The 107400-nt window shown below is 41.6% G+C and overlaps 41 protein-coding genes and 1 non-coding gene across 42 annotated transcripts; 29 read left to right on the top strand and 13 right to left on the bottom strand.

The window, feature by feature from the left end:
* Positions 1 to 1397: 1397 nt before the first annotated feature.
* On the bottom strand, positions 1398 to 5938 carry ATC70_007378 (uncharacterized protein; the record flags this gene model as incomplete). Its single annotated transcript, XM_064826638.1, has 7 exons — positions 1398 to 1591; positions 1674 to 1850; positions 1908 to 3314; positions 3374 to 5541; positions 5612 to 5675; positions 5739 to 5834; positions 5899 to 5938. 7 exons carry the CDS (start codon positions 5936 to 5938, stop codon positions 1398 to 1400), a joined length of 4146 nt encoding a protein of 1381 aa, XP_064675695.1.
* A 196-nt stretch (positions 5939 to 6134) lies between these two features.
* Positions 6135 to 9463, bottom strand: ATC70_007377 (uncharacterized protein; the record flags this gene model as incomplete). Its single annotated transcript, XM_064826637.1, has 5 exons — positions 6135 to 6305; positions 6365 to 8842; positions 8905 to 9186; positions 9238 to 9357; positions 9449 to 9463. The coding sequence occupies 5 exons, from the start codon at positions 9461 to 9463 to the stop codon at positions 6135 to 6137; spliced, it is 3066 nt and encodes a 1021-aa protein (XP_064675694.1).
* A 505-nt stretch (positions 9464 to 9968) lies between these two features.
* Positions 9969 to 11061, top strand: CWC2 (Pre-mRNA-splicing factor; the record flags this gene model as incomplete). Its single annotated transcript, XM_064826636.1, has 3 exons — positions 9969 to 10349; positions 10426 to 10899; positions 10957 to 11061. The coding sequence occupies 3 exons, from the start codon at positions 9969 to 9971 to the stop codon at positions 11059 to 11061; spliced, it is 960 nt and encodes a 319-aa protein (XP_064675693.1).
* Positions 11062 to 14268: 3207 nt separating this feature from the next.
* RAM2 (CAAX geranylgeranyltransferase alpha subunit) lies at positions 14269 to 15457 on the top strand (the record flags this gene model as incomplete). Its single annotated transcript, XM_064826635.1, has 3 exons — positions 14269 to 14571; positions 14625 to 14763; positions 14847 to 15457. 3 exons carry the CDS (start codon positions 14269 to 14271, stop codon positions 15455 to 15457), a joined length of 1053 nt encoding a protein of 350 aa, XP_064675692.1.
* Positions 15458 to 17395: 1938 nt separating this feature from the next.
* ATC70_007374 (uncharacterized protein) lies at positions 17396 to 18078 on the top strand (the record flags this gene model as incomplete). Its single annotated transcript, XM_064826634.1, has 2 exons — positions 17396 to 17489; positions 17552 to 18078. The coding sequence occupies 2 exons, from the start codon at positions 17396 to 17398 to the stop codon at positions 18076 to 18078; spliced, it is 621 nt and encodes a 206-aa protein (XP_064675691.1).
* A 111-nt stretch (positions 18079 to 18189) lies between these two features.
* On the bottom strand, positions 18190 to 20625 carry ARG8_1 (acetylornithine aminotransferase; the record flags this gene model as incomplete). Its single annotated transcript, XM_064826633.1, has 1 exon — positions 18190 to 20625. The coding sequence occupies one exon, from the start codon at positions 20623 to 20625 to the stop codon at positions 18190 to 18192; it is 2436 nt and encodes an 811-aa protein (XP_064675690.1).
* Positions 20626 to 22003: 1378 nt separating this feature from the next.
* On the bottom strand, positions 22004 to 23309 carry ATC70_007372 (uncharacterized protein; the record flags this gene model as incomplete). The annotated part of the gene is made up of 6 exons (XM_064826632.1): positions 22004 to 22172; positions 22227 to 22376; positions 22432 to 22625; positions 22681 to 22968; positions 23025 to 23085; positions 23137 to 23309. 6 exons carry the CDS (start codon positions 23307 to 23309, stop codon positions 22004 to 22006), a joined length of 1035 nt encoding a protein of 344 aa, XP_064675689.1.
* Positions 23310 to 27233: 3924 nt separating this feature from the next.
* Positions 27234 to 31373, bottom strand: ATC70_007371 (uncharacterized protein; the record flags this gene model as incomplete). The annotated part of the gene is made up of 12 exons (XM_064826631.1): positions 27234 to 27368; positions 27446 to 27514; positions 27603 to 28058; positions 28111 to 28602; positions 28657 to 28999; positions 29051 to 29570; positions 29647 to 30205; positions 30265 to 30380; positions 30441 to 30536; positions 30643 to 30748; positions 30813 to 30967; positions 31043 to 31373. The coding sequence occupies 12 exons, from the start codon at positions 31371 to 31373 to the stop codon at positions 27234 to 27236; spliced, it is 3378 nt and encodes a 1125-aa protein (XP_064675688.1).
* Positions 31374 to 34476: 3103 nt separating this feature from the next.
* Positions 34477 to 35787, top strand: ATC70_007370 (uncharacterized protein; the record flags this gene model as incomplete). The annotated part of the gene is made up of 8 exons (XM_064826630.1): positions 34477 to 34498; positions 34563 to 34640; positions 34697 to 34778; positions 34856 to 35087; positions 35147 to 35314; positions 35365 to 35543; positions 35600 to 35653; positions 35715 to 35787. 8 exons carry the CDS (start codon positions 34477 to 34479, stop codon positions 35785 to 35787), a joined length of 888 nt encoding a protein of 295 aa, XP_064675687.1.
* A 93-nt stretch (positions 35788 to 35880) lies between these two features.
* ATC70_007369 (uncharacterized protein) lies at positions 35881 to 37360 on the bottom strand (the record flags this gene model as incomplete). Its single annotated transcript, XM_064826629.1, has 5 exons — positions 35881 to 36635; positions 36690 to 36726; positions 36783 to 37067; positions 37119 to 37235; positions 37310 to 37360. The coding sequence occupies 5 exons, from the start codon at positions 37358 to 37360 to the stop codon at positions 35881 to 35883; spliced, it is 1245 nt and encodes a 414-aa protein (XP_064675686.1).
* A 409-nt stretch (positions 37361 to 37769) lies between these two features.
* On the top strand, positions 37770 to 38516 carry ATC70_007368 (uncharacterized protein; the record flags this gene model as incomplete). Its single annotated transcript, XM_064826628.1, has 3 exons — positions 37770 to 37927; positions 37985 to 38081; positions 38133 to 38516. The coding sequence occupies 3 exons, from the start codon at positions 37770 to 37772 to the stop codon at positions 38514 to 38516; spliced, it is 639 nt and encodes a 212-aa protein (XP_064675685.1).
* Positions 38517 to 38537: 21 nt separating this feature from the next.
* ATC70_007367 (uncharacterized protein) lies at positions 38538 to 40248 on the bottom strand (the record flags this gene model as incomplete). Its single annotated transcript, XM_064826627.1, has 3 exons — positions 38538 to 39254; positions 39309 to 39947; positions 40003 to 40248. The coding sequence occupies 3 exons, from the start codon at positions 40246 to 40248 to the stop codon at positions 38538 to 38540; spliced, it is 1602 nt and encodes a 533-aa protein (XP_064675684.1).
* A 1458-nt stretch (positions 40249 to 41706) lies between these two features.
* On the top strand, positions 41707 to 43050 carry ATC70_007366 (uncharacterized protein; the record flags this gene model as incomplete). The annotated part of the gene is made up of 4 exons (XM_064826626.1): positions 41707 to 41880; positions 41935 to 42148; positions 42202 to 42590; positions 42661 to 43050. The coding sequence occupies 4 exons, from the start codon at positions 41707 to 41709 to the stop codon at positions 43048 to 43050; spliced, it is 1167 nt and encodes a 388-aa protein (XP_064675683.1).
* Positions 43051 to 43203: 153 nt separating this feature from the next.
* ATC70_007365 (uncharacterized protein) lies at positions 43204 to 43957 on the top strand (the record flags this gene model as incomplete). Its single annotated transcript, XM_064826625.1, has 3 exons — positions 43204 to 43262; positions 43319 to 43334; positions 43406 to 43957. The coding sequence occupies 3 exons, from the start codon at positions 43204 to 43206 to the stop codon at positions 43955 to 43957; spliced, it is 627 nt and encodes a 208-aa protein (XP_064675682.1).
* Positions 43958 to 44289: 332 nt separating this feature from the next.
* On the top strand, positions 44290 to 45428 carry RPB4 (RNA polymerase B; the record flags this gene model as incomplete). Its single annotated transcript, XM_064826624.1, has 4 exons — positions 44290 to 44413; positions 44465 to 44804; positions 44879 to 45242; positions 45321 to 45428. 4 exons carry the CDS (start codon positions 44290 to 44292, stop codon positions 45426 to 45428), a joined length of 936 nt encoding a protein of 311 aa, XP_064675681.1.
* Positions 45429 to 46097: 669 nt separating this feature from the next.
* ATC70_007363 (uncharacterized protein) lies at positions 46098 to 48664 on the bottom strand (the record flags this gene model as incomplete). The annotated part of the gene is made up of 2 exons (XM_064826623.1): positions 46098 to 48175; positions 48232 to 48664. The coding sequence occupies 2 exons, from the start codon at positions 48662 to 48664 to the stop codon at positions 46098 to 46100; spliced, it is 2511 nt and encodes an 836-aa protein (XP_064675680.1).
* A 368-nt stretch (positions 48665 to 49032) lies between these two features.
* ATC70_007362 (uncharacterized protein) lies at positions 49033 to 49734 on the top strand (the record flags this gene model as incomplete). Its single annotated transcript, XM_064826622.1, has 1 exon — positions 49033 to 49734. The coding sequence occupies one exon, from the start codon at positions 49033 to 49035 to the stop codon at positions 49732 to 49734; it is 702 nt and encodes a 233-aa protein (XP_064675679.1).
* Positions 49735 to 51737: 2003 nt separating this feature from the next.
* Positions 51738 to 52439, bottom strand: ATC70_007361 (uncharacterized protein; the record flags this gene model as incomplete). Its single annotated transcript, XM_064826621.1, has 1 exon — positions 51738 to 52439. The coding sequence occupies one exon, from the start codon at positions 52437 to 52439 to the stop codon at positions 51738 to 51740; it is 702 nt and encodes a 233-aa protein (XP_064675678.1).
* Positions 52440 to 52807: 368 nt separating this feature from the next.
* ATC70_007360 (uncharacterized protein) lies at positions 52808 to 55374 on the top strand (the record flags this gene model as incomplete). The annotated part of the gene is made up of 2 exons (XM_064826620.1): positions 52808 to 53240; positions 53297 to 55374. 2 exons carry the CDS (start codon positions 52808 to 52810, stop codon positions 55372 to 55374), a joined length of 2511 nt encoding a protein of 836 aa, XP_064675677.1.
* Positions 55375 to 56179: 805 nt separating this feature from the next.
* On the bottom strand, positions 56180 to 60424 carry GND1_1 (phosphogluconate dehydrogenase (decarboxylating) gnd1; the record flags this gene model as incomplete). Its single annotated transcript, XM_064826619.1, has 6 exons — positions 56180 to 58210; positions 58271 to 58639; positions 58697 to 59147; positions 59213 to 59630; positions 59697 to 60069; positions 60134 to 60424. The coding sequence occupies 6 exons, from the start codon at positions 60422 to 60424 to the stop codon at positions 56180 to 56182; spliced, it is 3933 nt and encodes a 1310-aa protein (XP_064675676.1).
* A 192-nt stretch (positions 60425 to 60616) lies between these two features.
* ATC70_007358 (uncharacterized protein) lies at positions 60617 to 61831 on the bottom strand (the record flags this gene model as incomplete). Its single annotated transcript, XM_064826618.1, has 3 exons — positions 60617 to 61428; positions 61541 to 61576; positions 61645 to 61831. The coding sequence occupies 3 exons, from the start codon at positions 61829 to 61831 to the stop codon at positions 60617 to 60619; spliced, it is 1035 nt and encodes a 344-aa protein (XP_064675675.1).
* Positions 61832 to 62369: 538 nt separating this feature from the next.
* ATC70_007357 (uncharacterized protein) lies at positions 62370 to 64501 on the top strand (the record flags this gene model as incomplete). Its single annotated transcript, XM_064826617.1, has 4 exons — positions 62370 to 62405; positions 62467 to 62484; positions 62543 to 64353; positions 64420 to 64501. The coding sequence occupies 4 exons, from the start codon at positions 62370 to 62372 to the stop codon at positions 64499 to 64501; spliced, it is 1947 nt and encodes a 648-aa protein (XP_064675674.1).
* Positions 64502 to 66224: 1723 nt separating this feature from the next.
* Positions 66225 to 69508, top strand: MDE1 (Methylthioribulose-1-phosphate dehydratase; the record flags this gene model as incomplete). The annotated part of the gene is made up of 3 exons (XM_064826616.1): positions 66225 to 66621; positions 66691 to 68777; positions 68831 to 69508. The coding sequence occupies 3 exons, from the start codon at positions 66225 to 66227 to the stop codon at positions 69506 to 69508; spliced, it is 3162 nt and encodes a 1053-aa protein (XP_064675673.1).
* Positions 69509 to 69647: 139 nt separating this feature from the next.
* ATC70_007355 (Phosphate:H+ symporter) lies at positions 69648 to 70019 on the top strand (the record flags this gene model as incomplete). Its single annotated transcript, XM_064826615.1, has 1 exon — positions 69648 to 70019. One exon carries the CDS (start codon positions 69648 to 69650, stop codon positions 70017 to 70019), a length of 372 nt encoding a protein of 123 aa, XP_064675672.1.
* A 941-nt stretch (positions 70020 to 70960) lies between these two features.
* On the top strand, positions 70961 to 72154 carry ATC70_007354 (uncharacterized protein; the record flags this gene model as incomplete). Its single annotated transcript, XM_064826614.1, has 4 exons — positions 70961 to 70967; positions 71030 to 71855; positions 71914 to 72068; positions 72126 to 72154. The coding sequence occupies 4 exons, from the start codon at positions 70961 to 70963 to the stop codon at positions 72152 to 72154; spliced, it is 1017 nt and encodes a 338-aa protein (XP_064675671.1).
* A 1093-nt stretch (positions 72155 to 73247) lies between these two features.
* Positions 73248 to 73532, top strand: ATC70_007353 (uncharacterized protein; the record flags this gene model as incomplete). Its single annotated transcript, XM_064826613.1, has 1 exon — positions 73248 to 73532. One exon carries the CDS (start codon positions 73248 to 73250, stop codon positions 73530 to 73532), a length of 285 nt encoding a protein of 94 aa, XP_064675670.1.
* A 667-nt stretch (positions 73533 to 74199) lies between these two features.
* Positions 74200 to 74272, bottom strand: ATC70_007352. Its single transcript has one exon. It is a non-coding gene; the product is annotated as a tRNA-Phe (tRNA).
* A 659-nt stretch (positions 74273 to 74931) lies between these two features.
* On the top strand, positions 74932 to 75888 carry ATC70_007351 (uncharacterized protein; the record flags this gene model as incomplete). Its single annotated transcript, XM_064826612.1, has 1 exon — positions 74932 to 75888. The coding sequence occupies one exon, from the start codon at positions 74932 to 74934 to the stop codon at positions 75886 to 75888; it is 957 nt and encodes a 318-aa protein (XP_064675669.1).
* A 425-nt stretch (positions 75889 to 76313) lies between these two features.
* ATC70_007350 (uncharacterized protein) lies at positions 76314 to 78920 on the top strand (the record flags this gene model as incomplete). Its single annotated transcript, XM_064826611.1, has 1 exon — positions 76314 to 78920. The coding sequence occupies one exon, from the start codon at positions 76314 to 76316 to the stop codon at positions 78918 to 78920; it is 2607 nt and encodes an 868-aa protein (XP_064675668.1).
* A 579-nt stretch (positions 78921 to 79499) lies between these two features.
* On the bottom strand, positions 79500 to 82869 carry ATC70_007349 (F-box domain-containing protein; the record flags this gene model as incomplete). The annotated part of the gene is made up of 6 exons (XM_064826610.1): positions 79500 to 80352; positions 80426 to 80718; positions 80799 to 81310; positions 81394 to 82086; positions 82162 to 82434; positions 82503 to 82869. 6 exons carry the CDS (start codon positions 82867 to 82869, stop codon positions 79500 to 79502), a joined length of 2991 nt encoding a protein of 996 aa, XP_064675667.1.
* A 440-nt stretch (positions 82870 to 83309) lies between these two features.
* On the top strand, positions 83310 to 84215 carry ATC70_007348 (uncharacterized protein; the record flags this gene model as incomplete). The annotated part of the gene is made up of 2 exons (XM_064826609.1): positions 83310 to 84032; positions 84105 to 84215. The coding sequence occupies 2 exons, from the start codon at positions 83310 to 83312 to the stop codon at positions 84213 to 84215; spliced, it is 834 nt and encodes a 277-aa protein (XP_064675666.1).
* Positions 84216 to 84693: 478 nt separating this feature from the next.
* On the top strand, positions 84694 to 85009 carry TIM44 (protein translocase subunit; the record flags this gene model as incomplete). The annotated part of the gene is made up of 3 exons (XM_064826608.1): positions 84694 to 84735; positions 84784 to 84902; positions 84967 to 85009. The coding sequence occupies 3 exons, from the start codon at positions 84694 to 84696 to the stop codon at positions 85007 to 85009; spliced, it is 204 nt and encodes a 67-aa protein (XP_064675665.1).
* Positions 85010 to 86165: 1156 nt separating this feature from the next.
* Positions 86166 to 86462, top strand: STP22 (Suppressor protein stp22 of temperature-sensitive alpha-factor receptor and arginine permease; the record flags this gene model as incomplete). Its single annotated transcript, XM_064826607.1, has 1 exon — positions 86166 to 86462. One exon carries the CDS (start codon positions 86166 to 86168, stop codon positions 86460 to 86462), a length of 297 nt encoding a protein of 98 aa, XP_064675664.1.
* A 515-nt stretch (positions 86463 to 86977) lies between these two features.
* Positions 86978 to 87934, top strand: NTE1_1 (phosphatidylcholine and lysophosphatidylcholine phospholipase; the record flags this gene model as incomplete). The annotated part of the gene is made up of 1 exon (XM_064826606.1): positions 86978 to 87934. One exon carries the CDS (start codon positions 86978 to 86980, stop codon positions 87932 to 87934), a length of 957 nt encoding a protein of 318 aa, XP_064675663.1.
* Positions 87935 to 88359: 425 nt separating this feature from the next.
* ATC70_007344 (uncharacterized protein) lies at positions 88360 to 91293 on the top strand (the record flags this gene model as incomplete). The annotated part of the gene is made up of 1 exon (XM_064826605.1): positions 88360 to 91293. The coding sequence occupies one exon, from the start codon at positions 88360 to 88362 to the stop codon at positions 91291 to 91293; it is 2934 nt and encodes a 977-aa protein (XP_064675662.1).
* Positions 91294 to 91639: 346 nt separating this feature from the next.
* Positions 91640 to 92308, top strand: ATC70_007343 (uncharacterized protein; the record flags this gene model as incomplete). The annotated part of the gene is made up of 1 exon (XM_064826604.1): positions 91640 to 92308. The coding sequence occupies one exon, from the start codon at positions 91640 to 91642 to the stop codon at positions 92306 to 92308; it is 669 nt and encodes a 222-aa protein (XP_064675661.1).
* Positions 92309 to 92829: 521 nt separating this feature from the next.
* On the top strand, positions 92830 to 93747 carry CAF16 (CCR4-NOT regulatory complex component; the record flags this gene model as incomplete). Its single annotated transcript, XM_064826603.1, has 1 exon — positions 92830 to 93747. The coding sequence occupies one exon, from the start codon at positions 92830 to 92832 to the stop codon at positions 93745 to 93747; it is 918 nt and encodes a 305-aa protein (XP_064675660.1).
* Positions 93748 to 94169: 422 nt separating this feature from the next.
* Positions 94170 to 97103, top strand: MRPS5 (28S ribosomal protein S5, mitochondrial; the record flags this gene model as incomplete). The annotated part of the gene is made up of 1 exon (XM_064826602.1): positions 94170 to 97103. The coding sequence occupies one exon, from the start codon at positions 94170 to 94172 to the stop codon at positions 97101 to 97103; it is 2934 nt and encodes a 977-aa protein (XP_064675659.1).
* A 521-nt stretch (positions 97104 to 97624) lies between these two features.
* On the top strand, positions 97625 to 98542 carry NdufS8 (ndufs8, ubiquinone oxidoreductase 23 kd subunit; the record flags this gene model as incomplete). The annotated part of the gene is made up of 1 exon (XM_064826601.1): positions 97625 to 98542. One exon carries the CDS (start codon positions 97625 to 97627, stop codon positions 98540 to 98542), a length of 918 nt encoding a protein of 305 aa, XP_064675658.1.
* A 39-nt stretch (positions 98543 to 98581) lies between these two features.
* On the top strand, positions 98582 to 99225 carry ATC70_007339 (uncharacterized protein; the record flags this gene model as incomplete). Its single annotated transcript, XM_064826600.1, has 2 exons — positions 98582 to 98585; positions 98651 to 99225. The coding sequence occupies 2 exons, from the start codon at positions 98582 to 98584 to the stop codon at positions 99223 to 99225; spliced, it is 579 nt and encodes a 192-aa protein (XP_064675657.1).
* A 114-nt stretch (positions 99226 to 99339) lies between these two features.
* On the top strand, positions 99340 to 101899 carry ssr2_2 (SWI/SNF and RSC complex subunit Ssr2; the record flags this gene model as incomplete). The annotated part of the gene is made up of 2 exons (XM_064826599.1): positions 99340 to 99502; positions 99618 to 101899. 2 exons carry the CDS (start codon positions 99340 to 99342, stop codon positions 101897 to 101899), a joined length of 2445 nt encoding a protein of 814 aa, XP_064675656.1.
* A 2011-nt stretch (positions 101900 to 103910) lies between these two features.
* On the top strand, positions 103911 to 104826 carry TRM7 (tRNA (uridine-2'-O-)-methyltransferase trm7; the record flags this gene model as incomplete). The annotated part of the gene is made up of 3 exons (XM_064826598.1): positions 103911 to 104090; positions 104135 to 104559; positions 104628 to 104826. The coding sequence occupies 3 exons, from the start codon at positions 103911 to 103913 to the stop codon at positions 104824 to 104826; spliced, it is 804 nt and encodes a 267-aa protein (XP_064675655.1).
* Positions 104827 to 107400: the final 2574 nt, after the last annotated feature.

Below are 107400 nucleotides of genomic sequence, written 5' to 3'. Positions count from 1 at the left end.
TTGTTGAACTCATAGAATGGCCTTTATTTACATGATTTCATTGCAAAACTACATTTGAGCACATCAGCATGCCGGACTCTACAGGATGCCAATACGCACAACTATATTCATAAACTGATCGCGCTACGTCGCATGTAGTCATACCCAGGGGTGAAAACATGGCTCGAAGATAGAGAGAGAGACATCATATCAAATCAATGGACATTTATAAATTTTTAAATTCTAAACATACTATTTCTTGAAGAATATCTTTGATAGGATGGCATTGTGCCCTACAGCTTTGTTGATGGCGACATATGCCAAGATGTGCATTATGGCACAAGCATACTCAAATCACAAATATCTAGCGCAAGTTTAAGATCAAATGAAGCACAACAAGACAAAAACGTATGATGAGCAAGATGCTGATGGAAATATTGCACCTGTTTTTCCGTATTTCCTGCCACCCTTCCCCTTGATTTATCATCATTTCCCATAACAAAACCAAAAGCGCGCATCGCCTAGATTTCAGGAATCGGGTACATTGGGGGGGGGGAGTTCTGCGGTGCCTTTTTCATAAAGTTAGACATCAATCAAGTTATGCTTCTTTTATACTTCCAATGTCTCAAAGATACTGTGCCTTTTACAATCTGGTATAACGTCGAGCAAAACTGGAAATACAAAAGACATTGCCCTTTACACAATGTACATTGAGTTGTTGTTTGGCAAGGCATCAGCAACCAAACGGCCTGACATATGAAAGTAATCAAGTGTAACAGACAAAAGAAGGGCCCGCTTGCTATTCATAGCACATCTGTGTAAGCTGCAATTATACCCTACCCCCCTCTTGTTTTGCATTAAACGAATAGCCATTCAATCGTGAGTGATTCTTTGGACTTGAATCGCCGTCCGTATGTCTTTTTATCGCTTGAAGAATATTTGCCTACTCAATGAGATGCTCTCGAGTCTATAGACATTGCGTATTTTCTATTGATTGAACGCATCCAACATATTTCATTTAAAGACTGTGGATCGGATGCATCGAATGAAGAGCAGGAATGTTGGTGAACATGAAAGAGTTGATATGCCGCCACCCAGGCATCTTTTGGCAGGTACAAACTTATCAGATTCTCTTCTATTTTTTACACCTTGTGAAACTGAACAGAGTAGGACAGAGGCAACTGAGAGTATACTGCAGAAATCTATTATAAGATGGATAATCATTTTTCGTTGAATCAATTTGGATTGATCGAGACACACATCTCTTTTGAAATTCAATCTTCTGTTTATTCTTTACCTTTCTGAAAGAGATCTCCTTCTCTTCAGAGTACACAATGAATGAAGGGTTCATTTATATGAGTGCGATATCATCAAAATGGCCAAGCATTCGAAAATAATTTATTTGGTGCACACATATATTAAATCTGTTCAAGATAATTTGCAGGTACTAAACCTTCACGAGAACCATCCTCTGATCTAGCTTTCCACCAGTCATCATTTTCCTTTACAAGAATAGTGATGGACTCTCCCATCTTCACATCCAAACAGCCTTGTCCAGCTGGGCCTTCAAAATCGTAAAGAGCCTTTGCCTTGATATTTAATTCTGGTACAGCTATGCAAAAAAAAAAAAAAAAAAAAAAAAAAATACTGTTATTATTTGAAATCAAATGGCTTTGCTGGTTGTCTGCCCATACCTTCGGGTTTAAGCTGTACATAGTTTCTAGGAAAGTAACCAGTCTTTTTTGAAGCTTCTGAGGTACCAAACCACCAATCTTCATTTTCATTAGCATCACGAACAAGGATCACTTCGTCTTGAGTAAAAGTCAAATCGTCAGGACCTGATCCTGGGTAGTCCCATAATGCAATATATTCTACAATAAATCATGTTTAGCAACTTGCAATTCTTTACATAAGATGAGATAGCTTACCATGTTCGGGCAATGATTCATCATGAGCAGGAGTTTGATGAACAGCAGACTCTGCGGCGGCAGGAATCGATTGTTGTGTATCAGCAGTGGGAACAACGGTAGATTCAACTGCAGGGCTTGATCCACCTGTACGAGACTGTAATTCGGCCAAGAAGCTACCACTAGACAAAGGAGCAGCAACTGGAATTGGAGCAGCAAACTCTTCAGCGGCAGGTACAGGCTGAACAGGCGTTGTAGAAGCTGGTGGTGGTGGTGCTGCGGCTGCTGACTCTCCTGAACTTTCAAGGACATGTCCAGCAATGGATGATGCACTACGGTCATTTGTCACAGCCTTCTTTAATCTAGTGCCAGATTGAATTTGACTCAATAAAGCACTTCTTATATCGCCGCCGCCAGCAGCGAATGGTTGTTGTTGTGGGCTACTTGTAGCTGCCATAGGTTGAGCTGGAGCAGGTGGAGCAGGAGGAGGTGGTGGGGGAACACTGCCTTCAATAGCAGGCTGTGCTGGTGGAGGAGGAGGTGGAGGAGGAGGAATAGCATCATTATTACTACCAAGTGCAACGGGAGGAGTAGCTGGGATATTGACAGGTGTTGAAAAGTCTACTTCGTCAGGCTTGGGTGATGCACCCGATTCAGACACAGAGTCTAAATTACCACCGCCTCGCTTGCTCATGGCACTGAAAAGCATGCCAGCTAAATTTTTAGCACTACCAGCAGCGGGGAACTCATTTTCATCGTCTGAATCGTCGTGGCCATCCCAACCATCATCATCTTCGGAATCGCTATCTTCTTTAGCACCACCCTTTGTAGCAGAGAATGCAGAGAATGCAGCAAATGGATTATAACTGACACGCTTGTTGGAAGGCTCGTTGGGTTTTTCTGCCTGAGAAGAACCTGAAGGCGAAGGCACTGAAGGGGCGGTGGTAGGGGTGGTGGTGGATTGTTGGATCTTTGCAAAGGGATTATTGCTGCTTGTACTAGCACTTGGTGCTTCTGGAATTGAAGCAGGTGGAGGTGGAGGTGGGGGTGATACTACTGAAGGAGATGCTTCCTCAGGTTTATGCTCCAATTTCTTGGCAGCTTCGGCAGCTTCTTCCTCGCGTCTAATAGCATCAAAGCGAGCTTGTCTATCTGCTTCCTCCTTGGCCAAGACTTGTCTTCTTCTTTCTTCCATATCACGCTCCTCCTCCAAACGTCTCGCTTCTTCATTTTGCTCCTCTTCGGCTTGACGACGCGCCTTTTCAGCTTGTTCCTTTTCCAAGTCATCTAAACGTTGACGTTCCAGTCTTTCGCCTTCACGGATACGCTCCAGTTCAGCCTCTCTGTTCTTACGATCGTTCTCCTCTCTTTGACTGACAGAGGCACGCAACATATCTTGTGCTTCACGCTCAGCATCACGAAGTCGTTCTATAGAAATGGCAACATGGTCAAATCGACGGTACATTTAGGCAAAAAGTTCTACTTACGTTGAGCGGCTTCTTCAGCTTCATTGGGTTTACTGACCGGTGGCGCGGCAGGCGAAGGAGAGGAGACAGCAGCAGGCTTAGGAGAGCTACCTGGATTTCTTCTAGCCTGAATAGCAGCCAAACGCTCTTGTACACGACGCTCAGCTTCCTTCTTGATTTCTTCAGCTGTACGAGGGCGAGCAGGTGTGGCCTTGGGCTTAGGACTTGAAGTGCTACTAAGAGATGGGCTGGAAACGGAAGCAGGACTTTGATAACCACTGCCAGTAGTAGATGCTCCACCACCAATGGATCTCATTGCGGTGTTGTTAGTTTGACGAGGCATGTAAGTTGACGACGCATAATCTGAGCTTCTGCTATCCAACTGCTCAATGAAACGACGCAATTCGTAAGAGAGATCCTGCCCATTTTCAAATCGTTTCTTGTCTTCCAAATCTTTAGACGCAATCATGTCCTCCAAGTACTTGAGGTCACCACGCATATCCAATAAAGCGGTTCTCGACTTTTCCATCTCACGCTCAATGGCATCTGCTTTGCGATCAGCCTCCTCCTTTTCTTCCTCTGCACGACGAAGACCGAAACCAGCATCCGTGCTGGACCCACTGTTACCCGCTTTACGAGCAGCCATCATGGCCTTGGCCTTGGCACGCACACGATCACTCTCCGTGATGGATCCACCAGGACCCGTAGGTTGAATAAAAGCCATGAAATCCTGTGTGCCGTCGTTCTTTCGAGAGTGGCGAACCTTGGCATCTCTTAATTCAGCAGCTGATCCACGCAATTGACGAGCTAATACGGGGATATCTCGGTTGCACAAGTACTGGATCTCATCTTGAAGTGATTTCTGTGTTTCGAGCAATCCCATCAATGTTTCAGCATTCTCGGCATATTTGATAGAGGCAGCATTGTTGCGGGAGGCGTGGTTGAGGTCGTCTTGTGTACGTCTGATCTTTTCTTTGAGCTCTTCCAAAGAGTATTTGTTACTACCACTGTAAGAGTTGCTGTTGGCATAGGAGCTGGGTTTGGGCATACGATCCAAGGTACGTTTGGTTTCAGAGATTTGACGACGCAGATCCTCTAGAATGGCAACATCTACTTCATCGTCGTCATGGTCATTGTAGCGAGAAGAATAGGATCTAGCACTGGCAGATTGAGGACCCTTTCTACGAGAACTGGAGACATAATCACGTTGATTGCTGTTGTAAGGCGAATAATCGTCATCATCATCTTCTTGTTGCTGCTGACGAGAGTTACTGCCAAAAGATGGCGTGGAAGGTGGAGGACGGCGACCCAAGACAAACTTCTTGAGCAAGCTGGAAGGAGGCTTGAGCTCAGCAGGCAACACGGAGGGGATCTCGAATCCATTCAATTTGCGATATACCAAATGCATGGCGATAGAGAATTCATCAATATCCAGACTGCCTCTGTTCTCACTGTCTGCCAGGTTCCAAATCTTCATCAAGTCGGCAGGAGGCAATTGAGATTGAGTCAACACATCCTTTGCGGTATCTCCAGACATGAATCCAGATCCTGAGCCCTCCCATGCATTGAAAATCTCGCGATATCGCTGCTTGTCTTCAGGGCTGATTTTCCATGATAATCGGTTAGCGTCTGTGGTGCCCAGACTAGGATTGAGCAGATTGGTGACACCGTTTTGGTTGGGCATCATCTTTTTAGCGAACTCTAGGTTTTGAAGACGAGGTTTGTTGGCAGCGGGAGGTGGTGGCATTGATGGTTGAAAACCTGTTTGCATTGGTGCTTGATAGTTGGAAAAGCCGGTTTGCATAGGTAATTGAGGTACAGGTGGAGGCGTAGCCCTGAATTGATTCTGCATAGGCATACCTGTCATCATGGGCACTTGAGATGGCATGCCAGTCATTTGAGGCAGCATGCCGGCCATTTGTGGTTGCTGTTGCATTCCAGTCATCATAGGGCGATTCATAAACTGCTGCTGCTGTTGAGGAGGGATGCTCACATTGACAAGCTGTTGCGAGAGCTGACTGGTCTCAGTGGAGGCGATGGTTGCCATGGCAATTTCTGTTTCCTCTCGTACATTGGGGGGAAGGGCAGCAGGAAGAGTTTGTCCTGTTAGCTTTTTTGAAGTCAAGAACATGGCAACTGCAAATTCAGGAAAGGTCAAGAAAGGAGCATTTGCAATGGAAGCAAGATCCCTAAACAATAACACACGATATGAGACATCCAATCCATGCAGACATACATAGCCTGGCTGTGTATATTTACCAAATTTTTGCCAAGGAATCATTATCGAGATTCGATCGTCGAAGCAGCTCACTAACCGCGTTGGCTAACATGGTGTATGAAGAATGAGTCCATGCATTATCAGACTGTACAAAATCCAAATTCTTACCGGGAATCTTGTTTCCACCATAAGCAGCGGCACTTTGAGCAAACAATTGCTCGAATTTAGATTGATCTGTTTGCGTTAAAAAGCTCAAACGAACACCTTTTTTTGCCTGTTAGTGTCTTTCTTCTACAAAACGTTAATGCATTTAATCAGCTTTACATACCTTTTGAAGGGCCTGATTGACCTCCAGTACTGTTGAACATTGTATGATTGTATCAGTCTCTCTCTTTGCAAAAGAATAAATAGTATAAAGTATACAACAAATGCTTTATTGCAAAACGAGAAGAAGGGAAGAGAAAAAGAAGAAAAAAGGAAAAGAACATGAATTGCTTCTTGTTTTGGGTTGCTGTTAAATGTCCGCAGTTCCTATAACAAACCATCATCGTCTTTAGTACATCATTAATCATCGTAGGTAGACAATGGATTCTTCAAATAAAGCTGATGCACTTTGGTTTGGTCTTGGTCAGCATGCAACATGGATACATGGATGATTACCGCTGATGATTTGTATTTGCAAGTGGAATAGAGGCATTTGATCTTGCTACCTGCGATCGCCTGAACGAGTGCAGTCTATGAATAGTGTTAAAAGAGCATGCTCTCCCTAACTGAATATAGTAGCATCCACTTACCGTCTCTAAATGTCTAATCTCAATGACATTGGATGAAAATGCAATTAAATACGGGTAATATACAACAACCGACTTTGCTTCTGATTCGAATTCAATCTCTTGTTGCAGGGAATCGGCATTGGCGTCTGCTACTGGGCATGCAAATTGAGCACTGCAGATGAGGCCTGTGCCAGGCTGGTTCAAGGCGACGTAGCCAATGGTTGTTAGAGCAGGATTGTCCACTTGATGGTTGCCAATCATGGAGACATGGTACGGTGCAGGTAAGTCGATGCGGTATGAATACTTGGGTGCATGCTCGTGCAAATGATGAGAGCTTGAGGAGGAGCCCGCTGTGATCCAGCTGATAATGTCAACCTTCTCAATACCTTCTGCCTTGGATCGGATGTATACATGATCGTCAATAATTTTGAGGTCTGAAGGCTGGATGAACAGAGGCTTGTATTCTTTGAATTTCTTGAACCATGACGATTGTGTTGTACCATCAGCTCGGTAAAACAGGAGCACTAGACGAACTGAGCCTGTACGACGTCGACGTAAATAGCAAAGGATAGACTCACCGCCCAATGTACCAACGGCAAAGTGAACAACGCCTGACTTTTGCAGTATATGAATATCCTTGAAACTTGTATAATGGTCATTGTGGACGGCAGGTACTGTTGATAGGGGCTTGCTGCTGGCAGCAACATCTGAAGAGGAAGATGGATAAATATCGTCAATCATAATGACACCCAGCATTCTGTTGGGTTTAGAGCTTCTGACAATGATCATTCTGTTATCAAACAGTTCCAGCTGATGACAGTTGCAGGATAGGATTTGCTTGAAGAGCTCGGATCCGTCTGTATATGCTACCCATAGCCCGTACTGACTTCCTAGTGCGATGGCATCTCTACCATCCGAGGCAGTAAATGGCAAAGAGCACCAAATGGTGCCGCATCCCGTTGCATATCTTCCACCCACACTTTGTAATTGAGAGCAATTCAGGTTGCTGCAGATAGGCTTGAGTTCAAAAGGCCCGTGATCAGGGTTGGGCAGGATAGACTTAATCTTGTTCTTCCACATCAGTCGATTCTCGGTCGTTGGGCATTCGAATAGGTAATTCAGGTTTGGATCAGCAATGTGATGTAGTTGCAACAGTCTTGATCTCAAGATGTGTGGTGAGTCGGTACGAGCTGGGTATGATGCTGATTTCTGCAATAAAGAGGAGGGCAGTATGCTAAAGGTATCAGACGCAATGGCCGTATCCGCATGCTGGTAGGAGGGTATTGATGTCTTGTTTCTTTTGCGAATGCGTTGCTTCATTGTTTTGATGCGATGTCGTATTTTCAAGCCTGATATAGTATAGACATCGGAATAGATGGACGAACTCTCGTCTGACTGATTGCTCGCTTCTGCTACTGCTGCTGCTGCTGCTGTTGTCATGGCAACGAACCGATTACTGCTATTATCGCTATGGCTACGATAATGGTGATGATAGTACTGCTTTTTGATGGATGATAGTAAACTCGATTGGCGATGCGAGACGAGTCTGGAGCGACTAGACGAGGTGCGTCCAATTTTGAGCATATGAATGGGTATTGGCTTATCAATAAGTATGAATTCCACATCACCGTCTGCCGTTGTTCTCTTCCGTGTGATGATCAAAACATTTGTGAACAGAAACAGCTGGCATACAGTGGGCGGAATGGGCGGCGGCTTAGTCAGATTTAAGGTGCCCTCAAACAACAAACCGACATCATCAGGCAGGATCTGTTGCAAACGATGCTGATAGCGAATGCTGGGTCTCTTCATGCGCAAACCAAGCTTGATTTCCATGAGCCTTTGTTCGGCTTCAGCTTTCCGAGTGGCTTCGTTTATTTTGTACAAGATATCACCTAATAGAGAGATGGTTTTGGTCAAGGTATCACGTTCGTTGTGCTCTGAGTTTTTCAGAATGGTGTCCAGCAAGAGGTCGTACTTGGCCATGCGCACAATAGGTGATATGAGCAACCCTTTGAGTGGTATGCGAAAATCCTTTTCGATGGCTTCTTGCTGCTCAATGAAGCGCACAAATGCTGGATTCTTGCTGTACTCCAAGCTGTATTGGAACTTTGCAAATACATGATTTGAAACGTATCGAATATAGGGATCTATCATTCTGGAAAAATGCTTGTACAGTATATTACCGATCGTGGTGGAATCAGGAAACAGGTTAAAGTTGTTTGAGTCTCTTGAGCCGTCCAATTCTCGAACTAGTTTCTTGTGGTAGTTTGCAAGAATGTGATAGTTTCCAAACAGCGTATCATGAAACGAATACCGTCGCGATTCCTCAATTGTTGTTTGCGATGATAACAAGGGTCGTGCAAATATGTCTCGAACAACAACAAGCTGTTTCAAGAAATTGTTTTCGTAATTTTCAAGCTCTTCAATAGCAAGCTGTCTCTTTTTCTCTGTGGGTGTCAATTCTTCGAGAATGTATCGAGGTATTTTAGAGGTCCAGTCCTAAAGGTTGAAATGGGTTAGACGCATATACGACTAAATCAAGTAACGATCATCCAACTTACAATGTGATCTGTATCATTGACCTGACTATCATTCAGATAAAAGGCAACTAGCTTTCTGTTAGGACAGCAAGGCGAGTAGCAAATATCATTGACGTGTGGTTTACAAAGAGGTGAATAACATCGGGTGACATTGACAAGTATGCTTTGTGTTGTGACATCGTGAATCAAGTAGATGTTCTTTGACGAGGGTACCAAGACTCTGTTTTCGACGAGTGAATCAAAAAAATACTCTTTAAAGTCTTCTCCTATTGATTGATCTGTCAAAACAGACTGGCAAGCATCCTATGAACTGTGGTAAATATCAAGCATAGCGTTTCAAATGCATCTTCTTACGAGCGCTTCAGTTTTTGTGATTTGTGCATATTGCGCTTCTTTTACAAATAACTTGGTCAATATGGAGAGGCAGCCACTGCTGATATGAAAAGATGATAATGCGGATGTAGATCCGCTTGACTATCAAGAAAATTAATATACAAAGTAAAAAATATGTCATGTCCTCTCTCTCTCTCTCTCTCTCGCCTTGTCTTTAATTTCGCCCCCTTACACTCTCTTTCAACATTCAATAAGTCTAAAAATTAAGAAACAATGTGTAGTTTAATAAAAAAAAAAAAGGGAAAAAAATAGGGGAGATGTATTGATTATGAAAAAGAAGCTTATTATTTATATCACGAGATACACAGCATTTGTACGCTGTGGTTGCACATAATGATGGATGCCCCCTTCCCATCACTAATGTGATTGCAAGAATGAACTAGAAAGTATAGGTCTGGTCTTGCCATCAAGATATTTAGCTCAAAAAAATCTCTTTTGGCTTGTATATCTCGACGTTATTGATATGAAAATGAAAGGGAGTTCAAGGAGAGAATTACGAAATGTAAAGGGGTTGTTTTCCAAGGCAAATCCCGTATGGTATTGCCCATAATTTGGCAAACAATAAACCTAATATCTTTGGGTGCCCGATTTGCTAATGATGATCTTGATACTCCTCTTCAATAAACAGAAAAAGCTTGTTGTATTTACATTCTTTACGTTTTCTTTCACTCTATCTTTATATATATATATATATGACCACCTGTAGCATGCCCCTGTCGATTAAAGATAACATTATTCCCTTCAGCACTACATTAAACAGCAACTACTCAATACATGATTCATTTGCCTCATTCGACTCGTCAACATCATCATCAACGCCAGCAACTGCCACCAGAATAATACACAATGGCGACCAAGAAACTCGAATCAAACAGCTCCACAATCAAGTCGAGCAGCTGTCTCTATCCAATGCTCGGCTGGTAAGAGCGAATCGTATCCTAAAACTTGATTGCGATCGCATTGTGGAAGAACAGACGACACACTTGAAGCAGGCTTTAAAGTTGTCAGTGGAGCAAAACATTCGGTTGCAACGAGCGAATCGACTATTGAGAGATGATTATCTTAGCCAAACAGTAAAGTAAAATGACTAGAGTTGAACCAAATCCACATTACAGCCTTCGCTAACTGTAACTGCTCCCTCAAAAACAGGAAGAATTGAATAACATCAAGATGGAGCAAATTCGGAAAATGACAAATGTTGGCCCTGAATATGAATACTTGGTTCAAGTCATCAACTTGCTGTATCGACAGCTCGCTGGAAAATCCGATTGCGAAACAACATGCTGTTTTACAGAGAAACCACTTCACTCCAGCAGCTCTTTAATTGTATCACCACAGAAACAACAAGACAATGATGAGATGAAGCATATATGCAGGCCCGAAATTAAATCACACAATATACCAGCAGGAGGCTTGGCCTCCGCACTAGAGCAAGAGAATAATCAACTAAGGGATGGCATGGACATTTTGATAGATGACAGAGATGCACTCTATCAGCTATTAAAAGACAAGGAAGAGGACAATGAAACATTAAAGTATGAGCTGAAAGTAAAGGACGATATTGTCAAGCAACTGGAAAATGACTTTGAGAAAATGGAATTGGAAGTAAATGATTTGCAAAAGGTAACAATGGATTGTGCTTCTTGTAACTGTAACTTGTGTATTGAGTTACATTGATAGGACTATCACTACAGAACTTCCAACAGAAATACCAAAAGTAATGCTATGCGATCACCGGATAGCTCTTTTTCAGATCTGCATTCATTCCCATCTGTACCAACGTAATGAAACGCCCAAGAATAATAAACCAAGAGAGACAAAAGGAGAGAGATGCATGGATCGCAATAGCACAGTTGTCTGGAACATCTCACAAGTCAATGTAGCATTGGACCTCTTTGGCTATGCGAGGGTGATACACAATAAACCTTTAGCAAAGTGATGAGTAGGACAAATTTCATTCCTTTTTATGTGTTTAATGTTCATTAAGTGGTGTCATACATGCCCTCGAAAGTCTATTGAAATCAGCAAATACTGACCTAAATAATTGATATCTGAAAATGTACGCCTGAGTGACGCACCGCATCATTGCAGATCACTATGGCGTATGATTCATGATGAAAACATCATTATATACGGACTTGAGTTTACAAGACATGATATACTAAATGGTGAAAACCTGTTCAGAGCCAACCATCCACCCTTAAGTAGATATACTTACCTGAAAAGTATTGCTGTCATCGATTTGCTGAGCCTATAACTGTTTAAGATATACGAAAGAAAGGGCCGATTCATTGAATGTTTCCTGCTTGCCACGATTGGCGTGTTCATCAAAGCAGGGAAATGCCACATTGAAAAGAAGGCTTGCAATAACAGCGAGACCTGTATCCAAGGTAAAGATTTGATAGCGACAGACACCAGTAAAGGCATTTAGGCACTTGTTGTTCAAACAGACAAAGGATTTATTCGTTGTTTTGACCTTGCCATCACGTTTGGACATGGGGTGCGACAGCTTGTGAAAGCAAAGAGGCATGTTTGAGACGTGTTGTATTTATTCGTAATGAGAGTAGGAATAGAGCGACCGTGCAACTCTTGCCTCCATTTGGTTGATGACCTTTGATTTGTGAGCCCACGCCATAGCCTCTATCGCCCACAACAGACATATTCAACTGAGAGATAAAAGGTTGACAACATTTGATTCAATACATTGTTCGGCCATAGAATTTATTGGTTTAATAAATCAGCTTGCATAGCTTACAATTATATATATGGTTGTTCTGTGAAACGAAAAGTAGAGAGCTGTCATTGTCATAGTAATCAACATCCCACTCATTATTGTCATCATCAGAAAGGCATTTGGGCCAGCCAGCAGCTAGTCGCCGCCAAAATCAATTAAAACTCAGTTTATTTTTTTTCTGCTCAAGATTGGACAGATTGTGTCTTTTCTCGACTTCTTTAATCCATTTTGAGATATTCGACTATATGAACTGTGGTTATCATCCGATGCTTCCTTATTCATTCTTGGAACACTTTTTAAGGCGCTTCTAATGGTTCTAACTGTAATAAATGCTTCGGCTGAAATTATTGAGCAATTTAATAAAATTTGAAATGAGATTTTTAGCGAAAATCGCCATATTTTGCATATAAAAGCCTTATAAAAATGGTTTCAGAGGTTGCTTTGGATCGAGAGAAACATTTTGAATTAATATATACCATAGTAAAAGCTTTTATTTTCAAGGTCAAAAATGCGATCGTTTGATTTTCGTCAAAAACCATGAGGTATCCCTCCTGCTTTTTGGTCGATTTTTGGTCATTTTTTTTTGGGTCCCCAAAAAGTTGAGCAAACGTGTCAGGAAGTTATCACGACTCGAGTAAAGTTGTTTGGCGTTATTCCAATGGCCCAGAATGGCCTACATACCAAGATATGAAAGCTTGAAAATTGTCAAATTTGCTCGTGTTCCATGCACTTGGTTATGGTATTCATACTGTGCTGACATTCTGTATGCCATTTGAATCCTAACAGATGCTCAACAGCCATGTGGAACTAGTGAGGGGTTTTGTTTGCCTCAGTTACCAATAAAAAAAGTATTCCAGTTATTCAAACATTTATAAATCTAGTCTTTGGCTTCACAATGGGTACCCGTCAGCTTTTTAAAAAAAGAGCATTCTTAGATACATTATTATCAGGGGAATTCCATTGTGAGATTATAGGTTAGTCAGCGTCAGACGCAGTTTTTTTTTTCATATTCTATGTGGTATTGCTAGTGTAAGGCTTCATTACAACTTGGCAATACCGTCAAAATGGTTAGCGGTCTCGCAATATTGACATCTCCAACAATTTGATCTGCTAGACACTTCACCCAATAGAGATTAGTATTTTGAAACGCCTCTTTAATATAAATTCAGGGGTAAGATTTGATCTGGTTTTAGCATGGAGTACACTCATCGCAAGTTCATGAGAATAACTATCTTTTATCCATTTAGTTACAGCATTTGCGAATGAGCCATCATCAGCTCGCAACAAAATGTCTTAGATCCACTAAAATTCATTTTTGAATCAAGGTGATAGCAGTCTTTGTACTATGTTCATTTTTTCAGCACGCCAAGTCAGATCTTTAAATAATGTTCGATATGTGGGATGAATATCTCATAGATACCCCATAAAAGCCTCTTATATACTTAAGATTACCTATAGAGTTATTTACTCTCTTTAGGAGAGATGATTGAGCATAAATCAGATGAGTCATACAAAATGAATTACATACGATAACGCACAAAGCAATGTTGTAATCATGTTGTATGAAATGATGCATTAAAACCATACATCGTTCATAAAGTCAGGTATATAAAGCCAATGGCATCATGCCAAAAATATGGAACATCTATCAGAGCTATGTCATGTTGGTAATAGCTAGTCTATTATTCTAGATTCAAGAGATAAAGTGGATCCATTCTCGTAGGACAAGTGTAAATTGTGTGCACTTTTTTTTTTTTTTTTTCAAATGTTGTTCATAAAGAGTGAAAAGGTGCTTAGAAATATCATGTTGCGAGATAAATAAAGAGCATTGCTAACAAAAAGCAAGTTTTCCGATTTGGAATAGTACAGGTAATAAACATCATGATTTATTCCACAATTTCACGCTTGCTTTTCAATATCGTCATATAAGCCTACATACCCGAAGGCAACCACAGTTCCCTTTTTTGTGTCACGTGCAGAAGAAAAAAAATTTTCATGATATAAAAGAGATTGTTGTGCACAGTTTTCATGGCTCTTTGGTTCCTTTTTTTACTTCTTTTTTATTTCATACAACAAATTTTCTAATAGAAGAGAGAGATATAGAGACATTATACGAATCTTTTCCCTTTTTTTTTATTCTTTAATTTACGTTTTACGAAACAGTTTAGAGATTTTCCTTTTTTTTTTCTCTCTTCTTGAAAAAGGACAAACTCTCTCTTCTCTAAAGAGAAAAACCCAACAACAACCAACTAAACAACATGCTCCCCACTCAGTTGTTTGTTACACCCACCACTGCAGCAATGACCAGCAGTTCAGGAAGTCATCAAGATCTTGCCGATTTTGCATCTTCTATGGTTTATTTGATGTGGCATGCAAGAAAGACAACCAAGGCTTTAGTTTCAGAAAGATCTTATTCACCTTCACTGGTTGGAAACGATTTGGCTTATCTCATGTGGCAATCGAGAAAGCCTATGACTAAAGCTCAACACTACTCTCCTCTTGGTGGTGATCACTCCTTCTCTTACACCGCAAGTCCTGCATTCAAGAAGTTTTGCTATCAGGTAAATAATGCTTGATTTACTATTTTATCATGATGAATTAACATAATACATAGGTGCTTACGGCTACCCAATTGCAGGAATCCGCTGTATACCTCTCTTTGAAGTATATTGCTATACTGTTACAATCAAATCCTTCCATTGAAGGTGCTGAAGGCTCCGAATATCGCTTATTCATCGTCGCTCTAATGTTGGGTAAGACATCAAGCGGAACCCTTGCTTTTTTTTTTCTGATGATTCTTTAATGCTAACATGCTTAATTTTCTATCACATTCTAGCCAACAAATTCTTGGATGATAACACATTTACAAACAAAACTTGGTCCGATGTGAGTGGAATGAAGGTACATGATTTGAACATCATGGAAGCGGAATTTCTTGAGGCTTTAGATTACAACCTGTTCGTTCGTGAATACGATTACTCTGTGTGGAAACATTTATTAGAAGAATGTCGTGAAAGAGCACAAATGTCTTACTACGATGGACCTCAGCAACGTCAGCAATTAGTCTTGATGACACTGCAAACCCTTGGACTTTACACTCCTTCCACATCACCAGTTTCTTCCACAGTCAGTTCTCCTACGACTTCGTTCCATGATTGGGATGCTGCGGCTGCAAGATTGCAATTGGAAAATTCACATAGACGATACCAACACTTTTTGCAACAAAAGGTTCCTCCGACCCAATTACCTTACGTTATGCAACCACCTGTTGGCTACGGCTACAACGCATGTGGATACATAAATGACTATCCTATCACCAATTTGTCTCAGTCCTCATGGGATCCCCTTGCTTACAGTCTCAACCGTTGTCAAGACCTCTCATATTACTCCAACAGTGCGCAGAACTTCGCCTCTGCCAGACCCATTTCTTGGAGAAACTACAACTAAACATCAACTCATCAACATCATTGACCAGCAAAAAGAAAAAAAGAGGATTCTTTGCTCATCTACCCTTTTTTTCCTTTTATCAATGGATCTACAACCGTATTGAATAGTTCTCTCTATGTATCAAGGAGATTGACCCACTCTTTGATATATCAAGGGCCATCTATTCTCTACATTTACTACCCTAATTTTTCTTTTTTTTTTACCCTTTTTTTTTTTTTTTTTTTTTTTTAACCCAAATCAACAAAACATTTTTTCCCTCTTCATTTACTATCTTCATTTAATTTTTTTTTTTTTACCTTTTATTTCTTTTTTTTTACACCTTTTTACTACCTATATTTTTTAACCACTTTGCTACAACTACTCACTGTATTTTTTAACCCAAAAAAATTATAAAATGGTCAAAAAAATGAACAAAAAAAAAAAAAAAAAAAGCAGGAAAAAAAAGAAAACAGAAAAAGATGACCGAAATGTATCATCTGAAATTGTAGGAACCTGAATGCAATGTATGGATTCAAACAAGCACATGTCAGTTTTTTCTTTCATTGAAAAAAGGTAACGTACTTGAATGATTCATCCACTTGTATTGATTGCTAGTTCTTGTTTTTGGTATGATTGCTTCCATCTTTCTTTTTTCTTTCGAGTCCCAAATCTAGTTACTTTTTTTTCCAGTAACGTATGTGTTTGCGATCTTAGATCAGCGTTGTAGATTGACGATTACTGTGCTGATAAGAGAGGGGTGAAGGGTGATCAGGAGATGAAATGGTTTGTAGTGGTGGTAGTGGTGGTAGTGGTGGTGGTGCTCGGGTCAACTTGATATTTGATACCATGAAATAAATCAATTGATCAAATCTCACACTTTTATAACTAATTAATATTTGGGTGAATAATAAGCATACAGAGTGTTCTATTGAGAGAAATCCAACATCTACAGGACTGTCATGTCAGGGCTGCCATGTACATTACTATAGTGGTTGATGTAGAGATAAAATTACGCGCCGTTTAGCATGGCTGACATAAACGTTTCATACTCCTTGGCACTTTGCTCATTAAAACGCACCAGTCATTGACAAACTAAATGAATGAAAGATCATCCCGCTGCAACCTAAAGACATTTAGACCATTCTAGCCAACTGTTACAAGATTGATAAATATTAAATGATTTTGTCTTGATTTCGATCTTTAAGAGAGAACCCTGAATAAAGGTTTATGACCTCAAATAGTCGATCTTTTGTGCTATTTTTGTCCCTTTTAATTTAAAAAGATAATTGACACTGCCTGTCCGTTAGCGACGGCAGGTCGACTACCATTTATTAAAGATTGTGGGCCCCTCCAAATAATCCATGGTGAAATTACAATAAAACATTCACCGATCAGTAGATCCACTTGAGGACATTTCGTATTATGATGCAGAAGCTGGCATCTTTTTATCAAAAAAAGTCAAAAAAGGATCATTTAGGCCTAAATATACGACGTTACATGAGATTCTGTAGCACGAACGCTCCAGGAGAGGAAGATGGGGAGATTGAAAAGGCACCTTGTTGGTTATATAAAGCTAATTAGAGAGACCATCAGTCTTGACTCCCTTTCCTTTCTTTCATTACTCCTTTTGTATTCCTTACATATACATAGATCGAGAGAGAGATGAAGATTTGTACACATTTCATAAGTCTAATATGGGCAATATCACTTGTTATTGCGTCTTCTTTTGCCTCCAACGTAGACCTATCCAACACATTTCTTTTACAAGCAAACGACAACAATCAGAATCACAATATAGATGTGCATAGGTTTACACAGCTCCTCTCTAATCATCTATTATTCGATCACTTTGACAAAGCATACCTTCAACTCTCGAGAAAAATATCGTTCCAATTCAGAGATGCCATCCAAGTCAAGGTCAAGAAGATTAAATCAAAAGGATCAAGCAGTAGCAGCCGTATGAGTAGCACCTCAACGGCAGCAGCAGCTGTGGTTGTTCAGCCACCAGTAGATGTGCAAATCTTGAAGAGACAGCTGAAAGGAGCTGTTGGTTGTAAGTCTTTCACTTTGCTTGTCTTACAAAAAAAAAGTAGTAATAACTGGATTTATTTTTAGCATTTGTCGAGGACAAACTACCAACAATATTAACCAATCGATACAATACCACCAGCTTGCAAAATCAATTAGACGATTTACTAATTCAGTATTGCCCCAGCATTTACACAAATCAACAACGAGCTGTCTCCCACCAATGTCTACTAGATAACCGAGAATTGTTTTTGCAGGACATCTATTCGTACACAACATACGAACTACAATCCACTTTATTGAAAGTAAATGAATTTGACTTGCCGAGATTGTTTGAGAAAACAAGGGCACAAATCTCGGGAATCTTGATCCACTTTAATCAACACACATTGGATAAAAATCATCATCGACTCGAGCTCAAGATCAAAGCATCCAAGGCGCCGGCAGTGGCTATCGATGACACATCACTCTCTTTACCGCCTAGCTATTATGATAACAACAAGTTCCGTAACTGGATTACGCCGGAAATGATTCTAGACTTCATCACAACAGTGACACATTCAGACAACGAGGAAGAACATACCATTCAACATTTTATAGATTTATCCATGTAGCAAAAAAAAAAAAAAAAAAAAAAAAAAAAAAGCTTGTGAATAAAAGCAGGAAAAAAAAGGGCTTATTTATTATGATTACTATTATACAATACACTTCTAAACTGTGTGCTACTATGTTGGTGATAATTTTCTTTCTATACGTCTCAGTTTTCGCAGCATGATATTGTTGAGTGGAATATTATTAAGAGGCATGTCTTGCAGTATAATTTCTTTGGCCAAGTGAGGTTTACCGATTTTGAGCAATCCATCCACAAGTTTGGTATAGGTTTCTACATTTGCTTTGCATCCAGTTTCTTGTTCCATTTTGATAATGTATTTTCGAGCTTTTTGTAGTCGGCCCTTTCTAGCCAACATGGCGATCAGCTTTTCATAGGTTTCTTTTTCAGGTTTCATTCCACGGGATCGCATTGATTTGAACAATTTCTCGGCTATACTCGAGTTTTTATCGTCAAATGTAGCTGCATCCATGAGGATCTTGAATGTCAACCCGTTCACTTCAATGTGCTTGTCGTCTTGACCAGGAAATAGCTCACCACGATTGTTTCGAAATAGCAATCCAACCATAAACTCAATCTTCTTCTTTTTCAGTAGATTGGTGATGGCGATGTTGTTGAGAAAAACTTGATCTGCTCGAGATGCCGAGGGTGAGTTGAGTAATTTGTCATACAAGCTGTCTCTCATGGCACTTGGGGCATCATACGAGTTGAGCATTGTACGCATTGTCGATAAATCCGGCGTGACATTGACAAGCTTCATATGAGTGAGGATATCCAGGATTTTGTCATAAGCAGTTGTTTTGTCCTCCTCCATTACAGTTGCACGCATTAGCAAGTTGAAATCAACGACATCTGGACCAGTTGTATGAGCAGCGATGATTTTGAATGTTGACTTTGCGGATTGAACATCGCCTTTGATAAGATAGCACGCCACCAAAGAGGACAATCCCACGTGAGTCAATGAAAGGTCAAGCTGCTTGTTCAGTTGAAAAGCGCTTTCAAATAGATCCACCTGCCCTGTTTGCGCAGACAAACTAAATAAAGCTCGAACAGCAGCTTTGGCTAAATTAGGCTTCATTTCAGGCACAGTCTTCTCAACCTCCAGGGACAGTACTTGGGCTGTATCGAATTGTTTGGAACGTATCAAACAGCGTAGAACATGCACCGTTGTATCCGCTTGTATAAATCCAGGGTATAACTCTTTGCATCTTTTGTAGAGTCTCATTGTATCCACATGGTATCTCAATTTCGCTGCTCGTGCGAGTAGTACTTGCATCGTATGTAGAGGTACCGCAAGGTTGTGTTCCTCCATCTGTTCCCAAATGCTGACTGCATGTGCAATGTCCTTTTGTGAAGTGTACCACTCAATCAATTTCCTTGAGCAAACTTGCGCGCTTGTCGTGTCTTGCATGTAGAGTGTATCTGACAAAAGTTGCTCTGCTGTGTGTAGCTGTCCAGTGTGTATGCTTTTGTCCAACAAGTTTTTCACAACCGAGAAGGTGCTCATACCAAAATGCCGCTTTCGCATATAAATAAGTCGCATGTCGTTCAATCGCCACTGCCTCATACAATCCATTGCAAAAACGTTGAGCGCTTCGTCTAACAACTGTCTATCGTCTGTAACATATCGAGTGACCAATTGTGCTAGGTCTTGACCAGGGTGATTTCTCTTCAAGTAGTGTGCTGCGGCCTCCAATTGATCTGATGCGACCATACACATAATCACAGAGCTCACGATGCTTCGAGTGGGCGCTAGGTCCAGCCTTTGAATATGCTCTAACCAATAATCGATTCTGTCCTGCTGCTTGTTCTTTGATAATACTCGCATCACAGCTTCATATGTCTCCATGCCTACTTTTTTCCACTTGGCTGTCGTTTCTGCCAGTAAATCTTCTGCTCGTTTTGAGTGGTTCAATTCTGTTGCAAGGTATATCATCTTTTCCGCATCCCCTAATCGATACTGTGCATGCTTGAACTTTCGACGCTTCAGATCCTGCAAGATTTGGTATGCTTCGTACATGGACGCATTCGTCGTAAGATCGTCAGGGTTGGACATGAGTCGAGAAACCAGAGTGTCAATATCCATTTGTGTCAATTGCGCAAAATGGTGTGGTGATGCTTTCAAGGAATAGTACATCTCCAATAGCTGCTTTCTAGATTCCCGTCGACTGATGGCTTTCCGAACAAGAGGTGAATAGCTCGAGATGCGGGGGTCAAGACTTTGCAAGGAGGTCGAGGTGTCGTGGTGGTATAACTCGTTTCGCAAGCTCTCTAATAACTTTTGCTTGTCTCGAGTAGTAACGGAGGTCGACGATGGCTTACTCTGTGTTGGCTTGTAGGGTTTGATAGCTGTTTTCAATGGTATGGTGGTGTTGACACTGGTGGCGGTGCTGGTGGAGGAAGTAGCTGCTGATGCAAGGCTTGTATTTCGCCGTATATGGTGAGTCAATACTGGGGTCCTTCTCGAGAGACAACTGTGGCATATCTGTGCAAACAGCCTCTGTGATTTCCAGCCTTCTCTACTAGGTGATATAATAGACTGGAATGACATTTAACTCTTTTTTCCTTTGTGCAAAAAGAGAGAGAGAGAGAGAGACGAAAATTCAATGTGAAGCTTATTTTCACGTTTTGACTGGTAAATGAACTTGTCAAAAAAAAAAAAAAAAAAAGTACCCCCAGAGTCAGTCCTTTAAGGCAGGGCCATATTGCGAAAAAAATGTTCCTTTGTCTTTTTTGGCGGCCATCAAAAAAGCTAATTTAACTAACCGATGTCATCAAATGTTGTTTAGCCTTTCAAATGCTGAAGTAAATGACAGTTCAACAAAGGCATTCACTCAAGGGCATATGTAAATGTATAAGAAAGGTTTCTCAAAACCATAGCGGAAAGCGGCATTAGGTATTGATAGAGTGATCCAGATAAATTCCATCTGAAATATACATTTACTCATGATTTTAAGATTCGCATTAGAACATCTCTCACATTCGGTGACAGTAATAGCAAGTTAATTGCGCATGCTGGTAAGAGTAGCTTTGCAACAATGAGCAATTTATAATCTAGAACACTTGTTATTTAATTTGTTGTGACAAAGCAACTGACAGACTTCAAATGTCTACGAAAAAGGTAGATGATTGCTTTACACCAGAGATTTTGATCGACATCTTAGGTTAGACAGGGCAAGATTTTGTAACAAAAATAAATGCGAATCCTGTCAGGCTAGAATGTTGAAGACTCTGTAAGGCTGATCATAGGTATAATATGCGCAATTTCCTATAAGAAATCAGTGCTAGATCAGATCCGGGGCACTACTCGGAAACAAGTATCTGTTCTTCGTGATTGCTTGTCAATACGAAATGTAATTTAAGTAAACTTTTAAAGGACACCTCATATTGTTTATGCTATTTGTGTATACTTGGACATGCATACCTGCATATGCTTAATCATTCCCTCAAGTAAAGCCCACATGATACCAAAATCATCGGCATTTGGTTTTCATTGCATGTCAAATGATGGGCAACAGATTGTTGTATGAGTGATGTGCAATGCTAGATTCAGGAGATGAGAGTGATCTTTTATTCTGTTGATGCCTTGCTTTCATATCCGCGCCTCTTGCTCGTTTTAACAATGTTCTAAATCACACCATGTCGTTTTTTCTTTTGGGATTAAACCAATACTTTAAGGATCTCCCTGTGTCCTTGGCCTCCTTTTGCCCCCCCCCCTCCATTACATATGCATATTTATATGGCAATATTGTGTGGTTGAATGGTAATCGTTTGTAACCATTTGATTATGTATATATAGAAAGGGTGGTTTTATTTACTTGACAACGGGCTTTATAGTCATAGATGATATAGGATGTATATACACATTTTAATATGATAAAATAAAAAAAGACATTGTGTTGAGATAAATAGGTCTGCAAATCCTGTTCTTATTTCTTTGAATCAAGATCATCAGCTGTTGCTGAGGAAGATGGCGTATTCTCATCTACATCAAAAAGCACTGCGTCTGGTTTAGATCCTAATGCAGGTTCGGCTAATGCGCTGTTGGATGCCGGTCCTTTGGATAAGCGCATATCTAATGCTTTCAATGCTAATGCTCTATTAAGGAAATTAATACTTGTTTGTTCCCTTTATGCATCATTTACATCTTACCTTCTTCTTTCAGCTTCTGCACGGGCAGATCCAGGGACAGGTGCGATATTGCCAATTTCTAAATCATGGTATGTGCGTGGGCCAGGTTTACAGCAATTCAATTTGACAAGTGTGTCATAAACCACATTTGAGATAACTGTAATGACAGGGCTAAATGTAATGTAAGTATACTTGCCCAGTTGATGACACCCATCTCTTGACTTACTGCAAAAATTCAGGGAAGAAGGTTTGAATGGCAAAAGTTTCACTTCTATCACCTTGAATGCCATCCTGATACTTGAAAAAACGAATATAAACCCATCCAATCACCCATCCAATGTTGACAAGATTGTAAAATACGATAGCTTGAAATAAGATGAGCGAAATGATACTGATTGCTGTAGCAACACCAAGTAAATTCTACATGTTCAAATATCTTAAGAATACGGCCAGCTATAATCAATCATCAACGTACCTTGACACGAATGGACACCTTGCCACCCATAATAGCAATGCGATGCTCAGGAATCAAATGCTTGAAAGCTACCAAAAATGCAGAGAATACACCAGACATGCCATTGATTTGCACCTGATATAAAAATTTGTCGTCTCCAGATATATAATATGACAAAAGAATACCAAACCACGTAACCACATTAGACAATACAGCTGTTATCAGGATGAACTTTAACAGTTCTCTAGAACCCCAAGCACGCTCTAAATATTTGCCACAAAACAACAAAATCACAACGCTGATGGAAAGCTATTTGATACAAGTTGAGTTGACAGACTACATTAAACGTAGCAAAGTAAACTTACAGTAACGATATTGCTTTCATAGAAGGCGGCAGTCAAGAAAGTCCAAGGAGCATACATGGCACTATATATCGTTATTGATATTTTAGCGTAATATTCATGAACAAAGACTTACAATCCCGGTAAGAGTCCAATGAATGGACTAATAGACAATGGTGTTGTATCAGGATCAGCATCCAATTGTAAACGATAAATGTAAATATAGGATGCAATAGACAAACACAGGACAGTAGAGACTAAAGCCTTTGTTAGCGAGGGAACATTAGCTACAAGAGATTTTATTGTCATATTTTTTATTTTTGGTAAATAAGAATAAAGGGGAAAAATGGATAAAAACCATCAACTGTTAAAGCGTCGCAGAAAGAGTCAACTACACGTGATGAGCCTGCTTTTCTCAAATGTGTGTACATGAAACTCATTTCAATTACAATCAACATCAAGGGGGGGGGGGGGCATGAGTTGGGGGGGGGGAAGGGAGGAAAAGGAAGGGGGCGCTGCTACTTCAAAAGATAAGGGATGAAGTTTTTTCGTCATAATGAATTTGAACTGAAAACAAGATTTTGCACAACATAAAACTTTTTTTTTTTTCGGGGGGGGGGGGGGAGGACATATTGTAACCATATTTCAAAGGTGTACAAAGAAGAAGATTTTTGTGTAGATTCTTTTTTTCTTTTTTTCCCTCTTCTTCTCTCTTTTCTCTCAATTTTACTATTTCTTTATTTTTTTCGTCTCTGTTTTACACTATAAAAAATGTCGACAAGCATAAATAGCAATATACCGCATCAACTGCAACAACAACAACAACAACAACAACAACAGCAACAACAACAACAACAACAGCAGCAGCAGCAGCAGCAGCAACAATCTCCTATCGTACAAAAATTAGCAACTGTAAACGAACAAGCTTGGTTGACTTTAGGTGAGATTTTCTTCCTTTATTTTATTGTGTTTTTTTTTGGGGAGGAGGTGAAAAAAAAGGCATATTCATGGTATAGCTCACCTCAGTGTGTGTGTGATATGTTTATATATATATATATATATATATAAGTACATGTATCCAAAAGATGAGGGGTGGGGGGGGAAGTGTGAGGTGGTAGTGCAAAAGATTATAGATGACGGAGCCAAAAGGAGATGAACACAGTGCTCCTAAGGGGGGAGACGAGGGTTACAGCTATATGCATGTGTAACATAATATTACACCCACACCTTCAAATCGTGTATTACAATTGATATAACAAATCAAGACTAGTTTGAAATTGAGGGAAAAAGAAATAGAACGCCACACTTATTTATAATTTCTATTTTTTTTATCACAGGCAACCTGGCGGAGATGATGGCGGACTGGGAACGTGCCATGAATTCGTACGAAGCTGCTTTAAGACACAATCCTTACTCAATTACAGCATTGTCACATATTGCTTCACTCTGCAGAGGTAGAGAACAATTTGCAAAGGTAAGGTTTAATTTTCTGATCTGTCAAAATAGTTTAACACTCCGCCTTTATATGGTACCTGGATTACTAAATAAAGCGATTTTTTCTTCTTCTTTAGGCAGTGGATTATTTTAAGCGTATCTTGGCATTGCAAGAGAACAATGGTGAGACTTGGAGTGCTCTAGGCCATTGCTACTTGATGATGGACAACCTGCAGGAAGCTTATCAAGCATACCAACAAGCATTGTACCATTTACAGAGCCCAAAAGACCCAAAGCTTTGGTACGGCATTGGCATTCTCTACGATCGTTATGGCTCAATCGAGCATGCTGAAGAGGCATTTTCTGCTGTCATGAAAATGGATCCTCAATTCGAGAAATCAAATGAAATCTACTTTAGATTGGGTATCATTTATAAACAGCAGCAAAAGTATGATTTGTCCTTGCAGGTAAGCGTAACTGAAGTATTTATATGATAGATGAGCTCACATGAATGGGACAGTGCTTTCGATATATCCTGCATAACCCTCCAAGACCATTGACTGAAATCGACATCTGGTTTCAAACAGGCCATGTCTATGAACAGCAAAAAGAATACGAGCTGGCAAAAGAAGCTTATGAGCGCGTATTGTCTGAGAATCCTGATCATGCCAAAGTATTACAACAATTAGGCTGGTTATTCCATCAACAAAACACATCTTTTTCAAACCAACCTACTGCCATTCAATATCTAACTCGATCACTGAAAGCGGACAGCACAGACGCACAGTCTTGGTATTTGTTAGGTAGATGTTACATGGTGGAGCAGAACTACAACAAAGCATACGAGGCGTATCAACAGGCTGTATATCGTGATGCTCGCAATCCCACTTTCTGGTGCTCTATCGGTGTGCTCTACTATCAAATCAATCAATACCGAGACGCTTTGGATGCTTATAGTAGAGCTATTAGACTGAATCCTTACATTAGCGAAGTGTGGTATGACTTGGGCACATTGTATGAATCTTGCAACAATCAAATTCAGGACGCTCTGGATGCCTACCAAAGAGCAAGCGAACTAGATCCCTCAAATCCTCATATCAGACAAAGATTAGAGTTACTGAGAAAGTCTAATCCAAGTAGTGCACCTGTATCGACACCAGTTCCACAAGATGTAAATAACCCCTATCAGTATCAGAATGGGCCCAACAATAGTAACAATAATAGCAGCCCTCAATACCCACCTCCACCTCCTTTAGTGTCTGGCCCACAATCAGGAGGAACAAGTAATGCTTCACCTCAATACCCTCATCACCCACCCAATGGATCAAGAAACTACGAAAATAGTAGAATGGTAAGTACCTTTCCACAAGGGATGGATGCATCTTTTTCTCATTTAATGCCAAAGCAGGATGGTCCACAAACTGTTCCTCGTGATCTCCCCCTGCCTCCACCTCCAGGTACACAAACTGCTGGTGATCGACGTTCACCTATTCCATACGGTCATTTGAACAATGGGAACAGCTATTATGGAGCTGATAACAATAGCAGTAATAGAAATGCAGATGTCCGCATCCCTGATATTGGAGGAGGTGGAAGAGCGCCTGCACCATCTGACCGTGTGACAATGAACCCAATGCTCGAATCAAGATCTCCCATCTATCGTCATAGTGCAAGTAACAATGCCAAAATGGCGTCCATTAGATCACCTATCCCCTCCAAGTCATCTCCCAAATACCAAGCTCCTTATTACAGCCCTAGACAACAGCACCCACATCAATCTCAGGCAAATCCTACATCTGCTGCCCCTCCTCCACCAACGACGAATGCATCAACCTATTCTGGACACTCTACTCCTAGTGAGCCCTATCAACCATACCATCATGACAATGAACCACTTAGAAGAACATCTGTATTGTATGACAACGAAAAGAACAACGTATCACCATCAGCATCCACACCTCCTCCATCAGCTTTGAAAAGAGAGTTCTTTGAGAATGGTGCAAGCAGTAATAGTAGATTACCACCCGTAAATAGCCATCATCCCAACCACCATCATCATAGACACAGCTCCAGCAGTAGTGGAAGTCATCATTCCATGAGCAGACAGCAAACCAAAATTCAAAGTCCAGTTGAAAGTAGTGCAGCTGATACACTCATGAGTATGTCACAGAAGGGCTACGTGAACAACAATCATGCAAGCAGCAGCAGCACCAGCAGCAGTAAAAAAAGAGTTTTAGAAATGGCAGATGATGAGGAAGAAGAAGAGCAAGAGCAAGAAAAGAGGCAGAAATTAGATAAGGCAGCTGCTGTAGAGGACAACAAGAGACTCTCTCCAACATCTTCCTCTGTGAGTACAGCAACAACAAAAGATGGTATAATCGCTGTATCATCGTAAATACATCCATCATCTCGTAAACTGTAGAAAACAACAACCAGGTCAATGATTTATAGCCGTATAAAAAAAAGTACTCTTTTTCATTTAACCTCTTCTTGTGTCAATAATAAACTGATCACATTACCCAATCTACGTACATTACAAAATTGGTTCCTGAAAAGAAAAACCACGATTGTTGATCTGCTTCCATCAGCCCCCCTCCCCTCCCGCACCCAGGGAAAACACATGGTTTTTGTTTGTGATGAACTGTTTCAAATGTTCTTATCAAATATTTGTGTAAATGTATAAACACCAAAGGGTACATACGAATAAACGAGATTCAGTGCAAATAGTGGACTTTATGCCATTTACTGTTATTGAAAAAAAGGTATATACTATGAAAGCAAAGGCGTGGGTCATGTAATTCATTCATTTAAAGGGATCAACACAACTTGATTGTTGTTCAGCTCCCTCTTCAAAGAGGCTACTTGCTGGGAAAATTTTTCTCTATCTTTTGTGCTTAATGTCCATCCACTGCCTTCCATCAAGTTACTCAGGGCCTAGCAACAAAATAAAGTTCAACATGGGTTCACATTCTCAAAACGTATTACCCGACTGTATTTTTTACTAAACTTACTTTGGTTACAAATTCTCGGCGTTCCGGTAACTGTTGCAGGATCACTTGGTTTGTGTACTCTGAAGCAAACTTTAAATAAATGGGGGGAGGGAAAGGGGGTTAATCACTTCATTATCGTCATCAGGTACTAGGACGCTTATTAGGAGCTAAAACCTACATCTCTTTCAAGTAACACAAGTGTATATAAAGGTCTTGACAGCTGCCATTGATCATTATTATCGTCAAATAGTATCATACCAAATAAGGTCGACAATAATTTAGGCAGCACTTGAGGATACTGACTCAAGTAATTCAAGAACCAGGCACCTCTCAGAGATTTGTTCTTCTTGTAATCCTTGTCCTTCTTGCTGTTGTCAGATGGAGGCACAATGCTGCCACTGCTCAGACGACGTAGATCAGTCTTCTCGTTCTCTTGAATGACAAATGTACAGATGTTGTTGAGAGTGGAGCAAGCATGTGTACGGACCCATGCGTCGCTTGATTGAACTCCTTGTTCGCAGGCTTCAAGTGTGTACAGGAATGCTTCTGGTGGCATGTTGGGATCTATCATCATTTGCTCCACAGAAAACTCGTCCAACATCATGAAGAAAGATCTTGTCAGTTTTGGAAAGCTCTGTCTCTTCAAGTTAGTGCAAATACCTACAATACCCATCAATAAACACTACCATCATATCTTCTAATGGTATATCCAACATGAGTTGAAACATCATTGAGAATGCCTCGCTGATTGCCTTGTCCCCATATAACCAAAATACCCCAAAGTTGATATATTTGCCACCAAGACATCGCGCTAAGATATTGAAACATGCAGATATGCCCTTGTATTTCAACGGATACTTTTGAGATTCATCGGCAACGCGTTGATTGAGTATTTGCTGACCATAGGCACACAAGACTTGACTGGCGTCTCGAAACAGCAAAATACCACTAGCCGAAGAAACCTCTAACGTCAATCTTTGGCTCTTGTTGTAAACGAATTCACCGAAAAACTTGAGCAAGATATTCGTACAAGGACTAGGGGAGTATGCTTGGATTCCTTTCATCAGCACGGGCATATAGTCAGGATAAAACCAATGAAAGAACATCAAGTAAGTCTTACGACCTGAGATAGGTTGAATGAAACCACGGAGATCCCTGAATACATCTTGGATTGCGCGCTATTGAACATGTTAAGTGCACAACGCAACGAATCGTGTATAATACATTATTACCTGTACATCGGGTTGCTGGAACTCTTCAATCGTATTCAACATGGACAAGCTGTCTAATCGAGCTTCGAATGGCTTCATGAATTCAAAAAACTCCCCTTCACAATTGTCATCTGCAAACAATATCTTGCACAGGATCTGATAATACAACATGCGACTTCTTCTGTGCTTATCATTGCTAAGGAACGTAAAGTCGCTTGATAAATGGTTTTGCATGATGAGATGAGTAGCCTCCAGCTTGCGGACACTCCTCAATGCGCTATAGCCACCAGTAAGGTCGTTGAACAGTTCGAGTGTTCTTCTGATGACTATGTCACTGTTTCCCCACATTTGAAGGTTGGTCATACTAATACCTGATTAGATCATGATGCCTTTTTTCCATCAGCCATATACTTACATTTTGCGCATGATGAGATTGAGCATGTCTTCTGGTCCTTCAATACCAAACACCTCGTTCAGCTTCGTGTAAGCAGATTTCGCATTGGATTCGCCCACATAAGATTTTCTAAATTGTAAAAAGAAAAACACCAAGGCAGAATCAAGCTTCTCGCTCAAAAACGCAGGATCGCTCTGACCAAGATTTTGATTCACCTCCATCAATTGGACAACTTTGGTAGTCAACTGGCCATCTGCCTCATCGTTCTCGTCAGAGCTCAAATAAGCCGGTCGATTACCAACAAAGACGCCAATGATATAGACAAGCCATGCGAATTTAGCCTCAAACACATCAATAGCTTCCTTGAGATTCTCTCCGCTGATACTGCCCATACTAGCCTGTGTGATCAACTCTTCATAATGAGCAGTAACTGGATCAAACACTTCCACGAGTGCAGCACACGATTTCTCATACTTGCAGCGAGCTATTTGACCCAACATGTTTAATGACTCGAGCAGTGCATCCTCATCATCTAGTGGATCTATGATGCAGCATTAGATATCTCGCCATCCTCAACTCCCCCCCCCTTGGACCAGCTCAGATAGCTTCTCCCTTACCATCCAACATTTCCTCGATTCGGTTCGGCACTGTCTCGATGTAAGTGATGATGAATGTCTTTGTCAATGTCACGGCAATGGCCTGCAACTTTTCCACGGTTTCCTCGCTCAATTGCTGATAGTAAGTCATGCTTTGCACAATGCGAGACCAAAAGCTCAAAAGATAGTAACCAGTTGTGGTAGGAGTCCAAGTTTGAAATGCTTGTTGTGTGAATTTTGCCACCAGTTCTATCCATTCCATGTATCCTTGCTTCTCCGCCATCTCGTTCAAAGGAGCAGTGGTTCTGAATCGCTGTAATAATCGGCAAAATCCATTGTAGCAGCCTGCATCCGTCAAACCTTGCGAGGTAATGATAATGTCCTGAATCCCTTTCATGATGGCTGTTACAAACTTGCTGCGTTCGTCTTCACCGCTGAACAGTGCTTTTCTTGTTGCTGCAATCTGCACAAGGCATTCCATTACTTTACCAGAATGAGGTGGCGAAAATTCAGCGTAAGCTTTAAAAAATTGGGATACGAAATTATCCATCTCGTAAATACTTCTCCATGCCGCAGGGATCTATTCATGAATGTCATGGATGGGTCTGCATGTAAACAATCAAAATAGCTGAGATTTACCTGGACCATGCCTGTATCCTCGCCTGCCTCGTCCAAACTTGTCCCAGCGAAATCAAAGCAAAGGCACTTTAACAGTAGGTCAAGAGTAGCATCTCTGGTTCTGGCTTCTTGATCAGCTGATTCAGGAGATAAATGTATCAATATACATGCAGAATTTATATTTCGAGATACTTTACGTTTATCAAAAGGGACCGATCTGGCCAACAAGCTCTCGAGAAATTGATAAGCATACTTGAATATATCAAGCAATTGAGTATCCCGGAGTCCAGCAGCTAGCAATTATTGAACTTATCAATACCCACTTTTTTACGCAACAGCAGAAACAGCAACAGCAGCAGCACCGCCGCCACCGCCACCACCTCTCACGCATGAACTAACCTGCTTTTCTGAATTTAGCGGAATATTTGGGAATAGTTGCAGCATTGATATCTTGTACAATGACAGATAGGATTTGCATACCAACGATACGATGTTCAGCAGAGGCCTTTAAGTACCATTTATGTTCAGTGCATCCCCCCCCCTTTTTTTTTGTCCTCTTACTAACTTACCTGAAGGAATAGAGTCATGTCTATGTACACATTTTGATACTCTTCATGATCAAGCCAGCCAAATCGAGTCAATAATGCCAACACTCCTGCCAGCTGTGTAATAACAAAAGGTTGCAGATCTGGATGCATGTAAGCGTAATCCAACAAGAAAGTGCCTGTTTATATGGATCAATAAGTATGGGACATTCACAGAATCTGTAAAGCAGATATATCGGATATCATCGTCTTACGCAGCTGAATTTTGGTATCGGTATTAAATATTGTGAATTGTGCCATTACAAGTTGCTTTAATCTTGAAAGAGAGAACGTTTGAACATACGGATTGGGGGAATTCTCCAGCATAATTCTCAAAGCATTGGCTGTATCTGTGGGAGTAGCAACATCGAATGTTGGGATCTGATCAATGTTTATCTTTATGGTATCTGAAGATGAGAAGGTTGGGAAACTAGCTTCTAATATCTTTTGAATCTGATCACGCTCGGAAGGATCTTTAGGATTATAAAGCTCTTGACATAAACTCGAAAAGTACGCTATACACTCTTCCTGTTGATGCTGTGTCATTGTGGATAGCTCTAGTAAGAAAAAAATGGAAAAAGGGAAAAGAATGTATGCTAAAATGCAAAAGGCACCTTTTGTTTTATCAATCATTCACACACAAAAAAAGACAGGTGGTTCCTCAAACCCAATCCTGTGACCTCGTTCATAGCAGGAAACTCATCTTCTATTTGCAAGATTAGGGAATACAAGCTTATATGTGGGTCCTGTTTTGTTTGGACACGCTGCAATGAACCCTTATGCCTCCAAATCCATTGAAATGGTATTTTCTCTTAGACAGCCACGGAAAAATCAGTTTTAAATCACACGATAACAGAGTACGTAATTAAATGGAATACTGGATGGTATTACATTTGTATTACAAGTGTTGTGGCATTGTATACTCTGGATGGCCAAAGGAAGCCACTTGGTCACACGAGATAGTACAGGTACACTGTTCTTCTTGCGCAAGTGCACTACCTTACACGACACCATTGCCAGCAAATCGATCATGACGATATATGGCAGATGTCTGTTTTTATCTTTGGCTTCAGATGTTGTAATGAATCCAGCTTGAAATGTTCTATATTACCATATTCATTGCTTCTTTAAAATAACCTTTTATAGATGTATGCATTGGTGTTGGAACTTTCAGGGGAACTGCTTGTTGTGTATCCGTTTCTGCGGCCCTGACATCTTTGTTTACTTGATGTGATGCATAGATTTCAAAAAACGCAGAACAACCTGTATGCAATGAAAAAATGGCTCGGTAGCCCTATCTTCCTCCCCTCCCCCTCCCCCCCCCCACTTGTTTATTTGAGTCTGCAGACGAGAAAGAAAGAGGCAAATGTACGAGATCAAAGAGCCAAGTAGACATGTGCTTTATGCGCCACTATCTGCAGATCAATAGTAAGTTTTTAGACCGACTTTAATCACTTTCAGAACAATTGAGAATTGGAATCAATAATGTGTGCAAGCATAGCTCTTTACTTCAAGTAAGTATACAAACACTTAAAGTGTTCAATACATTTTAAATCATGAGGTATCTCTGTATTTTGCACTAAGATAAATGATTTGCGACAATTAAACCTACCATATATGAGAATACACAGCAAAATTAACAGAGCATAATTACTTTAAACTGTATTGTCTTTTCGATTCGCAGCAATGCCTTTCAAAAGCATTGATCATGCAAGGCATTAGTAATCTTGCCACTAACCACCAGCCAAATATATTTAAAATTTCGTTACCCTGCTGCTCCAGATTGGCCAAATTTGATCAGAATCGACTTGATTCAGACTATCCATCTGTAGGACTTTAAACAATGAAATAAACATTTATTTCCCTTAAAAAAAAATTTGATTCAGACTATCTTGCAGGATTCGACTATAAATATTGTGAAGAATCCCCTACTTTAGCAATGTTTGAAAATATGAAAAGAAATTTTTGGCCAATATGTCGAAATTTTACATATGAAAACCTCACAAACAGAATTCCAGGGGTTGCCTTGGATTAATAGCAACATTTTAACTTAATATATACCATAGTACAAGTCTTCATTTTTGAGGTCAAAAACGCAATCATTTGATTTCGATGTTTTCCATGAGGTACTTTTTTTTTAGCTCCGTGTAAGTAGGTCCCTAGGGCACTACCAAGAGGCGGGCGCAGTTGATATGATATTCAATTGTATTTAGGATAAAGCGATAGATGACAGGAACAGATGATAGATTCCATGAGGTACCCCTCATGGTTTTGAGACGATTTTGATCAATGTTTTTTTGGTCTCAAAAAAGTTGAGCAAAGGGATCAGTAAGCAAGTGCTTGTTAAAAGCGATTGTTTGGCGCAATTCTGACGGTCTAGAACGACTTTAAACACTAGAAATCGTTGCTCAAATCTATTCAAATTTTGCTATGTTTTGAATATTTTCAAGTAGTAAGAAGTGAAGCGAATACACTGGGTGCTGTTGTATGAGTTGTTTTCAATGAAACAAATGCGGAGCATCATAGAGCAGCCAGAACCACAGTTACAGGTCGCTTATAGATGGTGTTCGCATGACAGTGGAGGCTGAACAGTGACATTTGGTGCTCGTTACAGTGGGATCTCATTTATCTAGATAGTATGTATAGTCCGAGAGTAACTACACTGCATTTCAAACTGCAACACTATGGCTGCTCGCCAAATACTGGCTGTTTGTATAAACTATTTTCCTCTAACTTATGTTGTCTCAGGCAGAAACCTGTTAGACACATTAATAAAGATTAGAATCGCTTCTTGTGGACGAAATCTGAAAAGCAATTACGTTATTTAGTAAACTTTTCGACTTTTATCCTGTATCAAGTATCACAAACGTATTGCCTATTCGAATTATTTGATCAGAGTGCCAAGAATTGGGATTTTGATGTAAAAGACGGCATTCACGACGACTGTCGTAGTAAGCATGCATTTCCAAACTATAGATTTTGGATTTATCTGCTTGTTGAGGTTTTATTTGCCGTGCCTGAATGTTACTGTTCGGTTATCCTGATGGCAAAATGATCCGCCTTCCTAAAATGGACGTCAAAGTTGATTTTGATAACCTGATATCTGATGGGTAGCCTTAAATATGTCCATTTGTTGAATTCGTACGGGTACAGGAGTGCATACATTAAGATTTTCAGTGCTTATCCCGAACATCTACAATGTAACCATCCTGTACTCCGTGGTGCAATCCCGATCTCATCATGTATTGTCTTGTTTGAGATGTGGGAGTTTTCCCTTTATTTTCCTCTTTCGATATCCCAATGGAAAGATGCCCCATTGCCAGTTGATCTCCTTCAAATTATATTAAATTCAGGCGGGTGAACATCAGAATTTTCAGTTGAAAGCACGTGTATGCAAGAGCTTAAAGTTGTACCACCGAGTATATTTTCTCTCAGCATGAAAACAGAGATCTTACGAGAGCAAACCAATCGGTTTGCCCTGTATGACTGATAACCTTTGCATTTCATATGGACTGTTAATTGGCCTAACAAAGTTTGGCGGCATCTAGATAATCGTTCCCATCTAAATATCTTGGAACTACTCCAAAGTAATCCCTTCCTCTCCTCTTCCTTCTCTATTTTCACCTAATTTTGAAGAAACAATCATATAATGTCTGACGCTGCACAAAAACGTAAGTAAAGATGCATTCTGCAGAAAAGGGCTAGAGATTGAGCATTTCGATTCGGCATGTGTAGCTCTTCCTTTCGGTTTCCAGTTTTTGGCTGGTGCTATTGCCGGTGTTTCTGAGATTTTGGTCATGTATCCCTTGGATGGTAAGATATAGCTCGAGAATATGAGAGTTCGGCATGTGGTTAATCAAGATTTTTAGTTGTCAAGACCAGAGCTCAATTAAGTACTGGCGCCAACACTGGCATCATCACTACCATGACCAACATGATCAAGCAAGAAGGGTAAATTACCCCACTTTTTTATAATACTTTAGCTTTGTGTGACTCATCGTACGCCATTGATCATTCGATTTTATTAGTGCCGCTTCACTCTATCGAGGTATTTTGCCACCCATCATGGTAGAGGCACCTAAGCGTGCTACGAAGTTTGCTGCCAATGAACAATATACTGGTCTTTACAAGAAGATGTTTGGTTTCGAAAAGGTAACTCAATCGTTGTCCATCTTGACTGGTGTCAGTGCTGGTATCACGGAAGCCTTTTTGATTGTGCCTTTCGAACTGATCAAGGTCAGAATGCAAGATAAGAGAAATGTAAGTCTAAGCTGATGTTGATGGCATTGGGAGAGTCCAGGTGTTAATATATTGCCTAGCTTGGTAAATACAATGGTACTGCTGATACTTTCAAGAAGATCATTGCTTCAGAAGGAGCTTTGGCTTTATTCAATGGTTTGGAAGCTACCATGTGGCGTCATGCCGTCTGGAACGGTGCCTACTTTGGTTTGATCTTCACAGTCAAGGACAACATGCCCAAATCCAAGGTGAGAGCAATAGCTGATGTATGTCGTACATGAGTCTAATGTGCTTGTAGGATCCTAACCAACAACGTATCACTAACTTTGCTGCTGGTACTGTTGGTGGTATTGTCGCCACTGCTTTCAACACACCTTTCGATGTTGTTAAGACCCGTGTTCAAAGTTATGATGGTGTTGGTGTCAAGAAATATAATTGGACTTTGCCTGCATTGGCTACTGTTGCCAAGGAAGAAGGGTAGGATGATTAAGAGCATATATCGCCCAGTTTATGAGCTAACATTGTGTTCTTAGTATGGCATCCTTGTACAGAGGTTTCTTGCCCAAGGTTTTGAGATTGGGTCCTGGGTAAGTGCACAAAACATAATCTAAAAGTGCGTGTAACACTAATTGTTTTATAAACATATAGTGGTGGTATTCTTTTGGTTGTCTTTGAGACAGTTTCAGGATTCATTAGAAAGAACATTTTGAAGGAAGAGTAAATCAAAAGAGGGACAAAAAAAAAAGTAAAATAGAAGTGAAAGGACATGTATTTTCATAATTTATTGTATAGAATAAAAACTTTTTGTATACATTTATTCTGCAGTAATTCGCCTCTGGAATGAATTTTTGAAGAACCCTCTAAATCGATCAAATGTGAATTTAGTTTTGATGGTTTTTTCATTTTTGACATGGTCTAGGTTGTGGTTATTGACTGGCGTAATTTGTGATTTCTTTCTAAATATCCGCATGAAGAATTCAGAGGGCTTCGAGTGCTTATCGCTGGATGTTGTGTGCTCTGTAGTGATTGTTTTGTTATGTGCTTTTGTTAAACTGGATAGTGATGTTGCCATGGAAACCGACGACGCTTTGGAAAACGCACTTACTTTTTTTCTTGAAGAAAAGTTTGTGAGTCTACTGCTAAGAGTCAACTGGGACGAGGTTAACAGTGAACAACGAGTCATAGTAGGTGGTAATAGCCATGGATGCAATAGACAATCTTTGGCTGTTATACGGTCTTTAGCATCTTTGCATAGTAGCTTTTGAATCAAATCAGATGCGTCTCGTGTTACGTATGGAGGAATAGTATATTGGCCACGACTGATCTTTTGAAATAACTGAGGCATCTCATCTCCTTGAAATGGCAGAGATCCTGTCAACATGGCAAATAATATAACACCACAGCTCCATAAATCGACTGGAGGCCCACGATATGGTGTGGCAGTAACCATCTCAGGTGCAGCGTAAAACGGACTACCACAGTAAGTGCTCAGTACCTGATGCCTCTCCTTGAAGACGTTACCAAAGCCAAAATCACATATTCTGATTCGCTGTGTGCTGTCAATGAGTACTGCAAAGCAAATTAGTTATTCTATTGACCAGGCAGCTGTTCTGTAGCAAATACCGTTCTCTGGTTTCAAATCTCTATGTACAATGTTATTCTACAGTCGCAATTAAGTTAGTGTACGGAAGTAGTATGTGTCAAACGTCAACCTACATCGTGAATATACTCTACTGCTTCTATGATCTCTCTAAACCATCTGCGTGCTGTTGGCTCAGCCAAGCCTTTTGATTGCTTGATTTTGTCAAATAATTCGCCACCTTCCACATACTCCATGACAATGTAAATATAGTCGTCTTCAGTCAGGACATCATACACTCGAACAATATTCTTATGGCTGAGACCTGAAGCAAATGTCTCACAAATAGATTGTTCTCTTTGAGCATGCTGTCTTTGATCCCCTGATTTGAACATCTTTTTATCGACCACTTTAACAGCATACTGCTTTGGTGTTAGGCGATTGATTGATTGCATAACAGTGCTTGTGTATACCTGCTCCCCTGATTCTCTATCCTCCACCAGATACACTTTTCCGAAATTGCCCTTACCCAATGTATAGAGCTTTTCGTAGCGAGAATCGAATCTATTCAGAGATATCCTAGCTTTTATCTATAAACATAATCTGCTTTAAGTTTGTGCAAGGTGGACGTATCTTTAGCATTGCTTCGGGGCACATACAATACCTCGTTTATTCTACTGGAACTATTTACGTTGATGGCAGAGTGTTTCTTCATATTTAGGTTTGAAAAGAGAGAGAAAGAAGATAGTAAAGGTACGTACAATGCCTGATGAAATAACTGCGAATAAAGGTACTCGAATAACTCGGAAAATATAACTCATTTCTTTTCTTTTTGCAATTTGGACAACATCGAAATATTTCTTACTTGAGAATTCTACAGAGTGGTTTCATTCATTGTATACATGTTTGCAAAACTGATTTGTATTTGATTTACACACAAACAACTACGAGTATCAGTCTTTGTAATCGAGAAATGCAATCGAATGCGAATCGCTGCCATTCGTCAATGCAGCCACCACAAGTTTCAAGTTAAAAGGGTGCAACAGGGAGACTGCGAAAGGATTTTTATTTAAAGAATGCCTCCAAATGATATTTAGATGGCTCTTTGTTCGAAACTATTCATCATGTCGAGTTTAAAGAGGGGGCGCCAAGATGCACCAGAAGCAGACAGCTCTAGTTCAATTAGCTCTTCTCAAACGAACACAACAAACGAAGTTGCTTACGACGCTAGCTACTTTCCCTTGCCTGAAACACGATTTCCATTAGGTACACCTATTCAGTCGTAAGTTCTGATTTGTCGAAGTGGTCAAAGAGTAATGGTCTAACGTTTGAACGATAGTAAGAGATCTAGAAAGCTATACTCTGATTTAGCGGACGAGCGTGAGTTCCTGTTACATCTCAAGGAGTTGTGGAAGAGCAAACTTGCCGATCTAAAGGTAGTATTTCAATACAGAAAGCTAAGCTATTATACTCATGTTCTAAATCAGGAGGATAGAAGACTATTAGAAAAGATGAAAGACGCTAAGAAACACGATGTCATTAATGAGGAGCCACTGTTTTGTCCTGAAGAAAAAGAAGAAGAGCAACCCGAGAAGGACGATGTACATGACGCTGTTTCCATTGGTCCACCCATTGCGGCCGAAACCAAAGATCAGGAGGATCAACCCGATTCATTCAAAATAGTGAATGGCCAAGTTGTAGTCAAAGACCCAAGCATGCTGGCAACGCTTCAAGAATTGGATAAAATCTACATGGATTCTCATAATGCACAACAAGAGTCATCATCCGATGAAGAGGAAGTTGTGGAGAACGATGAAGACGCTAGACGGGCATTGCACAAAATGTTGGAAGAATTTGGCGGTGGCTTTTAGGTGTTTATTATTATTACAAATTTAGTTGGCAAGAGGATAGTGAGGACGGATATCAACTGGAATACCAGCATCATCAATACGAGCCAAGGCATCCTTGGTGTCCTTGTGAAGTACACCATACTTTTTAACAAAATCATCGACTGCAGTCTTATCACCATCACCTTGAAGGATCAAAATGTCTCTAGTCAGATCAGAAACAGCTGAACGAATCTTTTCGAAATCAACGCTGAACAACTTTGTCTTTTCATCGCATCTGAAACCACCTTTTTCTACCAAGTAATTAAGTTGAATTGCTTGTCCCAAACCATGTGCTTCTTGGATACCGAAACGGATTGAACGGAAGGCAGAGGCTAGGAATGTAACCCAGAACTCCTTTTGTGTGACATTGTCGATAGTGCCATGATCTATCATCAAATCAGCAGCAAATAAAGCGGCAATGTCTGCCTTGGCCTCTTCGAGGGCAGAGTGATATTCTTGTAATTTGGAACGAACAGTATCGCCCTGGAGTGTGTGATGGGGACCGTTACTATGGCACACCTCATGAAGCAAGACGTGAGTTGTGAATGCATCCTTTGTCAAATGAACCAATTGATCTTTAGCCAACACCTGGGATGCAATAGGTGTCAAAACATGCTCGAATTTGCCTTCTTGGACATTCTTGATAAGCACCAGCTTGGAGCCACCCTTCTTGATGGCTTCCTCGTCATTGGGAAGATTATAAGCAGCAGTCATGGGCACCTGTTATTTTGGTTAATAATCAATGAATTTTGCTATTCAAGAAAGGCTACTCACAGCAACATCACCAGCAGCATATAATTGATTCACAACAACAATAGGAGCAGCAACCAGCTTGTCGTTACGATATTTCTCTGGAATAGGCAAACGGTCTTCCACAAATTGAAGATCAGAGAACTTTTCCAAAAGCTTGGAGGAGTGCTCATCTCTTACATGGATGTAGAACTCGTAGGCACTCTTGAACGTGAAAAGACCATCAGTGTATTGCTCATAAGGACCGATTGTAATTTCCAACTTGTTGGACTTGCCAAGACGAAGCCAATCCAACTCGGAATCCAAATAGTTGTTAGTTTCAAAGGCATCAGCACGCGAGGCTAAGAATTCGTCGATGCGAGTTCCTTGTTCTTCATCAGCAAGTTTGACACCCTTAAGCTCATTAGCAGCCTCACGCAGATGTTGAGCTGCAGGCTTCAAAAGATCGGCATATGCTTCGGCGTAGGAAACTGTCTCGAATCTACCATGGTCGTCCTTGCGAATAAGGGTGTAATAGCTCTTGGCCTTCTTTTGCTCTTCTGGTGATAGAGTCTCTATCCATGCCTCAAAGTCAACCTTCTTCATACCTTCAGGATAGAAATTACCGCCTTCAGGGCGTTCAGGCACACCATCAACGAAGGGTACATTATCATCCTCACGCGCCTATACATCACAGATAAGCACATGCGCAATGAAAATGTCGAATAAATACACTTACCCAAGGACCCTTATACATTTCAAACAAAGTAATAAGCTCCTTGTTTCCTTCAGCATGTAACTTTTTGCGCAATTCCTCGTTACCAGACCATGCTTGACGCATATAGAGTTGGTCAATGTACTTTCCTGCCTTGACTAAATGCTTTAAAGCAGCGTGCTCTTGTGCGCTCAAATGGGAGAGATCAGCAGTGCACTCATAGAGGGCGAAGCGAGCAATTCTGCTGGAGAGAGAACGAATTGAGGCCATGTTTAATTAATAGATGAAAGTAAAAGCGAAAGAAGACGAAAAGAAGACGATGCGTGTTCTCATGCTTAACTGTTGCAAGCAACATGCCATCACAACCAATTACAGTGTGGGAAAATGACTTTGAAAGAAGCGAGTAGTATTGTAATTCTGAAAAAGTAAATTTGTAACTGAAAAGGTTATTCCTGGAGCAATTGACAGCTCCGGCATCTCGCTGACATTCTGATTTAGCTATATTTTCTAAATTTATAACTTGTGGTTGCTTTAAATATGAGAGATGGAATTTCAAAAGGTACCTTACCTGTGATGAATGGTATTTTCTAGAGAAAGAGAGGTTCGAATTGCAGACCGTGCAAATTTGTGAGTGAAAATCAACCAGTCCTTTCAATTTTCTTTCAGAATTCTACACCATTAGGCGTCTTTTGATGCCTCCATTCGGCTAGCATTCTTTGTTTTGATGCTCTATTGAAGTTGTCGAGAAATCAAGCAACGAAAGCAAGACGACCCAGCCAGACCCCTTTTACTCGGACATTGACATTACTTGGGCTGGAGCTCAAAAATGGCATTTTGAAGCTCCAAAAATTCTACTTTTCTCTTGATATTTCGGAACCTACTTGATAAACATTTCTACTCTATTAAACGAGAATTGTAGCATCAAAGCAGACACAGCCAATGGTATACATTTTTTGTATGTTTTAACCTTTTTATCGTCATAAAAGTGCCGAAAAGTAGAATTTTTGTCTGAAGGCTGGAGTCAAAAAAAAAAAACGAAGGCCAAACAGAGGTAGCGCATCTCCCTCAAAAATAGCTTTTTTTCTAGAATTTAATAACCAAAAGATGCCTCTTGTTGCTTCAGATTGGAACCATTTTTTAATTTACGATTTCGTAGTAAAAACATGGAGAAATCAAGCAAAGAAAGTAAGGACACCCAGCTAGACCCCTTTTAGTCGGACAATAAAACATGCTCTACGCTTGAGCCTAATTTGAAATTTTAAGGCTTCAAAAAATCACTTTTACCTCATTAACCCAAAACCTGGCAAGTAAAGTATGCCTAACTATTATGTGATTCCTGTAGCCATAAATTGGACACATCTAATGGCATAACTTTTTAAATAGATTTTCACTTCTATTTTCAGGAAAACAATGAAAACTCGAAATTTCGCCTGAGGGTTAAGGTCAAAAAATGTGGGTCAAACCTTAAATCTGCATTTACGGTCAAAAAATGCTTTTTTCTGTACAAAAGAAAGATTAAATTGTGTTTCCAAAGGCTTCTTTCTACTGCATGCCAAAGCAACAGACGGTAAGCTTGTTAATGGGAAGAATTTACTAATTGTTTCCTGTTGTGGATCAGATGGCAATGTTAACTATTTGGCCATCAGCAGCAACAGCAGATTTAGAACCCAATCGAGAGCAAGTAGGGGATGCTGAATTACTGGCTCTTTTTGTTTACTCACAATTTACATGATTTCCAACAACCTTAAAAGAGCAGGGTATCGATCATTACATACTAGCAGTCAAAAGACTGTATTGTATGGTTGGGGTCAGACACAAGCATTGCCATTAGCAAAGGGTCACTTGGATCGAGTACTTCCACAACCTACCAATTTACAAAAAGAACACGATTATGCATTGCCTGTAAGTTGCACGATATGGCATTCGCGAGATAATTTATCGACGTATAGTGTGTAGAAAGATCAGTCAGTGACACATGCAAGTAGTGGATGGGGTCATTCATTATTAAGAACGCAAGATAACAGCGTATATGCATTTGGATTGAACCAAAGTGGACAATTGGGTACTCGTGCGGTGGGCACTCATAAAGTGAATGTAAACAATACTGTCAAATTACTCTCGTGTGGACGGGAGCATTCACATGTAGTAACAGAGAACAAAGAAAATGGAGGTAATGTACCCAAGGAGCTTTGACACGATATATACTCACACATGATTTGACAGGCACACAACTTTACTCCTTTGGCAACAACATGTATGGTCAGTTGGGATTAAGGAAAAACAAAAACACAACCCCTGGGCAGTTCATCAAAGAAGAAGAACCCAAGCTGGTTGATTTCCCGGATAAGATAACGCACATCACAAGTGGGCTTGATAATACTATATTTGCAACTAGCAAGGGTACACTTTATGGTATGGGTTGGAGTGCTGACGGACAGTTGGGACAAGGCAAAGACGATAAGGATGTGCCATCTCCATTGCGATTGAGTCTTGAGGTGAAGAAGTTATCGAGCTCTACGGATTTTACTCTGGTGTTGGATGTCAATGGCAAATTATGGACTTGGGGTAATTCGGAATATGGACAAGGCGTTCAGGGAAAGGTGATCGATAGAGTAAGTGTTTTGATTTACTAGGGTGTAGTATTATTTATCAAATCTCTCCTTGTTTTTTTTTTGTAATTAGATCTTGGAACCATTGCAAATTACAAATGTGGAGGGGCAAGTAGTGGACATGGCAGCTGGCGGTCCATTTTCTGTGTTGCTCACAAAAGATGGAAATGTGTATACTTGTGGTTACGGCGCTTTAGGGCTAGGGAAAGACAAAATTCAGACATTGGAGAGTACGCAGGTCAAAGGCTTATCCAACGTTACCAAAGTTTTTGCAGCCACAGACTATGCGGCAGCAATTACAGCGACTGGGGAGCTCTACACATGGGGATTGAACGGACCTAGCTGTCGATTAGGCACCGGCAACTCTCAACATGCATTTGAGCCAGTTCGTGTAAATATAGATAGAGAGGTGATGGACTTGTCCCTTGGCACAAACCATGCATTTGCTGTATGTGCCGCATGAAATCTTCCGAGGTAGAATAAAATGTGCCATCTGTTATCCTCCGAGTTATACATGTTCGTTTTTCGGATTATTAGGGCTTGTTGAACCTATCAAAGAGAGGAAGAAAAACACACAAATTATTGCATTTTTCTTTTATTTCTCTTTCTCCATAAAATGAACGCTGCGAAACTCGAGTATATGGCAGTATTCGAGCAATATGATTCACATTCAAGGTATTTAGACAAATCAAAGAAACAAAAAGGAAGAAAATAATACTTTTCAACAAAAGGGACTACACTAAAGAGGTAAAAACAAATAAACATGTACCTAATCAGCATACAAACAAAGCATCGATTTATTTGTGTGTATATAATAGAAGCCATACGACTGTATTTTGCCTAATTCAAGTAACCAAGAATTCAGTCATCTCGACAAGATGTTGCGGCAACAGCACCAGCAAGCTCAGTTCGTCGTTCCTGACTTGATCAAAAGCAAGCGAAAGTCTGTAGTGATCAAATCACTCGCATGTTTACGCACACAAAAGGACTGCGATGAAATAATGGAAGATCTGTTCTCAATATCTGATTCGAGCCTATCGTCCGATGAAGAGCAGGATGCTGATGAGGAGCAGGAAGATCAGCTTAATCAACAATTAACAACAACAACAATTACAGAAACACCAATGCAAACACCAGCACACATGCTATTACCTCATATAGCAGATTACTTGGTCAAGCATCCCGATGAGCCACCGGAGAACTTTCTGTTTAAACACTATCACCGGCTATCACTTGAGGATCTGCATTATCCTATAGAAAAGATTGGGCACCTTATACAATCATGCAACTCGCTCGCTGAAGGAGTTTACATTACAATGGATGAATTTGAAGCACTCCAAGGATTCAGTCGATTTTTCACTATCCATTAAACTTGTGAAAGGGGAACAAAGCAGAAAAAAAAAGGGAGATTTCAGTGAGAAGAGAGGGGATGAATAGTAAGTGATATTTATATGGTTCGTGCATTTGTATAATTGCTTCAATTGGTGAGGTGAGACAAAAAGTTATAAACTACTTTGCATGTTGATGGGCGTAGATTTTTGACCCCTTTATTCTCCATGTATTTATATAGTTTTCCACCCCTTTTATTTTCTTTTTAGTTGTTGTTTTTTTTTTGTTTCCCTTTCTTATTTTCTTTTACAAGTTGTCTATTATCATGTCAAACTATCCCTGTCAACCATCAATTGATAATAAACATCACAATATGCGTTGTACAAGTCTCAGCAGCACCAGTAGCCATAGTAGCAACAGTGGCAGTAGCACAAGTAGCATTAGCAGTAATAATAGCACATCTAGTCATTACAAGCGAGGCAAACGAAGCGATATAGGTAGGGTACCGCTGTTTAACTCCAAGTAGCAGTCTGTAATGTGTATTTCAGGACCAACCCATCAACACACGTATCATCCGTATTGTAAACAACAGTCAATCCAATCCATGTCCCAGCAACAAGATACAAGACAATCATCATCACTGCAGCAGCAGCTACCAGCTACTACGTCTTTCTCTTCTTCGTCTCAATCATGTAGATATGATTCATCGCTTGGTCTATTGACAAAAAAGTTCATTGCATTACTTCGATCCAGTGCCCATGGCGACCTTGATCTGAATCGCGCCGCCAGCCAACTCAAAGTGCAGAAACGAAGAATATATGATATTACCAATGTACTGGAAGGTATTCAACTTATTGAAAAAAACTCCAAAAATCATGTACGGTGGATGTAAGTGTGTAATTATAAAAACCCCATCTTTGCTTGACTAATTTGTCAATGAAAAAAAAAAAAAAAAAAAAAAGCGGGAATGCTGCAGTCAATGCCACTAATGAAACGACGGATGATAATATCATGACAACAACAACAGCATCAACATCATCCGCATCAACAAATGAGCTCGAGCAAAGGCTCGCCTATCTGAGAAACCACAATCAAACACTAGAAAATGAGCAAAACCATCTGAATATATTCAAACAGCAGATAGATCAAGAAATTGAAAGAGTGATCAAGAATAATGCGTCATATTGTTATTTGACATTAGATGATATTGATAGGTTTGAGGTCATTATGGCAGCTCAGCAGGAGGCCCTCGTGGTTGTAAATGCGCCTTATGATACAGATATCGAGGTGCATCAAGTGAAAAATGCGACTCCAACCAAGAAAAAGGTACACATATAAACTTATACCCCTTAAATTCCCTCATTTACAACAAACAAACCTCATTATTTATCCTGTTAAATTTAGCCTAACAACACAACGACAAAGTGTTTGATAAGAGTGCCTGAAAACTCTACGAAACCTCTTAGACTGATATCGTTGAAGCATAAAGACAACGACCATAATAATCATTGATTTTTTTTTTTTTTTTTTTTTACACCATCGATTTTCTTCCTGGCGAACAAAATTTAACTCACAGAAAAAGACTTCTAATTTATTCCACATAACACTGTGACTAAAAAAGATTCAAATTTATCTGAATATATTAGAATTTGACCAATTTTTTCTGAAATATCCTAAAAATGTCTTAATCACTCTGAATTTGTCCAAATCCCTTTGGAAATATTCAGATAAATTCATGCAGATGAAAATTAATAAATTAAGCTTAGAGAAATTTGGAGAAATTTAGAAAAATTTAGATATTATTCAGCGATTTTTTTTACCACGAAACGATCTTCATCAGAAAAGCGAGTAGTCATCGCTACGCCATTTTTATTTCTTATTTGTCAACTGCTTCAGATTCTTTCTTGTAAGGGAGTCGTGCTCCATTTTTTATTTAGAGGTCTCTGAATGTCATAATAGGATAGGAAGAAGAAAGAAAGAAGATATATTATTACAGAGCAACAATAGAAAGGAAACAATATTAACTAGTTATTATTATTAGGAATGAATTTTCAGCTTTGCATGCGACCGGGCAAAAGAATGAGCATTAAGATATAGAACAGTGGGATGGCTAGTAATTTGGAAGGATGTACAAACATCAGTTTGAGAGAAAGGTGACCATGATGTTGGCGTATATTTATTTTATGCAAAGTCAAATATAGAATCATCATTGTATACTTTCAAACCAATTCTTTTCATATCAGGCCAAACAAAGAAGAGCTTCCCAGATATGGCAGACTTCAGAATTGCAACTGAAGACAAAATATCATCGACAGCTATTATATCCAGATCCCATGCACCATTGGAAGTATCCGAGTTGGCATTGTCAAGGAAACATTCAGGGATGCCGGACGTTGATACCGTTACGTTCTGATAGACTTGGCAAACGGCTAGAGCATGTGTTGCACCAGAGAAGTTGTGCTCAAAGATGAGCAACACCTTTACCAGCAATGGTAGCGAACTGCGGCGAGCACAATTGACCAGGGCATGGTCTGACAGCTTCTTCTTTCTACTTGGTGGATCGAAAGTAGAGTCGATCGTGATGTTGTTGCCAAGTCGTAGTGAGGTAGCGCACTTGATCTGCGGATTGACACGAGCAGTGTTGTAATGTTTGCACAACATAGAAGCAATAGACGGTGACAGCTTGATGTCGCCCATATTCAATGATTTCGAGAAGGTGATGGCAGTATCCGTCGAATTGTCAAATGCAATTGTCCTTCTTTTTTCATAGCTGTTACATGCAATATCCAGCATGATATTTTCCGCTTGTTTTGCAACTTGACTACAGCCATGGATCCTCTTCTTGATCATTTGGATCCTTCTCTCCAAAACACGGCAACTGTACTGAGGCATGGGGCCTATCTTTCGAATCACCATCGTGATATGCTCCAAATAATGTTCACTGATTGGAAAGAATTTTGCTGAGATGTGAAGACGAAGAAATTGGTGCCACTTGGTTATTAGTTCCTCCAACTTTTGTATCTCGCTCTCAGATATATCCTGCTGCAAGCATACTGAGCAAATCAGAGATATTGTACGTAGGGCTTCCTTGGCAGCTTCAGAGACAGTAGGATCCAAATGGCATAAATCAACGTGGTCGATAAGAACTGTGGGCACAAAGTACTTCAGGAACACCAACCAATCTACTCCTCGAGCTGTCCCTCCCTTGCTGAAGACATCCATGAAATTGCCTTCGAAGATCAAAGGTGATGTGCTTGCAAGTTGGTTCAAGCAAATGCTAATCTTCTCTATTTGTCGCGGCTTCAAGCGAAGAATCGATTCCTTGTCCGTAAACATTTTCTTGATTCTTGGTCCCATGTTTTGTCCAAACAAATGAAATTCATCCAAGCCCACAAACGTTGGATCAATGAATGATGGCAGGTTTCGAAACAAAGAAGGCCTCTCGATACCAAGTTCTGGTGCACTGGATTTGTATTCTTCAATTGTTAGCAATCGTAGTGGTCGATCTTCATCATTAGCTGCTAGTTGAAAAGAAATAACACCATTTTTGCTGATGCCAATGATCGTACAAAAACGGCAGCCTTGAAGCGACGTATGGGATGCGAGGAAATTGAGTTCGCTGACGCTGGGGATATCACCAAAGGATCCCATGAGGTGGACTTTGAGCGAGATATTTGTTGAGTTGTTTCTCTGCACTTGTAGTCCATCACGAGCCAATTTTTCCAATTCGCTGACAAGGTATTGAAGGTAACTGTCTAATCTCTTGGTGTTTGGGATAATGGCGAAATCAATCAGGAACTCCATTTTGTATCTATAGGCAGAAGGAAGGTTCAAGATTTGTAGCATGACCAAGTTCAACTTTGCACCGCCTTTTTTGTGTGATTGGAATCCATCTACGTACAGGGACAGGCCAATGTCGTATCTATTGTTGAATAGATGCTTGTTGTTCACTAAATTTTGCATTATATCGCCCTTGAACCTTGCTCTGATGGATGAATTCTCGTCATCAAGCACTCTGATAAAGTTTGGATTTTCGAACAACGTGGCAAGTTGTGGACCGATTGGCAGCATCTTGATGGTTCTTCTGGGGCTACCATCAATATCGAATCTCTTTTCAAAGCACACTGGACATTCGTCCCCATCCTCTGGTTGAAAGGCATAGCAATACCTGATGCACACATCGACTGTATAAGGTGCAAAAGAAGTTGCCCTTTTCCTAGCAGAGCTGGCCTTGAATGTTGAGACTATAGGCGTTGCAACTTATCATAGTAGATGTTAGCGCTTTGAAACAACCAACTTTGTTATGGTTACTTACAAGGATACGTTTGGTTGTGCCATTGAACAAGTCTTCGGATGCTTGAGTTTGTCAAGTTTTCTTCCCTGAAGATCTTGTGGATCTCAGTATTTTTAGCATCCAGTGGTGGTAATGCCTCGCAACTGTCAGACATCTGATTGTCACTATAGTTAGCGCCGAGTCCATCAGAGTCTCCAAAGTCATATCCGCCATCGCTACCAGGTTCACCATCGCTACCAGGTTCACCATCGCTGTTTTCTTGCTGACTATTTCTTTCAGTGTAAGGTCCAGCCTGAGTATCATGTTCAGTTCTTGCTTTCTTTCTTTGATACTGATTAGTCTCCAGGTTGTGCAAGTCTACAGTTGTTGTGTCATTTGAAGAGTGCCAAAGTTTATGCTGTTTTTCATGTCTATTGCGAATTCTTCGGCAACACTGGGCACAAAAAAATGGCATCGTAAATAATATTAGAAATAAAGGTTAAACACAAATCTGTCTGGATTGTCTTTTATGCTCCTTATATTGCATGCGTTTCAATCATACAGATTGAAACGCATGCAATATTGAACATAGAATACACTTTGATTGGTATTGAATAGCCATGTGAATATCTATAGTGAAATCTAATAGTTCACATTGCATGCGTTTCAATCTGCATGATTGAAACATCAATGTCTGTGATAGCGGGTGCTATTAATTATTGGAAACATTACTAGACCAGTTTTTCTCTGTCTTTCATAGATTGTTACGCATTTATCGCAATTGATACAACCATCTCAAAGCACTGCTCTATTTTACACTTTACACTAATCACTTATTCAAAAATGGATCAAGCACAACAACTATTCTTACAAAGATTGGAGAACATTGAACAGGAGTTGTCCAATCTTAGCAAACAGGTCAAGGAATGTAATGACAACCAGACCGAAGTAAAAGCTATGCTGCAGCATATTGTTCAACAATCTACCTCTTCGAGCACGGCCAATGTTGCGAGACTAGATGGAGTGATATGCCGTCCAAGCAAAGCAGATAGCAAACATCTGGAGGAGCTTTCTGTTGAGCTATGCATCAACGTCCTTGAAGAGCATCGATTAGGTGGGGAAAACCTTGATGGCAAGAAGGTCTGGGAGCTTGTCAAAGATGCAGCATACAACCAGGCAAAGAAAGCTGATAGACAGTTCCCAAATATCACTTTTAGCAAGCTGGACAACAGATTTCAAGCCTTGTTAATCAAGACCGTCATAGACGATGTAGCCAAAAAGGGCGTTGACATCTCTGGGTTCTTCAAAGATTGGTTGCCGCAGTTTGCTGTCTCCAAATCATTGTCTGGCATAATCGATTACAAATACAATGCCAGGCCAAGCAATGACACCGCAACTTACCAAACCCAATTCGATGAAGATGATCTGGTATTTTCTGAGGGATCCCAAGCGCAATCCGAAGAAGATTCTGTCGACGATGACGAAAATTCGATTGTAGACAAGATCAATTTTCATGTTTCTCGAAATACTGGATCACAAAAGTAAATGCTGCATAGAGAAAAGTACTCTTTGATACTAATCGTAATATTATAGAAGAATCAGCACGCAACATATGCCTCTAGTAGAACAAGTAATTAAGTTTTCATAGATATAGCGCAGTAACTCACATTTCTTTTCCATTTTATAATGTGCACTATCACTATAGCCAATGCAGCCATCTCCAGTATCAAAAAATGTATCTGCATCAAACAAATCAAAGGCAAAGGAATATGAAAAGCACAGAAGATATTCATCACCAGAAACGCAAGATTTGCAAAGACAGTAAGTTTCTCATCATCACCTGGAGTTAGCCATTTTATGCTGATATTCTCTCTATCTCTTAAATTGTAGAAACATAAAGGTAATCGTAAGGCATTGATATCATAGATGGAGCTACTTATCTTTGTGTATTAGGGACCCAACAATAAGAGAGTGCGCAAGTCGTAAGGAATTCTGATCTCTATGCTTATTCTGATTAGGCTACGCTTTGTTGTTACTGCCCGTAATGTAATATCATCATGTTTCTCTGTAGTAGTAGCGCAATTATTATATGTCAAGAAATAAACAATGGTTTCTATTATAATAGCACTAAATGCTATTATATTTCTGATTTATTTTTTTATGAATATTTTGCAAACCACCCTAAACTACATGAATTTTTCTGAATTTTCCAGAATGAATTTCTCTGAATTTTTCTGAATTAAGTGAGCACTTTTCCGAATTTCTAAGAATGCCATTCAGAAAAATTTCGACAAATTTTTCGTAAAGTGGCAGTTTTCCGAAAAATGGATTCAGAAATATTCAGCAATATTCAGATCTTTTTTAGTCACAGTGTATATATAATAATTTCTTGTCTTTGGAGCGCCATTATGAATAACAAGCACCACATTCATTGTTTTTAAAATGGCGTAGCTAATTAATAACTGTTTTTTTTTTATATACAAATTTGATCTATCAAGATGATCAGGCTACGGTAATTTATTAACTTTTGAATCAAAGTAGAGCGTTTATCAAAAAGACATATAATTTCCCTCCTTTTTTCTTGTATAATAATTTTTCTATCCCTTTATATTTAATTCAATTCATCATAGTGCATCATGTGCATCATGTTTAGAGATGTGCAATATCGAAAATAAGAAGGGCTTCTTATTTGACATTTATAAAGGATAAATTGGTGTTTACACTGTGACTAAAAAAGATCTGAATATTGCTGAATATTTCTGAATCCATTTTTCGGAAAACTGCCACTTTACGAAAAATTTGTCGAAATTTTTCTGAATGGCATTCTTAGAAATTCGGAAAAGTGCTCACTTAATTCAGAAAAATTCAGAGAAATTCATTCTGGAAAATTCAGAAAAATTCATGTAGTTTAGGGTGGTTTGCAAAATATTCATAAAAAAATAAATCAGAAATATAATAGCATTTAGTGCTATTATAATAGAAACCATTGTTTATTTCTTGACATATAATAATTGCGCTACTACTACAGAGAAACATGATGATATTACATTACGGGCAGTAACAACAAAGCGTAGCCTAATCAGAATAAGCATAGAGATCAGAATTCCTTACGACTTGCGCACTCTCTTATTGTTGGGTCCCTAATACACAAAGATAAGTAGCTCCATCTATGATATCAATGCCTTACGATTACCTTTATGTTTCTACAATTTAAGAGATAGAGAGAATATCAGCATAAAATGGCTAACTCCAGGTGATGATGAGAAACTTACTGTCTTTGCAAATCTTGCGTTTCTGGTGATGAATATCTTCTGTGCTTTTCATATTCCTTTGCCTTTGATTTGTTTGATGCAGATACATTTTTTGATACTGGAGATGGCTGCATTGGCTATAGTGATAGTGCACATTATAAAATGGAAAAGAAATGTGAGTTACTGCGCTATATCTATGAAAACTTAATTACTTGTTCTACTAGAGGCATATGTTGCGTGCTGATTCTTCTATAATATTACGATTAGTATCAAAGAGTACTTTTCTCTATGCAGCATTTACTTTTGTGATCCAGTATTTCGAGAAACATGAAAATTGATCTTGTCTACAATCGAATTTTCGTCATCGTCGACAGAATCTTCTTCGGATTGCGCTTGGGATCCCTCAGAAAATACCAGATCATCTTCATCGAATTGGGTTTGGTAAGTTGCGGTGTCATTGCTTGGCCTGGCATTGTATTTGTAATCGATTATGCCAGACAATGATTTGGAGACAGCAAACTGCGGCAACCAATCTTTGAAGAACCCAGAGATGTCAACGCCCTTTTTGGCTACATCGTCTATGACGGTCTTGATTAACAAGGCTTGAAATCTGTTGTCCAGCTTGCTAAAAGTGATATTTGGGAACTGTCTATCAGCTTTCTTTGCCTGGTTGTATGCTGCATCTTTGACAAGCTCCCAGACCTTCTTGCCATCAAGGTTTTCCCCACCTAATCGATGCTCTTCAAGGACGTTGATGCATAGCTCAACAGAAAGCTCCTCCAGATGTTTGCTATCTGCTTTGCTTGGACGGCATATCACTCCATCTAGTCTCGCAACATTGGCCGTGCTCGAAGAGGTAGATTGTTGAACAATATGCTGCAGCATAGCTTTTACTTCGGTCTGGTTGTCATTACATTCCTTGACCTGTTTGCTAAGATTGGACAACTCCTGTTCAATGTTCTCCAATCTTTGTAAGAATAGTTGTTGTGCTTGATCCATTTTTGAATAAGTGATTAGTGTAAAGTGTAAAATAGAGCAGTGCTTTGAGATGGTTGTATCAATTGCGATAAATGCGTAACAATCTATGAAAGACAGAGAAAAACTGGTCTAGTAATGTTTCCAATAATTAATAGCACCCGCTATCACAGACATTGATGTTTCAATCATGCAGATTGAAACGCATGCAATGTGAACTATTAGATTTCACTATAGATATTCACATGGCTATTCAATACCAATCAAAGTGTATTCTATGTTCAATATTGCATGCGTTTCAATCTGTATGATTGAAACGCATGCAATATAAGGAGCATAAAAGACAATCCAGACAGATTTGTGTTTAACCTTTATTTCTAATATTATTTACGATGCCATTTTTTTGTGCCCAGTGTTGCCGAAGAATTCGCAATAGACATGAAAAACAGCATAAACTTTGGCACTCTTCAAATGACACAACAACTGTAGACTTGCACAACCTGGAGACTAATCAGTATCAAAGAAAGAAAGCAAGAACTGAACATGATACTCAGGCTGGACCTTACACTGAAAGAAATAGTCAGCAAGAAAACAGCGATGGTGAACCTGGTAGCGATGGTGAACCTGGTAGCGATGGCGGATATGACTTTGGAGACTCTGATGGACTCGGCGCTAACTATAGTGACAATCAGATGTCTGACAGTTGCGAGGCATTACCACCACTGGATGCTAAAAATACTGAGATCCACAAGATCTTCAGGGAAGAAAACTTGACAAACTCAAGCATCCGAAGACTTGTTCAATGGCACAACCAAACGTATCCTTGTAAGTAACCATAACAAAGTTGGTTGTTTCAAAGCGCTAACATCTACTATGATAAGTTGCAACGCCTATAGTCTCAACATTCAAGGCCAGCTCTGCTAGGAAAAGGGCAACTTCTTTTGCACCTTATACAGTCGATGTGTGCATCAGGTATTGCTATGCCTTTCAACCAGAGGATGGGGACGAATGTCCAGTGTGCTTTGAAAAGAGATTCGATATTGATGGTAGCCCCAGAAGAACCATCAAGATGCTGCCAATCGGTCCACAACTTGCCACGTTGTTCGAAAATCCAAACTTTATCAGAGTGCTTGATGACGAGAATTCATCCATCAGAGCAAGGTTCAAGGGCGATATAATGCAAAATTTAGTGAACAACAAGCATCTATTCAACAATAGATACGACATTGGCCTGTCCCTGTACGTAGATGGATTCCAATCACACAAAAAAGGCGGTGCAAAGTTGAACTTGGTCATGCTACAAATCTTGAACCTTCCTTCTGCCTATAGATACAAAATGGAGTTCCTGATTGATTTCGCCATTATCCCAAACACCAAGAGATTAGACAGTTACCTTCAATACCTTGTCAGCGAATTGGAAAAATTGGCTCGTGATGGACTACAAGTGCAGAGAAACAACTCAACAAATATCTCGCTCAAAGTCCACCTCATGGGATCCTTTGGTGATATCCCCAGCGTCAGCGAACTCAATTTCCTCGCATCCCATACGTCGCTTCAAGGCTGCCGTTTTTGTACGATCATTGGCATCAGCAAAAATGGTGTTATTTCTTTTCAACTAGCAGCTAATGATGAAGATCGACCACTACGATTGCTAACAATTGAAGAATACAAATCCAGTGCACCAGAACTTGGTATCGAGAGGCCTTCTTTGTTTCGAAACCTGCCATCATTCATTGATCCAACGTTTGTGGGCTTGGATGAATTTCATTTGTTTGGACAAAACATGGGACCAAGAATCAAGAAAATGTTTACGGACAAGGAATCGATTCTTCGCTTGAAGCCGCGACAAATAGAGAAGATTAGCATTTGCTTGAACCAACTTGCAAGCACATCACCTTTGATCTTCGAAGGCAATTTCATGGATGTCTTCAGCAAGGGAGGGACAGCTCGAGGAGTAGATTGGTTGGTGTTCCTGAAGTACTTTGTGCCCACAGTTCTTATCGACCACGTTGATTTATGCCATTTGGATCCTACTGTCTCTGAAGCTGCCAAGGAAGCCCTACGTACAATATCTCTGATTTGCTCAGTATGCTTGCAGCAGGATATATCTGAGAGCGAGATACAAAAGTTGGAGGAACTAATAACCAAGTGGCACCAATTTCTTCGTCTTCACATCTCAGCAAAATTCTTTCCAATCAGTGAACATTATTTGGAGCATATCACGATGGTGATTCGAAAGATAGGCCCCATGCCTCAGTACAGTTGCCGTGTTTTGGAGAGAAGGATCCAAATGATCAAGAAGAGGATCCATGGCTGTAGTCAAGTTGCAAAACAAGCGGAAAATATCATGCTGGATATTGCATGTAACAGCTATGAAAAAAGAAGGACAATTGCATTTGACAATTCGACGGATACTGCCATCACCTTCTCGAAATCATTGAATATGGGCGACATCAAGCTGTCACCGTCTATTGCTTCTATGTTGTGCAAACATTACAACACTGCTCGTGTCAATCCGCAGATCAAGTGCGCTACCTCACTACGACTTGGCAACAACATCACGATCGACTCTACTTTCGATCCACCAAGTAGAAAGAAGAAGCTGTCAGACCATGCCCTGGTCAATTGTGCTCGCCGCAGTTCGCTACCATTGCTGGTAAAGGTGTTGCTCATCTTTGAGCACAACTTCTCTGGTGCAACACATGCTCTAGCCGTTTGCCAAGTCTATCAGAACGTAACGGTATCAACGTCCGGCATCCCTGAATGTTTCCTTGACAATGCCAACTCGGATACTTCCAATGGTGCATGGGATCTGGATATAATAGCTGTCGATGATATTTTGTCTTCAGTTGCAATTCTGAAGTCTGCCATATCTGGGAAGCTCTTCTTTGTTTGGCCTGATATGAAAAGAATTGGTTTGAAAGTATACAATGATGATTCTATATTTGACTTTGCATAAAATAAATATACGCCAACATCATGGTCACCTTTCTCTCAAACTGATGTTTGTACATCCTTCCAAATTACTAGCCATCCCACTGTTCTATATCTTAATGCTCATTCTTTTGCCCGGTCGCATGCAAAGCTGAAAATTCATTCCTAATAATAATAACTAGTTAATATTGTTTCCTTTCTATTGTTGCTCTGTAATAATATATCTTCTTTCTTTCTTCTTCCTATCCTATTATGACATTCAGAGACCTCTAAATAAAAAATGGAGCACGACTCCCTTACAAGAAAGAATCTGAAGCAGTTGACAAATAAGAAATAAAAATGGCGTAGCGATGACTACTCGCTTTTCTGATGAAGATCGTTTCGTGGTAAAAAAAATCGCTGAATAATATCTAAATTTTTCTAAATTTCTCCAAATTTCTCTAAGCTTAATTTATTAATTTTCATCTGCATGAATTTATCTGAATATTTCCAAAGGGATTTGGACAAATTCAGAGTGATTAAGACATTTTTAGGATATTTCAGAAAAAATTGGTCAAATTCTAATATATTCAGATAAATTTGAATCTTTTTTAGTCACAGTGATATATATATATGCATTCTTGTTGAGATCGGTGGCTCCAAATCATTGTTACAATTGATAGCCAAGCGTGATCGAGTACCACAAGACATCTTGTCTCTCTTGTCTATGCATTCAAGGCGAGATCATGATTGAAGCATGAATTAACTTTTATTTATGACAAACAAAACGTTTTCTTTTTTCTTTTGAACAAAAATACTACTATTTTTTTTTCTACAAACGCTGTTACCAATTACTTAAGTTTTTTGCTTGGTTTATAACCATCATCATCCCACTTGTGCTTTCGCTTCTTGCCAGATGATGACGAAGAGCTTGCGGATGAAGGAGACGATACTGGGTGGTGGTACTGGTCAGTGGTGATGGGCTTGGGAGGTTTCAAGGTCAACTTGATTGCTTTGGCAGGTCTCTCAGGTATTGGCGAGGAACCTACGGTTGTAATCAGTTTCCGCTTTAATGATGGCTTTTCAGGTTGAGCGTGATCCATCGGTGATGATGCACTTGACGAGCCACTAGGTGTAGGCGATGAGGCGATTGCTTTGTTGTGATATGCACTTGAAGCGTGGTTCACGGCAGAGGACACCTTTGGAGGGCTGATGTTGCTGCTTGAGGTAGGTGATGATGGGGTGGATTTCGCAATAGGCTCAACGGCAGGTGCAAGGACTTTTATCTTGGCACGCAAAAAGTCAGTTTCATCTGGCAAAAGGACTTCGAGTCCCATCAATGTTCGCAAATAAAACTTGATTCTTTTCACATCTGTATGATCCAGTTGCTCCTTTGAACGGCAGAATGCTTGTACACGGCTTTGATAGTCCAACATGATGTTGTAAATATCGGTGATGGCTTCATAATCTTTGGGACGGAAGCTCAGTTGGCCTGCTGCTGCGACCAGATCCGCAATTTCTTTCAATGTAGGCTGCTTGGACTGATGAGCTATCTTTTGCAATGCATCTGGTGTTGGGTGGCAGGCTGGGCAGTGATAGGCAGTGAGAGAGCGAGCAATGTTGCGAGCGACTCTTAAGCAAGGGACGTGATACCATTCATGACAGATTTCGCAAGCAATCATGTGGCCATTTTCTTTGCTTCTGCATATACAGTAGATTTTCGGCGTATCCTCCTCGCTGGTCGTGATGCGTTGGACGTTGGTGAGAATCTCCTTCAATACGACTTCTAATCCTTTTTGTCTTCCATTCATCAATGTCGATCGAAGCTTCTCGTTCCAGGCGCTGTTGCGGGCCAACTCTGCTGTCAATCGTGTTGCCAAGTCGGATGTGTAGCACAGCTCTCGCGTTGCCGTGGTCAATCTTTGAGCCTCCGAGACAGAGGGACGCTCAGCAATGCTGGCGTTAGTACATTGTGTGTTGAGCATTGTGTCTAAATCGCCGAGTGTGATCTTGGATCTTGTTATGCTGTTTCGTAATCGATTGAAAAGTTGAGGATCCAAATCGACGCTTATATCAGGATTCTCTGCGTTGTATCCAATGTGAAATATACCTTGTTCGTCGCTGGGGTCGATCTTTTCTCTTCCCTTGATGATATTCTCTACATGCTGTACTGCTTGTCTAGCGTGCCTGTCCTTGTCCACCAAGTGCTTGAACAAAGCGTCAGATTCGACTGTCAGACCCATTTCCTCGCCATCCTTGATCAGCCTTTTATAATTTTTTGCAGCAAAAGGAGCCGCATAAAGTTTTCGTAAAGCTTGCTCCCACACGCTGTATTCCATGAATTTCTTGAGCTTTCGAAATTGAGCAGAGTCAGATCGGAAGCGCACGCCTCGGTCCAGTATGCTCTTTTGACGATCAATGTCATTTGAAGCGAATAATTCGTCGGTAATCTGATCATCTACGTCTTTGAGCTTTGCTGCATAAGATTCTACATTGGGCAGAAGAGCAAGGTTGAAGCCGATCTCCTGTGCTCTTTCCATCAAATCCTGACATCGTTCGTATCGTGTTTCTGTCTGTTTTGCATTGTCCGGTCGTGATCCAAGTAAGCGTTCGGCATCTGCGATCCATCGATCCAGCACGTTTATAAACTCTTTTAGATTGTCAATGGGTTCTTGCGGTACGTTGCTGTTGTGTGCGTCTCGAATGAATTCTCTGAGTTTCTTCATGTTCAGGCCGGTTCTGGAGTTCAATACAGTGTCCAGCTTCTCGATCCAAAGATCAGGTGTAGGGCCAATGTGTGTAACACGCAGAACCAGTTCTTCTAGTTGGCTGTCGGTGAATTGTAAATGCATCACTTTGCTGTTGATATCACAGGTACACAGCTATTGAAATGACAGGTCAGATCACACAATGCAGTATGCAGGATGTGTGCATCAACTTACCTCAGCGACGTGCTCCAGACAGGCTATCTTGTGCGTACAATCACAGCCAATGTAGGATAGATAGCTGTAGCAATTACAGAACACGCACTGTAATTCTTCGCGGATATCAGCTTCGGGAACGACTCTTTCCTCCAACTTTCTGGCTCTGACATGCTGTCTTTCTTCCATCTCTCTGCTCTGCATTTCAAGAAGCCCACGCTTCAGCCAGTCGATATTCTCCATTGAATTCAGGTTTCGTGCAGCTGTCACCAGCAAATTGTCGTGTGAGAAGCAAGGCTGTCGTCTGTAGTTTTTGTAGCTCTTGGCACACTCCAAGCCATAGTCAACCCATTCACTAGGAGCGAAATTAACTGCTTCACAGAAATTAAACTAAAACTATGCGTTAGTTTTCTGTGTGTGCTTTAAGCAGTTGAATCTCATACTTACACCATGATTGAATCCAGAATGGTAGGCCTTGGGATAGGTAATTACAAATTGGCCAGGACGCTGATCAACAGCATATACATTCACATTCTCCTTCTTTAAGCGTTCAGGACTAAGCATTGTCACCAGTTGGAATAATAAATCAGGTTGTTGTTCAAACAGTTCAGGAACAGCCTTTCGCATGGCATCTTCGAATTTTGCTGTATCAGATCCTGGGACACCATACCATGTTTTCGTTTCACCCCAATGCATGTAGTTGATAGAGTAGGTGTAGTGGTCTTCATTGTGCCAGCAGAACGCAGAGAAGCACATGCCAACGTATAACCAAGGCACCATCATGCCACTGATGTCGGACTTGATGTATGTAAATAAAGACTGAGGCACCACAGGTATCACATTCAAGTTCCATGGGTCAAGCGCGCTCTTTGATAGATGATCAGCTGTAGCAAAGCCGCTGTAGAAAAAGACAGTGCAGTTAGTTTTGCATTGTCATAAATTGAAATGGCCTTTTCAACCTACCTTCCATGTTGTGTACTATGTAAATCAGCACCATATTCAACTTGACAGGTTTCATAAGGGTTGTTCACTAGTCTCCAGAACTCGCTTTCGCACTCCTCTTCTGTGACAGTGCTGCTACCCTTTGGATGCGTCTTCTTGAACCAGTTTGTCTTGAAATTATCGCACACTGTATGAAAGTCGTTGAGGCTGTATTCGTTGCCATCCTCAAAGCCATAGTCTTTTCCTACAGCGGTCAAGCACTGGAAGCAGAACCAATCCGTCTTTGGCACAGAGGGGAGAGGAGGGTTTAAGCAGTAGGTATGGAAACCACGGTTGCAACCATCGCATAGAAGCAAGCTATCTTCATTTCCATTTTTGTGGCAAATCTCGCAATTGTCATTTTCAGTAGAGTCAGTGGGAGAGGAAGAAGAGCCATTGTCTAAGTACAATAAAGTGAAATAAGTACAAAGGGAATCGATATAATAAACAATGAAATAGCATTTACCTTCTTTGAGTGTAAATTGATCAATATCGTTCTTGTGCTTGCCATACCAAATTTCATAGGGTAAAACAACTTTTTGGTAAGCAGTTTTAAGTGCATTTGACATGGATGTACATTGCTTGCGAGCATAGCCTAGCTCTCTACCAATTTCTGCCCATTTCTTGAGCCTTGTCACTTCTTGAACCCCACCACGGGCGGCCACCTCGTTTTTCAATTTGTAGAGATCGATGGGTCTTTTATCAAGCTGTGGAAGTTTGGTTATGGATTTGCCAGTTAATTTGTGATATTTCTTGATTTGCTCCAAGTAGTTGACGTTAGTACGGGTCTCTCCCTCCATGCTGTTCAATTTCTGGATGCGAGTCTTGAAGCGAAACGACTAGAGAGACATTTACAAAAAAATTTCAATTATTCAAGCATGCTGCAAAAAAATGAGCACAAACCTCCGTCTTTAAACTGAAATCAGGATTGTAATCCTTTGGAGGAACAATCTTTATAATGCCATACTTTTCTCCTTCAGGGCTTATCTTTTCAATGTAGCGTAGAGGATCTCTGAATTCGTCCTGTGTTGGGTAAAATGTAGGTGCTTCTTCAATACCAAATAAACGATTGGATTTGCGACTTGCAGAGGCGGCAAGCTCTTGAGATTTGGTTTTTACGGTTGACAAGTCAAATGGTGCTGCTGCCTTGCTCCTGTATGCTGTTTTGGCTGTGCTTTTCGTTGTTCTACGCATGGCTGACGATGGTTATATGTGTGTATGTTTTGTGTATTTTTCAATTAGGTAATTATACGCTGAAAAATGCAACAATATGATGTGGGATGTTGAAATTTTAATGAGAGAAGAAAAGAGAGAAAGGGAAAAATTGCAAGGCAACCAGAATTTATTTTTTCCATTGCCTTGGTGTGTGCGTATGTCAGAATAATTTTAGCTGTTGAATCCAATCAGATTCTTAAACACCATGGTCAATACAGGCGAACAGCCAACTTCGCCTTTCCATTGCATCAAGCTGTCTGCTCTGGTGGGTCCTTTGGTAACAATACCAATGGGCTTGTGCAATTGGTGTGCCAGACGCAACAGGCGATACGAGGAGTAAGTCGCAAGCGACGAACCAATTACTAGCACCGCTGAGCTATCACGAATAAATTTCTCGGCTTGATCTGTCACTTGAGGCTTGATGTTCTCTCCAAAGAAGACGACTTTGGGCTTCATTTTCTGACTGCCACAGTGCAAGCAAGGTGGAATATCAAACTCATCGTAAGAAGCGCCTTTTGGGAGCTCGACATCACCGTCAGGATTGATTTTACCCTTGCCAATCATGGCTTTCCAGCTAGGATTTCTGGCGTGGATTCTATGTTGGTACAAGTTTCTATCGGCGGACGTGTCTCCACAATCCATGCATTCTACTTTGTACAATGTGCCGTGTAGCTCGAGTAAATGTCGATCAGGCGTGCCTGCTTTAGTATGCAAATTATCGACATTTTGCGTAATGATGTTTTGTATATAGCCATGATCCACCAATTTCTTGAGTATGTCATGTGTTGGATTAGGAAGCGATTCTGACATTTTGGGCCAGCCTAGATAGCTACGAGACCAGTATCTTTGACGGTAGTTGTGAGAAGCAGCAAGTTCGTGGTATAGAATGGGTCGATGGTTGGGATTACGAACATAGCTAATTAAAATATGTGAGTTTGTTTCTGTCAAGAATTGATCTCCAAGATAAATTCGTCTTACGTTCCCTATCAAAAAAAAAAAAAAAAAAAAAAAAAAAAAAAAAAACGGCAGAGAATGTGTCAACATGGGATCATTTGTTGATGTGTGGTTGTGTATGCCCTGTCCATACCTGGTCACCTCGATAGTCTGGTATGCCCGAATCAGTAGAGACACCTTTGATGGAAATATCAATATTTAGAATGGATGGTCATGATTTACCAGAGCATGAAAGGCCTGCCTACCTGCACCCGTGACAATCAATAAGCTGCCTTTATGCTGTTGAAACATGTCTGTCACCATGGCGACAACTTGATCAACATCAAACGAAGATGAAGTGGCTGGCAACGTTGTCTTTAATTCTGGGATTTTTATAGTAGCATTCCAAACTTTGTTGGAAATGTATCTCAAACCCAAAGATGGAGAAACCATGATGGATTAATCAGAGAGAGCAAAACTCTTAAAATTGCTGCAACATTTAGTGGAGATGATATTAAGGTGTGTGAAGAGCTAGAATGAACTGGCGCTTCTTGCCTGCCAACGCATCACAGTGTGCTCGTTTGGACGTCATTGATACCAGATGGAATATATTAGATTGAACACCAGCGAGACATTTTTTTCAAGTGAAAAATCCCTCCTACCTTTCTACTTGGTCTCACCCACTCTACCTATTCTTTGACCTTTTTCCTTTCATTTGAATATTATTGCATCTTTAAGAAAAAAAAAAAAAAAAGACAGGTATGTAGTCATCTGCTTGAGGCATGCGAGGACAGAGGTGGCTCATGACATTTAGTTTGAGAAAGTACCGCTTTCCTCATTTATAGATTACATATATTTAGACGTAAAGAAAAACCGAGTTGGGTGCAAGAGATACATAAAAGGTAAATACATGCAGATGTTCAATGTGTTTGCCATAGTAACATGCTATTTGATAGTTTTGATAGAATAAACACACACACACACGCACAACATGTCGCAACAACAACAACAACAACAACAACAAAAGGTAAGCGATTGATCTTGATGGAGCTGTATTGTTCGGCTTGTTAATCTGGTTCACCATATAGAACAGCAGCAAACCGAGAGTAAGCCTTATCAGCATGTAGCAGTAAATGTATCTCTCTAACAAACGTCCAATTGTAGACTGAGGATGACAGCAACTATATTGGCGTCCCCATCATCAACAGCCCAAATCCCGATAATGCGTGGAAAGCCGTTGGTAGTCCTTCTAGAAGAGGCAGCACAACAACGCTCTTTTCCGATATCAACAAAAAGTCGAGTCCTAACGAATCTCCTGTGAATGACCATGTTGATATTATTAGAAGATCCTCCATTGTGTCTGAAGGTAACGCTGCTAACAACAACTGGGGTTCGTTTGGTGGTTTCCAGTGGGAAGGTCCATCTATTTTTGATGAGGATGGCAAACCCATCACAGTGCCTCCTACGCAACCTGCTCCCGACGATGCTCAAGCAGCGTTCAACACAAACTATGACATTCTCTCGGTCCCCATGTTACCTGGTGTTTCACTTGAACCTATATACCGCCAACAACGTAGCCTTTCATTCTCCATGGGACAGGACCCCACATTTTTCGGCTATGATGATTATGATGAACATCCTGTGCCACAGCAACAACAGCAAAGTCAATATCAATCTGCATTCAAATCAAGCTTAGCTCCTATGGAGGAAGAAGAAGACGCCTACTACGATGAGTTTGACCATATTCGATCGAGATCCAAGTCTTCAGGGGCTGCTTTTGGTTTGCTATCTCAGAATCAGCATTCACGTTTAATGAACAATGGCCATATCAGACGAGGTTCTGAACAGCAGGATGATTTGTTGATAAATCAACGTAGGCGCTCATCCTCGCGATTCTTCAACACAAACGACTCAGCAACAGCACCACACATGTCGATGGGAGACAAGGAAAGATTGGATATATTGCAACGTCGTCTATCTCAGCAGCAAGAGTACTCGTTTCCTGATAACCTCATGAGACGCCAGTCATTGACCTTGAACTCGCATCCACCTAGCAACATTCAGCAATTAGCAGATCAGCTGGAGAATACACATTTGAGAACAGATTTGCCAAATTTGAGTGCCTTCCAGCCACCTCCTCAAAACCAGCAACCCCAATACAGATCTGATCTCTATGCTCAACATTTGCAACAACAGCCATTGTTCAATAATGGCCCTCTTCCCTATCATCCATCGGCTGTTACTGCCCAGCAACAATCACAACAGCAATCTCATCATCCATCACAACAACAACAGCAACACCAATATCAGCAACAGCAACGACAACCACAGAATCAGCACCAACAGCAGCAAGCAGCTGATGACTATTTTGACACGGATCCTCGAGGATTTCAAGACCTTGGGAAGGGCATTCCTATTCATCGCTTGGATCCCAATGTGCCACTGTACATGGTAGAATTCAAGGGCGGTAGAACTGATTTCTTTTATGTCATTGATTCCAACCAATTCCATCCTCAATTGGGAGACCTTGTCATTGTGGAAGCTGATCGTGGTAAAGATCTCGGTAAGGTTGCTTGCAACACGTTGACCATTGATCAAGTTACTGTTTTGGAACAAAAGAAGCAAGCTCAATTACAGCAATTGGAAAGCAACGACAAGGAGAAGGAAAAGGAGAAGGAAGCCAAGGAAGAAGAGACGCCTACCAAAGCGCAACGAGAGCTTCACATCAAAAGAATATTCAGATTAGCTGCACCTGATGAAGTCAACCTGTTGTTGGTCAAAGGTCAAGATGAACACAAAGCTCTGGTGGTATGCCAGCAAAAGACCAAACAACGCAAGCTACCCATGGAGGTGGTGGATGCTGAATATCAGTGGGATCGTCGCAAGTTGACCTTTTATTTCGAAGCTGAAAATCGTATCGATTTCAGAGAGCTTGTGCGTGAATTGTTCAAAATTTACAAGACTCGTATTTGGATGTAAGTTGGCTTGATTAGAATTGTCCCTATACGCCTTGCTAATGGAACTTTTGTTGGTTGTAATAGGTGCGTTGTCACTGCTCCCATCACGATAGATGATATCAACAAAACTGCAACATCAACTACCACATTCACAAATGAAATGTAGTTTGACTATATATATATATAACGATGCGGTTATTGATTCTATACGAACAATGACTTGAATTTTGCTAATAAATTTGACGAATTTTTTTCCCTTTTTATCAATGCATCTGTAGTATGATGAGAAGCTACTGGCTTGGCTGTCGTGGCCTTGTGTGAATGTTATCATATAGAGCCAAAGACCGCGATCCTTATAGCATGATATATGCAATTTTCAGCTGCTTTCGTTATTAGTCTTTTTTTTTAAGATTGAAGCCAAGCACCAAATTTTTGCGGTATGATGTATGATGATCATTCACCTCCATTCATTTATACTGTATATTTGGACAAGCAAATGTATGAAACACAACCAAAATTGACAACTTTCAAGTCTTCATATCTTAATATGTAGGCCTTTCTGAGCCACCGGAATGACGCCAAACAATTGCACTTGAGTAATAGTAACTTCCTGACACCTTTGCTCAACTTTTTGGGTCAAAAAAAAAACATGGCCAAAAATCGACCAAAAAGCATGAGGGGGTATCTCATGGTTTTCATCGAAAATCAAACGATCGCATTTTTCACCTTGAAAATGAAGGCTTTTACTACGATGTGTATTAAATCAAAATGTTTCGCTCGATCCAAAGCAACCTCTGAAACCACATTTATGAGGTCTTCATATGTAAAATTTCAACATTTTGGCCAAAAACCTCATTACATATTTTCTAAAATTGCTCAATGAATTTCAGTCAAAACATATACTTGGCTTGGCATCATTGGAAGAGCTTTGAAAAGCTCTTCAAGAATATAGTAGAAAGTACAGGTTGATCATTACAGCTTATATAGTCGAATCTAGCAAAACAGATTAAAGAATTCGAAAAGCTACAAACTTTGACCAATCTTGAGCAATGAAGTAGTTCTGAGTTTGAATCAGTTTTTGCCCTCTTGGCTGATTCAAATACCTTTCTGATGATGGTAACAATGATAATTGGGATACTGATTCAATGGGGATCATGAATTCAAAGAAACCGTCGCCCAGTTTGAATCCCTCCGCATGCTTTTGTTGGGTACTTTTATATCTGACAACGCCAGTCAGCTTGGCTCATCACCAAAATATATATAACCACAACTTCCTAATCATGATTAGCACCATTCCAGCATGGCGTGTAGGCAGTATAGGCTTCATTGATTCATTTAAAAGAAACTCTTGCCTCTTGCTGAAAAGCTACTTCGGTACTTTAAGAGGATGTCTTTAAAACTTGTATCAGAACATTCACTGGGAACGATGGCTGCAATCTGGTTGAAAGTTGGCAGATTCTGAGTGGCCTGTCTTCAACAGCAATTAGCTCTAATCTCATTTGAGGGTTGAGTCGAATGCGAGCACCCTCGTTGATATGATTTCAGGCTTGCCGTTCTTCTTACTCAGGACCTCATAGGCATACTTGTAGATGAGTTTTATATGCTTCCGGTTGGCCGCAACGGCACTTTTTTCATAGAGTATATTGTATGATATACGATTGTGCCTTGTGAAACTGATTGATAATCCGACGGGAATTCCATTTCATAGCATTCAGCCAACTTTACAAATGCCTTCTTTTTCTTTTCTAGCTTATTTATATAGAAAGAACATTATTCAAACGCATTTTGCCGTTTAATACTATTATCTACTTTTTTACAACCATCTGTAATCTACATGAAGTATGCCCAATAATACAGCGCCAACAAGGGCATCCATAGATAATACTCGTATGACTCGTACAGCCTCAGGTGTGAAACTCGCCTACTTGGCATCCTCACAACAAGGCAATTCAACAAGCACGCCTGCTCTTTCATCTCTAAACAGTAACGAATCTGCCAATCATACAGGCACTATACCACCCTCCCCTTCCATCAATACCGTGAACAACACTGCACATAAACCACTCGCTCGTGAAAGGCCGTTTGCTCGTGAAGATTACAATAGCAACGTCAATCCTAATAGCAGGCCACCTTCCATTCGATCTGCTACCTCATTCGGAAGACCATTGAGCAGATTCATGCCCGGTCATCATGCCCGCCATCATTCGAATTACTCAAATTTCAGTACCATGAGCGAAACTGCGTTACCTTGGACAACCCGAGATATTGGATTTAATGCCATCTCTGGTAATCTATATTACACCCAACATTTGCGCAAAGAACGCTCAAGCTGACATGAAAAAACTAACTTGATAGGTGTATTGAATGATCCTGCCAAATCCAAGGATCTAAGCAAGCCCAACAAAGCTGATATTCCACCGGTCTCTCATGCCGCTATTCCCAAAATTAAAACGAGCGATTTTGAATCTTATTTGAATCATATTGGTCCAGCATTTGAAAGATATCAGCAATACAAGCTCGCCAACAAGGAAACTGAGGATGCTAGTTCGTATCCGCCTACACCCAACACAGCATCTGGAGTCCCAGGTGAGGATGAAGAGGCCTTTTCGCCATTTGGTAGACATCCAGCAAAACGAACAGGACGCAATCCATACAGCTTACCACAGCATGTATTATCCAGCGAGAGTTTGTTAGACGACGATGCAAAGACACCACCTCGAGAGCTACCTATGATTGAAAATGTGCCACCCATCTTTTTTGAGCCTGACTTTCTGCTAGAGAATCCACATGTGTTTGATACAGTATGTGAAGGAGCAGACATCATTGGCAACAGCGGACCGAATTCATCGATTTCCACCAACTCGATTTTGCAAGAGAAGCTGTCATATTACCTGGATACGGTTGAGGTGCATTTGCTGGGAGAAATCGAGAATAGATCATCCTCCTTCTTTGAGGCACTCAGCAATCTACAAGCGCTGCACCAACAGACCTTAGACTGTGTTTCACAGATCCACACCATACGTCAAAAGATGAAGCAGATTCAAGACACAGAATGCAAGGATGGATTGGAGATTATTCGGCTTCAAGTGAGAAAACGAAACCTAGAGAAACTCCATCGAGTCACCACGCTGGTCAAGAACATTCGATCCGCTCAACCGATGATACAAATTTTGCTTGGACAGGGCGATTATTTTGCTGCGTTGGATTTGATTGACGAGACGAGGGATGTGTTGAGCGGCAAAAACAGCAGTAGCGGCGATGACCGAGAGCCTGTGGACTTGACATCGGTAAAAGCGCTGTCAAATTTCTCCAGTCAGTTGGATGAAATGGAAAAGGCAGTTGGTGTCATGATGCAGCATGATTTCCTAAGCATACTGTTATCTGATCTGTCGTATAAAATTGAGAGTTTGGATCCTGAAGTAGCAAAGCAATCACTAATGAATTTAGCCAGCACCGACACAAACAACGGCTGTTTGGATGAGACGCAGAAGGAGACGGATCTCAAGGAAAGAATGACGCCCAGCACACTCGGGCTATTGCGCACCAACATGCTTACAAAAACATTGCAAGGTTACCGTGAAAGGCTGATGGTTGAAATCAAAGACATCATTCGGAAGCGATACCCACCTACCACCACACCTGTTTCGACACCACCAGCATCCTCGCCGTCAGATGAACAGCAAATGGGAAACATGGCAAAGCAGCTAAAATCCATGCCCTTTTCTTCGTTTTTCCAAATGCTACTCGACATCTTCTCGACGCTGATAGAAGCCATTCAACGCGCATCTATCTATCACCAACTGCTGTTGCAAATTGTCGAAATGCAATACCCCAACACAGACTTCTTGATACAGATCAGCAAGGAATCTGCCGACATTGTCTTTTCTGCTGCTGATTTAGCTCATGTGCGATGTGGGAAACTGATTGGCTTTCGCAACGACCAAAACACGCTGCTCAATCCAACTGACTTTTATCGCCTTTCAAACATGATGCGTGCATTCATCTCACAATGCGAAATGTATTGCGGTAGAACTTGCTTTGGTCTTCGAGGTACAGTTTTGTCTCAGCAAAAGGCATTTGTGGAGCATTTCCATATGGAAAGAGTCAAGCAAGAAGCGCAACTTATTGAAAACGAGCAGTGGGCAGCAAGCGAGGTGCCCTCGGACTTTCAGCTTATTGTGGATCGCATCTGTGAGGGAAAGATTGATAGTCTTGTTCATGGCAGTGTTCAACCAGAGTCGTCTCCTGCTGCTGCTGCTGCTGCTGCTGTGGATAGTAGTGGTACCAAGTCTACAAAACATTTGTTCATTGATGGCCATAGCTACTACATTGTTGGCTGCAGTTTGTTGATTCTCAAAATGTTTGAGGACTATCTGAAATGTGTATTCAATTTGGAGAACATGACATTGGAGATTATGCAGAAGCTGGTTGAATTGCTCAAGGTGAGTGAAAGCGCTGGGAGGTTAGTGAGACAGGTTACTGACACTGTATCAAGCTATTCAATTCGAGGGTGTGTCAAGTGATTCTGGGTGCAGGTGCAATGCGTTCAGCAGGGCTAAAGAACATCACTGCAAAGCATCTCGCTTTGGCCTCACAATCTCTTGCTATCATGATTGCACTTATTCCAAAGCTGAAAGAATGTATCAGCGGCCATCTGACAGCTAAACAAACCAGCCACTTGACAGAATTCGACCGCATTGTCAGTGATTATAAGAATCACCAAGGTGAAATACATGCTAAATTAGTCGCCATTATGAATGAACGATTTGCAGCACATGCCAAGGCAATGCAAGCTATACAATGGGACGAAGAAGAGCTTCAGACCGGCAAAAACGCCAACATCTACATGGAGACGCTGGTGACAGAAACAGTGCGACTACACAAAGTGCTCGCAAAGTACCTTCCCGTGACAGATCTCAAGTGTGTCATGTCTCAAGTGTTTGGGTCTTTTACCACGCAATTGTTGGAACAGATCAAGCAAGCCGACATCAAGACAGAGAGAGGGAAGAATCGTCTTGCCAGAGATGCTGCTTATTTTACTCGACGCTTGAAATCGCTGCATCATGTGGAGCCGCCTTCTAATTCTGTCATGGAAGCCGTGGATGCTATACAAGTCAATGAAGCAGAAGACAAGGAGCCGCCTGCCATTGACGCAGCATCTGATCAGAAATAAAAGCATTGTATTTGTAAAATAAAGGTCCTTCTCCATCAGCCGCGTCTCAAAAGTTAATGGCACGCGTTCCTAGTTGACATCCAATCGGTTTAATGAGGAGACTGCAAAGTTTTTTCTTTCTACTATCACACACACACAAATGGTGCATGTTGTAGTTCATTCGCATAGACATTCCAACAAGAAAGAAGATCTCGTCTATCTCGATTTTCAAGGGAGCTTTGATGTAGGAGATGAAGTACAATGGGATAATCTAGAAATAGGTGATCTTACACTACAGGATGATGCTGCTGTTCTCGTCATTGGACACCACAGGCTTGTTGGTAAAAAAGTAAAGCTACCAAAGCCATTTGCTGTCATCCACAAAAGAAGAACTGACCTCGATATAATGGAGGAGCAAGACGGTGTTTGTTATGATGTTGTTACGATATTGAAAGAAAAATATGTTTTTCCAACCAGGCCTGGGTTGATTGTGCAAGAGAGTTTGCGTGGTTTAGCAAGAATCGGCAAATAAGCTTTTGATTTTTTAATCCACCACCACCACTACCAATTTGATCTGTACATATTTCTCCAATGTTACCAACGCGCAGCTACAACGATATTGCTTAGCTGCCTCTACTTTCTATCAAAGCATCACATATTCTATTTTGATTCCAATCAGCTTTTGTATAAATAAACGTCTTCTTGATTTTACATCCAAAATTCGTAGCTTTTACATCAATATAAATGTGTCTGGCAACGAGCATTGTTCTATTTCTATCATCAAAGCACTGTTTGTATAAATCGAAACATGTCCTCTGACTTTATCGCATATGGGATTCTCATATTCATTGCGTATGGATAGAGTAATGCAACAAGTAAAGCAGCAAGAGAATCGTGATAAAATGGACAGCGATAATCTTGGTTTGCATTTTTCTATACTCTTTCTGGACAAGGTTTCAACTATGGGTGCTAGAACAAGAAGAATGATATATACATTTATATGTCAAATCCATTGTTCTGGATCTGCATTCAATTATAGCTTTGTCTCCTTTAAACTACCATTTGCCACTAGCCCATATGCCTTTACATGTGAGTTTCTCTTATCGTGTATTCATAGATTGACAGCATTGGGGTGTTTGATTAAAAAGGAGAGAAGAAGGCATGAGCAGCTCAACATACTCGGATCAAGTGGGTTCTTGACTCCTTTTTTTGGCTACTTTTGTTTTGACATGATGATAGCATTTACTTGGTTACTCTGTAATTCCAGTTGTTTCACTCGTCCTTGCCCAGGTTCTTTCTGATAAATTGAATCCTTTTAATGCAAAGTATGGGAAAACTGGCTTGAACCGAAAATTTAGCTCTTTGATCTATTGTCATTTGATAGCGAAAGCAATAAAAAGGCTCGACTTTTGGAGAGCTTTTCCATTCTTCTTTTTCTCATCTACATCACAAACTGCCCATACGCAAAAGGCAATGACAGGTAGATAGACAAAAGTGCATCTAAGCATACCATGGCCATATCATTAACTGTAGCTTGTATAGATTATTTTGGTCCCTCTTTCCCAAGCAATCCTGCTACCAACGATGCACCAGGTACAGATGGCCGTGCATTCAACGAAGAAGATGGCAACTCGTCTGCATCCACCTCTCCAGCTGGTAATCTTATTTTGGGCTATTCTTCTGGTGTGAATCCCAATACTGTCTATTATGCCTCTACTCAACAGTTCCCTACAATGCTCTATGAATACTATGATGGTCATGCGTACTCTCAAGCTTATCCAGGCCAACAGAGTATGGTGTATAGCTCTTCTTTGTCCTCTGAAGATCATTTGTATGTGCAAAACGGTGAAATGGCTCCGAACACTACATCTCCAACCTCTAGTGTCTCGTCTGGTTCCTATGCCAACTCTGCTTCCAATATATATCTGGATGTTCCAAGAGAAGGCTTCTATTTGAATGACACAATGACTGCTGGTCGAGAGAGTACAGAACATATTACTGCTTCTCCTGGTTCCAATGGCTCACCTGCTCATCTCAAGAGAAGAGCGATTATCCCTCAGTCTGCTTTCAATCATCTTACTTTGACTGATCCTGCTTCAATGATTAACGGCAGCGGCGACTATTACGATAATCAGCACTTTGAAAGCAAGAGAGCGGAGCACACTTCATCATATAAATACCACTCCTATAGCCAACGCCTTCTCAAGGAAGATGATTCTAAGAAGCCTCAGCAGCATGTCAAAAAACCATGTCGAACCAAGGGCAAGAAGAAGTGCAGCAACTGCCACGCCACAGATTCGCCATCTTGGAGACGCAGTATCAGCAAATCGTCAAAGGGCGAACTTGTTTGCAACGCATGTGGCCTCTAGTAAGTAAATATGACTCATGTATCTTATGTATCTATGCTCACTTGAATATTCATCTAGTGAAAAGACCGCTAAAAGAAAGCGTATGCTTGTCACTGGTGAAGATGGTGCCACTAAGGTTGTCCGCAAGAGAGATCCTCGAGGTTTTTGCTGCTCAAAGTGTGGTGCTGAAGACTCTACTCGTTGGCGCAGATTTGATGAGCGCACTGTACACTGTAAGTGATTTACGACAATACGTACAGACATTTGCCAACATGGTTTTTCTTTTCTAGGTGAAAAATGCGTTCGTAGTCGCAGATAAACATATCCTCTTTCTCAGTTTCTTTCTTTCTTTCTTTCTCTTTTGCTAATCTAAGATGTTAATAAAGTTGTTTTTCACTCTTTGCTTATAATTAGTTGTATTTTTCTCATTTGATATTTCTTTCTCAATCTAAAAATATGGGGCTCTTCAGCTTATTGTTTTAATTGAAAACTGCTTTTTGGTGGTGCACATCTCGTTCAAAACTATACTATTACCATTGCAATAAATAGGTGATGTAAAACTTGCGCATAGCAGAGAGTAAAATTACATGTAGTATTAAGCGTTATCTAGTGAGACTGACATGCTTTGCTATCTTGTGAGGAGGATTTTAGATGTGATGATGCTACTAAATATAACGGTTCTGCCAAATTTTATTTCTGAAAGAACATCATCTACAAGATTCGTAACGACTCGAAGGGCTTTCTTTGATTGGTGGTGCTACTGAGTCGTGGTTGAAGGCTCTGACAAGAGTAGTACGTGAATATCTGGTGTCTTTTCGTCCTGCTGTTGCCTAGTCTACTCTATGTCTCCCTCGCAAGTTTGGTGGTGTTGGTTTGGTGTAGCAGACCAAAGCTTAGTTTTTCATCTTGTTTATTTGCAACGTTTGTTGTGTCGTCCCTCTTCCAATGATTTTTTTCTCCTCTTAGTATATACTTTTCAAATCTATACTGGTCATAAGCCCGTCTTGCCTTGGTTCTCTTGCCCTGGTCTCTATAAAGCTCATGTGTCTTATGTCACTGTTCTCAAACATCTTGGAAAGTTTCTGCTGAGATTGCCAAAACTAGTTCCTTCCTTTGGTTGGTCTGCTCGGTGTTTTCTTGATCTTCCCTTGTGTTCCGTACTTAGTACTGTGCCTTCGGTTTGTCCTCCTTTGATCCATCATCTCTCGAATCTCATTTTTTTAGTGTCGGGTATCTCTTTCTGGCAACCTGATCTTGGTATTGTTGATGCTGTCACGCCTCATTTTGCTTGGTTATCTCATGTTTTGCGCCCTGATTTTCTTGCTGTTAACCGCGATCGTGGTCCTGTCTCTCTAGTTTTCCTGCCTGCCGTGGATAGTAAAATAGTCTTATCTCAAGCAAACTATTTTATTATGTCCCGCTCTGATGGTGCTGCCTCTTGGAGGCCAGACTGTACTCATTGGGCTGCCTCCAACTCGTCTCGTTCTGCTGTTTCGGTTGCTCGTCTTTCTCTTGGTGCTTTGCGAAGGTTTTGGCATCCTGAAAAGGGTACCACTACTTCTCGTATGGGTCCGCCGTTGAAGCTGCCAGCTCATTTGTTGGCGATCGATGAGGATGTTCTGATTTCTCTTGGTGCTGTTTACAGTACACCTTGGAAGTACCCTTGGCGATGCGTCATAGACGAGAGTCCTGTATAGTTTTTACTGCTATCAACATGGTCCGTCAAGACCATGGCACACTTTTTTCTTTTCTTTCTTTGGCAAGTGTTCAAGTTGGCACTTCAACCTTGCCTGTAATTACTCTATAGACCTTTAAATTTCAAAGCTAATAAAGATACACTTTAATACAAACAAAGCTTTCTTTGATTTCTGTAAACCTATTGTTTCACAACACTGCTGATAAAAAAAAATAGAAAGCACGCACTGTTGTTAGCACCAAACATCGATACTGTTGCAAATGAGTAGGTAAAAGAGATTAGTAGTAGGCAGTAAATATGCCAATGCAAATCTAGCTACCAAATGAGCACCAGATTTATAGTTGTCCAACTAGTTAAGAACAAACAAATACACAAAGAGAGATAAACGTAAATCAAGTAGAATGAAATAAATCACGAAAGTATAACGGATTCAAGGGATCTTACAATGAAATAAATTTATTGAAAAAAACAAATACAATGAGCTAGATGACCGTATAGATAAAATTTTATGGCAAGAATGAGGTTATGCAAAGACAAGATATGCTTGATTGATTGAAGATATTTTTACTAACTCGTCTGTAACAATACTAGCAAATTAACTAGCGTAACAACAAACATGAAGTATTAAGTCTAAGCGCACCACAAAAGATGAATTTTACAAAAATATATGCGGCTAAAGTGGATCGAACACCTGACCTTTAGATCTTCAGTCTAACGCTCTCCCAGCTGAGCTATACCCGCATGGATGCTTGAATGGCTCACTTGGTTAGAGCTTCATGCGGAAGCAGTGAGTATGCCGAGAGGTCGTGGGTTCGAATCCCACCTTCGCATCCATATTTTCCGCCTTTCTAACCTGGCATGTTACTCGGTATTTGTGCTTGCACGTTTAGGTGTGCTGCGGTGCGTCTGGCCGGTTTCTACCTTGAGTCCTGCTCGTCTCCCCCGTCTTGCGGCGCGGCCATTGCTATTCCTCCCTCTGTTTCTCCTCCTCTCTGGTGGGTTTTGATGCCGTTTACTTTATTGGTCCCCTCCCTTTTAGCAGCTCCCCTAACCTTTAATTTAAAACATGCTTTTCCCCGCCGAATCACTGTTAGTCTTGCAATATATGATCATACCGATTCCGCAGTTGACTACATTTGTAAATAAATAAAAAACCAATATTAAACTGAGCTATACCCGCATCTCTTCCCGTTTTCGACACTTTTTGCCACCCTCTTCGGAAAAAGTATCCTAAAAACCACAAAAAACGTAATATCTCATCATCCAGTACTCCAATCCACTCGAAATTGTACCAGTATACTTGCATCCATCAACAGTTTATTGTGTTATAATTTCAGAATTGTCGTACACCTGTTTCATATTTTTTCGAATTGTTGGAATTTCAAAAAATATTCAACGCCATGGACACCAATCTACAAGCCCTGGATATGAGTCACTTTCCAGCGATACTGCAACAAATCCAGCAACAACTTACTTTGGTAACAGAGAAAGTTAACAAGCATGAGGACCTCCTTACACGTTTGGCTGCTTTGGAACAAGAAAACAAGGATCTGAAAAAAATTTTACAAGACAAGGACCTGGTTATTCAAAAATTACAACAAGGTCCAGTTACTAGTCACACCACTTCTCCTGGTTCGGGTCGACCCAAGGGGGGCGAAAGTTCCTCTATCCCAGTGTCTCCAAAGCCTCTCAAGGAAGCTCCTAATTTCGCCCAAATCGCTACTGCTGCTGCTCACAAGCCTGATCCTAAGAAAAAAGACAAAAAACGTCTTGCTGCTGGTCGTGCCTTTACCACTGCTGCTACCAAAGGTGTCCAGGGCTATCAATATGTATATATTGGTAGATCCCGAAAGATCCAACGTTCTGAAGTGCGTAAGCATCTAGCTAATGCTAGTGTTGATCTGGGTCGTGTCTTGGATATCTGCTTTCCTGCCTCCCATGTTATTGGTGTTCTGTTGCACGTTCAATACGTTGAGGAGTTTACTGCTCTATTGACCAAGGCTAAGGGTGAACTGTTTCCTGCTTTTGATCCATTGGACCCCAGCAATATTGCTGATCCCAAGTACGCCAGCCTCTCTGATGATGATCGTCATGCTCTGATTCACCAATTTACTGAAGCTCGCTGCCTGCAAACTTTGTCCTTCCTCCGCCCACTTAATGTTAGTGGTGTCGGTAAGTACTTTATACAGAAAGGTTGGATCTGCGATGAAAGTCTCTCTGTTGCCGTTGCTCAGGCCGTTGAATGCTTTGCTAAGAAGGAGCCCAAAAAGGCTGATTTCCTGTTCCGTCGCAAGCTGAACTCTGATTCCCAGGACAAGGCTGGATCTGATAGTGATATGTCTGATGTGGATCAATAATGAGTTCCTTCTCTGCCCCATCTATACTGCCTAATAATGTTAATGTGCCTGTCTCCCCGGTTTTCGTCTCTCTTTCACTCTGGAATGCCAATGGTCTTCGCCAATCAACAGTCCATGATGTTCTCTCTCATGTACTGGATACTCAGGTTCTGCTGGTTACTGAAACTTGGCTTACATCTGGCTCTTTTCCAACAAACTGGTCTCAATTCCATCTCTATGGTTCAAAAGTACCTGGTGCTTTCAATCGTGGTTCTGGTGGTGTCACTGCCTTTGTCTCTCCTTCCTGTCCCTTCACTGTCTCCCAACTACCTTCTTATAATCCGCACACTCTGTCTCTAAAGGTTGGCACCCTTACGGTTCATTGTGTTTACTTTCCTCCACCCTTATCATCTGATAAGGTGCTCTCGGCCCTTAGTTCACTACCTATGACTAGGGATACTATCCTCTGTGGCGATTTCAATGCTCGGTTGGGTTCTCTCACTGGTGATGCTATCTCCAATGCTCGTGGTAATGCTCTCAAACCTTGGTTTGATGAACATTGCTTGTCTGTGCTCAATGCGTCTTTGGCTTTTGGCGTTACGACGTACTCTTCTTTTCGGCAGCAGCAAGAATTGAGTAGTGTCATTGATTTGTTTTTGACAAATATTGGTGATGTTGCTTTGGTGAATCCTCAACTGGTGGTTGAGTCTGATCTGTCTCTTGGTTCTGACCATCGATTGATGTCACTTACTTTCGGGTATGTGCCACCTCTCGATGACACTGTGGCTCCTGGTGATTCTGTTCTGGCTCCTCGGCGTCAATGGAAGCTCTCGAAATTGACGAAAGAGAAGCCTTTGGGCTTACTCCGTGAATCCTTTCGATCTTCTGTTGCTCCTCTGGTTGGTACTCTTTCTGGTTTGGTGTCTGCTCCTCCTGGTGTTCGTCCAGATATTGATGCACTCAACGATTCTTTGAATCAATGTTTGTATGAATCTCTGGATAGTTCTATTGGTGTAAAATCCGGTCGTCCTGGCCATTGGAAGAAGTACTGGACACAAGAAATTCAGGATACTGCTACTGCACGCGATCGCTCATATAGTCAATGGAGGCATGCCTTTGGTATTGCCAAAATTGAAAAATGGTTCTTATACAAAGTTGCTCATCGCAAGTTTCGTTCCCTGGTACAAGCTGCAAAGCGAAGGTCCTGGCAACAATTTTGTACTGCCCTGGAGTGTGATTTCTCAAAAGCTACTGCTGCTATTAAGCGCATCAAGCGTAATAAAGAATCCTCTCCTACGTACAGCCACCCTGATGGTCCTGCTGCTTCTGTCTCTGCTATGGGTTCTCATCTCGCCTCGGTGTATGATGGCTCTCTGCTTGCCACTGCTACTCGTCCTGCTGCTCCTTCCACCTTTGACTCTGTTCTGCCTTTCTGTGTGCCTGTGGACATGTCACTGTTTGATATTGATACTCTTGTATCTCACATTCAGCGGCTCCCAACACATAAAGCTCCTGGTCCAGATCATATTAAAGCTGAGATGCTCAAGTCCTTGGTCTCTGAGATTGCTCCTGTCTTGTCGTTGCTCTTCAAATTGTGCTATCAATGGTCGTATACTCCTGCTCTCTGGCGCCAAGCCCAAGTCTTTCCCATTTTCAAGAAAGGTGATGCTTCTGACCCCGCCAACTATAGGCCTATTTCTCTGACTTCTGTTGTGCGCAAACTGTTTGAGTTCTCTCTCATGCCTGAGCTGGATGCCCATTCTCCTGCCCTTGACATTGCCCAAGGTGGTTTCCGCCCTCAACGTAGTCCTCTGGATCAAGCCCTCTGCTTGCATGACTTGATGCATGATTACTTTGTTGCGCACCGTCGTCGTCCTGTTGTCGCTTTCTTGGATATCAAGTCAGCATATGACACAGTCGATCGTCGTGTTATCTGGTCTGCTTTGGCTGGTTCTAGTCTTCCTCGTGCTGTTCTGGGTCTGTTGATCAACATGTTTGATGATGTGTCTGTCTCTGTCTTGATTGCTAATCACAACTCGACTGCCTTCTCTCCTGTCACTGGTGTTCTGCAAGGCTCAGTGCTCAGTCCTCACTTGTACTCGTTGTATATCAACTCTTTACCAAGTCTTTTGCGTTCTGGTGCTACTGGTGCTACTATGCTGCCTGTGCCTGGTGCTGATGCTCCTATTGCTATCAATAGTCTCCTGTTCGCTGATGATGTGGCTGTCTTTGGTTCAAAGTCTGAGGTTCAGCGTATGTTGGATCTTGCTGCTGGTCATTCTGTCTCTCTTGGATATAGGTGGAAGCCTTCCAAATGCGCTGTGCTTGGTACTGCTGCTGCTCTTGCTGGTTCTCCTCTTGTACTATACAATGAAGCCCTGCCTGTCGTTGACGAATTTACATACCTTGGTATGCCATTCCGATACAAAGGCCTGCATGCTCCTGGTATTCTGTCTCTGCGTTCTGCTGGTGCTGTCAAGACCATGGCTCTGTTAAACTCTGTTGGTGTCAACCGCAATGGTTTCTCTTTGCTGCTCTCCCCTCGCTTGTACAGGACATTTATTCGTCCTAAGCTTGAATACGGTCTGGCCATCTCGCATCTCTCTGCTCGTGATTTCACTGCTCTGGATACTCTGCAAAACCGACTTGTTGGCATGTTTGTGGGTAGTACTTGGGTCAATGTCGCCAAGCACATTACCTGTCTCCCCAGTATCAAACATCGCTACAATGTCCTGGCTACCCGTTTTGCTCTGCGTGCTGATACTCTGCCTGACGATTGTCTGCTGGTTCTGCTTCGTGCCCATTTGCACTATACAAGGTTGGATCGTTTTATATGTGAAAACCCTCTGTATCAGTCGCTGCCTGACCCTGTTCCTTCCTCTGCTGGCTTGCGCACTACCTTTGCTGCCTATTGGCAAGATCAGGTTGATCTCCAGCTCTCTGCTGCTGCTGTCACTGGTCGTCATACTTTGCTTCGTGCTTGTCACTACGGCCCAACTGATGTTCTCACAGAATATCGATGCGCTCTTTTGGGAACATCGATGTTCTCGTGAGCACCTCGATGTTCCCATATCAGAACATTTGGCTTTACACTGTGAAGATAGTTATCAGATATGCGCTTTTAAATGGTATGGTCAGACTTTTTGAGTTCTTTTGTTTATTTTTCGTACCGAACGCCAATTCGTAGCATCATTATCTACGAAGTTAGAAGCCTCCAAACTTGCTCAATTTGAAACAAATCAGGAGAAAAAATCACGTGACCCGAGTTTCTGGTTACTTTGAGTCGCTATGTCAAAGTGGTAATATTCCTGACTAACAAACTGAAGGTCGCCAGTTCGAATCCGAGCAAACTCGTTTTTTCTTCGTTGGACGTTAACCTTGCTGGGTTAATTATGCTTTTCTCAAAATGCTTTGATGGTCAGTGATGCGGATCCTTTTCTTTTATTATTTTTTTTTATAATTATTTTGCGCATGCCTTCATGGACAACAAAGCTGTAAGAGGTATACAAGTATGATTAATGAATGTAGCTATGTATTGTATTGACAAATGTATTATCTTTTATTTCGTAGCCTCAAGTGGGTAGTTTTACGCGAAAGCAAAAAAAAAAATCTGTATGCGATTTCAATCCTCGTTAAAGGTTGCGAATATCGCCAGCATCGATCGACATATCTTGTTCAAACGCATGGTAGTTTGCAATGACGCTAAAGTGCAAGTCGTTATCCAAAGATTTCACCAATCCCACTTGCATCTCAACATCGTCAATAGAAATGACAGCATACTTGGGATCAATCACTCTCGGCACCCTTCTTGCAATTTGTTGTTCGACAGGCTCATTCATACGAACAAAAGGGACAGACCTGTCGTGAGAAGCAACACCATGATTTTTCATGGTTTCAACGAAAGCCAAAAAGTAGGTCGACCCATCATAGACATGTTGGAAAAAGAATATCACTCGCGAAACAAACCAACAGGAGACAGGGTGGTTAAGTCGATTGAGGCGAGTTGACCTAAACATGACCAGATGGTTGCTTCTACGAAACTCATGCATCTTCTCTCTGTATATTTCTGATCCTATGGCAGTAGAACCGATTAGAGCACGATGGGCAACCTTGATGGTCATTGACAATGGACTGTTCAGCCTTTGAAGTAAGAATATCTTGCAATAGTATTTCGACAAAGCACGCTTGAATCTTGCAATTGGAACACCATGGAGTTCAGCACGATCAGTACCATCGAAGCCAAAATGATGATCCAAATTTGTCTCTTCTTGATCAGGTTCCCACAACTGTGAGCTTGTTAGAGATTCTGGATGATTGAGGTATGTGGTGGATGCATATGGCTGCGGTCGAATGCCTTGGAGGAACTCATTTGAGTCGAAGATCCTTTTCAGCTGGTTTCTGATTGCAACAATTTCAATCAAGTTGGAAGATTGCTTGCCTGTCCTTGACTTGCCAGTTATCAAATCACCAAACTTTCCAATGCTTCTGTAAAATGGATGATGTTGTTATGTAAGTAACTGGATGTGTGTGATAAACATAGCATGTATAGATGACTAACCGTTCTTGACTTCGTGAGGAGTAGGCTACAATTGGCCCCATTTCTCTTATCATCCACACTACATGTGTAAGCTGATGCATTACGGGACGGAAGACCGAAAGTGACAAGCACATGGCATCTCTCTGAGCTTTGCAGTAGTCAATGAAGAAGTCAATGCATTCATCAATCTCTGCCAACCTAGACTCAGTGAACTCCCATTGCAATGCAAGACAGACGCCTCTAACCAGCTTCATGATTGCTTTCCTAGCCTGTGGACTGGCTAATTCTGGGACAAAGAGAGTAGGTATGATGGTCTATTTCAAATCAGAATAATCAGATCCTAATTCACGCCTTACATGTGTACGTTTGCAGATTACAGTGGATCTGATCTTACCAGCAAATTATCAAGATAGTCAACACTGCGGGTGCCTCGTAGCTTCTCCACCAGATTCAAAAAGCTTCCATCAAATGCAACTGGTATATGTGATCTTGTGTCCTCAATTGCTTTGCCAATCTCGAACAGCCGTTGCTTTGGAATGAAAAATGGATAATTTTCTCGCTCCAATTCACCATCTGGATATGTGTAGAAGAACTTTGTGTTGTTCGGAGACAGGTCGACAGTGAGCATCTCGAAGAGTTCTGAACCAACACCTCGTGCTAATGTATGCATTTCTTCGAATCCAAAGCATTGGGGTGCAATGCATGACGATAGCTGATTGAAAAGGCTGACACCGTTGAATCCAAGGTTGGACTCAGCCCTCTCGTAATCTTCATTCGTACGCATGCTTCCAGCATTTGGAAAGTACATTCCATGGCTGCGATTATCAGGGTGCATGCCACGCGAAAGACACCAACGACAGCCATACTCAGATGCATGATGAGCACACTTGCTCCAGTCAAACACGGCTAGAATAAAGCAGGTAGGTAAATCAATTTCATGTTAGCCATTGTGGATGCTGATTAGTTGCTTTATCAATCAGGATATTTACCTGGAGTATCACCACCACAAATTAGAGGATGAACCTTCAAACGAATTGGCCCAGCATCATTTGTTTCGACTACCATTCCATACGTAGAAAGCCACTGGAGCTCTGCCAAGATGATGGAAATGAACGAGTCAAATGATTTGGGCTTCTTTTTTCCTGGAAAGATACAAAGCTCGTGCGTGTACTCCTCCTTGTAACGCTTGTGTGGATCGTAATTGAACACCATCAGATGAATAATTGTGAATAGCCGATCACCTCTCTTTTCAACTACAAAGCCATCATTCATGATCGCAACTGCGATATCCAGGTCATTTGTGAAATGCGTATTCTTGATGGACTTGTACGTGGCGCCGTCAAATACGTCAGCAATGATAACATCGGATGGATTCTCTTCAAGGTCTCTGTTGTCGTAGGCATGTCGGTACCGAAGCTCCTCTCTCGTTATTGGATTCGCAACTAATCGTGATACGATGTCTCCAATTGACATGACTTTCATTGTTGACAGGGCTCGATGATCTCCCCGTGCATCGTATCTTTCATGGGAACAAATATTACAAATTGTCTCCTCGTCGTCTACTTCCAATGCGTACAGCTTGCAGCCATTGATACACACATCATATTCATGGGATGTCAACGATGATTGGCGCTGAAGCATGCTTTGCACACGAGGGCCATGCATGATCTCCGGATTGCTTTCTATCAGTTCATGGGGGGAGGATCGGAAGCTGGTGAGTTATTGTATAAATGACATGTCATTGCAATGCGAATTACCTCGACTAATTTTTTCTGTATCTCTCAAAACAGTGTTCATCAACCTGACCAACTTTCTGTATGCATCCCGTGGTATAGCAAAATCATTGACGATATCATACAGCTCAATCGAAACCAGTTCTGTGGTTGTATATGTATTTTGGTTGATGTCTTCGAGGGATCTGCAATCGTAGAAGCAAGCCTGATCTTCTGCATCTGGGTCGACTACTCCAACTGTCTTGTATTTGACATTTAGCAAATCAAATTCAAGCCCTGGTTCTTCTGGATTGTCTCCTGTTATCGCATGTGTGGAATCCGCTATTGTGAGTATATACATCTACTTTAGCGCTGCAATTCCTTACCATTATTATCGACAATAGGCAGCAGATCAGCAGCACCCGGCGTCTGTTCAAAGCCTGCGTAGTCATAATCAGCATCGTCAGCAGCAGGAATCATTTCTTCAATATCACTCATGGCATCATCATCATGCAGCTGGTTTGCATGATCTGAATTGGCTGTGACTAGCGCACTGGGGGGAGATTGTGGCTGTATCAGCGTTGTTTCCACTGGAGGTTGCTCTTCCATTTCAACATCTTGATCTTCATTCAAAATGGGAGCACGACAGTTTCGGCGATGGTTGCGTAGAGCACGGGCACTGTCAAAGCTGGTATAGCAATTTGTACAGAAGGATGGCTCTGTTTCTCGTGATATACGGATTGAGAATGACATGTTTGGAGAAACCAAGAAAAATAGGCAAGTAAAAACAAATTTCAAGTGGCAGCTTTATATACTAATTCAAGTTTTATTTGCGCTCGCCAACAAATGCGTTTATCATCGTTTACAAGCAAGTGATACGTAGTCTTGCATATAACGTTTGGTAACTCAAAGTCCAAGATCAAGTAAGGAACGTGTTTCCTATGATGTGATATGTCGCCTCAGGCTACTTCTACGTCATTTCACTTTCAACATCATGTCAAATCGAGTGGTATTCACTGTGCACATATGCTTATACTATGGGCGTACAATGAGGTCAGCATTACTTGCATGAAGCCTGTGAACCGAATGACGTTCAACAACGTGGTGGTGTGTGCGCAACGAGATATACGGTACAACACAACTCTGAACATATCTTTTCTTTGCTTACTAAACTTTTATTATCAGCGCGAACCATGAACAACAACAACAACAACAACAACAACGCTGCCAGCATTGACTTCACCGCAAGACTCTTGCAAGAAATGATGGCAATGAGATCCGAAATCAGCCAACAAGGCGTACAACTGAACGTCTTGAATGATGGATTTCGACAGCAATTCATGTCGCCATTGGAAGACGCAGGCAGCGATTTGGCAACAAGAAGCATCCTGGATCCCACTTACAGAAGCCAGGTACTATCAAACAGCAACAGAAGAGGTCCTCGGGTAATTGAAGCAAACCCTACCGGCAGGGCCAGAGCTTCTCCTGTGGAGAGATACAACGCAATGCTCCAGCATCTACACAAACTATGCAATGGGGCATCTGTACCCGATTTGACACCAGGGCAGCTCAAATCGCGCAGGGAGAAGCTCCACCGCACAGCAAAGAGGGTCTTGGAGGCTATACTGGTGATGCATCCGAATATCTCGCATTGGAATGCCCTGGACCATGTGCAGGATGAACAGGTATATTACAGCCTGGCACTGGAGGAGCAGGCCCTGCAACGGGACAATCTCATGATTTGTCTCTGCAAGAAGCAGTGGTGTGCCAGGTTGTTGCTCTCCCAGGCCTTCAAAGCAAATAGAGCAAGCAGAAACCGAGCTGCTGCTGCTGATGCTGCTGCCAATGTTGCCAATGCTGCCAATGCTGCTGCCAATGTGTCTTTGCAAGAAAACGAGGCAAGAAGCCATCTTCTGGTAAGTAGCTCCTATTATTTGTTTTGGCCATGGCTAACATCTAAGTATTGGAAACATTTCAAATGCTTTTAGGAGACTGAATCAGCAATTGTTGGAGACAGTGATATTGCCCAGCTTGCTCAAACTGCCGGTGTTGGTAATGCTGAGGATGATGACAACCTTAGTACTACTAGCAATATGTAATGGTGTGTGCGTTTGTGAGATCTTGTATATTTCATCCAAAATAAAATTACTTTGCTTTTGTACATTTGATGCTGCCTTGCTCTATTGGGATTTGAGATGATGGATTAGCTGCGATGCCACATTTAAAATCACATTTGATAGGTCACTTCAGCTTAAAAAGTTACTTGATTTGGTTACATCAGTCTGATACTGTGCATGATTAGAGCGTGTTTCTATATTTTTAGATCGAAACTTTGTATATTTAGGTCATCCCTTGAGAAAAAAGTGCTTTTGTTTCTCTTTTTTCTTCATTTTTCATCTATTTTCACTTTAATTCTATCAGCATAAGAGACATGTGCTCTGTAGCAGCAAGAAGAAGAGGCAGCATTTACCGTCCATGGCTTTAAAGGTGGAGGCTAGGTTTCAATGCCATTGAAGAAGGAATACCATTTCAAATGTGCGCCGTGGGAAGCTTCATATCCCTGCCATAGTATCCAGGATGGAATCTTCATTTACATCCTTTCGAAACAACAAATTTATGGTATGTCCAATGCTTCTTGCCATATAAAAGCTAACAAATATCTTGTAGAAATGTAAAGGCGACTTTGCCAGGTCAATTTCGATGTCGCAAGTATGCCATTTGGTTAACCGTTTCCCTCCATCCTGCTGGTTCCATTTATCTGCTTTCTTGCTATCACTGTTCAAGTAGTAAGTCATCTTTTGCTGCATCATCAGGAAAAATCAGTCGTTACTCACCTGATAAGTTAACTAGTGCCAGCGTCGAGTGGGTCTGGCGGGTTTGGCTTGATAACTGAGCACATCTCTTGCATACTTTATGGATCCCCTTTTGCATCCAGTGAACAATGGCAGATGCTTCATAGTTGAATGATGCGGTCTATACATCTGATTCTTCTGACGGCATAAGACGCATTAACATTCGTTCGATGTTTTCTTTTCAAGAATGTCTGCTCCCAATGAGTCGCTGCCTGGTGGTGTGCTGTACTTTCTATCTGTCTTGTGAAAGAGGTATTGTAGTCATTACGCCTTTGCTGGAACGCTTTACTAACTTGATTCAGTTCACATCTTTGCTGATAGGTACATGCACATCTTTGATATTATGCTGGCTTTTGTACAATTCGTTGCTCTACATGGAACACTGTTGATGGCTTCAACCTTTTCATTCTATGCTCTCTCTGGATCTCGCCTGGAAACATCACTTTTATATTGCCCTAAAAACTGATAATATTGGGAAACACGAAACAGTTCATACTGATCCAGGCTATTATTCTCAATTATCTTTGACTCTACTATAGCCTACAGCATGACCATTACCACTACAAGGCTTTACTATTGCACGTTTTTGGCACGTAGCCTTCGTTTACCCATTAAAATTAACCAATAATAAATGTATAAATATTTAAACCACAATTTCTGAGCCAATGAAAGCTGCCAATATTTAAACCACGAATTATGGGCCAATAAAAGCTACAAATATTTAAGCTGATTCAGACCTTCAATGATCCCATTTCAGCTCATCGATAGGTTCATGCGCGATCATGAATGTTCTCATTTGAGAACATGGATTTGCTCATTTAAGAACATCGATATTTTGATTTGAGAACATCGATGCGCTCATAAACAGCTACATTTGCTCTTATTTAAGAACATGGATGTGCTCATATGGGAACATCTCGGATGTTCTTATGAGAACATCGGCCGACTTATAATAGATCTTTAGGAACGCCGATGTTCCCATATGAGAGCATTTTCCACTTTTTGGGAACATCGATGCTCTCGAATGAGAACATAAAATAGATTCTTATATGAGCACCTCGATGTTCTCATGAGAACATCAGTTGGGCCGTAGTGTGTCGTCCTGATACCACAAGGCCTGATCCCATCCTCTATCTGCCTCTTGGTCGTATTGCCCGTAGTCGTTTGGTCCGTTGGCGCCTTGGTCGCTTCACAAACATGCGTGAGGAGTGCCCATGTATGTCACCTGCAGGTGTTCACATCTCTCGTGATCACTTTTTGTACTGCCGTGCTCTTGATCCTGACTTAATCGATGCCTTGCCGCCTGCTCCTCCTGGTGTGCACCGTATTGATCATGCTCTTAATTGCCTGCCAACCACTGCCTCTGCTGGTCCTCCTGCTTACTGGTCTGCTCTACTGAACCTACTGTATGCTATCGATTGCCTTGTGCATCCTCTGGCTGTCATTGCTCCGGATCCAGATCCAGCGTCTCTTTGGTACTCTCGTACTGGTTGATCTGACAGGGATGAACATGTTCCATTGTTGTTTTCTACGTGCGGCTCCTCGGTGGTAAGTCATTATCAAAGTTCCCATCCGTTGGTTGTCCCTCGAGATCCTCAATGTGAGCACCACTAGTCTCCATGTCCTGCACTCTTGTCACTGCATTTTTTGTCCTTTTGAAAGTGCTCTGGAGGATTTTTTTAGTTACTTGTTATATATTTGTTCTTGAAATTAGGCTATGCTCCCATCGAGTGCCCACTAAATTTCATATAAATAAAAACCAATCTTAAACTGAGCTATACCCGCATCTCTTTCCGTTTTTCAACACTTTTTGCCACCGTTTTCGGAAAAAAGTTGTTCCAGACAAGAAAAAACGTATTTCCTCGATAACTACCAACTCCAACAACTCGAAATTACACAACTTTGCTTGCCTTTGGTAACAGTTTATTGTGTTATAGTTTCAAATTTGTCGAACACCTCCTTGATATTTTTTTAAAAATTTTCAAATTTATAAAAAAATATTCTCCGTCATGGCTACCAATCTACAGGGTATGGATATGAATCAGCTTCAAATGATTCTTAATCAGCTCCAAGAACAACTTACCTCGGTTACTGCTCGCGTCAACGAACATGATGGTCTTCTTGCTCGTTTAGATACTCTGGAAAAAGAGAATTCAGAGTTGAAAAAACTTTTACAGGACAAGGACCTTGCAATTCAAAAATTGCAGGGTGCAGTCTCCGGTCACGTGGTCCCCTCTGGTTCGAGTCGGCCCACGGCGGTAGAGGGGTCAACCCTCAAAACTACTACTGGCTCTATGAATACTAAGGCTACTAAATCACCTAGCTATGCAAATGTCGCAAAGGCTGCTGCTACTCTTCCTGATCCTGCTACTGAAGCTAAGCAAGCTAAGAAGCGTCTTGCTATTGGTCGCGCCTTTACAACTGCTGCTCGTAAAGGTCCTCAAGGTTACCAATATGTTTATATTGGTAGATCTAAGAAGATTGCACGCTCTGAAGTTCGCTCTCTCTTGCGCAAAGCCGGCGTTGATTTGGGTCGTGTGCTTGACATCTGTTTCCCAGCATCCGATGTTATTGGCATCCTGGTGCATGTGCAATATGTTCAGGATTTTACTGCACTTTTGGAGGCTTGTGAGGCTGAATTCTTCTTCGACTTTGACCCTTTGGACCCTGCTAACATAGCTGATCCTAAGTATGACTCTTTGACTCTGGATCAACGTACTGCTTTGATCATGGAATTTACTGCTGCTCGGTGTCTGCAAACCTTAGCTTTCCTACGTCCTCTGAATGTCAGTGGTGTTGGTAAGTACTTTGTTGAGCAAGGCTGGATTTGTGACGAAGACCTTTCTGTTTCTGTTGGTGATGCCATTCAACGCTTTGCAAAGAAGGAACCCAAGAGGGCTAACTTCTTGTTCCGTCGCAAGATTAATGCTGACTCTGCCAATGAAGATTCTGCTATGGAACAATAATGTGTTCCACCACTGAGTCCTTGATACTGTATACCCAAAATGATAACCCTGTCCACTCCTTATTTGTCTCTCTCTCTCTTTGGAATGCCAATGGTCTTCGTCAATCAGTGATTCACGATGTTCTCTCTCATGTCCTGGATACTCATGTCTTGCTGGTTACTGAAACCTGGCTAACTTCTGGCTCTTTTCCTACAGATTGGTCCCAATACCATCTTTACGGTTCGAAAGTACCTGGTGCCTTCAACCGTGGTTCTGGTGGTATTACTGCTTTTGTCTCTCCTTCCTGTCCTTACTCTGTCTATCAACTCCCATCCTATAATCCGCATACTTTGTCCCTTAAGGTTGGCTCCCTTACGGTCCATTGTGTATACTTACCTCCACCCTTATCATCTGATAAGGTGCTCTCGGCCCTTAGTTCATTACCTATGACTAGGGATACTATTCTATGTGGCGATTTCAATGCTCGGTTGGGTTCTCTCACTGGTGATGCTATCTCTAATGCTCGTGGTAATGCTCTCAAACCTTGGTTTGATGAACACTGCTTGTCTGTACTCAATGCGTCTTTGGCTTTTGGTGTTACGACGTACTCTTCTTTTCGGCAGCAACAAGAATTGAGTAGTATCATTGATTTGTTTTTGACAAATATTGGTGATGTTGCTTTGGTGAATCCTCAACTGGTGGTTGAGTCTGATCTGTCTCTTGGTTCTGACCATCGATTGATGTCACTTACTTTCGGGTATGTGCCACCTCTCGATGACACTGTGGCTCCTGGTGATTCTGTTCTGGCTCCTCGGCGTCAATGGAAGCTCTCGAAATTGACGAAAGAGAAGCCTTTGGGCTTACTCCGTGAATCCTTTCGATCTTCTGTTGCTCCTCTGGTTGGTACTCTTTCTGGTTTGGTGTCTGCTCCTCCTGGTGTTCGTCCAGATATTGATGCACTCAACGATTCTTTGAATCAATGTTTGTATGAATCTCTGGATAGTTCTATTGGTGTGAAATCTGGTCGTCCTGGCCATTGGAAGAAGTACTGGACGCAAGAAATTCAGGATGCTGCTACTGTACGTGATCACTCTTATAGTCAATGGAGGCATGCCTTTGGTATTGTCAAAGTTGAAAAATGGTCCTTATACAAAATTGCGCATCGCAAGTTTCGCTCCCTGGTGCAAGCTGCAAAGCGAAGGTCCTGGAAACAGTTCTGTGGTATTCTAGAAAAGGATTTCTCAAAAGCTACTGCTGCTATCAAGCGCATCAAGCGTAACAAAGAGTCTTCTGCTACCTACAGTCATCCCGACGGTCCTGCTGCTTCTGTCACTGCTATGGGTTCTCATCTCGCTTCGGTGTATGATGGCTCTCTGCTTGCCACTGCTACTCGTCCTGCTGCTCCCCCCACTTTTGACTCTGTTCTGCCTTTTTGTGTGCCTGTGGATTTGTCACTGTTCGATGTTGATACTCTTGTATCTCACATTCAGCGGCTCCCAACACATAAAGCTCCTGGTCCAGATCATATTAAAGCTGAGATGCTCAAGTCCTTGGTCTCTGAGATTGCTCCGGTGTTGTCTCTGTTGTTCACTCTGTGTTACCAATGGTCGTATACTCCTGCTCTCTGGCGTCATGCCCAAGTCTTCCCCATCTTCAAGAAAGGTGATGCTTCTGATCCCGCCAACTATAGGCCTATTTCTCTGACTTCTGTTGTGCGCAAACTGTTTGAGTTCTCTCTCATGCCTGAGCTGGATGCCCATTCTCCTGCCCTTGACATTGCCCAAGGTGGTTTCCGCCCTCAACGTAGTCCTCTGGATCAAGCCCTCTGCTTGCATGACTTGATGCATGATTACTTTGTTGCGCACCGTCGTCGTCCTGTTGTCGCTTTCTTGGATATCAAGTCAGCATATGACACAGTCGATCGTCGTGTTATCTGGTCTGCTTTGGCTGGTTCTAGTCTTCCTCGTGCTGTTCTGGGTCTGTTGATCAACATGTTTGATGATGTGTCTGTCTCTGTCTTGATTGCTAATCACAACTCGACTGCCTTCTCTCCTGTCACTGGTGTTCTGCAAGGCTCAGTGCTCAGTCCTCACTTGTACTCGTTGTATATCAACTCTTTACCAAGTCTTTTGCGTTCTGGTGCTACTGGTGCTACTATGCTGCCTGTGCCTGGTGCTGATGCTCCTATTGCTATCAATAGTCTCCTGTTCGCTGATGATGTGGCTGTCTTTGGTTCAAAGTCTGAGGTTCAGCGTATGTTGGATCTTGCTGCTGGTCATTCTGTCTCTCTTGGATATAGGTGGAAGCCTTCCAAATGCGCTGTGCTTGGTACTGCTGCTGCTCTTGCTGGTTCTCCTCTTGTACTATACAATGAAGCCCTGCCTGTCGTTGACGAATTTACATACCTTGGTATGCCATTCCGATACAAAGGCCTGCATGCTCCTGGTATTCTGTCTCTGCGTTCTGCTGGTGCTGTCAAGACCATGGCTCTGTTAAACTCTGTTGGTGTCAACCGCAATGGTTTCTCTTTGCTGCTCTCCTCTCGCTTGTACAGGACATTTATTCGTCCTAAGCTTGAATACGGTCTGGCCATCTCGCATCTCTCTGCTCGTGATTTTACTGCTCTGGATACTCTGCAAAACCGACTTGTTGGCATGTTTGTGGGTAGTACTTGGGTCAATGTCGCCAAGCACATTACCTGTCTTCCCAGTATCAAACATCGCTACAATGTCCTGGCTACCCGTTTTGCTCTGCGTGCTGATACTCTGCCTGACGATTGTCTGCTGGTTCTGCTTCGTGCCCATTTGCACTATACAAGGTTGGATCGTTTTATATGTGAAAACCCTCTGTATCAGTCGCTGCCTGACCCTGTTCCTTCTTCTGCTGGCTTGCGTACTACCTTTGCTGCTTATTGGCAAGATCAGGTTGATCTCCAACTCTCTGCTGCTACTGTCACTGGTCGTCATACTTTGCTTCGTGCTTGTCGTCCTGATACCACAAGGCCTGATCCCATACTCTATCTGCCTCTTGGTCGTATTGCCCGTAGTCGTTTGGTCCGCTGGCGTCTTGGCCGCTTTACTAACATGCGTGAGGAGTGTCCCTGTATGTCACCTGCAGGTGTCTACATCTCTCGTGATCACTTTATGTACTGTCGTGCTCTTGATCCTGCCTTGATCGATGCCTTGCCGCCTGCTCCACCTGGTGTGCACCGTATTGACCATGCTCTTAATTGCTTGCCCACTAATGCCTCTGCCGGTCCTCCTGATTTCTGGCCTGCTCTACTGAACCTCCTGTATGCTATCGATTGCCTTGTGCATCCTCTGGCTGTCATTGCTCCGGATCCAGATCCAGCGTCTCTTTGGTACTCCAGTACTGGTTGATCTGACAGGGATGAACATGTTCCATTGTTGTTTTCTACGTGCGGCTCCTCGGTGGTAAGTCATTATCAAAGTTCCCATCCGTTGGTTGTCCCTCGAGATCCTCAATGTGAGCACCACTAGTCTCCATGTCCTGTACTCTTGTCACTGCATTTTTTTCTCCTTTGAAAGTGCTCTGGAGGGGTTTTTTTAGTTACTTGCTCTATATTTGTTCTTGAAGTTAGGCTATGCTCACATCGAGTGCCCATTAAATTTCTTATAAATAAAAACAATCTTTAAACTGAGCTATACCCGCTTCGTGGGTGGTTCCTGGTTCAACGTTGCTAAGCACATTACCTGTCTCCCTTCAATGAAACATCGGTATAATGTCTTGGCAACTAGGTATGCTCTTCGTTCTGCTACTCTACCTGAGGATAGTCTTGTGGTGGTTCTTCGTGATGCTCTGTCGTACACTCGACTGGATCGGTACATCTGTGAAAACAGTTTGTATAGATCTCTGCCTGACCCTGTCCCTTCATTTGCTGGTCTCAAGGCTCACTTTTCTGACTTCTGGCAGGATCAGGTGGATCAACAACTAGCTGCAGCTACTACTACTGGTAAACATGTTCTGCTTCGTGCGTGCCGTCCTTCTGTCTCTCGCCCTGATCCCATACTGTACTTACCTATTGGTCGATCTGCTCGTAGTCGTTTGGTTCGTTGGCGTCTTGGTCGTTTTGCAAACATGCGTGAGGAATGTCCCTGCATGGATGGATCTTTCATCTCTCGAAATCACTTCCCTCAAAGTCGTGCTTTGGATCGTGATCTGTGGGATGCTCTGCCTGCTGCTCCTCCTGGTGTACATGTCATTGACAATGCCCTGAACATGCTGCCTATAAGTGGTTCTGCTGGTCCTCCAGTATACTGGTCTGCGTTACTATCTTTGCTTCATGCAATCGACTGTCTGGTCTACCCTTTGGCTACTATCGCTCCTGATCCTGATCCCGGATCATTGTGGTTCTATCCTCCCTCTCATGGCTAACTGAGATGAACGTTTGGCCGATTGTTTTCTTTGTGCGGTGCCTCGGTGGTAAGTCAAATCAAAGTTCCCATCCGTTGGTTCATCCCTCAAGATCAATCGTGCCACTACAAGTAGTCTTCTGCTCTTTTACTGCCATCTCAAACTTTTTTCCTCATCTTTTCCGTTGTCTCTGTTGAGGTTTTCTTTCTTTAGTCTATATAGTTACTAGTTTTATGGCATATGCTCATACCGAGTGCCCAATTATAAAACATTGTATATAAATAAAAACAATCTTAAACTGAGCTATACCCGCGCGATCTCTTTCCGTTTTTCATCACTTTTTGCCACCCTCTCCGTAAAAAGTCTCCTTAGAATCACGAAAAACGCTATTTTCCCAACAATCAGCAACTCAATCAACTCCAAAACTATACCAGTATACTTGCCTTTAGTCTCTGTCTATTGTGTTATAGTTTCAAGTTTATTGAACATCTCCTTCATATTTTTTTGGATCTTCAACAATTTCTAAAAAAATAATCAGCAACATGCCCGAGTTTCAGCACCCAACTGATATGAATCAGGTTACTGTTATCATGCAACAGTTACAACAACAACTTGCCTCTCTCTCTGAACGTGTTAATCAACATGATGGTATTTTGGCTCGTCTCGATGCTTTGGAAAAGGAAAACCAAGCCTTGAAAAAAATTTTACACGACAAGGATCTGGTCATTGAAAAATTGCAAGCCACGTCACAGGATTCTGTTACAAGCACCCCCATCAAAGGGGCATCTGGATCCACCACCTCTGCTACTGCCACCACTGATTCTGGTACTATTAGCTATTCTGCTATAGCTAAGAAGGCTGCACATCGCCCTGATCCAACTAAAGCTGCTAAGAGAAAGTTGGCTGCTGGTCGTCTCTTCAAAACGTCTGCTGCTAAGGGTCCCCAAGGATATCAATATGTATATATTGGTAGATCTGGTAAGATCTTACGCTCTGAAATTCGACGCACTCTCAAGGCCATTGGGGTGGATACGTCTCGTATCCTCGACATCAACTTCCCTGCCTCTGAAGCTATTGGTATTCTCTTGCATACCCAATATGTTGCTGAATTCTTGGCTCTGCTCCGTGCAAGTGAATCGGAAATATTGGAGGATTTTGACCCGTTGAATCCTGCTAATATTGCCGACCCAAAGTACGATGCCTACTCTGAACACGATCGAATGGATCTTATTGCTGAGATGGTCAATGCTCGCAGTGTAGATGCTCTGTCCCATATCCGCCCACTTAATGTGAGTAGTGTTGGCCGTTGGTTCCTGGATCTTGGATGGATAGGTCAAGCCGAACTGGACGAGGCTGTTGCTGGTGCTATGGACCGACTAAAGGAAAAAGACCCTAAAAAGGCTGCTTTCTTGTTCAAGCGTCGCCGTGATACTTCTACTGATTCTGAAATGGAGATCTAATGTCTCTTAACAATGAATCATGGTCTGGTAATTTGAATAATGTGTCTGTCCCCTCGGTTTTTGTCTCTCTCTCTCTTTGGAATGCGAATGGTCTTCGTCAAACAACAGTTCATGATGTTATTTCTCATATTGTTGATACTCATGTTCTGTTTGTCACTGAAACTTGGCTCACTTCTGGTTCCTATCCGATTGACTGGTCTCAATACCACTTGTATGGTTCAAAAGTACCTGGTGCTTTCAACCGTGGTTCTGGTGGTATCACTGCTTTTGTCTCTCCTTCTTGCCCCTTTACGGTCTTCCAACTCCCTTCATACAATCCGCACACTCTGTCTCTCAAGGTTGGCACCCTAACGGTTCATTGTGTTTACTTTCCTCCACCCTTATCCTCTGATAAGGTGCTCTCGGCCCTCAGCTCATTACCTATGACTAGGGATACTATTCTCTGCGGTGATTTCAATGCTCGGTTGGGTCCTCTGACTGGTGATGTTAGCTCCAATGCTCGTGGTAATGCTCTCAAACCTTGGTTTGACGAACATTGCTTATCTGTGCTTAATGCGTCTTTGGCTTTTGGTGTTAAGACTTACTCTTCTTTTCGGCAGCAGCAAGAATTGAGTAGTATTATCGATCTGTTTCTGACAAATATTGGTGATGTTGCTTTGGTGAACCCTCAACTGGTGGTTGAGTCTGATCTGTCTCTTGGTTCTGACCATCGATTGATGTCACTTACTTTCGAGTATGTGCCACCTCTTGATGACACTGTGGCTCCTGGTGATTCTGTTCTGGCTCCTAGGCGGCAATGGAAGCTCTCGAAATTGACGAAAGAGAGGCCTTTGGGCCTACTCCGTGAATCCTTTCGATCTTCTGTTGCTCCTCTGGTTGTTACTCTCTCTGGTTTGGTGTCTGCTCCTCCTGGTACTCGTCCCGACATTGATGCACTCAACGGTTCTTTGAACCAATGTTTGTATGAATGTTTGGATAGCTCAATAGGTGTGAAGTCTGGCCGTCCTGGCCATTGGAAGAAATACTGGACGCAAGAAATCCAAGACGCGGCTACTGAACGGGATCGTCTCTACAGTCGATGGCGGTATGCCCTTGGGTATACTAAGATTGATTGTTGGGTCTTATACAAGCAAGCTCATCGCCGTTTTCGCTCTTTGGTACAGTCTGCTAAGCGCAAGTCCTGGCATAAGTTCTGTGGTGCTCTGGAAAGAGACTTCTCAAAAGCTACTGCTGCTATAAAACGCATCAAGCGCAATAAAGAGTCTTCACCTACGTACAGTCACCCAGATGGTCCTGCTGCTTCTGTTGCTACTATGGGCTCTCATTTGGCTACGGTCTACGAAGGTGCTCTGTTAAATACTGCTTCTCGTCCTGCTCCTGTCACTCCTATGGTTTCTGACTTGCCTTTCTGTCTCCCTGCGGACATGTCTTTGTTTGATACTGATACCTTGGTACTGTGTATTAAACGTCTGCCGACTCACAAAGCTCCTGGTCCTGACCATATCAAGGCTGAGATGTTAAAAGCTCTGACCTCAGAAATTGCCCCAGTGCTCTCTCTGCTGTTTCACCTCTGCTATCAATGGTCTTATACTCCTGGTTTATGGCGCCAAGCTCAGGTGTTTCCGATTTTCAAGAAGGGTGATGCTTCCGATCCTGGTAATTATCGACCAATTTCGCTCACTTCGGTGGTGCGTAAGTTGTTTGAGTTCTGTCTCATGCCGGCTCTGGATGAACACTCCCCTGCTCTGGATATTGCTCAAGGTGGCTTCCGTCCTCAACGTAGTCCTCTGGATCAAGCCCTCTGCTTGCATGACTTGATGCATGATTACTTTCTGACTCACCGTCGCTATCCTGTGGTGGCTTTCTTGGATATCAAGTCAGCTTATGATACTGTCGATCGTAGGGTTATATGGCAAGCCCTGGCTGGTTCTACACTTCCTCGTCCTGTTCTGGGTCTTTTGATGAACATGTTTGACGATGTCTCAGTCTCAGTCTTGATTGCTAATCATACCTCTGCTGCTTTCTCTCCTGTTACTGGTGTACTTCAAGGCTCAGTACTCAGTCCTCATTTGTATTCGTTGTATATCAACTCCTTACCGAATCTTTTGCGTTCTGTTGATACTGGTGCTACGATGGTCAGTCCTCCTGGTGCTAGTCGTCCTATTGCCATCAATAGCTTGCTCTTTGCCGATGATGTTGCTATCTTTGGGTCTTTGTCTGGTGTCCAGTCTATGTTGGATCTTGCTGCTGAACACTCTGTCTGTCTTGGTTATAGGTGGAAGCCATCTAAATGTGCTGTGCTCGGTTCTCCTACTGCCCTCTCTGATGCTCGTCTTACTCTCTACAATGAGCCGCTGCCGGTGGTAGATGAGTTTGTGTACCTTGGTATGCCATTTCGATATAAAGGGCTACATGCTCCTAGTATCTTGTCTCTGCGGTCCGCTGGTGCTGTCAAGGTTATGGCTTTGCTGAACTCTGTTGGTGTCAACCGTAATGGTTTCTCTCTGCTGCTCTGTTCTCGTCTGTACAAGGCTTTCGTTAGACCCAAGATTGAGTATGGCCTCGCTATATCTCATCTTGACTATCATACCTTTGAGGCTCTTGACAAGCTCCAAAACCGGCTGGTTGGTATGTTCGTGGGTGGTTCCTGGTTCAACGTTGCTAAGCACATTACCTGTCTCCCTTCAATGAAACATCGGTATAATGTCTTGGCAACTAGGTATGCTCTTCGTTCTGCTACTCTACCTGAGGATAGTCTTGTGGTGGTTCTGCGTGATGCTCTGTCGTACACTCGACTGGATCGGTACATCTGTGAAAACAGTTTGTATAGATCTCTGCCTGACCCTGTCCCTTCATTTGCTGGTCTCAAGGCTCACTTCTCTGACTTCTGGCAAGATCAGGTTGACCAACAACTGGCTGCTGCTACTACTACTGGTAAACATGTTCTGCTTCGTGCGTGCCGTCCTTCTGTCTCTCGCCCTGATCCCATACTGTACTTACCTATTGGTCGATCTGCTCGTAGTCGTTTGGTTCGTTGGCGTCTTGGTCGTTTTGCAAACATGCGTGAGGAATGTCCCTGCATGGATGGATCTTTCATCTCTCGAAATCACTTCCCTCAATGTCGTGCTTTGGATCGTGATCTGTGGGATGCTCTGCCTGCTGCTCCTCCTGGTGTACATGTCATTGACAATGCCCTGAACATGCTGCCTATAAGTGGTTCTGCTGGTCCTCCAGTATACTGGTCTGCGTTACTATCTTTGCTTCATGCAATCGACTGTCTGGTCCACCCTTTGGCTACTATCGCTCCTGATCCTGATCCCGGATCATTGTGGTTCTATCCTCCCTCTCATGGCTAACTGAGATGAACGTTTGGCCGATTGTTTTCTTTGTGCGGTGCCTCGGTGGTAAGTCAAATCAAAGTTCCCATCCGTTGGTTCATCCCTCAAGATCAATCGTGCCACTACAAGTAGTCTTCTGCTCTTTTACTGCCATCTCAAACTTTTTTCCTCATCTTTTCCGTTGTCTCTGTTGAGGTTTTCTTTCTTTAGTCTATATAGTTACTAGTTTTATGGCATATGCTCATACCGAGTGCCCAATTATAAAACATTGTATATAAATAAAAACAATCTTAAACTGAGCTATACCCGCGCGATCTCTTTCCGTTTTTCATCACTTTTTGCCACCCTCTCCGTAAAAAGTCTCCTTAGAATCACGAAAAACGCTATTTTCCCAACAATCAGCAACTCAATCAACTCCAAAACTATACCAGTATACTTGCCTTTAGTCTCTGTCTATTGTGTTATAGTTTCAAGTTTATTGAACATCTCCTTCATATTTTTTTGGATCTTCAACAATTTCTAAAAAAATAATCAGCAACATGCCCGAGTTTCAGCACCCAACTGATATGAATCAGGTTACTGTTATCATGCAACAGTTACAACAACAACTTGCCTCTCTCTCTGAACGTGTTAATCAACATGATGGTATTTTGGCTCGTCTCGATGCTTTGGAAAAGGAAAACCAAGCCTTGAAAAAAATTTTACACGACAAGGATCTGGTCATTGAAAAATTGCAAGCCACGTCACAGGATTCTGTTACAAGCACCCCCATCAAAGGGGCATCTGGATCCACCACCTCTGCTACTGCCACCACTGATTCTGGTACTATTAGCTATTCTGCTATAGCTAAGAAGGCTGCACATCGCCCTGATCCAACTAAAGCTGCTAAGAGAAAGTTGGCTGCTGGTCGTCTCTTCAAAACGTCTGCTGCTAAGGGTCCCCAAGGATATCAATATGTATATATTGGTAGATCTGGTAAGATCTTACGCTCTGAAATTCGACGCACTCTCAAGGCCATTGGGGTGGATACGTCTCGTATCCTCGACATCAACTTCCCTGCCTCTGAAGCTATTGGTATTCTCTTGCATACCCAATATGTTGCTGAATTCTTGGCTCTGCTCCGTGCAAGTGAATCGGAAATATTGGAGGATTTTGACCCGTTGAATCCTGCTAATATTGCCGACCCAAAGTACGATGCCTACTCTGAACACGATCGAATGGATCTTATTGCTGAGATGGTCAATGCTCGCAGTGTAGATGCTCTGTCCCATATCCGCCCACTTAATGTGAGTAGTGTTGGCCGTTGGTTCCTGGATCTTGGATGGATAGGTCAAGCCGAACTGGACGAGGCTGTTGCTGGTGCTATGGACCGACTAAAGGAAAAAGACCCTAAAAAGGCTGCTTTCTTGTTCAAGCGTCGCCGTGATACTTCTACTGATTCTGAAATGGAGATCTAATGTCTCTTAACAATGAATCATGGTCTGGTAATTTGAATAATGTGTCTGTCCCCTCGGTTTTTGTCTCTCTCTCTCTTTGGAATGCGAATGGTCTTCGTCAAACAACAGTTCATGATGTTATTTCTCATATTGTTGATACTCATGTTCTGTTTGTCACTGAAACTTGGCTCACTTCTGGTTCCTATCCGATTGACTGGTCTCAATACCACTTGTATGGTTCAAAAGTACCTGGTGCTTTCAACCGTGGTTCTGGTGGTATCACTGCTTTTGTCTCTCCTTCTTGCCCCTTTACGGTCTTCCAACTCCCTTCATACAATCCGCACACTCTGTCTCTCAAGGTTGGCACCCTAACGGTTCATTGTGTTTACTTTCCTCCACCCTTATCCTCTGATAAGGTGCTCTCGGCCCTCAGCTCATTACCTATGACTAGGGATACTATTCTCTGCGGTGATTTCAATGCTCGGTTGGGTCCTCTGACTGGTGATGTTATCTCCAATGCTCGTGGTAATGCTCTCAAACCTTGGTTTGACGAACATTGCTTATCTGTGCTTAATGCGTCTTTGGCTTTTGGTGTTAAGACTTACTCTTCTTTTCGGCAGCAGCAAGAATTGAGTAGTATTATCGATCTGTTTCTGACAAATATTGGTGATGTTGCTTTGGTGAACCCTCAAACTGGTGGTTGAGTCTGATCTGTCTCTTGGTTCTGACCATCGATTGATGTCACTTACTTTCGAGTATGTGCCACCTCTTGATGACACTGTGGCTCCTGGTGATTCTGTTCTGGCTCCTAGGCGGCAATGGAAGCTCTCGAAATTGACGAAAGAGAGGCCTTTGGCCTACTCCGTGAATCCTTTCGATTTCTGTTGCTCCTCTGGTTGTTACTCTCTCTGGTTTGGTGTCTGCTTCCTCCTGGTACTCGTCCCGACATTGATGCACTCAACGGTTCTTTGAACCAATGTTGTATGAATGTTTGGATAGCTTCAATAGGTGTGAAGTCTGGCCGTCCTGGCCATTGGAAGAAATACTGGACGCAAGAAATCCAAGACGCGGCTACTGAACGGGATCGTCTCTACAGTCGATGGCGGTATGCCCTTGGGTATACTAAAGATTGATTGTTGGGTCTTATACAAGCAAGCTCATCGCCGTTTTCGCTCTTTGGTACAGTCTGCTAAGCGCAAGTCCTGGCATAAGTTCTGTGGTGCTCTGGAAAGAGACTTCTCAAAAGCTACTGCTGCTATAAAACGCATCAAGCGCAATAAAGAGTCTTCACCTACGTACAGTCACCCAGATGGTCCTGCTGCTTCTGTTGCTACTATGGGCTCTCATTTGGCTACGGTCTACGAAGGTGCTCTGTTAAATACTGCTTCTCGTCCTGCTCCTGTCACTCCTATGGTTTCTGACTTGCCTTTCTGTCTCCCTGCGGACATGTCTTTGTTTGATACTGATACCTTGGTACTGTGTATTAAACGTCTGCCGACTCACAAAGCTCCTGGTCCTGACCATATCAAGGCTGAGATGTTAAAAGCTCTGACCTCAGAAATTGCCCCAGTGCTCTCTCTGCTGTTTCACCTCTGCTATCAATGGTCTTATACTCCTGGTTTATGGCGCCAAGCTCAGGTGTTTCCGATTTTCAAGAAGGGTGATGCTTCCGATCCTGGTAATTATCGACCAATTTCGCTCACTTCGGTGGTGCGTAAGTTGTTTGAGTTCTGTCTCATGCCGGCTCTGGATGAACACTCCCCTGCTCTGGATATTGCTCAAGGTGGCTTCCGTCCTCAACGTAGTCCTCTGGATCAAGCCCTCTGCTTGCATGACTTGATGCATGATTACTTTCTGACTCACCGTCGCTATCCTGTGGTGGCTTTCTTGGATATCAAGTCAGCTTATGATACTGTCGATCGTAGGGTTATATGGCAAGCCCTGGCTGGTTCTACACTTCCTCGTCCTGTTCTGGGTCTTTTGATGAACATGTTTGACGATGTCTCAGTCTCAGTCTTGATTGCTAATCATACCTCTGCTGCTTTCTCTCCTGTTACTGGTGTACTTCAAGGCTCAGTACTCAGTCCTCATTTGTATTCGTTGTATATCAACTCCTTACCGAATCTTTTGCGTTCTGTTGATACTGGTGCTACGATGGCCAGTCCTCCTGGTGCTAGTCGTCCTATTGCCATCAATAGCTTGCTCTTTGCCGATGATGTTGCTATCTTTGGGTCTTTGTCTGGTGTCCAGTCTATGTTGGATCTTGCTGCTGAACACTCTGTCTGTCTTGGTTATAGGTGGAAGCCATCTAAATGTGCTGTGCTCGGTTCTCCTACTGCCCTCTCTGATGCTCGTCTTACTCTCTACAATGAGCCGCTGCCGGTGGTAGATGAGTTTGTGTACCTTGGTATGCCATTTCGATATAAAGGGCTACATGCTCCTAGTATCTTGTCTCTGCGGTCCGCTGGTGCTGTCAAGGTTATGGCTTTGCTGAACTCTGTTGGTGTCAACCGTAATGGTTTCTCTCTGCTGCTCTGTTCTCGTCTGTACAAGGCTTTCGTTAGACCCAAGATTGAGTATGGCCTCGCTATATCTCATCTTGACTATCATACCTTTGAGGCTCTTGACAAGCTCCAAAACCGGCTGGTTGGTATGTTCGTGGGTGGTTCCTGGTTCAACGTTGCTAAGCACATTACCTGTCTCCCTTCAATGAAACATCGGTATAATGTCTTGGCAACTAGGTATGCTCTTCGTTCTGCTACTCTACCTGAGGATAGTCTTGTGGTGGTTCTGCGTGATGCTCTGTCGTACACTCGACTGGATCGGTACATCTGTGAAAACAGTTTGTATAGATCTCTGCCTGACCCTGTCCCTTCATTTGCTGGTCTCAAGGCTCACTTCTCTGACTTCTGGCAAGATCAGGTTGACCAACAACTGGCTGCTGCTACTACTACTGGTAAACATGTTCTGCTTCGTGCGTGCCGTCCTTCTGTCTCTCGCCCTGATCCCATACTGTACTTACCTATTGGTCGATCTGCTCGTAGTCGTTTGGTTCGTTGGCGTCTTGGTCGTTTTGCAAACATGCGTGAGGAATGTCCCTGCATGGATGGATCTTTCATCTCTCGAAATCACTTCCCTCAATGTCGTGCTTTGGATCGTGATCTGTGGGATGCTCTGCCTGCTGCTCCTCCTGGTGTACATGTCATTGACAATGCCCTGAACATGCTGCCTATAAGTGGTTCTGCTGGTCCTCCAGTATACTGGTCTGCGTTACTATCTTTGCTTCATGCAATCGACTGTCTGGTCCACCCTTTGGCTACTATCGCTCCTGATCCTGATCCCGGATCATTGTGGTTCTATCCTCCCTCTCATGGCTAACTGAGATGAACGTTTGGCCGATTGTTTTCTTTGTGCGGTGCCTCGGTGGTAAGTCAAATCAAAGTTCCCATCCGTTGGTTCATCCCTCAAGATCAATCGTGCCACTACAAGTAGTCTTCTGCTCTTTTACTGCCATCTCAAACTTTTTTCCTCATCTTTTCCGTTGTCTCTGTTGAGGTTTTCTTTCTTTAGTCTATATAGTTACTAGTTTTATGGCATATGCTCATACCGAGTGCCCAATTATAAAATTGTATATAAATAAAAACAATCTTTAAACTGAGCTATACCTGCCACCTTCGCATCCATATTTTCCGCCTTTCTAACCTGGCATGTTACTCGGTATTTGTGCTTGCACGTTTAGGTGTGCTGCGGTGCGTCTGGCCGGTTTCTACCTTGAGTCCTGTTCGTCTCCCCCGTCTTGCGGCGCGGCCATTGCTATTTCCTCCTGTTTCTCCTCTTCTCTGGTGGGTTTTGATGCCGTTTTCATTACTGGTCCCTCCCTTTTAGCAGCTCCCCTCAACCTTTAATTTAAAACATGCTTGCAGTGAAATCAGGTTTAGATAGATTTCACAAAAAAAATAAAGCAAAGGTAAAATACAATAGAAATCAACTGTATTTTATTTTGTGTATCAAATGAACTGAAGATCCTGGAATTGAGTAAAAAAAAGAAGAGTATTTATACATTTGCATCTGGCTTGTAGGATTAGTGATGATAGAGAGCAATAGGTGCTGCTATTGCGATATCTGGCAAATGTTGTTGATGTTTGATTTAAAGTGGTAATCAATGCAGGAGCACTGGCCATAAGGGTCGATTTGAGTAACCTTGATGGGCTTGGATGAGCTATCGGCATAGCATGATTTAATGTAACCTTGATGGTTTAAAGTGTGATGTTTGTTATTGAAGCATGGAATCCTTTATCTGGGATATTGTGCAACTATGGCAGCAGGGCATAGTTGTCATATTTGAATATGCTTGTTATTGATTTAATTCTATTTGGATAAAGATACCATCACCTATTACGACCATCATGGGTGTGATTGAATACACTGTGATCAGGAGTGATTCATTCACACGATGTGCGATATAAGCGTGTATCTTTACTTTAGTATTTTTAAATGGGTTTTTGATGTACATTTGAGCGCTTTCATTAATAGATCCAAATAGCATGAATTTGAATGAGTGCTATTTGATGAACTTTGGTTTTCAATTAAGTTGCGTTTGGGTGGCTATTTCATTACAATGCTTTTTCCCGCCGAATCACTGTTAGTCTTGCAACTTAATGATCATACCGATTCCGCAGTTGACTACATTTGTAAATAAATAAAAACCAATATTAAACTGAGCTATACCCGCATGGATGCTTGAATGGCTCACTTGGTTAGAGCTTCATGCGGAAGCAGTGAGTATGCCGAGAGGTCGTGGGTTCGAATCCCACCTTCGCATCCATATTTTCCGCCTTTCTAACCTGGCATGTTACTCGGTATTTGTGCTTGCACGTTTAGGTGTGCTGCGGTGTGTCTGGCCGGTTTCTACCTTGAGTCCTGTTCGTCTCCGCCGTCTTGCGGCGCGGCCATTGCTATTCCTCCCTTTGTTTCTCCTCCTCTCTGGTGGATTTTGATGCCGTTTACTTTATTGGTCCCCTCCCTTTTAGCAGCTCCCTAACCTTTAATTTAAACATGCTTTTCCCGCCGAATCACTGTTAGTCTTGCAATATATGATCATACCGATTCTGCAGTTGACTACATTTGTAAATAAATAAAAAACATATTAAACTGAGCTATACCGCATCTCTTTCCGTTTTTCATCACTTTTTGCCACCCTCTCCGTAAAAAGTCTCCTAAGAATCACGAAAAACGCTATTTTCCAAACAATCAGCAACTCAATCAACTCCAAAACTATACCAGTATACTTGCCTTTAGTCTCTGTCTATTGTGTTATAGTTTCAAGTTTATTGAACATCTCCATATTTTTTTGGATCTTCAACAATTTCTAAAAAAAATAATCAGCAATATGCCCGAGTTTCAGCACCCAACTGATATGAATCAGGTTACTGTTATCATGCAACAGTTACAACAACAACTTGCCTCTCTCTCTGAACGTGTTAATCAACATGATGGTATTTTGGCTCGTCTCGATGCTTTGGAAAAGGAAAACCAAGCCTTGAAAAAAATTTTACACGACAAGGATCTGGTCATTGAAAAATTGCAAGCCACGTCACAGGATTCTGTTACAAGCACCCCCATCAAGGGGCATCTGGATCCACCACCTCTGCTACTGCCACCACTGATTCTGGTACTATTAGCTATTCTGCTATAGCTAAGAAGGCTGCACATCGCCCTGATCCAAATAAAGCTACTAAGAGAAAGTTGGCTGCTGGTCGTCTCTTCAAAACGTCTGCTGCTAAGGGTCCCCAAGGATATCAATATGTATATATTGGTAGATCTGTTAAGATCTTACGCTCTGAAATTCGACGCACTCTCAAGGCCATTGGGGTGGATACGTCTCGTATCCTCGACATCAACTTCCCTGCCTCCGAAGCTATTGGTATTCTCCTGCATACCCAATATGTTGCTGAATTCTTGGCTCTGCTCCGTGCAAGTGAATCGGAACTATTGGAGGATTTTGACCCGTTGAATCCTGCTAATATTGCCGACCCAAAGTACGATGCCTACTCTGAACACGATCGAATGGATCTTATTGCTGAGATGGTCAATGCTCGCAGCGTAGATGCTCTGTCCCATATCCGCCACTTAATGTGAGTAGTGTTGGCCGTTGGTTCCTGGATCTTGGATGGATAGGTCAAGCCGAACTGGACGAGGCTGTTGCTGGTGCTATGGACCGACTAAAGGAAAAAGACCCTAAAAAGGCTGCTTTCTTGTTCAAGCGTCGCCGTGATACTTCTACTGATTCTGAAATGGAGATCTAATGTCTCTTAACAATGAATCATGGTCTGGTAATTTGAATAATGTGTCTGTCCCCCCGGTTTTTGTCTCTCTCTCTCTCTTTGGAATGCGAATGGTCTTCGTCAAACAACAGTCCATGATGTTATTTCTCATATTGTTGATACTCATGTCCTGTTTGTAACTGAAACTTGGCTCACTTTTGGTTCCTATCCGATTGACTGGTCTCAATATCACCTGTATGGCTCGAAAGTACCTGGTGCTTTTAAACGTGGCTCTGGTGATATCACTGCTTCTGTCTCTTCCTCCTATCCTTTTACCGTCTCCCAGCTACCGTCCTATAATTCGCACACTCTGTCCCTAAAGGTTGGCACCTTAACGGTTCATTGTGTTTACTTTCCTCCACCCTTATCTTCTGATAAGGTGCTCTCGGCCCTCAGTTCATTACCTACGACTAGGGATACTATTCTCTGTGATGACTTCAATGCTCGGTTGGGTCCTCTGACTGGTGATGCTATCTCCGATGCTGATGGTAATAATGCTCTGAAACCTTGATGATATCGGTTTATATTTGATCTGATCTCTTGTCATATCTGTGTTGCTGTGGTTGTAAATGCGATAATGATGATTGTAGAGAGAACTAAAAGGATAACATCTATTAACGTGGCTTTAATTTAGTTCATGTTATATATAATACCCCTATCCAATCTTATCCCAGAAGAAAATCCCATTTTAATCTAACCGATCAAACAATTGTGTTGTGCCAGAAGGGCTACAGCTGTCTATAAAGATTAAGGTATTCTTGATGGTAGATATGTCTGTGTTGTGCAACAACATGGACAAGCTATGATAAGTGAAGTGCATCTCAGCTATCTAAATACTGAGGTTCACCAGATGTGATAAGCGTTGTACAAGATAAATTGCTACTTTGGCATTCAGAACTTAGTATAAATAGAACAACTCTTGTCTTCATCAATAAATCTTTAGTTTTTGTGTCTGATCTTATTCAAGTAAGTCTTGTTTTTATAATATCAAACATTTTATATACATTTATTATATGCGCAAAAAATAATTACCTTACATTGAATATAACGCATTATATATATTTGAAAACTTGAAGAAAAAACTGAACGCAATATTCAATGCCGTTTCTTGCAAATAGAAGCAGTCGTAAACATCATGATTTGGAAGCACTTATTCAACTATAAAGAATTTTTTATAGTAGATTTTATTCCCTATTTTCAACGAAATATGTATGATTTTGCTAGTCTTTTGTGGTGAACTAAAAGAATATTTTATTCATGACTGTGAAGTAAAAATTTCTCATTATTTAAAAAAAAAAACGCAAATGTTCTAATGGATAATATGTGCTAAAAATGTGTACTCAGCTATATACATTTAGATGTGTGCTATTGACATACCGTACCTAGTGTTAGGGTGTTGTGAGCAAGATGCCTTTCGGATGGACAAAGGTTTTGCACAGACGCATAGATGCCACCTAGATCTTGTGAGTTGTTTGAATATAGCTGGAACTAATCAATAATGAATGATATTAAGATGCTGTAGGATGATTTTTGGTATACGGGAGATGGCCACTTGACTTCAATTTAAACGTTTTGTAGGCATGGGTTTTTTATATGGTTGTAAAAAAAATCCAGAAAAGCCTTTGCGTTTGTTTCTTAGTTGATGCACAAGGAACAGATTTGCGAACAACATGAGAGTTTCCCGGCTATCATTAGTAACCCAATTTTTTGAGGATAACAGTGCCAGTATGATAAACAGTAAAGAGTACTGGCTGATTTATCAAGAGAAAATGTAAATTAAATCAGCATAAAAGATGCCGTTTTATTATGACGGATATAATGTGGACATATGTAATCACAATTTCCGGGTAATAGAAACTAATGGGTACGGGCCATTGGATGTGGCAGTATTTTATATGATATGTTTTACTGATGACATTGCCATATGGCATGTTTCGTTGTTGTGATCTTACATATTTAAGGTACGATAGTTTGTCGGCTATATCCAATTGCGGATATTGTATATCTTGATAGGCCACATTTGGTACACAGCGTTTTGAAGAGAAGGAGGACAGCTTATAATCGAGTAGTATGAGACGAGTATAGCGTATGTTGAAAAATACCTGTAATGCCGCACCTAAATCAGCATTTCTTTATAAACAATATATTGTTATTGTCATCAAATACTTCAGAGGAAAAAATGGTGTCATCTACGGTAGATCAAGATAAGCTGTTTAAGATGAAATCATTTGCGTTTTCTTCTCATTTTTACCTTTATTCAGTTTTGAAATTACAAACGTATGCATATTCTAAAAAACATTACTGGAAAATAATTATGACGATTTCTATTATATTACGCACGCGCGACGGTCAGAAGACTGTGCGGAGCCATAAATATTGTCCACTTTGCACAAAACATTGCTTGAAGGGTCGACGACAAACGCAACAAGACATCGTTTTTTCCGACAATATGTCCGTATCCACCAAAGAATAGCCAGATTTAAGAACGTCAGACAATTTGAACAATGCTTGAAAAAAATGAGAAACAATTAGGAAAAGCAAAAAAAGAGGAACGGA

This window comes from Mucor velutinosus (genome assembly GCF_035048745.1).
Source record: "Mucor velutinosus strain NIH1002 chromosome Unknown tig00001553, whole genome shotgun sequence".
NCBI classification, from domain to species: Eukaryota; Fungi; Mucoromycota; class Mucoromycetes; order Mucorales; family Mucoraceae; genus Mucor; species Mucor velutinosus.
Note: the sequence above shows the minus strand (reverse complement) of the source record. Positions and strands in the feature narration are given on the sequence as shown.